The 141722-nt window shown below is 52.6% G+C and overlaps 3 protein-coding genes across 6 annotated transcripts; 2 read left to right on the forward strand and 1 right to left on the reverse strand.

The window, feature by feature from the left end:
- Nucleotides 1-11306: 11306 nt before the first annotated feature.
- On the reverse strand, nucleotides 11307-60128 carry LNX2 (ligand of numb-protein X 2). 2 transcript variants are annotated; one of them, XM_075562795.1, is made up of 10 exons: nucleotides 59911-60128; nucleotides 29145-29630; nucleotides 27965-28191; nucleotides 26620-26819; nucleotides 25323-25688; nucleotides 24488-24628; nucleotides 18514-18691; nucleotides 16569-16800; nucleotides 15098-15256; nucleotides 11307-13608 (listed from the first exon to the last, which is right to left on the reverse strand). In XM_075562795.1, the coding sequence occupies exons 2-10, from the start codon at nucleotides 29546-29548 to the stop codon at nucleotides 13473-13475; spliced, it is 2043 nt and encodes a 680-aa protein (XP_075418910.1). In that variant the 5' UTR covers nucleotides 29549-29630; nucleotides 59911-60128; the 3' UTR covers nucleotides 11307-13472. The 2 variants fall into 2 exon arrangements, with proteins under 2 accessions (XP_075418910.1, XP_075418909.1); XM_075562794.1 differs by having other exon boundaries at nucleotides 26620-26822.
- A 1273-nt stretch (nucleotides 60129-61401) lies between these two features.
- On the forward strand, nucleotides 61402-62942 carry LOC142461152 (DNA-directed RNA polymerases I and III subunit RPAC2). Its single transcript, XM_075562800.1, has 2 exons — nucleotides 61402-61530; nucleotides 62391-62942. The coding sequence occupies exons 1-2, from the start codon at nucleotides 61505-61507 to the stop codon at nucleotides 62764-62766; spliced, it is 402 nt and encodes a 133-aa protein (XP_075418915.1). The 5' UTR covers nucleotides 61402-61504; the 3' UTR covers nucleotides 62767-62942.
- On the forward strand, nucleotides 61407-94455 carry LOC142461151 (protein POLR1D-like). 3 transcript variants are annotated; one of them, XM_075562798.1, is made up of 3 exons: nucleotides 61407-61530; nucleotides 85853-85927; nucleotides 93792-94455. In XM_075562798.1, exons 1-3 carry the CDS (start codon nucleotides 61505-61507, stop codon nucleotides 94060-94062), a joined length of 372 nt encoding a protein of 123 aa, XP_075418913.1. In that variant the 5' UTR covers nucleotides 61407-61504; the 3' UTR covers nucleotides 94063-94455. The 3 variants fall into 3 exon arrangements, with proteins under 3 accessions (XP_075418913.1, XP_075418912.1, XP_075418911.1); XM_075562797.1 differs by lacking the exon at nucleotides 61407-61530 and adding an exon at nucleotides 76905-76925; XM_075562796.1 differs by lacking the exon at nucleotides 61407-61530 and adding an exon at nucleotides 81646-81774.
- Nucleotides 94456-141722: the final 47267 nt, after the last annotated feature.

Below are 141722 nucleotides of genomic sequence, written 5' to 3' on the forward strand. Positions count from 1 at the left end.
AGCTTGTCTGCAGAAGCTCCCCTCGGCCGAGAGGGTCGCTGCGAGTGGAAATCATCTCCGTGGCAGCTTTACCTGTCACTGTGTGTTTGTCTCGGAAGCCCCGATAGACTTCCTAACAGATGGCATCCTCTCCACCACAGCCCGAGCGCTGTGTGCTCCTGCCAACGGAGGATGGGGCTCCAGCTTCTGCACATCACCGACACGCTCCGTCTTAAGATGACATCGCCTGCGTGTCGCAGGATGGGAAGGCATCCTCGGTGGTGCTGCTTGGCTGATGGCTGATGCACGTGCGCCTAACTCAAAGCCGAAGCCCCCCGTGCCCCCTCCTCATGCCAGATGGCCCCCTCAGCAGGGACAGGGCGGGGAGAGAAATGAGGTGTCGTGCCAGCTGAAAGAGGCACGTCCAGCTTGGCCTCGCGTGAAGAACAGCACTTCGGTGGAGGAGGCGGAGGGCGGAGAAGCCAAGAGGTGGGATGAGGAGCTCTGCCGGGGCGGGTGGGTGGGCGGCATCCAGTTGGTTCCAACTCGCCGAGATCTATGGGCGGCAGAGCGAAACCCCTCCTGGCCCCACGCCATCCTCACCATCAAGGCTACGGTGGAGCCTATCGTCGCGGCCACGGAGTCCCTCCATCTCGTCGAGGGCCTGCCTCTTTCTCTGCCCCGCTACTGTGCCCAGCGCGATGTCCTTCTCCGGGGACTGCCTCTCCTGACAACACGTCCAAAGTGCGTGAGGCGAAGTCTCGCCATCCTTGCCTCTAAGGAGCACGCTGGCTGCACCTCTCCCTGTGACAGATCTGCTTGCGCTTGGGGACGTTCATGGCACTTTCAGTATGCCTTGCCAACACCGTAGTTCAAATGCAGCGGTTCTTCTTGGGTCTTCCTTCTTCAACATCCAGCTCTCACAGGCACACGAGGCGACTGGAAGAACCATGGTTGGGGCCCAGCGCACCGCGGTCCTCCAAGTCACACCCCTGCCGTTGCAGACCCTCAGGAGGGCTGGTGCAGCAGGTTTCCCCGATGCAATGCGCCGCCGGGTCTCTTGGCTGCTGCTTCCCGAGCATCCGTTGTGGAGCCTCGCAGGGTGAAGTGTCCGAGGAAGGGAACACTCAGCTAGCTTTGCGGGTAAGCCCCGAGGACTGGTTCAACGGTGGGGGGCTGAACCTGCGTCCCAAAGCCCACAGCTGGGAAGGCCCTGTGGGACACTGCTCTGCATGCGTGGGGGTGGGGCCGTGTCCACTGGCAACAACAGTCCAGGGTACAGGGTGGGAGGGGGGCTGCAGGAGCAAGTGCCGTGGGCGGGGGCTGGCCTGGGAAGAGCAGGGGCGAGTTGAAGGCTGAGCTGGAGGCTGGGAGGAGCCGACAGAGGCAGGCTGGGCCAGGGGTGAGAGGGCATGGAGGTAGGTGAGTGAGGCCCAGGACCAATGAAGGGTTCTGGAATTGCCATTTTCCCCATCATTCTGTCCACACAATTGAACAACTCTCCGTAGCCAATAAGACACAGGTAGATCTTTCTCTGGGAATCGTGGCTTTCTGCCAAGATCCATCTAACATCACCAATAACATCTCAATTTCCACACCCTCTTCTGAATCCAGCTTGAATTTCTGGAAGTTCCCTGCAGATGTACTCTGTAGCTGCTTTTGGATTATCTTCAGCAAAACTGGTGGTGTAGTGGTTAAGCATTGGGCTGCAATCTGAAAGGTCAGCAGTTTGAAACCATCCTCGGGAGAAAGACGGGACTTTTTACTTCTGTAAAGAAGTATAGTCTCAGAAACCCATGGAGTCAGTTCTACCTTGTCCGATAGGTCCACTGTGAGTCGGCATAATTCGATGGTGGTAAATTTGGTTTTGTACAAAACTTTACTTGCATGTGGTATTAGTGGTGTCATTAGACAATTTCCGCGTTCTTCTGGATCATCCTTGTTTGGATGGGCACGGATGTAGTTCTCTTCCTGTCGGCTGGCAAGTAAGGGTCTCCCAAATTTCTTCACATAGATTAGTGAGTGCTCCCCGTGTTGCTTCCATGTGCTGCAGCCTCCCATTTGATGTTCCAGCAACCCCTGCGCCAGTTATCAAAGGACGTCTGAAGTGGTTTCTGCTCATTTTGAGTCATGCCGCATCAGCAGACGAAGGTTCCGGAAGCGTTGCTCCATCCACACTACGAAGGTTTGCTCGGCTTGAGATTGTAGCTCTTCCCCAGTCGTAGTCTGGGTGCTTCTCAAGCCGAGGGGCTCATCCTCTTCCCATCTGACATCAGAGAGGTGGCATTCTGCTGCTACTTGTAAACTTCTGGAAGTGGGTCACCGGGCCCTTCTTCCGAGTCTGTTCTTAGTCTGGAAGCTCTGCTGAAACCTGTCCACCACGGGTGACTCTGCTGGGGCATAACTTCCAGCATCACAGCAACGCACAAGCCACCACAGTAGGACACACAGACAGGCGAATGGTGTGAGGCATGGGTCAGACAAACAGACAAGACTCCTGGCCAGCGCAGTGCTTCTGAGTCCCGGTCACCCTCTGTGTAGTCTTCAGGAGAGCAGCCAGCCTCACCTTTCTTCTTCAGAGCAGCTGATGGGTTTGAACCACCAATCTTGTGATTAGCAGCCTAACCAACAACCTGCCAGGACTCCTTACAGAAATGGACCTTGTCAAAAATGTCAGTGCTTTGAACTCATTGATCCAAGATGTGCAACTGCAAAACCTTTGATTAGTGAGCAAGAACCCACTGTTCAATAGAAGGCAGTGTAGCTGGTGGGCATGAACAACGTGTGTTTAGGACATCGTGCTTGCTCAAGCAGAGGGTCAGCATCAATGAGGAGGAGCCTCCAGGAAACAGGTTGGCATGGTGGCTGCAACAACGGGCTCCCGCATCACCATAGCTGTGAGGATGGAGCAGTGCCTGGCAGTGTGTCCTTGTGCGGTATGTGGGGTCTCCACGAGTCAGAATAGACTTGAAGGCACCACCAGCATCCCCATCCCCATCCCCATCATCCCCACCACCACCTCCACTTAGGCTACATCCGGTTAGTAATGTATTTCTTCCATTCAGGTCAACACATCTGGGGTAGTTACATAATCTGGTGTCAACTTGTGAAGGGGTGGAGTTTGGCCTGTCAATCAGGTTGTAGCTTGATGACCTCATTTGGAGGTGCCACAGAATGAATAGCTCCCTGGAGGCCAGATGCACGCACACACTCTCTCTCTCTCTAGTCTCCCTGTGAGACATTCCTGTTGACAAGCCACGTGGAGGTACGCTGAGAGAGCCAGAGTCCTGGAGCTGAAGGAGCCATGTGCAGACCCATGCCAGCACTGATATGCTTCTATCTACCGCCACTGGATCCACAAGACTTTCCACCCACTGGCCTGAGATCTTCCTGCACTCAGCATCATTGCATGTGTTGCATGAGTCTGAAGCAGAATTTATAGGTTGGTATCGGACATATGGGATAATAGCGGACTTATGGACTTGATCTGGACTGGGCTGGGATGTTTTCTCAATATTCAACTGCTCTTGTCTATAAAGCTCTTTCTTATACACATGAGTCTCCCTAGATTTGTTTCTCTAGTCCATCCAGACTGACACTGGGCTGGGATGTTTTCTTCATGGACAATTATTCTTTATATAGAGCTCTTTCTATACACATGCATGTCCATGAATGTTTCTCTAGTCCACCCGGACTTACACAACATCTTTAAGAAAGGTAGTATGTACTGACTACTGTGAGTTGGGTGATGGTCAGTTTTCCATTCAACGATTCAAACACAGCTTGTTTCCACGTGCCTGCTGCACCCCCTTACCCTACCCCACTTCCTCCCTGGGTTTCCTGGCTCAAGCCTCCTTCTCTCCTAACCCTTCGGAATTATGTCCCTTTGATCTCAAATAGTTGATGATTCTACCACGGGTCCGAGTTCCGTTCCAGACTGGAAGGGTGACTAAGTTCCGTTCCAGACTGGAAAGGGTTCGATAGCAGCTAACACATTGTCATGGCGCTGGCCTTTGTGGGTTCAACTGTCTTCCCGGACCTGTGTGCAGCCAAGAGAAAGCCATTTGTAGACATGGTCTCTGGGAGCTGTCTGGATGTGTGCGTGCAGACCTGGTTGCCTTCCCAGCTCTGTTCAGCTCGAGTGTCTATGCGTGAACCCACTCCTGGGGGATCGCCCCCGCTCTGATGGCCGGATCGCCATCAGACCCCGCTGCTTTGTCGCCAGGCTCCTCCCAGTGTCTTCCTTTGCCTTGAGCGTTCTGTGCCGACTTTCACTTACTCGGCATCGCCCCAGTTAATGCCTCTCCCTTCCTGCCAGGGATTCCCTCCCATTTCCCTCCCATCCTCAGGCACCTTCAAAGAAGGCGTCTTTCTGTGTGTCAACCTTTCCCTGACATTGATGAGCGGTCTCATACGCTTGCTGTTCTGTGATCAACTAAGTTCGCAGCCTGCATAACGCTGTCCAGGTTCAGCGATGTTGCGATGCACATGGACTCTTCGGCACCGTGTGCTGCTCCACCGTGGGCACGCACAGCAGTCTCTCTCCGGTCAGCCACGGACGGGCGCGCAGGGTGCTTCCAGCTCCTTGCTGCTGTGACTCAGGCTGCCACGAACATGGCATGAAGACGAGGCTGTCTGCCTTTGAAAAGACCCTCCGCCTTGGGGACCCACAGGGGCAGCTCCACTATGTCCACAGGGCCACTGTGCGAATGCACTCGATGGCAGGGAGTGATGAATGAGGAGACCAAGTCTCCTTTTCCTTAAACATTCACCAAACATCCAGGGGTGGGAGCTGGTGCTCTCAGGGACTCATCCTCTCCTGGGACCCCCCAGGAGCATGAGGCCAGCCCTGGGACATCAGGAGGGCAGGCCGGGACGAAGCTTCTGATTGTGAAGGAAAGGCAGAGGGGGTGCGGTCTGCTGACCCAGGGCATGGTCCGTGGAATGGCTGTGGGCAGGAGAGGCTCAGAGGCCGGAGGCTATGTCTGAGGCCTCCCAGGATGGACGGTGTTGCTTCGTTCTCAACAGAGGAGGAGGGAAGGCAATCAGTACTGCTGACTAGGACAGGGTCCAACTGCCCATGGGGCTGTGCGTCTTTACGGGAGCAGCCAGCCGCATCTCTCCCAGAGCAACTGCCACCTGCGAACCTCGGCGAGTGGCTGCCCAATGCTTAACCCCAAGAAAGCCCACTGCGCGAGCCGCGAGGGCTCCTTATTCCAGGGCTCGGCCTCGGAGACGGTCAGGGAAGGGGCAGCTGAACTGGGACTTGGGAAGACGTGAGGCAGGGCTCCCCAGAAGTTTGGGACGAGTGCAGCCTGGAAGTGCCATGTGTGACCCGGTGCGGGGCAGGGAGTTGGCGGCACTCAGAGGGAACTCTGGGGGCCTTCGCTAATCCGTGGCTGGGTGAGTGGCCCCCCCACCTCCCAGGAGGAAGTGTGCTCTCTGACCTCAGCAGAGATGCTGCTGGTTCTACACGCAGCCCTTCTGTCCCCGCCTGTGGTGACAGACTTAGCATCTCTCTCCCGGGGTACTTTAGAGCTATTAGGCATTGCCACTCTGAGGACCACGTCAAGCCACGTCTGCAGGGCTCTGGGGTTGCCATAGAAATTAATTGGTCGTGTAGTTAAAGTCGAAGGACTGACACCGTCCAAGAGCTGAGGTCTACCCCCATTCCACGCAGCAGCAGAGAACAGAGGGGCTCAGGGGGTGGGGAACTTCAGTGCACTAGTCCCCAGGCCACAGCCTGGGCAGCAGTTGACAAAGCTGGCGTGTAGAACCTGCGGCCATCAGGTCGATTCCGACTCACAGCCATCCCCTATAGGTTTTCCAAGGCTGGAACCTTCACCGAACACAGCCTCCTCTTTCTCCCAGGGAGTGGCCAGTGGGTCTGAACCGCAGACCAAAGGCCAACAGGGAACCCGCAGTGCCACCAGAGCTCCTTGGTGTCAATGACCCCATAAAGGAAAGAAAAGCAAACAATGGCCAGTGAGTGGACGCAGACTCACAGTGACGCTACAGGCCAAGGCAGAACCGGCCCTGGGGGTTTCTGAGGCTGTAACTCCACGGAAACCCTGTCACTGATAGACTGATAGGGTCTTACCACCAACTGTGGACAAATCGAGGAAAGTCTGCACTGGGAAAGGACAGAGAATTGTGTTGAACAGAGAGCAATCCACGCTGCAGCCAGACGGTCGCTGAAATGTGGAGGCGCAAAAGCCGTGGTCCTGGCGCCTCCGGGGCAGAGGGCTGCGCTGCAGGGTTTCCGAGGCAGCCTTTAAAGAGGCAGACAGCCCCAACCTTCTCGTAACTGATGAGTGGGCTCACTGGAGGCTCCTCTGGCTGAATACCGGGGAAGGAACACGCGTTCCTTGGATATGCAGGGCATTCTCCGGAAATGTAAAGACGGTAGACAAGAATAAGCCAGAAAGCACCGGGACAAAAGCAGACACCTTTATTACACGAAACTGTCCGACTGTGAGGCTGTTGCTTCTCAACCCGTCCTCCCTCCAGGTCTACTCGTTTCCACTGCTCCACCCCCTCCCTGTTCTGTGCTGAACGATGGACTTGCTGTCCTCCCACCGTCCATCAGGTCTGCTGTCAGTAGTGCTCAATGCAGGGAATCTGTCCGTAAGATGGTCTCCAAATTCAGGTGGGACAGACTCGAGGTCACGTTTTGGCTCCTGTGGGCTTGTTTTAATTTGCTTCACCTGTACCAGACTTCTCTGCATTGAGCACGAACGGCTGCAGACCGATGAGCTGTGGGAGGACATCCAAGGGCACCACGCACGGAGGAAGCACAAAGTGCACTGCATAAGGCAGGAAAGAAAGTCAAGTTCACCGTGGATGTCGGAAGAGACTCTGAAACTTGCTCCTAATCGTAGTGTAGCCAAAGCACGTGGAAGAAAGGATCAAGTCAAAGAGCTGAAAAGAGAACGTCAAAGCACAGCTGTAAAAGAAAGACAAAGCCACATAGTGTAACGAAATGTGCAAGGACCTGGAATTGGAAAGCCAGAAGGGAAGAACAGGCTCTGTACGTATGCAACAGAAAGAACTCAAGAAAAAACCCAAGCCCTTGAGGTGCCATCTTGAAAGATTCTGTAGGCAAAGCACCGAGCGATGCAGGAAGCGTCTGAAAAAGATGGACAGAAGACAGAGGCGCGGTGCCAGAAACAACTAGTTGGAATTCCACCATCCGAGGAGGTAGCCTACGAAAACCCATGGTGCCGAAGGAAGAAGTTCAAGTTTCACTGAAAGCATTAGCCAAATACAAGGCTCCAGAAGGGGCAGAATACCCACGGAAATGCCTCAGCAAGCTGAGGAAGCTCTGGAAGTCCTCATTGGTCTAGGCCAGGAAATTTGGAAGACAGCTACTTGGCCAGCTGACTAGAAGAGATTCCATATTTGTGCCCATTCCAAAGAATGGTGACCCAAGAGAAAGCTCCGGCTATAGAACAGGATCACTGATGTCACACACGAGTAAAGTTTTGCTTAAGCTCACTCAGCAATGGTGGCATCAGTACACTGGCAGGGAGCTACTGGAAGGTCCGGCCGGATTCAGACGAGGACGCGCACCAAGGGACATCACTGCTGATGTCAGATGGATCCTGACTCAAAGCAGAGAAAACTAGAGAGATGCCAACTTTGGTTTCCCTGACTTTGCGAAGCATTTGACTGGGTGGACCATAACCAACTGTGGATCACCCAGAGAAGCATGGGGTGCCAGAACGTTTCATCATGCTCAGGAGGAACTTGCACCTGGATCCAGAGGCAGCGGTGCCAACACAACAGGGAGATACTGGATGGCTTAACGTCAGGAAAGGCGTCCGTCAGGGCTGTATCTCGTCACCATACTTGTTCAATCGGTATGCTGAGCAAATCATCAGAGAAGCTGGGCTTATAATGAAGAGTGGGGCATCAGGAGTGGAGGAAGGCTTATTAACGACCTGCGCTGTGCAGATGCCACCTGGCTTGCTGCAAGAGGAGGAAATGAAGCCCTTGCAGATGAAGAGCAAAGGCCTCGCAACTGGACCACGAGGGAACATCATGATCAATGGAGCAAAGGTGGAAATGATCAAGGAGTTTGTCTTGCTTGGATCCATAATCAGTGCTTATGGAAGCAGCAGTCCAGAGATCAAGAGACATATTCCATTGGATAGATCTGCTGCTGCACAAGACCTTGCTGGAGTTTGAAAAGCATGGAAGGATGTTCCCTTGAGGACAACAGTGTGCCTGAGCCCATTCATGGTCCTCTCCCTGCATCAGATCCATGTGAAAGTTGGACAGTGGCTAAGGAAGCCCTCGGAAGAGTTGATGCATTTGGATTGTGGTGCTGGAGGAGAGTATGGCAAGAACCATCGACTGCTAAAGGGACAAACCAATTTGTTGGAGGAAATACGGCCCACGTGCTCCTGAGAGGTAGGGATGGCAAGATTTCGTCTTGCACATCTTGAAGATACTGTCAGGAGACCAGTCCCTGGAGAGAACCATGGTTGGTAGAGTGGAGGGGCGGTGGCAAGGAGGAAGGCGCTCAGTGAGGCGGACTGACACAGCGGCCACATCCAGGGGCTCAGGTGCGGGGCAACGGTGAGGACGCGCAGGCCCAGGCAGGGTTTCGTTGCTGTGCGTGGAGCGCTCTGGGTTGGAGCTGACGTGGTGCCCCCTAACAAAAACAATCCTCTGAAGGATCCCGTGTCCCTCGCTGTCCTGTCATGTGGCAGTTTGGGCGTCCTCAAGGGACTCAAGCCATGGTCTTTGAGTTTGGGAAACAAAAGGAAGGCGGAGGGGGCAAGATCGGGGACAGGTGGGCTCAGGCCAGATTCGCTAATGAATTCCTTGTAGAACTCCCCTGGCTGCCCTGAGGGAGCAGGAACCAGTCATGGTGGGAGAGGATTCCTTGGCAGATTCCCTGGCTTTTCTCACCAATGCAGGTTCCCAGTTTCTGAAAACCACATCTTCTGTGATCCTACCAGATTGCGTCCTTCAAGATGACCCCTTGGGAATCTCCAAAACCAGTTACCTGACCTCCCGCGATTGACCTCTCTGCCTTGAATTGACCGAGCAGATCCCCTCAGAAGCCAGTTTTGATTGGACCCCAGGTTTTGAAGGGACCCGGGATGAAAGGCAAGCATATTCCCTAGAGAACTTGCCGGCAGACACACCGACACACGCTGTGTCACAGACCCGCACGCCCATGCTATTGGATGACGGATCCCTGTATCTACACATCCTTCAGCCCCAGTGGAAAAACCACACTCCAGGCCCTTTGTGGGGAGTTGGCTCCAACTCCCAGTGGCACCATCACAGAGTAGGGCACCCCCTGGGATCATTATGGATGAAAATCACTGGGTCTTTCTCACAAGGGTGGGTGGGTTCCAGCTGAAGTCCTCTTGGCAGGCAGCCCCAGTCGACACGCCAGCCAGGAAGGCAGACAGACAGAGCCCTTGGTGAGTGGGAAGCAATGGCTGGGAAGGCCAGAAATCAAGTGGATGCAAATGGAAAAGGAGCTTCCACGGCACGGCCACCTTTTAGTTCAGAGGGGGGGTGGTGGCGGGGCTGTGAGGGGCGGCTGTGTCGTTGAAGACATTTGTGAGGCATCGAAACTAAGGCGTCAAAGCTTGGAGCGGGGACAAAGGATGCAGATCACTTGTGGCTGCCGTCCTCCTCGAGCCTCAGAAAGAGACTCCATGTCAAGGGAGGGGCCATGCAAGTGAGACTGCTCAGGGCAGGCCGAGCTGGGGCAGGGTGGGCCCGACGTCCCGGACCTGGTCTCCTGGTGAGTGGAGGATGCACTGAAGCTGATGTTGCGAGAAGACTGAGGCACAGACGAGTGCCGCTATGAGACCCCAAGGGTTGTAGGCCGCCATCAGCCTGGATGAATTCTCCGTTCATCTTCCCAAGGAACCGATCTCGTGGACACCTGGATTCCAGACTTCTGGTCCCCAGAACTGTGAAAGAATGCACCCTTATGGTCTTATTCCTCCAGAGACACCCAAACCCACTGCTGTTGGGTCAAGTGCGACCTGGAGACCCCAATAGGGCAGAGAACTACCTCTGTGGATTTCCAAAGCCATCAGTCTTTACAGGAGCTGACTGACTCATCCTCCCAGCGAGTAGGGGCTGGAAGGGCTGACCTTTTGGTTAGCAACTTAGCAGACCCCCCTGCCCTTATACTGCTCCACCAGGGCTCCTTCTGCTGTGACTGGGAGTGTCAGTGTGCGGGTGGGAGCCCCAATCATTAGGGGGCAACACTGGGGGGCAACAGGTCTTCTCACTGGGCCACAAGGATGCTCCCAGGAGGGAGAGCCATGGGCTGGATAAAATCGGAATTCTTTGTAGAGATTGTTGGACAGGTAGCTTTCGCTGTCCCTTACACTTAGAGTGTAAGCCCTGAAACACAAGAGAAATGTAACTGGATCCCATGTCCCATGTGAACCCTTCCTCGAAGCCTCATGTGGTGGTCACACAATTTCATGTCAACTGGATGATTAAGAATAAAGGGGTGGAGTGTAGCCTGCCACTCAGGTCACAGCCTGATTGATCCCTCCTTGTGGGCATGGCCCTCTCATGAGGATTCTGGGAACTTTCTCTTCTTCCCTGGAGGCGGGACACAGCCCTGGAGCCACATGGAGAACCACACCAGCGCCGAGCTGCTTCCACAAGACTTCTCACCCACTGGCCTGTGGCCTCCCTGCTCTGGGCATCACTGCATGTGCTGCGTGAGTCTGTAGGAGAATTTAGGGGCGAGTATCGGACTTATGGGCTAATATCGGACGTTTGGACTTGATCTGGGCTGGCCTGCTTTCTGAATACACAATTACTCTTGGATAGAAAACTCGGACACACAGATGAGCGTCTCTGGATGTGCTTCTCGAGTCTACCCGGATTAACACGCCACCCAACACTGAAAAAGGTGATGGGTGAGAGGAAGGTGAGTCACCGTACTGACCCTCGTGCCTGGCACAGTGGAGGGCCAGGGAAAAGAGGGAGCCCTCCAGGAGATGGAGTGACAGTGACGGCAACAATGGGCTCCAAGGTCACCACACGGTGAAGGTGACGCAGCACTGGGCAGTTTCCTTCTGTTGTGTGCAGGGCCGAACAACAAAGTAGATCTGAAAGGTCATTGCGCTGACCTGCAGTACTGGGCACCCAGGGTGTTGGTAGGTACAGGTGTGGGGAGGGGGCGCTGACGGGCCCCGGGGGTGGGGTCAGGAGGTGGGCAGGTGCCCCAGGGGTCCAGCCTGGAATCTTGCGCAGAGTGGGTGGCAGGAACAAAAGGAAGTCTCTCCAGGGACGAGAGGACTCGGCCACCAACAAAGAGAACCAGGTCGTCTTGGTGGCAGACACTTTTATTCCCGCCCTGAATGATCGTCACGCCATGACTCAAACATGTGTGAAGGATCCTGAAATAATTTAACCGGAAGGCACAGAACAAATCAAAATATGCAGTGGTGGATGCTCCCGACGAGAACGCCCATGTGTTTCCATTGTGGCAATAAATTACGGACATGTTCCCGTCACCCGGCCTCATTCTGACTGAAAGCTACAGAGAACTGCCTTGTTTGGGGGGGGGGGGGGGAGAGGGGGATTGGAGAGAACAAACATAGCTGACACTGATGACCAGGTCTCTGTGATAAAGATCATAGTGAGGCAAACAACACAAACCATTATAACTTCCTTTTAGAAATTCTCAGCAGAACCACGGGGTTGGAGGGAAGCATTTTACAGAAACCAAGGAGCGATGATGGCGTTCGTGGGAGGCTGTACACACCCAAGAAATGACAGTCTTACTAGAGGTTTAAAAAAATAGTGGAGGAGGTTACACAATTCTCTTTGGGGGTGCAAGGGAATAAAAAGCCAAAAACTAACTAACAATTTGTTCCAGGTCAATTAGAACTGCCGGCAGTATCAAAATGCAAACCACTTCCAAAGCCGACCATCATCTGACAGTAATATACTGCAGGGGCCAGCCCACCGGCTCCAGGTTATCTGCTGACCAAATGGGCACTGCCCAGGGCTAGAGCCTGAGTGATGTTCAAACGGGAAGACCTGCCGGGGTCAGCAGTGGCTCGTGACAGATACGACGGGCCCCAGCAGGGAGCTGGGGCTGAGTCTGCAAATACAGTGGCCACGAGTCACAAGATACTGTTGAGCTTGGGGGTCCATTCTCTGATAGGCCGGACACTGATTCCACACTCCGATTTCAAATGAGGTCTCTAAAGGGGATTGCCTTTTCAAGGGGCTGTCCCAGGATCAAGTACCGCTGCTGGTCCCCGGGTCCACGTCTGCTCTCCCAGAGGACAACCAGGCAGAACCACGGACACAGGAAATAGGCTGGTCCTAGTTCTCAATTATCGTTAAAAAACCCACAACTCTCACCTAGTGCCTGAGACGTAGAGCTGATGATAGGATGTGAATACCTACAACCTAGCATTTCAGATAAAAACAAATCAAAACAACCAAAGAACGATGAAAAACAACTTCCTCCGTCTTCCTAATTGAAACCATGAAGTGTGACAGTACAGCAACAACGGGCAAATGGAAGGTTTTCTAAAGGCTCTGAACCCTAGCAATCAGAGGGGCTGCTTTATCCTACTTGGCAGTGAGAGTGGAGTTTGGACTGCTTAGCTGTACAGTTGAACGTTTATCCGCGAGATTATTTCCATAACGCGCACAGAGGGCCCCAGCCCGGATCCCAGAGATGACTCACACACTCTAGAAAGGGAGGGTCCTGGGGGGGGGGGTGCGTTTTTCTTTAAAGCAAAAACTGCTTCAGGAAGATCCTATGCAGTAAAACATTCCTTGGGAACTGAATCTTGAAGGTGCCAGCCTCACTCAAGTCAGGACAGCAGTCACCATCCCCAGCACTGACTTCAATCACCGCCCGCCACTGGCTGACTCTCGGGTGGCACTGCCCTCCCGTCTCGACCAGTCCTGCCCTTGGACCTGACCAGGTCTTGGCCGCGGGCTCCTCCCCTCTGAAAACCGAGACAGTAAAGCTACTGCCAAAGTCAGCCGGAGGAAGCGCGTTACACACAGGACGGGGTCTCTGAAATGTTGGCACCGATGGCTAACAGGACAGGGATCTTGCCCGGATAAAAGGGACCCCTCCCCACCCCCACCCCCTACACACACGTCCATGGTGCTGGTTTGTGGCTGGTGCCGGCTTGGGGCTGCTTGGCTCTCTGTATGACAGAGACCTGTCCCAGGCTGAGCTCGGCGATCCTCTGAATGACGATGGGCAACCTTCTGCCAACCAAGAGCCTGCATCTGCGGAACGTGTGATTTCTCCAGGGCCCGTGGGAGGCTGTGGCCCACCTCAGAGAGGCTTGGCCAGCACGGGGGAGGCTGTTCAAGTCACGGGGGCGCTCGGAGCGGTTTGGGGACCAGTTGTGCCCACAAGTCCCCCACCCGGACACATGCTGGGACCCTGAGGGGGCTCTGGGTCACAACCCTTGAACGGAAGATGTTAGATTGAACACGCAGACACCAGAAGTCTACACGAGGCTCCCGGGCCAGCAGATGACGGTCAGCGTGACCTTGTTTCTCTGCTCCTTCAGCATGGGGACCAGGGCCGAGTGGCTCATGCCCACCGTCGACAGGCCGTTGACGGCCACGATCATGTCTCCGCACCTGGACAAGGACAAGCAGAAACAGAAGCAAAGGTGTCTTTACTGGGGTTGAGGGGGTAAAAGCATCGCCTCCCGTGAGCTGGGTTCAGGAGGACCACCGCCTCTCTTGGCCACGCTCTGCCCATGCGAGGGCCTTCAGAAAGTCTGTGGGCACTGGTCCAGGGAAAGCCCCTGACCCACGGAGTTCAGGGACGATAAGCTCCCCGGGAAAAGAAATGGGAGAGCAACACCAGGAGGGTAGAGGGAAGGTGAGGAGAAGGGGGAGAAGGGAGGAATGGATCGCAATGACTGACGCATCATCCTCCCCACAGAGGGGGATGAACAACAAACTGGGGGGGAAGGGAGACAGCGGTCGGTGTAAGAATGAAAACAATAATCAATTATAATTTATCAAGGGGTCACCAGGGTGGGAAGGGAGGCGGGTGGGGGGAGGGGAAGAGGAGCTGATCCCAAGGGTTCAAATAGAAAGCAAATGTTTAGAAAATAATGGTGACAACAAATGTACAAATATGCTCCATACATTGATGTATGGATTGTTGTAAGAGCTGTAAGTGCCCCCAATAAAATGATCGTTAAAACAAAAGGCAGGGTAAAAAAAAGAAGTTCGTGGAGAAATCCTGCTATCTTTCAACCCTGTTTCCAACCCTTGTTTTGAAGTCTCCTGGTGGGACCTTGGAGACCAGCGCCGTCTGGGTCTGCCTGCCTGTGGCTGTCCCGCTGGGGGCCACTCGCTCACTGCTATGGAGGGGACCCAACTCCTAGCTTCATCCTTCGGCAGAGCGGCTGGTGGCTTCAAACTGCTGACTTTTCCGTCAGCTCAGCTCGAACCCACCACACCACCAAGGCTCCTAGCTGGAAGCTATGCCACCGGTATTTCAAATACCAGCGGGGCTGCCCCTTGTGGGACAGGTTTCTGTGGGGCTTCCAGGACAAGAGAGCCTGGTGATCTCATTCAAAAATCCAGCTAGGGCTTCCCCTCTGCACCACCGCAGAATAGGGGTGGGTCCCCAGAAGGGCGGGCGACTGGAGGCGAGCACTGCGCTGGGTGAAGCGGAGGGTCGGTGGGGACAGCAGGTCCCGGTGCCACAGCCACAGCCTCCTCTGTCGGGCTCACACGGGGCAGGGCAAGCTCATCCTGTCCTCCACGAGGTGCCCACTGGTCGGTGCTGATGGACGGCACCTGTCTGTCAGTCTGTCTTGGAGAAACATCAGGAGCAAATTCCAAAGCTCCACTAACTCTCCCTGGCCCATCCAGGGCTCCCTGTGCCAGGCACGAGCAGTGGATGCCAGTGGATGGCTTCTCATCACCACGTTGAAAGCAAAACGGAAGCAGGAGACAAATGTGCTGTCTCCTTAAACACCCCGGCCACTGCCGGCCAGGGGACCCTACTGGGTCCGTGGGGGCACGTGTGCAGGCAGTGCTGGATTTTCAGCTTCGACAACAGGCTGGCCAGCCGCCCCCCTCTGCCCTGCCCCCCATAAACACTCACTTTAGCCTCCCGTCGTAGTACGCCGGCGTGCCCAGGACGATGGTCTTGATGAAGAAAGGCTGGTTGGTGTGGTTCTCCTCGTAGCCGCCGACGATGCTGAAGCCCCAGCTGCCCAGGTGGCTCCTCCGCAGCACGATGTCGTGGCAGCTGTGGAGAGTGCTGCAGGGGACATGGCGCGTGTGTGAAGGAGACGTCAGGGGGGCTTTCCCAACCCACTCATCTAAGCGGAAGGAGCCCTGGGGGGCGCTGTCGGCTCCTAACCCTCAGCCAGGCTGTTCAAACCCACCAGCCGCTCCTCGGCAGGAAGAGGAGACTGTGTGCTCCCATCAAGAGTGACGTCCTGGGAAACACAAAGGGACAGGTCCACACTGTCCTACTAAAGGGACAGGTCCACACTGTCCTATGGGGTCGCCCGGAGTCAGCATTGACTCACGGCGGTGAGCTTGGTTTTAGCTTTGATCAAGCACACCGAGACACTGCAGTCGAAACGCTACTTACTGTTAGCTGGGAGGCTGTCACGGGCAGACAGACAGACAGGCCGCCCTACTTACCGTTCCATAGATTTATGGATCTGGGGACAAGTGGTGAATGATACTTACAAACACAATTGTACACAAAAGTGGCTAAACAATTAAAAGATGGAAGACCACGACCCAAACCCCGACACTAAACCCACGAGCAAGTCGATTCCAACTCCCGGCAACCGGGCAGGGCAGAGCGGAGCTGCCCGTGGGCCTACAAGGCTGTGACTCTTCATGGGGCAGAGGGGTTCACCGCCCACCCCACAGAAGGGCTGGTGCATTCTTTCCTGGTAGCAGCCAATGCCTCACTCACTTCTACACCAGGGCTCCTTCATCCAAAAAGGGCTTCATTTTAGATACAATCGGATGGGTAAACACCTAATCGAAATAAAGATTTCTTCATAAAACCAACTCCGTAAAGAATCGGACAGTGCGGGAAAATCGCTGACTATGGCTCCAGGTCTCGAGGACCGACTCTTTGGCAGACACAGCTGGGAAGTGACAGGTTCCCTAAGCAGGGGCCTGAGCTGAACGCAAAGAACAACTTTGCTGTCTTAGCAAGTACGTCCTTTCGGTTTCACTCCTCTTACTCGATGTACCTTTAAAAATGGCCATTTGTCTTTTCTAACTTGACTCCGGTCGGTACCACAAACCAAACCAAATCTAACTCACTGCCATCAAGTCGATTGGCTCCTCGTAACCCTGCAGGAGGAGAGAGAGAACTGCCCATAGGGGTTTCCAAAGCTGTCAGTCTTTCACAGGGGCAGGCAGCCTCTGCTTCCTCCTAGGAAGTGGCTGGTGGGTTTGAACTGCTGACTTGCAGACAGCAGCCCGAGGTCAAACTCGCTCCATTACCAGGGCTCCTTCTCATTTTGCTTTTCCATCAGTTAGAGCCCCCTCCCCCAAAGAAGCCCCCGCAGTCTGTGGCAGGCTGCATGGCGGTCTCATACCTGGGGAGCCCGAGCCACATGATCCAGGATGGGGACCACGTGGCATCATACTCGTTCTCACTGAAGCTGCCAGGTGACTCCTCGTCACTCTGGGTGGCATCCTCCTCCACCTGCACCTCCAGGGCTTTGAGGACCACGGCCGGGGACGCGGCGCTGGCTTTCAGCATCGCGACCGCCTCGCTGTGGCTCAGGTTGGTCAGGTCAATGCCGTTGATGGTGAGCAGTACGTCGCCTGTCGGAGGGCAGAGCAGTGAGTAAGCCCGGGGAGGGGGGGTTTCCGGGCACAGCTTGCTGCTGGCAGCCAGCAGCCCCATCCCCAAGGCGAGTGAAGGGGTGTTTCCACTCCTCTGTGTCTGCCCTCCTTCGGAGGTGTGGGCGAACTCATGCAGAACACACCAGCATCAGCGTGGAGATCTAGAACAATCTCCAAGCCCACAGGGCAACAGAGAAATCTAGAGCCAGTGAAGAGACCCAGAAAAATCTCCAAGCCCACAGGACAATGGGGGGGCTGGAGGCTGGCAATAAGGCAGCAGGTCCCAATCACCTGTCCTTGTCTCACTATGAGCAGGCCCAGGGCTCCCTGAGTGCACAGAACAAGGGAACCAATGAGCACTGGACTCAGGCCCCCAACCCCTCCTGTCCCTTTGCATGAGCTTCAGTTGTTCCCAGAGTTCTTTCGGTTTTGAAAAGTATCTGCTCATTGCTCTGAGAAGTCAGCTTTTAATAAATTGCATTTCTTATGTTGACAGGTTTAGACGTAGAAGGGCCAGCAGATTTCACTCAATGTAAACCGATGGAGATCCACCCAGAGTTCATCTCGCAGAGCCCTGGTGCTTGGGGAAATGAAATGTGTAGTCTGAGCCTCTTCGCTCTGCCGGGTCATATAATGAAAAAGGGCAAGAGGATGATGGCAGAGAGGATTTGTTTTGTGGGAAGGATATGCTTTCCGTGGAAGGGGCATGTAGAAACCCGCCTCCCCCACTTGGCCATTTGTCTTTCAGGTCGTTAAAAGCCCACAGCCATCACGTGGCACAAAACGTGGGTACAAGGCGACGGCAACTGGAAGGAATTCAGAATCATTTCCCCAAATCTCACAACTGGGCAAACAGGTCTGTGTACACATAAAATATACCTACACAGACAGCCGCTAAGACTGAGGCTCACGATCTCAGTAAAGCGGTTATAGGGAGACATGCAAATGACAGCTTAACAGGGCACTGGGGCTCCTACCATCCAATTCACAGGTAGGAGGGGCCTGACAAAGTTCATGGGAAAAAAGAATGAGAAGATGTTGGCAGTTTTCCACGGCCCTTTGGAAGCACCTGCCCCCAGAGAGGGCGGGTCTGTGGCATTTCAGCACCATCAGACTTGTACCACCACCACCACCACAATCTGCCCTGGAGCCTTTCCACCCCCACAGTGAGGCCTCTCCAGGCAACCACCTGCTCGCCTTCAGCTGCAGGTTTGCACCCCAGGATGCTTCAGAGAAAGGGTGTCATCTGCTAGGTGCCTCTTTAGCGAGACATTTCGAGCTTCAGCCCCCCCGCCCCCTGGCAGCATGTTCCCCCCGAGGGAAGGACCGTGTTTGCAGATCCGATCATGAGTTCATGGGCACCCGGGTCTTCCCCACTCTCGGCTCAGGAAAACGCTGCCGTGAACACTTGGGGGGTGCATTTTTATGTGAGCATGTGCGTAACGGAGGGGCCGCCATACAGAGTACCTGAAAGGCCACATTGTTTCATGTCCCCCTACCCCCACCCCAAACCCACCAGCAGAGTCCCACAGTGAATCGTTCCACGATCGTCCTACAGGAAGACCTTGTCCTCCAACTGCTGGGGATATGCTAAAGGACCCAACGATGCTGACGCACTCTTCGTTTTTACAATCACGTGGGTCTGGTTCAGGGCAGAGGTGTGTCCAGGACATTGTCCAGAGGCCGGCTTACCTCGCTTGATTCTGCCGTCCCGGGCCAGGCAGCCGTGGGGGGGCACGCTGGTCACAAAGATGGGCAGCTCGCCGCTCTTACTGCCTCGGCCTCCAGCCACCGTCATGCCAAGGGACTCATGCGGCTCCTTCTTGACGGTGACGTGCTTCTCCTGGCAGGTGACACACTGGCTCAGGTCCTAAGACAGGAGGGGGACAATGACTGGACACGATCCACCCAGCTGACGGTGCGGCAGCCCAAACAGTCACGTGTGTTACTGATGAAGCCATCTACTTAACCCTCCTCACACCAGGCGGCACACTGGGCTACATGTTTGGCTGCCAAATGCAAGGTCAGTGGTTCGAAATCACCAGTGGCTCTGCAGGAGAAAGACAAGGCTTTCTCCTTCCATCAAGACGTACAATTTCGGACACCCACTGGGGTACAGTTCTACCCTGTCCTGTAGGGTCGCTGTGAGTCACAGTCGACTCAACAGCATTGAGTGCCATTGAGACCTGTGCAGCTTAAAGGCTGTAAGAGATCCTGGTGGTGCGGTGGGTTAAGCATCAAGCATTTGCCACAAAGCCAGCAGTTTGAATCCATTAGTAGCTCCCAAGGAGAAAGATAAGGCTGCTAGCCTGTCTGCTCCTGTAAAACTTACAGGCTCGGAAACCCATAGGGGCAGTTCCACCCTGTCCAACAGGGTCACTGTGTCTGAACTGACTTGATGGCAGTGGGGTTAAGAGCAGAGGACAAGTGTACAAACGCTGCCCCCAACACTGTGGATCAGTGTCAGAGTTGAGACCAGTCTCTCTCCAGAGCTACTGCCAGGCAGGCACCCCAGTAACACAAACACACTGCCTGTGTTCTCCCTCTGAGCAGCTGGTGGGTTTGAACCTCTGACCTTGGTCGGCAGCCCCACAGGTAACCACTGTGCCACCGGGCTCCTACTGGAGGGAGGGAGAGTTGACAGTCAGAATCCAGCAACAACCCATGTTCCCACAGGCTCGGCTCCTGCAAAGCTGGCCGCCTCCCGACAGTCTTGAAAGTGAGTGCCGGCAGTGGCCATGTCATGGCAGGGTCGCCTGCATACCCCCCACATGGGACAACTGAGACACGCTGCCACAGCCCTCGCCTGACCAGGGGCGGCTCTCTCTGCAGTTCCACTGGGCGCTCCTCTTGTTAAGTGAGGCAAGTTCAATTGCGTGCTGGTTAATCTTTCACGGAAGCAGAGTCTTGCCGTTTTGGCGAGAGAGGAGGGCCGTGCACCCTCCACAGGACATACCGGGGTGGAGGGTGGTGGTGGTGCGTGTGAACCTCACCGCATTTGGACACCTTCCTCTGGTTACTAGGTAAGCATGAAACGTTAAGTTTAAGCATGACAACCGTCTTGGCTTTGTATGCTAGGTGGAGGAAAGAAAACCATTTACTATGCAAGGCAATTTTGTTCATCGTAGCCCTTAACTGGAACTCTAAGAAAGAACACTCCGGTTTTGTGGGTTTTTTTTTTTTTTTTGTCATCTGTGGAATAAAAACTCCTTTTGAAGTTTTGATAACAGTTGATTAAACTAAAACCCTCAGCCACCAAGTTGATTCTGACTCTGTAGGTTTTTGAGGCTGTCCATCTTCATGGGAGCAGAGAGCCTCATTTTCTCCCATAGAGTGGCTCGTGGGTACAAACCGCTCACCTTGTGGTTAGCAGACTGATGAGGAGCCCACTAAAAAGGGGGTGGGCGGGAGTGTGTGCTACTTAGCAGTTCACTGGGGCATTAGGAAGACAGATGACAGAGGCCACGCTGAGAATTCAAAATCGTGGGAGACCACCTTCAGTGAGCCCTGGAAAAGAATGCCCAAATGCTCCCCAGCACTTTGCAACTCAGAGAGCACTGTGTGGACAGAATGAAGAGTGACCAGCCCTGTCGCACAGGAGGGAGACAGAGACCGTATTTATTTATAAACTCACCGCCCTGGAGTCGATGCTGCTTATGGTGACCCCAAAGGAACAAGGTAGAACTAACTGCCTGTGGGTTTTAGAGACTGTAATTTTTTATGGGAGTAAAAGCCTCCTCTTTTTCCTGAGGAGTAGCTGGTGGTTTAGAACTGCTGACCTTGTGGATTGCAGCCCAATGTGTACATAACCACTCCGCCACCAGGGCGCCTGTAGAGGATAAGTGTTTCCTTTCCCGGCATTATTTGAGAGTTGGCCTACACATGACGGCTGAGAGTAGCATTTACAGATCCCTCCATCGGACTCTGGGATCCAGACCCAGCTGCCCTCCTCCTGAGCCCGGAGTCCAGGCACACCCAATTTTTTATCCAGGGAATTATGGGCAGTAACCACCTGGTGTGCCTGGGACCAGCTCCCACCTAGCACAGGTCTTGTCAACATCTCCTGGCGGCCGGCGGGATGAAGGTTTGGAATCTGTGTTGGCGTCGTAAAGGGGGCTCAAGCGACTTTATCATCCCGGTGGCTCAGGTAACTGCCAAGAGTGGGTTCCTTCAGCAGGTTCTGCCTTAGGAATGCCATCAATCAAAGGGAGCTGCCTCCCTCCTCTTCGAGCCGGACACTGACGCAATCAAACCTCAGGAACGAAACCAACCTCTAACGAGCACACCAGCATGATTCAAGGGGCTTCCCCACCGTATCACTCGGGGTCTTGGCCACAGAGGCACACACTACTTTCTGATAGCTGCTACTGCCACGTGGATGGACTGTGTGTGCGTGTGTGTGTAAGAGAGAGAAACAGAGAATGTCCTATGTCCTTGGAGACCTTGACAAACCCTTTGTTTTTCTAGACCAGGAGAGAGAGACAGAGACACAATCAGAGAATGTCCTATGTCCCTGGAGACCTTGACAAACCCTTTGTTTTTTCTAGAGCAGGTTTTGGCTTAACAAGTGTAGAGTGTTAATCCTAACTAGCAATTAACATTTATGAGTTCATTCCATGTGGGTCTAACCAACCAGGTTTTTGGAATACCTAATAAAGGGGGCAGGGGTGTGTGTGAATTCAACTGTGTTATTTAAAACCTGGCACAGAACACTGACAAGAATCATGAGCAGAATTCTGAGACTAAAAAGCAAAACTGATACGTCGTCACACCAGCAGAGTTCCCCGTAAGGAGGCTGGCTGGCTGGTGTGCTTAGGTGCAGGTTAAAAGACACGTTGCGCGGACACCAAGCTGCCGACCAGAGTGGGTGCTAGGGAGTTAAAGACATTTGCACATATAATTTGTAAAGCAGGGGCAGCTAACCAAAACAGCTCCTATTCCAACAGTACCCCTTTCTCACAGTTCTCGTTATGACGGCAAAATTAGTGGTCTCCTTCCTACACGGTACAGTTTCTGTTCAGAAACGCCCACCAGTAGGTGGTTATAATTTCTTTTAAGTCGTTACTAAAGTAAAGATCAGTGACAGGTCTGTAGTTAAGCTCAGAAAACTAGCTAAGTGTGCCTGGCCCCAAACACTGTGACTGCAAGCTATGCTTTCGGGGGGGGGGGGGGAGCGGGGGCGTGGGGAGAAACTCCAAGGTGATTACTCCCTCAGCGTCCCGCACCCGCACCCCAAAGCCCCTGGAGCACGCTGGACCTGTCCTCTTGTGGAAGGCACACTAGCCGGTGGAACCTTCTCCAAGGGTACATGCCATCTAAGCGTTCGCTCCCTAAGCGTGCTGGGCACTGCAGGCGGCGCTGTTCCGAGGCGCAGAGGAGGCAGCACCCCACCAGAGCCTGGAGGCACATCTGTTACCCCTCACGGACCATCGTTCTTTACCCCACGCCCACAGCTGATACCAGAGCCATGGTGGGAAAGGTCGGCAGTTCAAACCCACCAGCCACCCTGCGGGAGAAAGAGGAGGCTGTCTGTCCCCATAAGGAGCCGGACGTGGGATCACTGTGGGTGGGCTTGGGTGTGCAGTGTACACTGGACTCACTCTGTGCAGCAGCCCTGCGGGTTTGGACTGAGCCTTGAGTCGCGCACCCGCCACTGGACCATCGCGCAGGGTGATGCCCGGGCCTCCGCATAGACCACCAACTTCACTTGTTGCTGACCGAGTGACCCTGACGGGCAATGGCGCTGGGAGAAGTCACTGCTGAGTCAGTACCACTACCTGGCCTGTGACTCTGCCTTGTGGCCCAGCCAAGGTCAAATGAAGAAGCCCAGGCAGCACCTCTACCAGGGATGCAGACTCCCAGAACCAAAGAAGGGGGTACGGGGGTCTCAGTCCAGCCTGAGGCAGGGGTGGGCAGGGTGACACCAGGGAAGCTCGGATTCGGAGGGCGTGGCAGCAAGGATTTAAAATGATTTGGGGCCTCCCTATAAGCTGGGGGGCCCTGGTGGGGCAGCGGGCTATGCCGTGGATAGTCAACAGCCAGGTTAGCAGCTCAAAACCACAAGCCGCTCTGCAGGTGAAAGACTAGGCTCTCTCCCGGTAAAGACTGACAGTCTCGGAAACCCACGGGCAGTTCTAGCCTGGCCTGCATACAGGGTCACGGTGAGTCGGCACCGACTTGATGGCAGTGAGTTGTTGTTGCTTCCTCTAAGCTACAACCTATAAGAAAACATGTTACCGCTTACCATATGTACTCATGCAGAAGCAGAGTTTTCTATCACATTTTAAATGGTGTTTTTGGTGGTAAAATTAGGTGCCTCGGCTAATATTCGGGTTGGCTTACTTGAGTATACATATACGGTATGTGCCAACACTTCTTTGTCCCCTGCCAGCTTTACTGAGGTAGAATTAGGGAGCCCTGCTGGTGCTGTGGGCTACGTGTTGGGTTACTAACTGCAAGGTGGGCAATTCAAACCCACCAGCTGCTCCTCGGGAGAAAAGGGGAGGTTGTTTGCTTCTGTAAAGATTCGCCGTCATGGAGATGCTCAGGAGCAGCTCTGCTGTCCTCTCGGCCACCGCGGAGTCGGAATCCATTATGATGGCCGTGGCGGGTTTTGCCTTGTTAAGGACTGTGCAGTTACATCATCTCCTGTCAACTTGTGAAGGGGTGGAGTCTAGCCTGTCAGTCAGTCCACAGCCAATGAGGCCTCTGTGTGGGCATGGCCTTCTCCTGAGGATTCTGGGAACTCCTGTCTTCCTCCCTGGAGACGGGACATACACTCTCTGGTTCACCTTCCTGTTGACAAGCCACATGGAGCCACACTGATGCAACCAGCACCCTGGAGTTGGAGGAGACACGTGGAGGCCCTGCCAGCATGGAGATGCTTCCACTGCCACTGGATCCACAAGACTTCCCACCTACTGGCCTGTGATCTTACTGTATTCTGCATCATTGCATGGCTGCGTTGAGTCCATACGGGGTGATATCGGACATATGGACTTGGTCTGGACTGGGCTGTTTTCTTAATGTACAATTGCTCTCTGATATAAAGTAGTTCTCTCTTGCACACACGAGTGTCTCTAGATTTGTTTCTCTAGTCAACCTGGACTCACACACTTACATAGGACAAAATAGGCACAAGTAAGTGTACAAGTCTGCATTCTCAGTGTTCGCTTAGAGCTGGGTGACCCTCACCACTTCGGGAACCTTATCAATTCAGAAAGTCCCCAGCTCTTCCCCAATCTTCTTTGTCCCAAGCAAGACAGGTGACCTCTGCTTCCCTCTCCCGTCTCCACTGCTGTGGCGGACAGCCTGCCTGGCTGCTAAGTGGGGCTAGCTGGTCACAGCTGGTCATGCTCCTCAAATCCTGCGACCAACTACTCTATGCAGACAAGCTGCGGCAGACAAGGCCCTTTCTAAGGAGGGCCAGTCTCGGGTCCTTCTGTCCCAGAAGGTCATCCATTTCCCATCGGCCACAGAAGCTTCCCCACCAAGAAGCCTCTCCACTGGTGGAGGGGGCCCAGTAGGAGACCTTAAGAACCCCGCTGCTGCTGCTGCCGCCACCAAGATCAGCAGTAGGCTGGCTGAGCACCCCCACGTGCGCCCCCTCCCTAGGGGGGCTGTGGGTGTAGAAATGGAAGAGAAGGCAGGCAGGATGGAGGCTCACCTTGTGGGAGCTGGGCCTGGCGGGATGCAGGTGCTGAGGCAGGTGCTGGCTACTGCTCAGAGTCCCTGCATCTCGGCTTGCATTTGCAGGCTGCGGCTTCCCTGGCCTGGCGATGGTCAAGGTCACCCGCTCTCCGCTGGCCTGGGGATACAGGAGCGCCGGCAGCGGCGTCACTGTGAGGTGTGGCTCAGACGTAATGGACAGTGGCTTTGCACCAACCCCCATGTGGGCAGGGAGTGAGCTGCCCTCCACCCTTCCATACCACCCCCCAAAGAAACACCCCACACGCACTCCTATCAAGTGGAGGCTGACTCAGTGACCCTGTAGGACAGGGCAGAACTGCCCCTGTGGGTTTCTGAGACTGCGGCTCTTCTCCCACGAAGCAGCTGGTGCTTCAAACTGGCGTAAACACCCAAAGAACACAGAGTCTCTGCGTCCACTTGTGACCGCCAACAGAAATGAGCCCAAACACGAAACGCTCAGCCACCCTTGTGCTGCAGTGGGCGACAGACACCTTGGGCTGCTCACCACAAGGTTGGCAGTTTGAAACCACCAGCCGCTCGTGGGAGAAAGAGGTGGCTTTCTACTCCCGTGGAATGCCAGCCTGGGAAACACACACGGGCGGTCCCATCCGGCCCCACAGGGTCCCTGGGAGATGGCAGAAAGTCCGAGGGAGACCATGACCTCCAAGGGTCCTGGCAGCTGCTAAACAGAAGGCTGACAGTTCAACCCCACCCGGGCAGCTCTGCTCCCACCAAGGGGACAGCCCCTGGGGCAACCTTCCCTGTCGTCCCCTGGGGTGGCCGTGGGTGGGACTGGTCACTTGTGTGCTCACCTGGATGATGTGGGCGGCGAGCTCCGGGGTACCATGTTTCAGGTCGCGCCCGTTGACGGCCAGCACCCTGTCGTTGCTGCTGAGACGCCCATCCTGCGCGGCCAGCCCGCCCTCCAACAGGTCCAGGACAAACACGCCCGGCTCGTCCGTCCGCCGCACCAGCTTGATGCCCAGCTGCTCGCTTGAGTCCCGCTTGTGCAGCTCCACCTGCAGCAGCTCCTCCCGGGGGGCTGCGTCGGTCGGGCCGGGGGCCCGGCTGCCGAAGCGCCGCTCCCGCAGCACTGTCAGGTGCAGGGTGCTGCAGGGCTGGGACAGCACCGCCCGGGCGTAGTTATGGGACACGTTGCTGATGTCGTAGCTGTTGACCTGGGGGAGCGGAGGGCATGATGACGGTGAGGCTGAGGTTCACTAAGGCGGCGGCACTACAGCAGGGTGGGACTCCCGATACCCTCACTGCCGTGGAGTCGATTCCCATTCACAGCGGCACTATGGATCAGGGTGGAACAGCCCCTGTGGGTTCCCGAGTCTGGCACTCTGAGGGAGTAGAAAGCCTCATCGTTCTCCCACGGAGCAGCTGGTGGTTTCAAACTGCTGCCCTCCTGGTTAGCAGCCCAGTTCGTAACCGCTGCACCACCAGGGGCCCTGCAGGCTGTGTAAGTCCAAGGAATCAGCCCTATCGCCTGCCGTCCCCTGCACCTCACTAAAGAGAGGCTGCTCCAGCCATCGCGAGAGGGGTGAGTTCACTACGTGCCTGACCGGTGTGGCCCTCGAATGATACCACAAGCATCCGTGTGCCCTCGTTGGAAAAACCTGTTTCCTCTCAAGGCGCCCTGGTGGTGCTGCTGGGTAAGCCTGGATTGCGTACCGCAGGTTGGCAGTTCAAACCCACCGCCAGTCCGTGGGAGATGGATGAGGCGGTCGGCCTCTGCACCCACATGTAGCTCTGCGCTTAATCCGGCAGCCATGAAGGCAAGGTGAGGTGAGGCGAGACCAGTTCGGGCCAGACTTCCATTTGGACAAGCTCTGGGTGGGAGTTTGTGCTGGCCCTATACCTTCTGCAGCTGCTGCATCCTTGCTCAGCAAGGTCTCCTCCCTCTCCTCTACCCACCTCCGACCCAACTTGTTGGTTTGGGCTCAGGTGTTACCCTAAAGGTGGGCGGTCCAACTCAGAAGAAAGGCCGGGCTTCCCTCCTCACGCACACACAGGGCACCATGAAGGCGGGGCGGAGGCTCTGGGCCGGGTTTTCCATGATGAACAAGAACAGAAGACACCACAATGGGGAGGGGAAGTGGGTACCTGAAGGATCTGGTCCCCGGCCAGCAGCCTCCCGTCTCTGGCGATGACCCCGTCCCGGTAGACCTCCTGGATGACCACGTTGATCAGCGGAGTCTCGTTGCCACCCACGACGCTGATGCCGAGCTGGATGTAAGGGTTCGAGCGGTGGATCTCTATCGTCGTGATCTCCCCTTCCGGCAGACCCAGGGGCTGGTGCGCTGCTGCTGAACAGACAACCAGAGAGGGGCAGACGGAAGCAAGATGGGGTTTGTATCAGAGTCCCAGGCAGAGTGAGTGATGTCGACACCCAGATCACCGGTGTGAGGCAGAGCATGAATCACGCCTGCAAGTTACAGCGTGCTGAAAGGCTCCTCCCCCAGGAGGAGGGGTACGTGACCACGGCGAACTCAAAGGGACATGGATCGGTGACCTAAGTGGGGTGGGGATGGCCAGGCCTCAAGGGCGGGGGCAGGGAAACCAAAAGGTTGGCTCAACCATATGCAAATGCCAGTGTCACAGCTGTCCAGGGAGTGTTCCCTTCAAGCTCCCCAGTAAAGGGGGCTATCACTGACCCTCTATGACAGGGCAGAACTGCCCCTGTGGGCTTCTGAGGCTGTTTGTCTTTACATGAGTGAGCAGTCTCATCTTTCTCCCAAGGAGCGGTGACTGGCTTTGAACTGCTGATGTTGCTGTTAGCAACCTAGCGCGCAGCCCTAGATGTCACCAAGGCATCTAAGAGTCTTAGAAGATGAAAATGGGAAGTTTAAATGTAGAGTGGAATTTGGAATGTGTAATACATCTATGTATTTTTCCAAACCTGCAACCACATGCCATATGAGCAGGATTTATGATGGGGGGCCTTCTGTGGATTCAAGAGTGGGTTATTCAGGTAGCGAGCAGTCCTGGTGCTGCAGCGGTTAAAGTGTGAGGCTCCAGACCACAGGGCTGATGCTGTGAGCTCCCTGGCTGCTCTCGGGACCCTTGGGGGACGGTCATCGAGTTGGGACGTGGCTGGAGTGGATGCCGGGTGGCCTGGCCATGCGGTTGGACTCAGACACAGACCCGCTGTGTGAGAGTGCAGCTGTCCCGTGGGGTCAGGTGATTTCTGTAAAGTGCCCGTTACAGGCAGAGAGGACCTGTGACCTGATCCCAGTTGGTTTTGGCATTCTTAGTGCTGTGGACTTCTCGTGCCAAGCAGATGTCTTCAGACACAGACACACCCTCACACATTCTAGGGGGTGGGCTTTCTCTAGAGGAAATTAGCCCCCCGTAAACCTTTGCTCGGTTTCTCTTACACCCGAGGTTGGGGCAGATGATCAACCTGAAAACAGCGCATTCTGCAAACATGCCGGGCGCGTCTACTCACCATCTGGGCCGGCCCCCTCCTCAAAGGCGGGGTTGTCCAGACCGGGCTCCTCGGGCCAGGCAGGGAGCAGGGCGGGGGTCAGGTTCCTCTCAGCTGCCAGTGGCCCTGGCCCCAGACAGTCGGCTTCTGGAGAGCCGGTGCCGGGCGGGTACAGGGGGGCGGGCCCAGTCTCACTCTCGGCCTTCCTCTTCTCCAGGGCGAGTCTCCGGTGGGATGCTCCAGGGCACCTGGGACGGGAACGCAGGAGAGGCTGCGTCAGAGGATGTCAGAGAAGGGAAGCTGAACCAGACAGGAACGGCTGCACAGGGGACAGCACTGCCAGGACGGCTTCAGAGCCACCACAGCAAGGACAGGCGTCGTCTGCGTGTCCACCGAGCACGGCGCAGACAGGCATGGGCCTGGTACGCACTACTGAAAACATCAATCAGAGGTCCTATTCCGGGCTACGAGAGGGGGCGTCAAAAAGGTCTTTGACAAAAAACATCTAAAGATGACTCCGCCCCCCTCCTCAACTTTAGGAGCCCCCTCACATTAAAGATGCTTTCCACTAGTTACCTGCGGCTTTGCAGGTGAGAACCAACTGAAACGACCAGGATAAACACGGAAGAACTGATATGGAGCCTTCGAGACAGAGGGTCGGTCAGGGAGCTCCAAATCCTCAAAACCACACCTACTGCTATCACGTGGGGCAGACTCGGAGCAGCCCTGGAGGACAGGGCAGAAGTGCCCCCGCGGGTCTCTGGGGCCATCGCTCCTCGCGGGGACAGGCAGAGAGCCTCCTCTTTCTCCTGAGAAGCAACGGGTGGTTTCTAAGTGCAGGCCTGCAGACAGCAGCCCACGGTGCCCACGCACCCCAGGGCTCACCTCACCTCACACACCCAGTCAATTGGGAAGCACCCTGCCTTCAGGGGTGTAAGCAGCACAGTGGCTAAGCACCCCTGTCAACAGGGTCCCGCCGACCAGCAAAGCGACTGTCTGCCCTGCCGTCCATCCTCGCTGCAGCTTCGGAGCGAGTCAGCCTGGGAAGCGGGGGCCCATGGAGCTCTTCTGTGCCTGCCTGCCTGCCTTGCCCCCTGGCCTGTCTGCTGACGGGGCATGGAGGCCACTTTTCCTTCTTGCCCCGAGTTGCCCTGAACCACTTGTGGGGGATACCATCCCCCCATTTCCACGCCCAGCTCACCTGTTCTTGAGGTGGGCCTCCAGGTCGCAGCGTGGCATGACATCCTGGCACACGGCCGAGAAGGGACAGCGCACTGGCAGCTTGTCCAGGAGCTTGTGGACCAAGATGCTGGACTTCCTGCACAGTTTGACGTGCAGCCGCTTCCGGTCCAGCGGGCAGAAGTCCTTCTCCTGCAGGAAGCTGTGGAGGCACTTGTGGCAGAAGGTGTGCCCGCAGGGGGTGTCCAGCGGCTGCAGCAGTGGCTGGAGGCAGATGTGGCACACCAGGTCGTCGTCCACCTCGTGCTGGTAGTTGTACAGGTGGTTCTCCCGCGTCCAGTGCTGCTGGCCGCACTCAAAGCACAGGGGGTTCAGGGAGGAGGGGGGCTGCTCCACAGAGAGGGGCTCGTCGCCAGCTGTTCCCATCTTGAGGCAGCAGGGGCCGCGTCTGTGCCCTCATGGGCAGGTGTTCGTCAGCGGGAGCCGGACTAGCCAAGGCCCTGCCCTTCTGGACAGACAGAACACACACACAAGAAACCAATTCATGTTGCAGGATACGCCGAGGGCACCGACGGTGACGAAGTGCCTGAGTCACTTAGCATTGTGTGAACCCGTCACCACACGTGCTCGCACGCATACACGCACACGCACGCACACATACACACACACACACACACACACACACACACACACACACACGTCACCCCCATGCTGCCAGGTTCTCCAGGAAGCCAGGGCTTGGGTCGAGAGCAGAGACTGTCACAGATGACGTGGTGTGACGCAGGGACACCGGGTGTGCTGTGGTGACTGCGTGGTCCCCACGTCATGCTCGTGGTGGCTGTGAAGTCAGAGAGGCTGTGCGGCTGCGTCAGGGAGCACAGGGCGCCTCTCGTCCCAGATGCACTTTGCTCCTGGTTGCCCTCCTGTGCCGGGCATCCCCCAGGACTGGGTCTTTGACCTGTAGCCTGAAGGGCAATCTGGCTGATGAATAAGAAATGTTCTTTGTTTGATACTAGGTTTGGGGAAGGGGGCGCTTCTAAATCGGTCTGTTACAGTTATCCTTTCTTATAAGATACAGACGATCGCTTTGCAAATATACAAAACAGCACGTATAAAATTCTATATACGGTAGTCTTCCATGCCTTCTAAAACAGACAAAAGCTAGAATGTCACTCAACGGCGGAGAGCCCACAACTCCCGATTGTACCTGTACTGTCCACACTTCCATCAGGCTGGCCTCCTGGAAGCAGCAGTTGGTGTACAGTGGGGGGGTCGGGGTCTCCGAGAGGGCGAGGCCTTTGAAATAAGCGAGGGAGCCGTGGATTCACCACATGGCGTGCCGGCCACCGGCTACCCGCCCAGGAGTAAAACAAGGCACTCTCTCATTGAGTGACATCAAAGACACGACTTGGCTTTGCTCTCCAACAGGAACCAACCCCTGCCAGTCAGAGCAGGCGTGGCACCGTGAGTGGGTGGGGCGATGCAGAAAAGGCACCTGTGGCCCACCAGGGAGATCAGGCAACTTGCTAAATGATGCCAATAGGTGCATGGGATGCGTGTGGGGGTGAGCCATGCAAATAAGGCACCTGGATCCCCACCGTGTTGTTAGCCGGCAATCCTAGAGGTTGAAGGAGCACCTGACAACCCAGAAGAGCTGGTTGTGGACTGAGTCCTTTAGGCCCGGGGTCCCTGCAGGCAGAACTTCCTAGACTCAAGAGAGAGAGCGAGGGCACAGGATGGTGAGAGATGGTGGTGGCAGAAAGCCCTGGAGACCGGTGCAGGCCAGCATGGTGGGCTTCCCAGGCCCTGGAGTGAGGGGCATGGCCGAGAAACTGTCCTGATGAATGAACTGTATGTTCAGTCATTCTGATCCCGAATCGCAACCTGGTACTTCACCAAACCCCATCACCGTGATTACCACCTGTGAGTCTGTGTGGCCAATGCCATACCTTACGGAGCCCAGCAGAGCGCAGCGAGGACCCTGGCAGGGACAGCTGGCGTCAGAGCTGGCTAAAGGCTGGAGGGCCTCCCTTCCCCCGTGTGAAGCTGGGCCGTGCAGCAGCCTGGTGCTCCTGACACGCTTGCCCTGTACAATGTGCCCACGTGTCCAGCTGCTAATGCACCAGGGGTTACAGTGTCAGCCCCACAGGCAAGCGGCTCTTCCCGGACCCAGTCCTCTGGAACCACTTAGAGGCAGAGACGTTGGAGAGGGTGGTGGGGAAAACTCACTTCTAACAGTGCGTGTTAGACGGACTACAAAGGAGATAGGCACAGGATGCTGTGTGAACATGTGAGTTAGGAGGAGATGACCAGAACTGGCGGCAACCCCATGCAGCCTGGTGGCCGGAAATATGTTCCCAAGGGAAAACACAGGCGCAGAGGCCTGCAGCAAGCCTGGGCGGAGGCAGAGCGGAGATGGGAGGACCTTCGGGAGCAGCGGAGCCGTCTCAGGCCGGGCATGCCTCGGCACAGCCAGGAAACAGGAAGCGACAAAAATGCAGAGGAAGATGCCGGGGCAGGAAGTGGAAACCTGTGTGTCTCCACCTCAGAGAGCAGGTCACCCGTGCCAGGCCGCCAGCACGGCCAGTCTGGAAACGAGAGCCCTCCCTGAAGGGCCTCCTCTGAGGCGCTGCACAGTTCCTAGAGGGCTGGCATTAGCTAACAGTGGGGTTTTCCCGGGAGCTCTCTGAAGACGCCCTCCCATGTATTTTGCTCTTTTGCTATTGGGGTGCTTATTGGAGGAACAGCACTATTATTCTAGCAGATTTTAGCAATTATGGTGCTACGGGTTGGGTGCTGGGCTGACGACGGCAAGGTTGGTGGTTCAAACCTACCAGCGGTTCTGTGGGAGAAAGAGGCTACCTGCTCCTGTAACATGTACAGTCTCGGAAACTCTACGCAGGGTCACTGTGAGTTGGCATTGGCTCGGTGGCGGTGGGTTTTCGTTTTCTTGTACGCCACGAGCTTTGGAAGACTTGGGCATGCCTGGGCCATCACAATCTCCTGTGGTCCTCCTTGCGTTCCAGCAAGGCTGAGCAATACAGGAGGAAGATCCGTGTGCTTGTACTGCGGGGTTGACGAGGAGGACTGAGAGCACTACAGAATGCCAGGACAAACAGGTCTTTGAAGAAGGATGGCCAGAGCGCTCCTTAGACACAAGGACGGGAGACTCCTGTCCGGAGAGACCAGTCCCTAGGGAAGGACATCGTGGCACAGGAGGTCAGCGAAACAAGAGGAAGGTCCTTGGCAAGATGGACTGACCACAATGGACTCGCACATAAGAATAGTTGGCACGTGACAGGTTCTATTGTACACAGGGTCGCTGTGAGCTGGCATCACCAGGATGGCTCCAAACGCCCACCACCAAGGACCACAAAGGGGTGGGCTAGGAGTCCGTGGGCTGGCTGACTCAGACAAATGATGCATGGGCAAGTTTTCTAATGACGTGGCAGTAATGGCAGCTTCCCAAGGGGTCAGCGTCAGCCACACTAAGAGTGACACCTGTATTGTACAACCCATTACTGTCCCTTAACACCTGTATTGTACAACTCCCCCTTTACTGTCCCTTAACACCTGTATTGTATATTTTCTTTAAGTCCCTTAACACCTGTATTATATAACTCCTTTACTGTCCCTTTAAAAAAATCATTTTATTGGGCTTTCCTGTCCCTTAATGTCTGACATAATTAATGTTTATTGTGCTAACCTGGCCGATAAACACATGAGATTAATTGAAGAGCAGAGGGATAAATGGCTTGGTGAGTCTCGCCTTTTGAGTTCTCGGGTCTCTTGCTTTCTTATGGTCGGACCAGGGTGCAGCTGCCTTAGCCAGTTCCCTGTTTCAGCTGGCAAGGCTCACTTCCTGTGAGACATCCCTGAGAAGCCACATGGACCTAGCCCGATGCAGTCCTGGGTGCTGGCGCAGCCGTGTGGAGACCCCTGCCAGTGCTGAGATGCTTACATGCTCCCTGACTCGGCCTTCCTCCTGCAGTCAGCGTCATTGAGTGTGTTTTGTGAGACTGAGGAGGGCTTTGTAGATTGGTGTCAGACATATGCATGCGTTCATGTTGGACTTATCGGCTTGGGCAGCACTGGGTTGGGATCCTTTCTTAATGTGCACTTACCCTTTATATCAAAGTCTTTCTTATACATATGAGCTTCTGTGGCTTTATTTCCCTAGTTTACCCACACTAACACAATATCCCTTAACACCTGTATTGTATAACTCCTTTTCCCATGTACAAAGGGTTTCCCAGGGATCGTGGGAAAGTTCCGCATCTTTTCCTTCTGAAGGGCCCTCGTCTAACTCTGTAAGCATCAGGGAAAGGCACACGAGGTTGAAGAGACAAATGCGGAGTATCCCTGGGAGGGGCAGAAGGCTCCCAGCAAGGCCTGGCGGCCCAGAGCTTGAGCACCAAACCTGACCCAGTCCCGCAGGCGAGGATGTAACCGGAGCTTGGCTCATCTTGGTGTGTGGCGGCACTTATGCCGACTTTTCTTTCCCCCAAGAACACGCTCTGCGGTTCTCGCCTCCCACGTAATGACTCAGAAGGCGTTTATCCTCCTCAGACGGCTAGAGTTTAGCTATTTTCTGAACCTCAAAAATAACTTCCAGTTCTGACTGTGTTCTCTTTATCACAAGATCCTTTCATGAGGAAAAATAACATGTTACCCTTTGAAGTAACAACAGCACACAGCATGTGTGCACCATACCCCTCGCCCCCTGCCCTCCGTCCCCACCTCTGGTTTCACCCGGAACCGAGCACCAAGTGGGGAGGGGACTGTCCCGGGCAGTCACAGGGGGCCGTCTCACTGCTGAGTGAAAGGGTGAGAGCAAATACCCAGAGCCAAACATGGCAGGCAGGCTGGGCACCCATGGGAGCTACATGATTGCCGGATTCAGATCCGTGCCCTGGCACCACCACCACGGTGGTAGTCTGTGACCTTGGGCTATGGCCTGAGCTGCTTGCTGTAGGCAGCCCACCAGGTTTCTGTGGGAAAAGGGCGCTCCACCCTTGGAAAACTACAGGGGCAGCTCTACCCTGTCCTACAGGGTCTCCCGAAAGTCAGTTTGGATTTCCTTTTACAAGTAAAATAGGAGTTTTAGATGAGTGTAGGGAAATAGATCTATGTGCATATATTTATAGGTTTAGTAGTAAGGTAGCAGATGGACATTGGGCCTCCACTCAAGTACTCCCTCAATGCAAGAACACTTTGTTCTATTAAACTGGCATTCCATGATGATCACCTTCCCGACACAATTGCTGAAGAAAAACGTGTGCATAAGCAAATGTGGTGAAGAAAGCTAATGATGCCCGGCTATCAAAAGATATAGCATCTGGGGTCTTAAAGGCTCGAAGGTAAACAAGTGGCCATCTAGCTCAGAAGCAACAAAGCCCACATGGAAGAAACACACCAGCCTGTGTGACCACAAGCTGTCGAAGGGATCAAGTATCAAGAAACAAAAAATCCTATCATTGAAAATGTGAATGAGTGCTGAGTGGAGACCCAAAGCCCAATGGTAGCCAACCGGACACCCCTTACTAAAGGGTTGTAGGAGGAAATGAACCAGGCAGGGTTCAAGAGCAATGATGAAACATAATTTTCCTCTAGTTCTTAAATGCTTCCTCCCCCCACTATCATGATCCCAATTCTACCTTACAAATCTGGCTAGACCAGAGGATATATATAGGCACATAGCAAATGGCAACACAGGGAATCCAGGACAGATGACTCCTTCAGGACCAGTGGTGAGAGTGGCGATGCCTGGAGGGTGGAGAGAATGTGGGGTAGAAAGGGGGAACTGATTACAAGAATCTACATATAGCCTCCTCCCTGGGGGAGGGACAGCAGAGAAGAAGGCGGGGGGAGATGTCGGACAGTGTAATATATGACAAAATAATAATAATTTATGAATGATGAAGGGTTTGTGAAGTAGGGGGCAGTGGGGAGTGAGGGGGAAAATGAGCAGCAGACATTAAGAGCTCAAGTAGAAGGCATATGTTTTGAGAATAATGATGGCAAAAAATGTATATATGTTCTTGACACAATGGATGGATGTATAGATTGTGATAAGAATTGTACGAGCCCCCAAAAAATGATTTAAAAAAAATAGGAGTGCTGTTCGGGGCACCAAGGTCAAGTGGTCTAACGCTGGCCACAAAGACACAGTCCCACATCCTCCTCTGGGAGTCAGTAGGACCTGGGGTCTCAGCAGCGTGTGAGGGGCCACCACCCCCTCGAAGCAGCCAAGAGTGAAAGATATCTAAGACACATGGGAACAGCTAGTCCTCGGGTTGAAGGGACCTGCAGACCCCAGCCTCCAAGACCCCGAGACCAGAACTAGCTGGGTCCAGTTACCACCAACCAACAGCTCTACAAGGACACACAGACAGTCCTAGACTGGGCGAGATACAGGGAACAAGCTCCCGCCAATCTTAAACAGACCAGTCTGAGAGTCTGATAGGGACTGCTAGAATCCCAAGATGACGGCCCTCGGTTGTCCTTCAAGCCTGGAGTGGAACTCACTCCCGCGGCTCCAGCTGCAGCTGAACAGGAGCTGGAGCCATCGGCCTATCGCGTGACCTGCGGCTCCAGGGCAGTGCGGTGCTCACACCTTAGAGCAATCCACCCCGTGAGATCACAGAGCAGATCTGCCCAGGGATCAAGGTCAGGAGGCAGGAAGAGAGCGGAGGAGGCTGCATATATGAATGAATGATGAGTCATATGAATGCATACATGAATCATAAAGTGGGGCACCTGCCTCAGAGGGGTGATAGCAAGCACGGTTGGGTGTATACAAAGTGCTTAAAGCCAGGCTGGCGTGCAATCGGTACTGTATGATTGTACCGATGGTTACTATTCACGAAAAAGAAGTTGAAATTCAGTTAAGAGTTTGTTTCCGGTGTGCAAAGCCAGGCAGCTTATCACTAGAGGGAGAGTGAACTGGGCTCTCTCGTGCTTCAAGATGAGCCCCCAGTTCACTAAGTGATGGCAGGAGAGATGGAGGGGGTTCACAAGGCTTCAGTATGTGAGACTTGGAAGAAATATAGCCTGAAACTCCCCCCCCCCCACCGCACCCCGTCCTGTCCCATCTCCATTCCAGTCCCTGAGCCAAACCCAAGCCACCACTGTCAAGTCCTTGCCACTCACAGCTGCTATACAGGGCGGAGAACTCCTCCTCAGGGTTTACGAACCTATAAATCTTGACAGAAGCAGACAGCCTCATCTTTCTTCCTGGGAGCGGCTAGTGGGTTTGAACCACCGACCTTGTAGTCAGCAGCACAATGCTTACCCAACAGCACCGCCAGTGCTCCCACACAAAGAGCGTGTTAAAGAGCTGAACTGCTCACTGGGGAGAAGATTAGCACATGCTGCCTGACGACCTGGGTGTGACGTGCAGGGTGCTGGGAAATATACCTGCGCAAGTAGGATGGCATGCTCCAGGTCATATATAATTTTGACTTTCGATGGGGACTGTCAAATGTTCAGGCACTTGTTCAGTTAATAATCATCTTTGACACAGATGACAGTCTTCCACATTTCCTGAACAGGACGATTACATCAGGCATAGTGCGCCCTTGTACACATGCTGTCATCTCTCCCCCCAACACTCGGGAGACAGATGCCATGAAACTGGGTGGGGGGGAGTAGCAGGACGCCTTTCAAACACCTAGAAGTAGCAACGGCAACAGAGAGGGAATTCTGAGACACTGTTTATTATGGCTAAATTCCAGTTAGTGGCTAACACGCTTGCCCCCTCTTGGTTTCCAGAACCAGGGCATCCTGTTATGTTCCGAAGGCTTGCAGAGCGGAGGGGGAGCCTGAGTTCAGCTTTGGGCTGCTAACCTTGAGTTCGAAGGCGCCAGCTGCTCTCCGGGGAGAGGCGAGGCTGTCTGCTCCTGTGAAGCTGGCAGTCTTGGAAACCCTGTGGGCGGTGGGTCCTGCAGGCTGCCGCTGAGTCAGAGTGGGCTGGAGCAGGGGTTCTGCTTTGGGGTTTTCAGCAGGAAGCGACTGTGCACCTTCCACCCAGCCTCTTATTCCAGTGGTTCTTCCAGGATGTTGTTTTTGACTTAAATTGAGGTCTGCTTAGGAAAAACATCCAACTTCAGGGTTGCTCCCCAAATATGGGGAGATACTGAGAGTTCCAAGAACGGGAGAATCATCATTTAAATGTCCGCCTGGCCACTCACTCTGACTCACGCGGTCTCCGCTCCACCGGCTCTCCTCCCAGTCCCACCAGGCTCCTCCTATTCTCGGCGGACTTTCCTTCCACTTGGCCACTCCTGTTTCTCACCTTTCCTCTGCATGCTTACCTGTGGCCTCATCTCTCTGAAGCGAGAGATTGTCCCTGGTTTCCCTGCCACATGTCAGGCTCTCAGGAAGCTCCACGAGCCACACACGCCCTGCGTCCTGACACGTGTGATCTAACTGCAGGACCATGGTGGGGCAAGCCTTGTGCATGTATATGTGGACCATGCAGGACACTGCCACAGGAGACGGGGGTGGCCGTCTGCTCCCGTGAAAAACAGACAGCCTGGGAAACCCACAGGGGCAGTTCTACTCTGTCCTAGAAGGCCTCTGAGTGGGAATCAACTCAATGGCGGTGAGTTTGAGGCGCTGTTGGGTAAGTCTGGGACTGCTAACTGCAAGGTTGGTGGTTCAAACCCACCCCCTGCTCCCTGGGGAGAAGATGAGGCTGTCTGCTCCTGAAAAGATGAACAACCTCGGAAACCCTCGAGAGGGTGGCTGTGAGCCAGAATCGACCGGATGGCAGCAGGTCTGGGGTTTGTTCTTTTGTGGCTGATTAGGGGGAAAAAAGAAAAAGACAACAGGTAAAACATCATTCCCTTTGGCCGATAGCTACTTTGTGTTGAACAGTGGTTGTCCGACTTTCTTGAATGGATTTGTCTACTCCGAGAAACGGTTCAGCGGTTAAACAGGGCAGCACAAAACCAGCATGCCAACACCCTCAGCCCCCTCTGCCTTGTGCATGGGGGGCACTAGCCCCTGGAGCATTCGGTCCAGTGATCACACCGCAACTGCAACTGCGACACAAGGGTCTGCCCCAAATGGAAACAGCTCAGGTGAGGCCTTTATCCTCTGAGGGAAACCATTCCCACACAGGGGAAGGAATCAGGGGCCGGGGCCACACTCTGAGAGCTCCTAGCCCCCCAAATTCAAATACTTCTGAGCTCCGATGGCCAGATTTCCCAGGAAGAAATACCAGTTGATAACCAACAATGTTGCTTTCTTTTTTGGGGGGTGGGGGTAGTAATGGAGGGTTGGGGGGAGGAGGAGTGGGCTTAAGTCAGTGATAAGGCAAAACCCTGAGCTGGACCTAGGATGTGGGAGTCTGTTTTCATGGAGAGAAACGCCTCTTCCTATTGGAGGAAATATAATAAGTATGCCTGGGTGTTCGCCCAGACAGAAATATTTAGAATTCCTCTGGGAGTTTCTCGTCAATTCTTGTCTTAAATCAGCCAGGACTTATCTTCCAAATCACATCACTAAGGAAATTCTTCAAGGGTTTTCAAGAATTGCCCATCTTGAATTCTCCTTTTTCTACACAACACCTGAGTCAGCACATTTGGTTGTTTGTCTCTGGTTTTTTAAAAAATTTCTTTATAAAGCACTGGGCCTTGGGAGTTATCACTTGCAGTTCACTGTAGTCCCATCTAGTAATGGAGAAAATGAGAGCTCGAAGCAGACTCTTCCAGGAGCTATGACACTGAGGCCCGAGCTCCGAGCTAACTGGACAGGGAGGTCAGCACAGACCCGTCTTCTTATTCATCGCCTTCAGCCACACCGGACGGCCAAACTCTATCCGCTCTTCGGCTTGTGCTTGTCCCCAAGCTTGTCTCTAAACTACCAGCCTGGCTTCTATAGGAATCTATCAATCTCTCTCTCTCTAGGAATCTACCAGCCTGGCTTCTATAGGAACCTATCAATCCCTCTCTAGGAATGTATCAATCTCTCTCTCCAGGAATGTATCAATCTCGCCGTTGCTGTCTCACTCACACACACACACACACATCTTGAGATGTAACTGATTCTGTACTTTTCCACATGGCAATAAAATACCAATATTCCCCCCCCCCCCAACCCCACAGCAAAATCACTGCCATTGAGCTCAGGCCGACTTGCAGCACCCCTGTGGGTGTCTGAGACTGCAACTCTTTATGGGAGTTGAAAGCCTGTCCTTCTCCTTTGGAGCGGCTGGTGGTTTTAAACTTTGGACTTGGCAGATCCAGCTTTAACGTGCAACCACGATGCCACATACTAAGTATCTTTGGATCCCAATTTCATTAGCTCAGATCTTCTCATAACGTGAATAAGCTCTTCCATATCCTTAAGAAGAGGTCCAAGTGTGGGTCCTGGAGCTTATCCATTTGCAGTCTGTAATGTCCATCCAGAACAGCACAGAGGAGAACTGTTCCAGGGCCTTTGCTGGCACGGCAGCTTCATATCCCTCCCACTTCCACTGACAGTTACAGGTTTAAAAAGTGATGCGTCACCTGACCACTAAAAACGCCCACTGCTGTCAGGTGGACTCCAGCTCAGAGCACCCCTACAGGTTCGAGGAGAACCGCTCCCCCGGGGCTTCCGAGGCTACTATAGGCGTGGGAGCGCACAGCCTCACTGTTCTTCTCCTCGGGAGTGGTTGGCGGGTTTGAACTGCTGACCTTGGAGTAATTTCAAAACCAGACAATATAAAACTTGACAGGAAAAATGTTTCTATCAGATTTCCCAGATCCCATTATGTCCATAGCAGAAGCTCATAGGAGGAAAAAAACCTCATTCCTCATTCCAGGAAGGGCAGGCAGCTGGTCTCTTTCCCAGGAGCCGGCGCTGACACCTGTCCACAGGCAGCCTGTGCTGACCTAAGACTCAGGGACTGCATTATTCCTGATGGGATTTAGCTGTTGGATGGATGTAATGCTTAAATCTACTTTACATTCAAAGGCAAGGGTTCTGACTACAGTCAAGTGATTTTCTGTTTCTTCAAAAGTATGGAAATCTTTCCAACATGCCCCTGCCCTGGCCAGGGTGATTGACGGCCCTTATCTTTAAGGCCGCTCCTTAAAATGTGTAGGCAGCACTAGGCTGCTAACCACAAGGTCAGTGCTTCAAACCCACCAGCTTCTCTGAGAGAGGTGGTGGGGGAAGGCCTGGGGAGCAGCTCGCCTCTGTCCTGTAAGGTCACGAGGCACCCAAACTGACCTGACCTCTGTGGGTTTCGGTTTGTTTCACTTTTCAATGACTGATTTCTATCGCTCTGGATAGTTTCTTCACTGACTCAAAAGAGCACTGATTGTGGAGTCGAGACTTGTCATGGGACTTCAGCCTGCCTAAACTCAGACTCTGATGTGTAAAGCAGAAACGGCCTCCTGCTTACGACACAGGATGACGGTACCAACGCTGTCAGGGAAAAGCGACTTCCAATTCACGAGCACTCTAACCCTCAGTGGGCACCAGGGTACAGAGAGGTGGAGAGGAGGATGGACTGAGGGGCTGCTGGGTAACTGGTCCCCGGCTCTTGGGGAGACTAGGGGTCAGTCTTCACAGGACATGGTGGCCCTGGGCAACATTGTCCAGATCCCGTCCTCTAACTTTATCCCTTGGCCAATAGGCCGAACTGAATAAACCCAGAGGAGACCCATAGAGAAAAAAATCCTACGCCACCAGAAATGTGCTCTGGTCACGTTCCCTGGATTCCAGCCTGCCCCAGAGCAAACATGCTTCCTGCTGAGTCCCTGCCCTTTGTTCACTGCCCTGTCTCCAGTGTACTCTCTGCTTTTGGCTCTCAAAGAAAAAAGAATCACTTCCACACAAAAGCACGGTGCCCACTCAGCAGCTGGACATCTATATTATGACATTAAAGGTAGGTACACTGGTGGCCCAGTGGACTTCGTGTTGGGCTGCTAACCAACCATAAGGTCTGTGGCTCATACCCACCTTGGGAAAAAGATGAGGCTGTCTGCTCCACCAAAGATTCACAGGCTTGGAAACCCGCAGGGGCCATTCTCCCCTGTGCTAGAGGACTGCTGTGAGTCAGCACCCACTTGGTGGCAGTGAGTTTGATTTGGGGGATATGACATAAAAGAACCCTGGTGGGGTACTGCTTACACCTTGGTCTGCCAATTGCCAAGGTTGGCTGTTCGAAGCCACCAGCTTCCTCTCAGGAGAAAGATGAGGCTTTCTACTCCCATAGAGAGTTACAGTCTCGAAACCCACAGAGGCAGTTTGTTCTACCCTGAGTCAGAACAGATTGAATGGCAGTGAGGCAGTGGTATGGTGGGTTACATGTTGAGCTGTCAGCTGCAAAGCCAACAGTTCAAAGCCACCAGCTGCTCTGAAGAGGAAAAGTGAGGCTTTCTACTTTGTAAATGGTAACTGTCTGGGAAACCCATAAAGTTGCTGTGAGTTGGCATCGACTTGATGGCAGTGAGTTTGGAGAGGGAAAAGGTTCACGCCCACAAGTCTCCCTTCAGGAGAAAAGACTGGGCAATCTGCTCCCATAAAGATCACAGTCCAAGAAACCGCGTGGGTGTTGCAGGTGCACACTACCTACAGTCAGATTCGGGGCCGTGGCACCCAAGCACAACAGCCCCACATTAGGGGACACATGGTGCCACGAAACAGGAACCACCTTGGCTGATGCCCGTGTAAGGCACCACTAGAAGCTGGGCTGTGTCTGCCTGGAGGGGTGAGGTGTTGGGTTTGTTTGGCTGCTTCTTCAAATGCAATGGCATGGGGACTGTGCTTTGCTCATGCATTCTGGGCCTAAACCAGAAAAGGACAAAAACAAAACCCACAGCCTCAACTTTCTTCTGTGGAGCAGCTGGTGGATTTGAACCTCTGACCCTGTGGTTAGCAGTCTAACCACTTCCCGACAGCACCACCAGGATCCCTTTCTCACAGGTAAAGCAGGAACAGGGAGTCTGAAGGCCAAACTCATCTGTGAGTCAGTCCAGTCATGTTCCATAAAAGAGCACTGAAAGCCACTGAACATGAACAAACATTTGTCTTACTTCTGCCATCTGAGGCACAGGTCGGCATTCCTAGGAATTCAGATCCCTAGACTTCATGGCCGTGACTCTGGCAAGGTGCAAGTTTAACTGCCGCAGCTGGCAGGGCTCATCAGGGAAGCCAATCATGAGCACAGCGGATTTTACTGAAGATGCTCAGTTTGCTTCACTTTATAGTTTAACATGCAGTACAGCCCTCCAGGTTATGAATGTCTGACTTACCCCCTTAGGGTTGTGTACATTTGTCCTCACTTGTGGCAGTTACATAGTCTGGTGTCAACTTCAGACTATTAAGAGTGAAAGGGTGGAGTTTGGCCTGTCAATCGGGTTGCAGCTTGATGACCTCATTTGGAGGCACTGTGGAGATAAATAGCTCACTGGACGCCAGACCCACACACACTCTCTGTTTCGTCTTCCTGTTGACAAGACACATGGAGCTATGCTGATGGACCCAGAGCCCTGGAGCTGGAGGAGTCACATGGAGACCCCTGCTGGCGCTGAGATGCTTCCACCGCCACTGGATCCACAAGACCTTCCACCTACTGGCATGTGTCCTTCCTGCATTGGGTGTCATTGCATGTGTTGCTTGAGTATGAATAGGAATTTACAGACTGGTATTGAACATACATGCCTAATCTCGGATTTAGGGACTCGATCTGGACTGTTTTCTCAGTATACAATTGCTCTTTGATATAAAGCTCTTTCTTATATAAAGCCTCTGGATTTGCTTCTCTAGTCTACCTGGATTCTGACTTCTCCTGACCCTCGATGGCAGAGGACAGCTGCTCCTGGAGGTCCCAAGGATGCAGCTCCTCACGAGAGCAGAATGCCTCCCCTCGTTCCCACCCACCTTCCGTCGGCAGCCCAACACTCACCCCAACAGGGCTTCTCCAAAACCAGGCCCCACTCAGTGCCACAGCCCATTCTAAGCACAGTGACCCTGACCAGACGGAGCAGAACTGCCCCCGTGGGTCTGTGAGAATGGACACCTCATCTGTCCCCTCTGAACAGCTAGTGTCTGAACTGCTGACCCTGTGGTTGACAGCTCAGTGAGTAGCCACGAGGCTTCTACTGGCAACCGGCTCTTCATCACCCTCGCCTTTCCTTGCACCATAGCAACCGCCAACGCCTGTTCTGATCCAGCTTCTGATCTGACTTGAAGGCACACTTAGGGATGGGCGTCACTTGCAACGGGGGAATGCATGCCTGTGGAAATGCTTACAGGATGGTGACGTAAAGCCTGGACTCACAGGACCACCACGGAGTGGGCCGGGTATCTGTATCCCACAGGAATGGAAATCTACAATGGCTCCGGAGGAATTGAGTCTGGATACTGTTACTCCAGAATGTGTCCCAGGCCCAGAGGTTACTTAGTGAAGTCAATGGATGGAGTTACAGTTGTGAAAATAAAAGGGGGGGGGGGGACAAGTGTGCCAATGACAAGAAACAAAACCCTCATTAGATTCTAACTTCAGGAGCCCTGGCGGTGAGGTGGGTTTACAAGTTGGGCTGTTAACTGCAAAGTCAGCGGTTCTAATCCACTAGCTGCTCGGTGGGAGAAAGATGAGGCTTTCTGCTCCCGTAAAGAGGTACAGCCTTGGAAACCCATAGGGCAGTTCCGCTCTCCCTGGCAGGGTCTCTGTGTTGGAAATGACTCGGTGGCAGTGAGTATATTGTAATTCATGATGCAGGTTCACATCAGCTACCAGTAAGAAACGTAAATGCCCGATGCCGTGTATAGGAAAGAAATGCGTGTGTCTTGTCAGTACTAGGAAGAAGCGGTACTACATCAAACCCCTAAATGATCAATAGTGGGACCCAAACTGTGTATTTCAAAAGCCGGGTCAAACAAGCCCCTGACTTGGCATGTTGTATTATTGCTCAGTCCACTCGGAGAACGTTCACAAACAAATAGATTCAGATGCAAAGGTGCCATTCTTCAGGCCACCCTTCAAATGTGGCCTGCCATCTATCTGTCTGTCCCTCCCTTGATCTCTCCACCCACGGATGGTCTACGGAGAAGGCACCATGCCTGGGGAGGTACCTGCGGCCCGCAGGCTGGTCAGCAGTGAAAAGGGAGACAAAGCTCCTGGCTACTGTGGGACTTTCATTCTGGCGGGGGCAGGGGTGAGGGCAGGCAAGACCCCCACCCCACCTCACGCAAGAGGCGCAATATTGAAGATGGTGATACATGTCCCAGAGAAAGAGTAAGGTCGGAAGACAAGAGTTGGGGCGGATGAGCTCAACCCTGCCATCGAGCTGTTGGAACTCTTGGCGACTTGACCCAGCCTTCCAGTAATTTCTCAGTATACAATTGCTACCCCAGGGAGAAGTATCATTCAACTCACTGCCAAGTGTGTCCCCAAGACAAAAGCCACCAGCCTGGCCCCCTCTTGGTGCTTACTGGTGGTCCTGGGGTAGGTAGCTCGGGCTCTCCTGGGTCTGGCTTTGCTTAACCCAGACGTCAGCTGGCCAGGAAGAACAGCCGGGAACCATGTACTGAACTGGGTCCCGGGGCTCCACCAGGTCCGACTCGGTGGTGGTGGATTGCGGCAAACCAGAGAGGTGCCCTGACTGCTCAGTGACACGCTTTCCCACAAAGCGGCTTAGATGCACACGCACACCAGCCCCCAAACAGGGACGTAGTTTTCCCCCAAACAGAGCAGAGGGAGGGAGAGGGACACACACGGAGGGAAAGGAAGAAAGAAGACTGAGAAGCAGAAGGAGGCGAGGGACGTGTGGGGGCGGGAGACGGCCCTAGGGCCATCTATGCGAACAGCTCCTGACTGACCGTGAACACAGCTCGGCCTTCGATCCCACTTCCCCTCACAGAGGAAGGAGCCAGGGGGGAAGGCCTGGGGTCTTCTCAGACAACTGACCCTATTTGGACATTGGGATGGCGCCCTCTCGAGTTTCCCAGAATCCACGGTGGTCCTGAGTGCTCTCAGGTCCCTCAGCATGGTCCTCTCCGGCGATTTCCTGAGCTCTTGTTTTGCCTTCGCTCACGGATTAAAGCAAGGAGAGCACTTTTTGAAGGAGGTCAGTCGGTCAGAACGTGCACAGGGCTGTCCTGCTCCATCCTGGACCGGAAATCCAGGCTGTACCAGAGGGGGTGTGACCTGTCCTCTCCGGACGTCATGCTGGCCACAAGCTCTCTCGCCACTTTCTCTCAGGTCGCCTCTCCCTGGGTCCCGTGCTGGGAGCTGCCGTCTTCTGGGGTTCAGGGCAGGTGCTGTCCCTTCTGGGTTTCTCTCTATTTCTGTGCAGGGGTGGGCCTCAGGAGACACCTCCCTCACCATCTCCAATGATGCCCCCTTTTTCTTAAAACACTAACCAGATTTCACCAGTGGCTGTAACGTCCTGGTGAGTAACTGTCTCTAGCAGTTTTTCTGTCTCCATCCTTCATGCCTGTCACCTGTGGCTTCGGCCCTTCCTGTCTGCCGACACACCTGTGGTTTGTTGCTGCTGGTTGGACTCAGGAGCCCTGGTGGCACTCTGGGAGAGGTGCTGGGCCGCTAAGCATCAGGTCGGCTGTTTGGAGGCACGTGGCAAGATGGGGCTGTCTGCTCCCATGGAGACTGGCAGCCTGGGGAGCCGTTCTCTTGTGTTTTAGGGTCCCTGCGAGTCAGAGATGCAGAGACTGATGGTGGTCCTGCCCTACAGAAATGAACTCTGTAGGGAAAGAGAGGCTGCCTTCTCTCCTGTGGGAAGACCTCCCAGAGATGTGCATCTCAGTGGACAGTTACTGGAGACAGGGGTGGGAAGTGTCCGGGGAGTGGCTGAACCCCAGGTCGGTGTCCGTCTGAGTGGGTGGATGGACAGAGAGGCAGCCTGAGGCATGGACTGTGGTGTAGAGAGCATGCTGGACTAGGCACAGGAAGGGACAGCCAGCCAGACCGAGGTGGCCCAGCTGAGTGGCAGGAGCACAGGCGACGTGCCGGGGGTGTGGGGTGGGGTGGGGTGGGGGGTGGGGTGGATGGGAGCCGCATTCTAGCAAGTAGAGACTTCACATTTTAAAGGAGAAGAGAGAGCGGACAGCCGCATCCCACCCAGACAGGCACAGACATGCCAACGGCGAGAGAATGAGAAACACTCCTTTCGCACAGCAGCCCCCCAAACACACCAGGCGCGGGGATCTCCTGCTACCTCCCAGAGGGCTAGCAGTCACTAGCCCCTGCGCTGTACCTGCCCCGAGTCCAGTGGCAGTCTGCTGAGGAACCAAATGTCCTTCCAGAGTGATGGAGAGGGCCCGGGTGGGAAGAGGCTGCAGCCTCAGGTCCTCATTTTCCAGTGAGAAAAAATGGGAGGACTGGCTGGCTGAGACCCTCTATAGCAGCGGTTCTCCACCTGTGGGTCTCGACCTCTTTTGGGGCTGAACGGCCCTTTCACAGGGGTCATCTGATTCATAACAGTAGCAAAATGACAGTGAGGAAGTAGCAAAAAATATATAATGTTATGGTTGGGGGGGGGTCACCACAATGTGTGGAACTATATTAAAGGTTCATGGCATGAGGAAGGTTAAGAACCACTGACCTACAGGGCTTGTTGCTTCCAGCTCCAACCTCCAGCACAATACTGCAACTTAGGGGGTGGCGGGAGGCTGTCTGGGAAACCCACAGGGACGTGCCGTCAGGGGGGTGCACTGAGTTGGAATGGACTCTGGCCCAACAACTTTGATGAAGTCCTTGATCACGACAGGTGGGATGAGAAAGAGGCTGGCCATAGCTACTGACTCCCCCCCCCCCCCACATACACACACACACACCCCTCACCGAGAGAGACAGAGAGAGTGCAGAACCAAGCTGATGTCAGGAAAGTCAATGGTCCACTGGCCCACCTACACCCACCGTTGTCCAGCGGGTTCTGATTCGTGGGGACCCTGGACGGCAGAGGGAAGGGCCCCAGTGGGGTTCTGAGAAGGTAAACCTATACAGGAGCAGCCAGCCTCATCGTTACCTGCTGAGGTGGCTGGTGGATTTAAGCCACAACAGGCCTTATGGTTAGCTGGTAAATGCTTAACTCACTGAACCACCAGGAACCCTTTGCCTAAAATAGGGTTTCCCAAAGTGAGCCACACCACCCCTGGGGGGAGTTGAATGATCTGGGGGGGGGGGGGTGTCTGAAAAAGCAGAGAACTACGTTTTGTCCTGGATGGTGTTAGTTGCCGAAGCAGGGGCTGGGGGCACTGGGGAATATTTCCTTTCTGAAAAGAGGGCAGTAAACAAGTACGTTTGTGAACCTAACACCTAAACGAAGAGATTAGTTCACTGGCAGGCAATACAAGTATCTGAAAGGAATGGTGTTTGCGGAGATAGTAGCGACAGGTCACCTTTGTTAATGCTAACTACATACCACACACAGCAGCACTGCGATGGATAATTGGCATATTGAACCCTCGTAATAGCCAGGTTGGACAGTAATACTATTATCATCCCCGCCCGCCAGCTGAAACCGAGAGTAAGCATCATTAAGTAACTTGCCCAAGGACCGAAATCGAAGAACTCGAGGACTCACAGATTCAAGCCAGGCAGTCAAAATTCCAGGGCTGGGATTATTTTAAGTACCCCAAACACAACTTGCCACCACAGAGTCAATGCTGAGTCCTAGTGACCCGATGGGACAGGGCAGAACCGCCCCTCTGGGTTTGAGACACTCTTCATGGGAGTAGAAAGCCCAGTCTCTCTCCTGAGGAACGGCTGGCGGTTTCGAACTGCTGACCTTGCAGCTGGCAACCCAGGGTGGAACTACTACGCCAGCAGGACTCCTTTACAAATGGTTCGTATAGTATTTAAGTAGGCAGAGTACCTCGGACTAAGGAGCCCTGGGGGCTCTGGGGGAGAAAGGCGTGGTGGTCTCGGAGACCCACGGGGACAGTGCTTTCACCTGGGGCTGTCTGTTGGGGGTGCACTGGGTAGCGGCAAACCACAAGGCCAGCGGTTCAAACCCACCAGCCGCTCCGCAGCAGGAAGATGAGGCTGTCTGTTTTGGTAAGGATTGACAGCCTTGGAAACCTTACATAAGGTTGCTACGGGTGGGAATCGCGCGTGGCCTACTGGATGTCTCGAGGCTACATGCGTCAAAATGTGCACATGTACACATATGTGTACACATATGTGCAAACAAGCATGTGTTTACATAAATACGAGACAGAACCTCCAGGAAGTTATTGATCTTCTGTTGTGAACAACACGCTGCCATCAGATCTGCTCGACTCACAGTGAGTCTACCTACAGGGTTTCTGCTCTGCGGCTGGTGGATTCGAACTGCTGACCCTGTGGTTAGCAGCCCAATCTCTAACCTACTACACACCACCAGGGGACCTCACTGTGATGACATGGAACCTTCAAATTTAAAGTCCCCTTCAATGTTCTCAAAACTCAAAAGACTTCAAAGGTTCTGACTTCAAAGTCAGTGTGAATGAGACAAAATGCAATAGCATCTCCTTGTCTGCGCTGCTCCCTCAGCCTCTCTAAGCGCATCTTGGAAAACATTCCGTTGTTCCTGCCATGGGCCCCAGAAACCCGACGACGCTTCTGAATGGGACACACAGAGACCAGTGCCTTCAAGTTGGTTCCAATCACAGCATCCCTGTGTACACGGTTTTCAAGGCTGTACATCTTTACCAAAGCAACAGCCTCATTCCCCGCCCCCAAGGAGCGGCTAGTGGTTTGAACTGCTGACCCTGTGGTTAGCAGTCAAATGCCTAGCCCTCAGTGCCACCAGGGCTCCCTATGTATACATGCAAAGTTCACGGGAAAATGAAAAATAAATGAAATCCCGCCACAAACTCTTTGAAGCCTTCTCCAAGTATCTAAAATATAGCTATAGATCCAGGAGGTTTACATACACAAAAGAGTTGCAGAAAAGAATGCGCTAAAACCTCTTTAACAGTGGTCAAATGCTCGAGACACGGGGTGGCTGGGACAGAGGTGGGAAAGAGGCGTGGGTTTCATTCAGGATCTCTCTGTGCAGATGGAGCCCTGGTGGTTACCCAGTGGGCTGCTAACCACAAAGTCAGCAGTTTGAAACCACAAGCCACGCCTGGGAGAAAGATGAGGCTTTCTGCTCCTGGAAAGAGTTAGTCTGGGAAACTCAGAGAGGCAGTTCTGTCTGTCCTGTGTGGTCACTGCAACAGTTTTTTTTGTGTGTGTGTGCCAACACGGCACCTGTAAGAAGATATGGGTGGAGTTTAGCCTGTCAATAATGTCGCAGCTTGATGCCCCATTTAGTGATGCCACCGACACAAATGGCTCTCTGGAGGTGGCTCTCATGCCCCTCTCTCTCTGCCTCCACCTTCCTGCATTCTAGTCACTCCGAGAGCTGTCAGAGCCACCACCACTGAATCCACATGACTTCCACGTGATTGCACCCCCTGACCTGTGATCTCCCTGCATTCTGCATCATTGCATGTGGTTTCGTGAGTCTGAAGAGGGACTTACGGGCTGGGCTGGGCTGATTTATTGATGCACAATTACTTCCTGCTGTAAAGCTCTCTCTTACACATGACTGCCACTGGATTTGTTTCCCTCGTCAGCCCGGCTTAGCGCAGTCGCTGCGGGTCAGCAGTGACTCGATGGCAGGGACTGGGTTTCCGAGGCTGTTTTTTGTGCTACAGCTCGTGTAAGGGAGCAAACACAAAAGGAACAAGGAAGAGTGGGCAGGAGAAAGCAACCAAGCGTGATTCTTACAGCGAGGACTAAAGGTGAAAACAAAAACAAAGCCCAGAAACTTCGAGGGTCCAAAGCAAAGCCAGACCTCCTCTAATCGACGGCATCACATCCCCAAACATTAGCCATCCAGCCACCGTGATGGTTACGCCAGCGGGTGCGGCTTTCAAGATGTGCCCGTGCATAGGGTAACACGGGTTATCCCTGCCCTCTCAAAGGCACCAAAATGGACGTGAGCTGACACAACGGTGTAAACTGACGCAAAACTCACGATCTGCCCTGTACACTTCCGTTCTCAGTCGCAGAGAAAAGTTTTGAGAACATCAAGAAAACGCTGTGAGTGGCGTGTGATCTCATAAGTCAACACACTCACGTCCACCCCGCTGGACGGACTGCTACAAATGCAGCGGCAGCCCAGGGCGGAGCCCCTGTGGCACGGTGATTACGTGCTGGGCTGCCAACCACAAGGGCAGCAGTTCGAACCCACCCGGCTGCTGTGGGTCTCCGCTCCTGTGAAGACGGAGGGCCTTGGAGACCCACAGAGGCAGGTCTGCTCTGTCCCACAGGGTCGCTGTGGGTCAAGCGGACTGGATGGCAGTGGGCATGCCCAAGACAGGTATCTGTGTCTCACAGAGAACTGAGCACAACCAGCGCACTCACCTCCAACCCTAACCACACTGTGGCTGCTCCTGCTCCACACAAGAACCTTTGCACACCACCAGGGTGCGGCTGATCCCTGCTCCAGGAAGCCCACTGACCGGCCTGCAGCTGCCAGGCAGGCACGCCCAGGAACGATGGAGGCTGCACCTGTCTGTGATCACATGGGGCAGGCAGGTCATTGCCTTTCCTATGGACACCATCACCGCTGCTTGCAGGAAACCGGCCACTAAGCTCCCTGTTCTAGAAGCGTCCTGCCACGTCAACGACTGAGTGGCAGGCCACGCTCCAGGTTCCCAGGCTCCATGTGCACTGCACACACGCAGACAGTGGGCACCCTCAGTCCCCTGAGGAGGGGGGTGATGTCAGAACAGCAGTGTGGATCCCACAGAAGCAAAGAAACACCCCAAAACTGTATGCCCATCAAGTCAGGTGGAAGGTCCCCTGTGGTTTCCAAGGCTGTGATTGGTCACAGGAATAGAAAGCCGTCTTTCCCCCAAGGAGTGGCTAGTGGTTTTGAACTGCGGACTCTGCGGTGAACAGCCCAACGAATAACCCACGACACCATCAGGGCTTTTAGCAGATCCCACAAGGGCTCGTGAAACCAACAGGGGTGAGGCCGGCGGACAAACTCTACTCTCAGAGGTACGGAAAGTCCAATGACTTGAGAAAGGGGTCCCCTCCAAACCCCTTCCTGCTCCTGCCATTTGACCATTCCCCGGAGCAGGAGCAGACTCCTGGACAGGGTGGGAAAGGCACCCAGTGGCACTCTGTGCTTTTGGCAGGACTGGCTACAGGTGACAGTGGGTTAAGCATTGGGCTGCTAATGTCAAGGTCGGCAGTTTGGAACCACCAGCTGCACTGCGGGAGAAAGACAGGGCATTCTATTCCACGGAAGCATTACAGTGTTGGAAACCTGCAGGGTCGCTTGGCCCTGTCCTACAGGGGCTACTGTGAGTCAGCCCTGACTCCATGACAGTGGGTGCTTCCTTTAGTTTGAGTGACAGGCTCTTTGGAAGGGAACCCACTCGAGCCGGTGGGATGGGCTTTCTGCAAGCACCTGTATGTCCCCCTCGGAGGCTACCCCCTCCTTCACTCCCAGCCGCTCTCGCCTCCATAAACTCCACAGGAGTCTGTCTTGGCCCTCGCTTTATCCTCCAAGTTCACAGCCAACCCCCAAGTGAAAGCCACTGCCATCGGGTCGATTCCAATGCATAGTGACGTCAGAACAGGACCCGGCATACAACAGGCATTCAATGAACAGCCCTGGGGGTGGGGGAACCAGCCACATAATCATGTCTGTACTTAAGCTATTTTAGGAGCTGAACAACCATGAACATGCCCAAGTTTATTTTGCCTGGAGTCTGTTCTTTACAAACGATCGTTTACAGCTACGAACTTTGATCTCGCCTGGTCTCCAGATTCCATGCGGAATTCTTACCATCTAAATATAAGTGCATCAAAATATCACAGGGGCAATGAAACTATACTCGGACTCGGCTCCACGTCAGAGCAGCGCTGCCAAGACTCCATACCGCAAATATCTGCAGAGCAGGTACTTCCCGTTTGCTAAGCACACTTCCTTGGAGACTGACCCACCAGCCGCTCTGCTGGAGAAAGGGGAGGCTGCTCCTGTGACCACTGACCGGCTTGGACACCCACAGGGTTGCTGAGTCCAAACCGGCTGCATGACAGTGAGTTTGTTCTCATAGCAACTGTGTCACGAGTTGGTGCTCTGGTAGTGGTGTGGGTTACTCGCCAGGCTGCTAACCTCACGGTCAGCAGTTTGAAACCACAAGCCACTCCTCAGGAGAAAAGTGAGGCTGTCTGCTTCTCTACAGTCTCAGAAACAACAAGCAGCAGTTCTGCCCTGTCCCACGGAGTCACTGTGAGTCTGAACCTGCCCCGTGGCAGCCTGCTGGGTTCTTACAGCAACCAGGTCAGGGGTCAGCGGTTCCTTCCTATCAACAATTCCTTGCCTATTTTTACTCCAACGGTAGAATACAACATTATAAACTCAAAAACCCAATGTTACATACTTGTGACCTGCTCTGTGGGTATCAATCTATGAAGCATTAACCTGGGATTGCAAGAGATGAGAAACCACTCTGGTTTCCAGCAGCTTTCTCACTGTGTGCTGCCAAAATAAGGACAGCCATCTCTCTCTGCTCACATTTCCTCTGATGCCTGAACGTTTCTCAAGTGACGGCCCCCTCCGGGACATGGACACACACACACACACACACACACACACACACACACACACACACACACACCGATTAAAGACGGCTCTGTTTCACTACCAATGTCACTGAGTCAACGGCTATCCTGTAAGGCAGAAGAGGACTGCCCCAGTCTCAGAAACTGGTCATTTTTACGGGTGCACACAACCTCATCATCCTCCCTTGGGACAGCTGGTGGGTTTGAACCTCCAACCTCTTGGTTAACAGCCTAACACTAAACCGCCATGCTACTGGGACCTCACAGCTCCATTCAAGGTGTGCTTCCCTGAAGTTTCTCCGAACTGAGCGAGGGATCCCTGGGCCCACCTTCACCTCCTGGGGCAGCAGCGACCTGGTCAGGAACAGACCTGTGATCCTGGCTATGCAGAGGAGGCGGCCCCACAAGAATGTGGAGTTGGGGCTCAGGCTTCACTGCATTTCTGACGGCCTCTGCGAGGGGGTGGGGATGTAAAGGTGGCACTGACCTGTTTTCACTGGAGAGTTCTGGGAGCCGGGAGGGCCGGCCTGGGCCGCCCAGAGCAGAGATAGGGATCTGCTGTGGGCCCAGAACAGCAGCTCTGACATCCACTAGAGAGCAAACACCACCCAAACAGACCAGACCAGGCAGAAGAAAGCCTTCGCTGTTGGGTACGATCAATGGGGCTCCTCCTCAGGGGCCTGAGCACCGCGGACCCAGACGGGGCCGGTGGGCGTCACCTCACCACCTGCAGCCGGCACTCGGTCCACCCATCTTACCGGGGGTTTCTTTAGGAGATAAGCTAAATCTGCCGCCATCCAGTCGATTCCGACTCCCGGTAGCCCTAGAAGTCACAGCAGAACTGGCTCCGTGGGTCTCTGAGGCTGCAATCGTTTGCGGGAAATAGAAAGCCTCGTCTTTATCGCCAAGCCCTCGGTGGTTTCGAACTGCCGACCTGCGTCAGCAGCCCAGCCCGTGATCCACCCCACCCCCAGGGTCTGTCCCACACATCCCGATAAATGACGAATAACCCACGAGCATATCCAGCAGCGTGGCAGCGAGGGAGCAGAGCCGCCTCCAGGAATTCGGAGACGGGCGAGGTGGGAACAGCGGCACGCCGTATCCCATGAGCACCCACGAGGCATACCGTTGGGACAGCAGTGCCGGCGGAGCTGACCAAGTTGTCTGCTGTTCTGTCATGTGGAGAAAGGGTCTGTTACTACCCCAGTCAACTCATGTCCACTCACAGTGAGTGACCTAGGAGCGCGGGGCAAGCCGAACCGACCTGGGGGCTGCCGACACCGTAAACCTTCACGGAGCGGAAAGTCCCGTCTTTCCCCCGAGGAGCCGCTGGGGCTTGAAATGCTCGCCTTGCAGGCTGCATTTCTTATAAAGAACAGCTGCTTCACCTTCTTCTCAGACTGACGGTTTCCATAAAACCGGGAGTAGGACACAGCTCACGCTGCTACGAACGCTACAGCCGGCGAAACGGGAGGGCCTCGGCGGCCAAATCATGAAAAGGGACGAAGATTACTCTGAGACCTCTGCGACCATCCTCCTGAGACACCAGAGAGTCTACTCAAAGGGCAAAGAACTGACACACAGCAGCTGTGATGTCCACCGCCGGCTTTCCACTGCCTGGACATTCCCAGGAGTCCTGGTAGCCCAGCGGGCGAGGCGCTATGCCCCTGACCACAAGGCTGGTAATCCTGTGAAGATGCAGCCTCAGGATCCCTAAGGAACGGTCCGACGGTCCTCCAGGGCCACTGAGTCCACAGCAGGGGGCTGGGTTGGGTTTGTGCGCTGCCCAAGTCGCACTTAGCCACTAGGACAAAAGGAAAGCGGGCTGCACCCATCGCGTGCTGCCACGAATATCACTGCCCGGCAGTCACTGGCCCAGCAGCAGAGCGCTTCAACCACTGTGCCACCAGGGATCTGCCGCGCCCGGGAAACGCATGGGCATCTTTCCCCTCGGTCACAGGGTCACCATGGTCGGAAGGGGACTTGGTGGGCAGGAGCAGAGAGCGTTTGGTCAGAGGAGGGCGCTTATGTGTGAGGAGGGACTGGAGAACAAGACCCCCATGAAGAAGGGGCCCCTGCTACCTCGCTGGTTCTGCCTCCACCCCTCTCCATGGAGGCTTCACCCCTTCTTTCCTGATGAGACATCTACTCACGTAGAAGGACCGTCTTTCCTGCCAGCTACTCCCCACCAGACAAGGACAGCGCCCTGAAACACAACAAAACCGCCAGCCGCTCTCGGGGAGAGAGAGGAGGCTTTGGGCTCCCGGAGTAAGAGTTGAGGCTTTGGAAACCTACACCTACCCTGTTCTGTCTGGGAGCTATGCATTCATCTCTGTTGACTCCATGACACTGAGTCTGGCTTGGTTTGGAATGACTAAGGGGGTGAAGGCAGTGGGGGAGAAGGGGATTGAGACTACCACTTGCAGCCCCCCACCCCTCCCCAGTGGTCTCAGAACAGAATGAAGGGGTCATATCCCACAGGGGGTACTGAGGCTGGTAGGACAGCAGCCTCGGGGAGAGCAGCCCCAGAACACACACTTGTGAGAGACCAGCCTTACTGGCCGTACACAGAGACTACAAGGACGCTGAGACCATTGCCCTTGTGTCACCCTCTGGGTGTGCATGGGCTCACCCGGTGGTAAATTCATCAACCACTTCAGATCAAAGGGCAGCACTGATGCCAGGGCAGGGGACGGAAGGCGGATGGAGAGGGGCCACCCCCCCCCCCCCGCCACACACACACACGAGGCGGCTGCTTGATGGACGGTGAGGGCCTGCACGGATGAGAGGATTGATTGAAATAAAACGTGCCGTCATTGTGACATGTAAAACCAATGGCAAACCTCACTTACTAAACAGCTTAAAAATAAAAAGACGCCGTTCGCCCCTGTAGAGAAGTGCAGTCTCAGGAAAAGTTCCACCAGTCACAAAGAGCTTACAAAACAGACGGAAACCCCATCCCTACTCCTAGCGACCCTCTAGGGCAGCGGTTCTCAACCTTCCTAACGCCGCGACCCTTCAAGACAGTTCCTTATGTGCTGGTGAGCCCCCAACCATAACATTATTTTCGTGGCTACTTCCTAACTACTTTGCTAGTTATGAATCGGGCGACCCCTGTGCCAGGGTCGCTCGACCCCTTTGACCCACAGGTTGAGAACCGCTGCTCTAGGGTAAAGGGCGCCCACTGTCTGAATTCACTGTCCTCGAGCCAACCCTACAGGGCAGGGCACAAACCGGGGCTGTAAGTCTTTCCTAGAGCAGACGGCCTGCCTCATCTTTCCAGACAACGAACCATCCCCTCGTCCATGCTTTCCTGGCGCTGTCGGGAAGGCGCGGCACTGCTAACCTCAAGGTCGGCGGTTCAAGGTTCTCTCCTTAGGAGAAGGACAGAGGCTGTCTGCAGCCCACCCCAAAAAGCGGCGGGACAGTCTCAGACGTCCCAGAGAGGGTGGCACAGCCTCGGGTGCGGGGCTTCCGTTTGGGTCTTTGATGCTCAGTCCTGCCACCAATTGTCTTGGCCGCGCCTCCTCTCACTTTCCACCTGCTCAGGAATGTAATCACCACCAGGGGTACAACTAATATTTGCTGAGCGCGTCAGAACCCAGAGGTGGCTGCCAAGGGCATCCGTGCGTCACTCCGCTTGATCCTCCAGCCCTCCCAGCAGGCCTCGGGCTCTCTTTGGGAAAGGCTCGCTGGCTCCAAGAGAGCCCCGCTGGGGCCAACGGTGCAGTCGGAATTCAGACTTGTGTCTGACTCCACAGCCAGTTCAACCGGTCTGCTCCGGTGCCTGACAGCAAGCTGGGGATCACTGTGCTCGCCTGAATCACATCCAGCCCTGCCAGTTACCAGTGCCTGCTGAGTGCAGCTCCTGCCGCCTCCCTCACCGGCTCCCGGTGATGCACACATTTAACCCTGTGTTATCCCCCAAGTCCTATGGGCCGAGGGCAGGAAGGAACAAGGAGCCTGGTCACATCACTGGCAACAGCCCCAGACTTGAATCCAGGCCCCCCTGTGCTGAGAGCCTTCTACATGTGAATGGTAACAGCCTGTGTCCCCAGGCAAGCCCTGGTAGTATAGTGGTTACACGATTGGCTGCTAACACAAGGTCAGCAGTTCAAAACCACCAACTGCTTCTCAGGAAAAATACAGGGCTTTCTATTCCCATAAAGAGCAGCAGTCTCAGAAACCCATTAGAGCACTCTACCCATCCCGTCAAGCGCTGGGCTCTAACTGCAAGGTCAGTGGATGAAACCCACCAGGGACTCCACGAAGAGAAAGATGAGGCTGTGCTCCTATGAAAACTGATAGCCTCAAAAACCGAAAGTAGGGTCACTGTGTGTGTAGGAAGGGCTCCATGGCAGTGGGTGACTTCGTGGCCCGTGTGGACCATGCTGTGGCCACAGGGCAGGGGGCATCGGAGGACGGAGACCGCTTTCTGGGAAAGCCAACGACATAAGGACACTCTCCTGCTTGCTCCGCCGGACCGTGACCTGGATAACGCCCACGTTTCCAAACCTGGCTCACAAAATCCTCCGTGTGCCTGTTTAAACCAGCCCCTGGGGATATCTGGCGTCTCTCTGCCAGCAAGGCCGAATGACACTGGATCCTTTGGCCAGATGGCCATAGGCAGGCGGCCTAAAACAGCACCCCCAAGACAGATGGATTTGCAGGTGGTCTCTGGGTGAGCCCCACCCCTTATCAGAGGCTACTACACCAATTGGCCGATTCCGACTCCACATCGATGGCGAAAAATAAACCAATAAAACGAAAAACTTATTGCCATCCAGTCGACTCCAACCCTGTAGGACAGAGCAGCACCACCCCGTGGGTTTCGGATTTCTGAGACTGTAACTCTCCACGGAAGCAGCGAGCCTGGTCTTTCTCCCAGAGTGGCAGGTCCTGGACCACTGAGCATATGATCAGCAGTCCAACACCTCACCTTTATGTCACCCTAACTCCCCCCAAAGTTCCTGAAGGCGTCCTGGTGGCATAGTGGGCTGATATCTTGGGCTGTTCACAAGGTTAGCACTTCAAACATGCCAGTTGTTCCCTGGGAGCAAGATGAGGCTGCCTGCTCCCATAAGCCTCAGAAATTCTGCGGACAGTTCTACTCGCCTACAGGATCACTGAGTCTGAATAAATTCCATGGCACAAGGTTTGGGGCTTGTTTTGGGTTGTTCCTTGAGAGAAAGGAGAAGCTGTCTGTTCCCACAGTAAAGACCAGGTCTTGGAAATCCACGGGGGCAGTATTACCCTGTCCTACAGGTCACCTTGAGTCAGAATGGACTTGATGACAGGGAGTGTTTTGCAGTTTTTAAGTTCCTAGGAAGACTCAGGTGACACATGGGTCGTATCAGGCTGCTAACCACAAGGGTCAGGGAGTTCAAGTCCACAGGCTAGTCTTCAGGAGAAAGATGAAGTTGTCTGATCCCGTAGAGATTTAGTCTTGGAAACCCAGAGGGGCAGTTCTGCCCTGTCCTATACGTTCCCATAGACCTGAATCAACCATTCTCAATTCCTGCCATCGAGTCGGTGCTGACTCACAGCATCCCCTGTGGGTTTCCAAGGCTGTAACTGTTTATGAGAGTAGAAAGCTCAGTCTTTCTCCTGCTGAGCCAGGGGGTAGTTTTGAACGGCCAGTCATGAAGACTGCAGCAGCCCCATACGTAACCAAGCCCCCAGGACTCCAACTCAACCACAGGAGGGTATTGTCCAAATCCTGGTAGTGCTCGGTTCAAAGCACTTTCTGATAACTAGCGGGCTCGTGGTCTGTATCAAGGAGCCCCAGTGGCTACACATTGGGCTGCTAACTTAAAGGTGAGACGTCCAAAGCCACCAGCTGCTCGGAGGGAACGAGATGGGGCTTCCTATGCCCACAGAGTGACAGTCTCAGAAACCCACAGGGACAGGTCTACCCTGTCCTATAGCAGTGGCATCGACTTGACAGCAGTGAATGAGTGGTCTAGATCACTGGCTTCCAAGCAGGACTCTGACCGTCGCTGCCCTGGGCCATCAACACCTGTCTGCCTTGGAGTTCTGCTTTGCTCTGCTAAGCGGGCAGACGGTGAGAAATCTCGAACTTGTGAAGAAGGGTCAAGAAATGAGATGCCCACGGAGGAAGGTGGGTGCACCGTGGGCTGTCTCAAAAGTACTGTTATGGACTTCAGTTGAGGTCTGGCTTGTATCTTGCTCCTCTGGGACAATTCATACGTTCTAAATGACTCGCACCAACTTAAGAAGGCAAAGCATTTTGCGATTCATGACAGACCCAAACAGATCCCTTCTCCATTCTTGACCTGCCAAAGTACATTTTCCAAAGGAGAGGCGAGGTTGGGGATGGAATCTACCTCCATAAACACCTACCTGCCTCCTGCTCCATCAGCACTGCATCAGGGACCAGGGGAGCCCAAACTGGGTCCAGGGACCAAGGCCAATCCACAAGTAGATGCCATTCTTCCGGCGAGGGCGGGCAGTGCCCATAAGCCCGGGGTTCCCAACGGTTCTCTCCCACAGGCCTGGCCCCGGCTTCCTCTGCCACCTGGGCTACCATCTCATTTCAAAAGCAAGACCTCAGTTCCGCCCCCACGTGCCAGGTGACTTTCCCTCCCGGCGTCTGGGAACCTGGGAAGGCCTGACCTTCCCTACAACCTGAAAGGCCACCAGCAGTCCCACTCACTACACAAGCCCCAAGTCCCTTGGCTTGAAGCGGGATAGGGGGGTGTTATTTCCTGAACGGGGCCCGGTGGGCAACTGTTTCCAAATCAAGTCCCAGGTTGGTGAAATTCCCACTTGGAAGTTGGCAGATGGGCTCGCCCTACAACCCCCAGCGGCTTCAAAATCAAAGGGCAACAGGCTGGGCAAGGGGGCGGGGTTGGGCTCTTCGACCTCCTTCCTTCCAGGGGGCCAAGCTGGGAGAGGCAAGCAGCCGGGGCGCACCCCCACCCCCACCCCAACGGGAAATGCAAAGCGCACCCCCACCGCTCCCCGCCCGGCCAAGCCAGAGACGCACAGAGCAGGCACTGGGCGGTCGGAGTCACCCAGGGGGACAGCGCCTGCCCCCGCGGCCCACGTCCCCTGCGCACCCCGGCCCGAGGCGAAGGAGCCCGAGCCGGCGGAGGACGCGGCCCCGCCAGCGTGCGCGCCCCCCTCCCGCCCGCGCCCAGCACCTGAGAGAGAGAGCGCGAGCGCGGCAGCGGCAGGCAAAGTTACTCACCGGGCGAGCGGCTGCCCGGCGCGCACGGCTCCTGGCGCCCCAGCCCGCGCCGACTCCGGCTCTCTACGGCCCGCGGCGGGAGGAGCGGGAAGCGAGCCCGGCTCCACTTCGCCGGGAAGCGCCACCGTGGCCGCCGCCTCCAGCCGCCACCCACCGCCGCCGCGGATTTCCTGGCAAGAACCAAACTCTGGCTAAGACTTCACTTCTCAACCGCCCCTGCTGCCTTCCCGGGGGCGAGCCGCCCGGCCCGACACGCGCCGGGGCCAATCGGCGGCCGCGCAGGGCGGGGCGGGGCGGCCCGGACAGCGGTTCCGCCTATCCGAGGGCGCCGGGGGCGGGACCGGCCGGGCCGTCACTCACGGGTTAGAGTGAGCCCGGTTGCCGCCGGCCCTCCCCCACCCCGTCTGGGTTGTCCCTGCCGCTCGCCTGATTTCCCTGCAGCAGACACGCTCTAGAAGGGTCTCCGAGAGTGCGGGCGGGGCCGCCGAGCGCCACGAGGGCCACGGAGCGGCTGGGGGCGGGCTGGGGACTTGGGAGGGGTGGACCCCAAGGGGGACGCGGGGAACAGGTGGCACAGGAGCAAAGACAGGCAGGTGTACTGGGAGGGGACAGCTCGGGGTAGGGGCAGAGGGCAGGATTGGGGCGGGAGAATGAGTTCTTGGGCTGAGACGAAAGAAGGAGGAAGGAGGCAGACCGAGATTTGGGTGGTAAAACGACGCCCAGGCGGGGGCGGGGACACCTGGGAACAAAGGTGAAAGGGAGGTTCCGCAGGTGAGGTGCTAGGAGCCCAAGACGCGCAGGGACGCAGTTTAGAAAGATCCTAGAAGAGAAAGGATGGGGAACCCCAGTTTTCTTGAAAACTCTCACCAATCTCCTAGGATTTAAGGGGCAAACGCGTGTCTCAACTGGGGCGCTGCGCAAAACCGCCCGACCCCCGACGAGAAGGTTCTGTCTTAAACCATTGCATTTGGGTGGAAAATTCATCTTCGCACATTACTCCATCTCCCCTTTCTGAAAAAGTGTCTTGCAGACCTAGAAGACCCCAATATCCGCTGAGTGCGGCTACAGTCCCACTGAAAGCCACCTGGGGGTTGAGGTAGCGGAGAGGTACAGTCCAGCAAGGGAAACCACAGTGTCCCCCACCCCCCAAGGCTTTTAGCAGCGAAAAGTAAAGAGGCCTAAAAAGAAAGGCAATCAATCACCTTTCTTAGGGGACGGCAAGTAAGGTCTCGCCCGCTGCGCCCTCACCTGGGAATAGGCGGTGCCTGGGGCGGGGGGACGGACACAGGACAGTCTCTGGGCGCAGGGCAAGGCCATTGCGGGACCCCACCTCTCCCCGCCCCTCCCGTTCTGCGGGCGCGCCAGGTGAGCGGGGCGGGGCTCACGCCACCGCCCCTCGCGCGCCGGGGCGTGGCCAGTGGGCGGGGCGTCCAGGCCCCGCCCAGCGGCCGAGCCCTGCCGCGCCGAAGCGGCTCCTCCCCGCTCCTTCCGCCGGCGCCCTTGCGTCTCTCCTTGCTCCTTCCTGCTGCGCCCGCACGTTCCGCGAGATGCGCGCCGCCGGCACTTTCTGAGGACCCCGGAGCCCACCGCCGCGATGGAGGAGGACCAGGAGCTGGAGAGGTAACGGCCGCACGGGCGGGCGGGGCGGCGGCGGGGTCCGGTGGCCGGCAGGGAGCGCGCGGCCGGCCTGGGCCGAGGCCTCGGCGCCGGGCCTAGAGGGTGGGCCTGGGCTCGAGGGAGGCCGGCCCGGGGGTGGGGGTGGAGGTGGGCGCCTGGCGGATGGGGGTGGGAGAGACAGCGATGGATGGCTTCAGTTGACCCCCTCCGTAGACTCACAGGTAGATCGAAAGAGGGGAGGCCCAGAGCTGCCCACCTGCCCACGAGCAAACGGCACCGGCGGGGACACATCCGCACCCGCCCGCTGACCCCGGAGTGGGTGGCAACCGGTGTTCAGACCGACCCAAGCCCGGGGGTTTAAGAAGGCCGCCCAAAGCGCTGACTTCCGGCTTTCTTCTTCGCTCGCCCTCATACCTTCCAGTCGCCTAGTTTCCGGACCTTTTGCAAATGGAAGCCGCACCTGAGCCCTCGCCTCCGTCCTCTGTAGCCTCAAACCTTGCCGTTTACAGTCCCCACCCCCACCCGCACTTAACCCTTTCAAACTCCTGCTTCATCCTCCAAGCTGAGCCCTCTGCCTTTTCTAATCCTGCCTCTTTCTTGTCTCTCTTAACCCAATCTTGGAGCAAATGTTTACCGCTTTGCAGTAGACTCGCCTCGGGGCGTGTGATGGTCTGTTTGGGAGAAACCGGGCGGGGTACTTAGATAAAGATTAGATGATGGTGGAGGTAGAATAATTGGTTCGATTCAAGAAGAAAAGATTTGAGCAATAATGTGTAGGAATGGGGCTGTCTAGTCCACGAAAGGGGGGGAAGCTAATTATGAAACTTCCACATGATCTCACGTTTATAAAAATGTGTGTGTAGAAAAATGCATGGATTGAAGACCTCCATGGCGGAAGGTGAGCGGAAGACTGCCCTGGAAATGGTCCAGGCAGCGGGATCAGATAGGCATTGTGTGACCTTTGTCTTGCACGAAGAGGACCATACCCTGGGGAACTCTCTGCGGTACATGATCATGAAGAACCCCGAAGTAGACTTTTGTGGCTACACGACGACCCACCCTTCGGAGAGCAAGATTAACCTGCGCATCCAAACTCGAGGGGGTCTTGCAGCTGTGGAGCCCTTCCAGAGAGGCCTCAGCGAGCTCATGAATGTGTGCCAGCATGTGCTGGACAAGTTCGAGGCCAGCATAAAGGACTATAAGGAACAGAGAGCAAGCCAAAGTGAATCGGCATTCTAGTGTCCCACCGCCCTTTTCAGGGTGTGTGGAGGCTATTCTAGAACATTTTCTTCATGAAGTAGGACTGCTGGAGGGGCACGTGCTCTAGCCTTAGAAAGCTGTTGACCCATGGCGGCTGCAGGGTTCCCTGCACACATCTTGTCACATTCTGCCAATAAATGCCCTCCTTTATTGAAGCCGGTTTGAGTGGTTTCTTGTTCTGTACAACCAAAGGCTACCCCAGGATGACTTGGGGATTTTTTTTCCCCTTATAATCGAAGCGGGCTTGAATGTGAGGAAACTGGAAGGACATCAGGCCTTGGACACCAGACCAAGCTCATGGCCATCGAGTGAATTCTGACTCACAGCAACCACACATAGCAGGGTGGAACTTCCCTTTTGGGTTTCTGAAACTTTTGACTTGTACGAGATGAATAGTCTCATATTTCTCCCAAGGAGCAGATGGTGAGCTCCAACCTGTGGATAGTGGCTCAGTGCGTAGCTCACTACACCACCAGGGCTCCTTAAGACCTAGAATGGTGTCTATAAAGGCTTAGACGTCCAAGGCTATGATATTGAGGAGGAAGGCGATCCAATAGAACATAGCCCCAGATCGACATTGATTAGAAATAAAAAATTAAGAGCACAAAAGGGCTCCTTGCCTGATTTATCTTTTAAAAATCTCCATAAGGGATCGATGAGATGGTTGCATCGTTGGCTGCTCTGCACACAGTGGGAGAGCCCTTTGGAAGAATTGTGTGGGTTCCGCTTTCCCAGGAGAGTTTGGGGTGGTGTCAGGCTCCTCTGTGGTGGTATCCATGGTAGGATAGACAGCATTTTGCTGCTTGAATTTCAGCATGCTAATGAAATATTTCGTTCAGAGTGCCCCAGGTATAAGAGTGATTGGGGGGAGGGGTACTTGGAAATGGATTGTGGAGGTGGTCAAACAGCCTGCTTAGCATGCCAAATGTCCCACTGAAGGGCATTAAAATGTCACATGTATATTTACCGCAATTGAAAAATAAGCGATCTAATTAAACCAAAAGATTTGGATTATATGAGGAACAAACTGAGCTGGCCGAATAATTTGGGTACTTGGATCTCCTAGTAGTTCATGTTTACATACCAAAAGTGCCATTCAAGAGAAAGAAAAGGGAAGGAAATTCCTTGTGGGGAGACTTTTTCAGGAAACTTTTAATGGATCTTGCCCCAAATATGCCCTGTCTACCTCTTTGACTTGTCTCATGCCTGTCCCACCAGCCCTGCCCAGCCTGACTTTTCATTCGCCTCAACTGTACCCCAGCCCTGGGTCACATACACTCAGGACTTGGTGCTGTGTTGCCTCTATGTTCATTCTCCCTTCCTGGAACTTTGCTTCCCCTCCATATTCTTAGGTCAAACCTGGTACTATGGACTTCTCTCTCCGCCCCTCCACCCCCCCCCCCCCAATCTTGGGGTACTTTCGTTACCCGTGCTTCCTCTTCTTATCTTCATGCTACTGCTGGGGCTCGGTTCCTCGGTCTTTTCATTCTGCTACCGTGAGATCCCACTGGGCATGATGACCAGAACCCAAAATACCAGACTGACTGCCGTTGAGTTGATGCTGACTCATAGCAAACCAACAGGATGGTGTAAAACTGCCCCTGCGGGCCTCCAAGACTAATTGTAAAGGAGTAGAAAGGTCCATCTTTCTGCCACAGATGGCTGGTGGTTTTGAACAACTGACCTTGTGGTTAACAACCCAAGATATAACCACTATACCGCCAGGCCTCATGAGTGGGCCTTTAATAAGTACTGCATGGATCCACGTAATGAGGGTGGCATGGAGCCTTGCATGCATGCCAGTCAGGCACCTACTAGCCTGCCCTAGGGGCTGCATTTCCCAGAATCCTCATAGGGGTTCAATCACTTTCAGTAAACAGATTTTTAGGACTTACTGGTGGTTACTGGTAAACTGGTATTGCCTGGACCTTGGTGAGGTGAGAGATGAGAAGACGAACACACGTCTTACTCAATGGAGCAAGTGTACAACTAGATTGACTAATTTTTAAGGAAATCAGGCAAACCTTGAGAAAGGAGATCTGCATTGGGTTGGCAACCAGGGAAGCCCTCAGGCGAGGTGACTTTAAAACGTGCTACAGGGAGAAGGGACCAGATGTGCCAGGAGGCGGGGAGGAAAGGTGTCCTGGGTGCGAGGTACTGGGCAGAAAATGGGTGAGCTGGGGAGTGAGGTGTTGGGCGAGCTGGGTGCCTGTGGCACTGTGAGCTAGGTGAAGGGCCTGTGCTGTAGGTTCCATGGGAGGAGGCCTGGCATGGTCAGGAGTTTGGATTTTAAGTTCAGGGAGATCAGTAACTGAGTACATTGGTTGTAGGAATGGATTGTAAAGGTGGCCGGGGGTCGAAGCGAGAGACTCATCAGAACTGGTGAGAGTTCTGATTCCGTGAACAGCAGGCTCGTGAAGGAGAGCAGGGGTGGAAGTGAGGTATCTGACCCAGCCGATTTTGCCGTCCGGCATAGGAGCTGGAAGGTGAGGAAACAGTTCCTGTCTCGTTCTGAGGCCCGGTTTCGGACACAGGGAAACTTCGAGGGAGAAACCCCAGTTGAAGGTGACAACAGTGACAGGAATCCAGAGTTCATTTTGAACATGAACTGTATGTTCTAATTAGAACAGGTATCTAATTAGAAAGTATCATAATTAGGGGTTCCCAAAAGTTCATGGGAAAATTCCACCATTTTTTTGATTCAGTCTTTTCCCAGAACTTTTTTCAAGTCACCACAGCTGTGAGTTCGTGACCATAGAAGAGATCTCGTCTGCAGAGTGTTAACTCCATGTGAACTGGGAGCACAAAGAGAAGTGGGCCCACAGCCACGCCCAGGATACCCTCAGCACTTTGAAGCTTGGGTGGAGTGGAGCAACCAGTGAGGTAGCAGAAAGGTGGGGGGTTGGGGGGTGGCTTTAGTGAGATTGGTCAAGATAGAAAAACGTCAGCCGGCGTGAATGGCTCTTGGGCAACGGGCAGCCATTAGTGCCTAAGAACGAAAAGCCAACATGGACGTTTGTTGAGCCAAAGCATGGTTAAGCTTGGGTTTCCCGTATGACGGACACTGCAGAGGTAAGTTCAGGTGGAACAGAAGTGAGCGAAGAGTGAAGACGGGGATGCGGTTTCTGGCTGAGAGTAGTCTGGGTGGCAGTCACGGATTCTGGAAACGCGACGTCAGCTACAGGGAAATAGCACCCGAAGACCGATGGGTGTTCTAGAGGGGTAAGTGGAAGAGGGTCAGACCTTTGTGTCCTCCCCGCTCTTTTCTATGGGTAGTTCTTGGGGAATGTTCTTAAATCCCTCTGATCAGGTTCTGACTCAACAGAAAGGAGGAGGAGAGTCAACAGGGCTATCTGCATGGAATTTAGGCCTATAAAAAAGCCAGAAACCAAACTCAGTGCCAGGGAGTCGGTGCGGTATCCCAGCGCTCCTATAGGACAGGGCAGAACTGCCCCTAAGTTTCCCAGACTGACTATTGGGGTGGGGCTGCTGGTGGTTTCAAACTCAAAGCCAATGTGTATCCACTATGCCACCAGGACTCCTAACAACCTTATGAGGTGGTAGAATTGCCCCATAGGGTTTCTGAGCTGATAAATCTTCTGCCTCCTATTCTGAGAAACAACCGATGGACTGGAACTGCTGACCTTTGGGTGAGCAGCCTGACGTGTAGCCCCCTGTGTTTCGAGCCTTAGAAGTGTAGTCCTTCATCACAGTGCTCGTGGGAAAGGACTGTCGGGGTATCACGTGACTTCGGTGCTCCTGAGGGACACTGGCAATGTGGAGTGCTCAGGTGGCCTAGGAAAGCAAGTGACCACCTTCCTTAGGCGCCACAACATTCGTGACCAGCACGGTGAGGCAGTCAGGGTAACCAAGGAGCACGATCTAGAAGGAAGAAGGAATATTAACTTCTGAAGGGAGAGAGCTGATTGAGTGTGTGTCGCCACAGAGAGCAAATGTGTTGTCATACGTGTGTGTTCTGTGTGTACGTGTATGTGTATCAGCTCTGTGTGCACACAGTAGAACTCTTACAGAGGGAAGCAGGTCATCCGGTGCCTCTCCAAAAAACCACCAGATTCCGCCATCAAGTGGATGCCTACTCACAGCGACCCTCTAGGACAGGGTAGGACTGCCCTGCAGGTTTCTGAGACTAAGTCCGTGAAGCCACTGGTGGTTTCGAATCACTGACTTGCGGTTAGCAGCCCAGTGTGCAGTCCACTGTGTCACCAGGTGCCTCTGGGTGGATTCAAACAGCCAACCTTCCAGCTAGTAGTTGAGGCAGATGTGCGTCTGTCTGGATGTGTGCACTCATGTATTTGGATAGATAGAAAATAACTTGATGCATTTCCCTGATTTGCTCTCTAATGGCTTCACTGTAAGTGAACTATTATTGACTCAAGATCAAAAATGATCTTTGGCTTTAAAATACCATGCCTGTTAAGAGCCAACTATCAGATATGACGACACCCCAAAGGCTTTTAGTAAATAGAACTTGCCTATCCACTGCCCTTGAGTCCTAGTGACTGTCATCTTCTGCGGCTGGGGGGTTTGAATCACCGGCCTGTTAGCAGCTGAACACTGACCACTGCCGCACCAGGGCTCCGGTCCTCGCCCACCACTTCCACGGTCACAGACTACAAATCCCTTCTTTGTGGGTTGCGAAGAATAGTTGTTCCATCTTGGTGCCCCACAGGTTGGCATCCCACACGGTTTCAGCCAAGTCCACTGGCTGTAGAGAAGAATCCGTCCACGTCAGCAGTTCTCAACCTTCACAGGGGTCGCCCGTGTCATCCCAGGGGCAAAAGTAGCAAAGGAAACATGTTATGGTTGGGGGTCGCCACCACATGAGTTGTATGAAAGGGTCAGCGTGAGGAAGGCTGAGAGCCGCTGCTCTACATAGTCGCTCACTTAGTGACTTTCTGCCTTGAAAGGCATTTCCTATTAAGAACGAGGGAGCTTTTCATTCCCTTTAAAGCATTACTAAAATTATAGAAAGTGTAAGTAAAGGTTGTAAGCCCTGAAGGCGATGGATTGCCACCGTGGCTGCCACCGTGGGTTCAAACAGGCCCGGTGGTGAGGACGGCGCAGGGCCAGGGGGTGGTCCCTCAGTTCTACTCAGGTTGCTGTGAGTCGGACGGAGCCCACTGGACGGCACTGCACAACAAGATTGTACATTACCTTCAGGTCACTAGACAAGTACCATTTTTGGCATGAATAATTTAGACTCGTAGAATTACTTTTTTACTATATATATGAAACCATTCAGTGGTTCAGTTACATCCAGCGGAATTGTACATTTGCTACCACAATCCATTTCCAAACCTTTTCACCACCCCTTCACCCCGCCACCATCACTGTACCTCCCTACACCTAAAACCCTTATTCCGCTTGCCGGCTCTAGGTTCATCAGTCCTGGTTTTCTCGGAGGCTTGTCATTTTCGTGTCCCCCAAACAGAACCACGAAGCTTACCTAAACCCAGTGCCGTTGTCTTCAAACTCAAGCAAACTTGGTTTCCTTTCACTGTCTACTTCAGACTGGAAACCAGCCTGGCACCAGCCCTTTGTGAGAGGGGGCTCTTAAATTCCCTTCTCTGTAATAAAATGAGTCCCAAACCAAGGGAGGAGTGGGTTGGGGTGTGTGTGTGTGTGTGTGTGTGTGTGTGTGTGTGTGTGTGTGTGTGTGTGTGTGTGAGAGAGAGAGAGAGAGACGTGGAAACATTGAATTAGAAGATGAGATTTTCTAGGAACTCTTGGTTGGGTTTGTCTTGTTTATAGCGACTCGGCAACAATGTGTTGAGTAGGAGCACCGTGAGAGTCTGGTGGTGCCATCAGAGAGCCATCTGAAGGGCTCCTCTGCTCGGACTCCCTGGAGGTCACCATGAGTCAGTCACGTGGCGGCACCTGTTCTCTGAGGGCAGGAGGGAGAAGAGACCGGAGAGCAAAGGGCCCAGTGACTGAGTGCCTGAGAGGACCCGGGAAAGGCCGGCAGACACTGCTTGCTTAGCTCGCACCTCTCTGTGCTGGCCTCTGCTCGGGCTCTGGAGACACCCAGCAAGACCCGAAATCCCACTGCCATCAGGTCAGCCCCGACACCTGCTGACCCCTCAGGACTGAACAGACTGCTCCCTTGGGTTTCCAAGACGGTCAGTCTTAATGAGAGCAGACAGCCTCAGCTTTCTCTCAGAGCAAGCTGGTGGATTCGAACCGAAAGCTGCTCAGGTAGCAGCCCAGCACTGCCAGGGCTCCTTGCAGGCAAGACAGGCACGGAGTGTGGAGCGTGGAGCCGGCAGCCGTGTGAAAGCCAGGCCGGGTGTTCTCCCAGTGCGAGAGGGCACCCTCAGGCGCACCTGAGCTAGGGGAGCCTGGGTGGGTGCCTGTGCCCACTAGCATGTAGGTCAGTGGGAGAGAGCAGTGAGTTAGGGGCGTGGCTGGTACTGACGAGGCCAGAGTAGCAGAAATGGAGATGCACCGGTGGGCTTCAAGAGAGTGGAAACATTGAACTAGCGCTCATGGGATGTTTTCTTGAGCTCGACACCCAAGCTTTGCTTGAAAAAGGAAGGAATGGATGGGGGTGGGGGCTAACAGAGAAATCCGTTACATCTGGCCCTGGCCTTTGACCCTGTTGCTTTTCTTACTTCCTCCTCAAACCAGATCCGGGACAGCCTGAGGAGCTGTCTCTTCCCTTGCCCCAGAGTTCTCACTAATAGGGCTCTGCCGGTGCGGCCACCTTTACCTTCTCTCCTCACCATGCCAGAGAGTCGACGTCTTGTAGAAGGATGTGAATCCAGGGCATCAGCTGGCACCCACCCAGCATCGTGCCCTGCACCAGGGGAGTGCTGTATTCACTCCCTGTGTCCTGCCTGCAGACCATGGCCAGGCCTCACCGTAGGTGCTGGCCTGCGGAGTTGACTGTCTAACTTCAGTCAGAGTGCTAGAAGCCAATGTATACGTATGTAGTGTCATTCCACATCAATAGGTGGTGGGGAGAAGGCACTGGGCTGGGTGGGGGGCTTTCTGAGGCTTGGAGATCTGAGCAGAGAGACACCAGGGGTAATGAGAAGAAGTCGAGATAAACCACAATCCAGCCACAGAAAAGCAAAATGAGTCGCCCTTTTAAAGGAGTAAACTCTAGTTCGGCTTTGCGTGTGTATGGCTTTTACTGCTGTCTAAATCATAGTATCTGTTCTTAAGAAGCCACTGGGCTACTAACCCTGAGACCAGCAGTTCAAACCTACCAGCCACTCGTAGAAAGATGAGGCTTTCTGCTCCCATCAGGATGCATCATTTCAGAAACCCGAAGGAGTCAGAATCAGTGTGATGGCAGCAGATCTCAACCCCATAAGTCTGTACAAGTATTTACTTAATAGTTGCAGTTAAGAACGTTGAATCGTGGTGGAGGATTTTGAAGGGGTCCTGGTGGCACAGTTGTTAAGCACCTGATTGCCAACAGAAAGGTCAGCGGTTCGAGCCCACTAGCCTCTCCATAGGATAAAGGTATGGCGGTCTGTTCCCGTAGAGTCACAGCCTTAGAAACCGTTTCTGCACTGCACCATACAGGGTGGCTCTGAGTCAGAATCAACTCCGTGGCAGTGGGTTCGTTTCTGTCGTGTCTGTGGGATGTTGTGGGAGTTCAGTAGGTAAACGGGTGTGTGTTGGAACACTTTTGGAGTCATTGTGTTGTGGAGAATATGCGGGCGGGAACATGTTTCTGTGTGTACAGTCCATTGTGTGGGGTGCGGGGCGACAGCCATTCTCATCCTCCAGCATCTGCCTGTGCTCACTGCCCCCTCAGTGTCCTGGCAGGTGTCTGGAGCTGTTCTTCCCAGTCCTCTGCCTGACACGGCTCTCAGGAGAGCACCGCTCAAGACAGGCCTCCTTCGTGACTTCATCAAACTGGTACTTGGCTTGAAGAGTCAGGGGGTGGTATTTTTGGTTTAAGGTTTAAAGGTCATCTCCAAGCTATCGTTTAGGGAGTTCATCCAGCCTCCACAGCTCCAGAAAGTCAGGCTTCCATGAGAATTTAAAATGCTGTACTGTATTTTCTTCCGGTTGGTCAAGTTTCTTCTGTCAACTCTTTGGTGTCGTGTTCAGTGATGGTAGCCAGACTCCAGCCAGTTCTGGTCTTGTGGCAAGTCAGTTGTTCATGGAGGCAGGCAGTTAGGCACACCCCCTCCGGCTCCTCTTCCTCTGTCGCTCCAGCTGTCATGCCTTTGAGACCCCCGGCCCTGCAGGAAACTAGGAGGTAGAACAGAAGCACTGGCGGTGTCATTAGGCCAATTAGCTGATGCTGCGGGCATCCATGACCCTAACTTCCCAAGCCACAGAGGCACGCCCTCAGCAGCTGCTCTCTACAGTGAACGCCAGCCCTCCAAACTCACAGTGGCTCTCCAGGACACGGCAGAACTGCCCCTGTGGGCATCTGAGGTGGCAGTTGACCTTGTGGTCAGCTGCCCAATGTGTCACCTCTACACCACCAGGCCCCTCTCATGGGGGCGCCCATGGCCCCTTCCTTAGGTAAAGAAGTTGAGGTGCTAGACTCTCTGTCTTCATCCTTGCACTATGCCTTTTAGCTCTGTGACCCCAGACAGACAAGCTGTTTGACCTCTAGGAGCCTTCTGGAGAGGCCAGTGCCATATCTTTCTCTGCCTTGGGTTCCAGCATTAAAAACAATGCCAGGCATATGGTAGGCTGTCATTAATATTTATTCCTCAAATGCATGCATGATTGAGTATCATCAGTGTCTGGAGGTGACTCCCCACACAAGGGACAAAAAGGGCAGAGAAGGACGGGTGGATGACACTTGATCAGTCAGCAACAGACTCAAGAAGAAGACAGGGCCTTCTTGAGTGAGCCAGGCAACATGCCTATCCTGGGGATTCACTGGGAGAGAGACCAGGCTGCCCCCTTCCAGGAGAGTTTCACCGGTTGCTAGGTGCTGTTGAGTGGGTTATAATCTGAACAGCCGGAGGATGCACTGCCCGGCCCTTGGCCATCCTCACAGGTGTTCCTGTGTTGAGCCCATTATTGCAGCCTCTACGTCAGTCCATCGCCTGCAGGGCCTTCCTCTGTTTCGCTGCCCCTCTCCCCAGCAGATGTCCTCCAGGGACTGGGCTCTCCCCACACGTCCTAAGTACATGAGAGGCAGTCTCGCCGTCCTGGCCTCTAAGGAGCACTGGTCGTGCTTCTCCCGAGACTGGTCGGTCGGTTCTTCCGGCAGTCTGGTGCTTCCAGTGCTCTTCACCAGCACCGCCATTCACATGAATGCACGAGTCGTCTTCAATCAGAACCAGAACTCACGACCACTGAGTTGATACAGACTCACCGCAACCCTGCAGGACAGGGTAGAACGGCCCCTGTGAGTTTCCCAGACTGACAGAAAGCCCTGTCTCTCTCCAGTCGCGGCGTTTATCCACGTCGTGTTCCACTGAGGTCTTCCCTGTGCCCCGAGAGCCGTCAGCCTTTCCCCTTTCTCCCAGGCGACAGCTGTCAGCTTTGGTCTAAAATTAAAGGTAGATGATCTCCCACTTGGAGTGGGGCCAAGGCTTTTCTTACAGTGACAATGTGGGAGGATGGTGTGTGTTGTTGCCCTTAAGATCTTGTCCTCTTTAAGGAGGGAAACATTGTAGAGTTGCAGTTTGGGGTCCTGTGAGACCAGTTCACAGCATTTGAATCTAAGGTATGCTAGCTATTTTGAAACACATGTACCTGCACTGGCAGTGCACTGGCAGTGCAGGTACATGTGTTTCCCCGACACATACGCTCAGAAATGTATGCCATTGATTGCAAAGTACCAGGGGTACAAAGCCGCATCGCATTTGGTCCTGCCCTCCTGGAGCTTGCAGTCTAGTGGTACCAGGGACGTAGATAATGTTATGGAAACATGGGATTTCTCCCAACTCTTTCACCTGGTTGTAAATGGTAGCCCCTCACCTGTGATCCTTTTTATTCTGCCCTGTGTTTCTCTCCAGCACTTCCTGCCTTCCAAGGAGCCTGGATGGCATAGTGGCTACTCGTTCTTGGGGTACTAACCGCACAGTCCCCAGATTGAAGCCACCGGCTGTGCCACGGAAGGAAGGCAGGGCTTTCTGCTCCTATAAAGAGTGACAGTCTCAGAAACCCACAGGGACCATTCTGCCCCACCCAGGAGGGTCACGATGAGTTGGCATGAACTTGATGGTGGCCTGAGTTTGCTTTCTTGCCTTCTAGCAAACGGCACCTACTCCCCCCTGGCTAACTGCTGCACTCTCCAACATTTTACCCGTGCAACAGCCGGGGAGGAATTCGTCCTCCGACTGGTCACACGAGGGACGCACACCTGGTCGTAACGAACAGCAGGGTGTGAGGCAAGAGTGACGCTGGCCGTGATGGAAACCGGTTTGCAGTGAAGGGTCACGCATCCAGCCATTGCTCGGCTAAAAATATGTCAGTATGCGCTCTGCTGGCTTACTCCGTTCTTGCCTAAGCGTGGATCCTGGGGTTTCTGATGCCTGCCCGTCTGCACCTGAAGGGTGGATGGTGGGAAATGGAGGCTGTCAGCTGCCAAGTATCACCTTGCTCCCCAAAGAAGAAGAGCAAACAGATTAGTGCCATCCGTCAGGGTCCCCGAGCCTGAGTCATGATCTGCATCCGACCTTGTCATCGAAGCCTGCCGGTCTTTTCTCACTGTCTCAAAGCTGCTGCTCCTGCTGGGGGTGGATCTGTGTCCATGCAGGGATTGCACTTTGTCTTTTACTAAGCGTGGGGAAAACGAGGGATTCTCTGGGCGGATGACTGGAAATTGTCTGGCTCTGGATGTGTCAGCCTGCAGGCCTGTCACTGTCTGCTGCCCGGACTTGTAGCAGGCAGGCAGGCAGGCAGAGTGCTCCCAGCCTGGCGCTCCTCCTAGTAAGCCAGGCCCCCTCAGAGAGCCATGTGCCTGAGAACAAGCTGGGGCACGAGGACGCCAAACAAGACAGCGGAGCCGACAGAGCGGTGACTCCCAAGGATTGAGGCTGAGCCCTCAGCCAAGTGGCCAGCCCAGTCTGCAGTACTTCCTGCAAGGTCTCGGCGGTTTGCCCCTTTGAAGGGAAAGAGGCGGCAACCAGGCCAAGGTCAGACAGCTGGGAGGTGGGTTTGAACCCAGGGCAGCTCAATTGCTGCAACAGTGTTTCGCCTCCGCTGTGTTGCTTCTCAGGCTTCCCATGAAGAGCACAAAGCTGCAGCCAGATCGCTCCCTGTGATCCTGGTGGAGGTGGGGGTGCAGGTGCAGGCTCAGCCTGTCGGGGATGGGTGGCTTTTCGTAAACCCGAACCACGAAGAATTGGTGGCTTAGGGAGTATCCGGTTACAGAAGCAGATAAGGGGACACTGGCTTTTAAAAATAGCATTTCCTTGCACTCAGCTTCACTGGCATTGCCTTCCGTTCTGTCCGAGGTGACGTTTAAGACAGCCTATTGGGCCCAAGTGTCCCTTGGTCTCGCTCCGAAAGTGGACGCATCTTCCCAGGTGGGGTGAGATGGAAGGCACTGAGGATGAAGTCTTGTGACAAGGGGCCAGAAAGCAGGTTGGAAGGCGGAGTCAACCAGGGCCCTTGGTGGGTTAGCTCTCTATAAGTCACTCTCCCTAAGCCTTAGTTGTTATAGGGGAATTCTAGGGGGTCTTCTGCAGCCAATGAGATAGCATACAAGGGGGCTTTAAAAAGTTGATTGAAAACTTCCATTCTAATCTAATTGAATTTTCCATGAACTTCTTAAAGGCCCCATCCCTGTGTTATGCTGTGAATCACTGTGCACAATCCAAGCCCACTCAGTCCCGTCCCTAAACACAGGGACCCTGCAAGGCAGCATAGACCTGCTCTGTGGGGCATCCAGGGCTGTCCATCTCTCCAGAAGCAAATGCCAAATCTCTCCCTCCGAGGGGCTGATGGGTTTGAAATGCATAATACAAATGAACGAAGAAGATACTGTGATTTGAAAGAGAAAAGGGGGGAAAAAACGTAGTATTCTGTCCAGTTCAAATGCGTAGGTGGACCATGTTGTCCTTCCCAAGAAAGGAAACTCCCTTTTGTGGTCACTTGCCTGGCCTTTGGCTTTTACATCTCCTGTTTGGCCCTCCCAGGACCTCTGGGTTCACCATCTATTAGGCAGCGTGGAGCCAGCCTCAGGGAAGGCGGACCACTGTCCTGGAGTACACTGCAGCAGGTGGAGCTGACGCCCATCCCACACCACAGTGTCTGTGTCCCCCAAATCTCCATGCAGAGGCTGTCGCCCCGTGGCTCTCATTGGTGGTTGTGTGTTGACTGATGGAAAGGAAGCCCCCCTGGGGTGTGGCCTGCTTCCCAAGAAATGAAAGGAGAGAAAAGCCAGCAGAAGCAGGTCCGCAGTGCCACCGAGAAAGAGGAGCAGGCCCACAGATGTTGCTGGGAGCAAGGACCTTTCTCTAGAGCAGACAGAGACAGTGCCCTGTGTGAGGCCAGGTTGCTTAGAGAACAAAACCGTGACACCCATGTATGTCTAAGAAAGAACTTTTATTTCAAAAAGTAATCTTATATCTGGAAGGCACCATGGCCCAGTCCAACTTAAGTCCATGGTCCTGAAGCTATTCCAGAGCCCCCGTCAGACTCACAGCGCTGCAGGCCGGCCGTGCAGATGGGGAAGCAGGTTGCAGGGAGGTCACAGTCACGTGGCTCCAAGGTCAGTGGGAGCACGGCAGGGCGCCGACAGCTCCCAGATTGGCTCCCACACTTAACAGCCCACATGGGGTCCCCCTGGAGGCAGACAGAGTCCCAGTGAGGAGGGAAGGGAAGGGCCAGAGAGAGAAGTTCCCAGTGTCTCTCTTATAAAAGGACCCCCTCAAGGCAGCATCATCGGCTGTGACTCCACCCCTGCACTTTCCAACGTGTAGCCTCTTAAACTGTGAGCAGTTCTGCTGGCTACAGCCAGCCATTGGTGGTATGTCTACAATAGCAGCCCTGCCTGACTTGAAAGGAGGTAGGTACTGTGTTGATGGGTTTCACTTGAGGTGACTGAGCAGGCTCATAGATTCCAGTTGCCTGGCTGAATTTCCTATAGAGCAGTGGTTCTCAACCTTCCTCATGCCGAAACCCTTTAATGCAGCTCCTCATGTGGTAGTGACCCCCCAACCATAACATTATTTTCACTGTAATTTTGTTACTGTTATGAATCGTCATGTAAATATCTGATATGCAGGATGTATTTTTGTTACAAATTGAACATCATTAAAGCATAGTGATGAGTCACAAAAATAATGATTATATATTATGAAATATTTATTTCTAATAGCAAATAAATGAAATTTTGTCTTGAAGCATGGTGTAGCCTGGGTAACAGTCTTAATATAACAACAGTAAACTACATTGCTACCTTTTTCGACAGTCTGTGTAAAAAGCCAACGTCAGTGTGAAGGCTGAGATAGCTTCTTTTTCACCAGTGTATCTGCATGTGGGCGGACCCGCCTGGAGACGGATAGGAGCGGTGCACGGTTCGTAAGACCATCGGAAATGTGTGTGTTCTGAGGGTCTTAGGCGAGCCCTGTGAACGGATTGTTCGACCCCAGGTTGAGAAGTGCTGCTGTAGACCATGGCTGGGTGGAGCTTCTCTTGTTTCAGAACCTGCTGGCACAGTCGAGGTAGCCTCGGGCGGATGTTAGTGTTGGCACCTGTTACGTAGTCTTCTGAAGACAACGACCTGCAGTGTTTGTGTTGTAGTCCCTGGCCCCACGTACCACAGGGGGACACCGCCTGGTCCTTGGAGCCCATTGGTGGAGCCACCGTGCCCGTCTGTCACATTGAGAGTTCTTTTTCACTGACCAACTCCTTTGCCACGCAGGATGTCCAGGGACTGGTCCCTCCTGACAGCAGGTCCAAGGAAGGTGAGATGATGTCTCCCCATCCTCCGATCCAAGGCGCAGTCAGGCTGTACTTCTGTCCAGACACGGCACTGTTCTCCTGGCGGCCCGTGGTGCGCTCAGTGTTCTCTGCCAGCACCGTGATGCAGGGGCACCCATGCTTCGGGAGCTTCCTTGTTCAGAGTCCCGCTTCCCAGGCGTGTGGCGCCATGGAGAATTTGATGGCCGGCTGAGGCTCGCCGTGGTCCTCGGAGTGGCGCCTTCAATCACAGCACGTGCTCCTAATTTCTCCTCAAGGTGAAAAAAAATGACATCCTGGGTTCTAAAGCAAAATGAAATACAGATAATTTTGAGCTCTAAAAAAATGTTTTTTTTAATCAGACAACTAGAGTCTGGGCTAAACCATAATTTCCACGCTTCACAAAACAGAGTTAAACTAGATCGCTTCTAACTCCTGGCAGTCTTTGCCCTTACACTTTTCATAATGGTATGAAATGTATATATATAACACATTGGTCCTTGTCATTTGTTTTGGTTTCTCAGCTTGAAAAATGGGTGACCATTAGCCTAGTAAGACTTGGATGTGGGCATTTCTACAAAATCAGAATGCATAGGAATTAATCTAGGACATACAGCAAGTGCTGAGTAAGAAGGTGAATTTAGTTCAGCTTTGATATGAGATTTGAGAGTATGGTGTGAATGTTTGTATTAAAAATGCAGTGACACTGATTGTAAGAGGATTTTCAGGTCTTAAGAACGGGCCAAATTATATTTTCTGGATTATCAACAATGAGCTGTGTCTCAGAATTAACTCTTCCCTGAGTCCTCCCTGCCCCCTCCCAACTAAAGGACTTGAACAGACATTTCACCAAAGGGATTTTCGCATTTGATATGCCAAATCCACATGAAGGAATGCGCAAGTCACTAACGATTACCAAACACAAGACTAAGCAAACCCACCACCCTCAAGTCAATTCGGAGTCCTCGTGACCCTGTCGGAAAGGGATTCATGATGTGATTGAAGGCTGGACCAGCCCTGGGTGACCTCACGTGCGCACACATCTTAGACCCAGAGTATACTCGTGGTGGCCTCGGTCACAGGGAGGCTGGGCAGGAACCACCGTTCGCAAAGCAGTGCAGCTCTGTCTGTGAGATGGGAAACTTGGCACTGACTTGGGGCGATGGTTACACAACACGATTAATGTGATTGATAGGATGACTAATTGTACCGCTGAAAATGTTGAATTGGCAAATGCTGTGCACGCACACACATATCTGTTTACAACAATTAAAAGAAGAATTATCCCTTGCCGTCCCAGGTAGACAAGAGTAAGTGGAAAGCGTTGCTAGTAGGTGCAAGGTTATCTCAGACCGTGTGTTTCATGTGCCTCCATGACGGGGCTGAAGCAAGGCTCTTGTAGCATGCAGAGCAGGTGTGCGGGCCAAGCCAGGGTGAAGTGGGTGTTCTGGGGTGTGGTGTGTTTTTCCAAGGGGATGGCACCAAATGTCTCCCCACAGAAGGGAAAACTGGACAGGCTTTGGCTTGACATCTTGTCTTTGAGGCAATTTATGTGATGTAGTGACTGGCCTCCCCCTCCCTTCCTTTCCTCCTTGCATCCACCTTGACCAGCCGTTAGATGAGAGCTTGAATTTGACTCTTCTACTTTATTTTGCTCCCCCACTGGCAACCCCCCCCCCTTCCACCAGGGCACAGCCATCTGTGCTTCCCATCACTCTGGTGCTGGTTCCTGTCCACATGGGGTTTTTTTAATGGATTTTCGACTCTGTTTATCAGGCCTGTTCTCTTTAAAGAGCTAGCCCAGTGCTTGTCGTCAGTCAGAGCACTCGGCCCTGTGTTGGTTTCCCCAAATGAGGTGGGCATTGCACGTCTTTGTAAACCGTGCAGACCATGCAGGCATGAGCTTACCACGTGCTGCTTTGTGCCCATATGATACCCATGGGTATATTATGTGTGGAAAATGTGCTCATTTCTTTGGCCCCCTGTTTTCTACCTGACTTTATTTCCACCAACTATTTCAGTAGGATGCACACCCAAAAAAAAACCCTGAAACCCCTCACTTCCATCCAGTCAGTACCGACTTATGGAGACATGACAGGACAGACAGGTCGAACTGCTCCTGTGGATTTCTGAGCTGGCATCTTTACGGGAGTTGAAAGCCCTGTCCCTGTGCTTCGCCACTGTGCCACCAGGGCACCTCTAGGATGCACACACCGGAATTGAAAGACCTAAGTGAAACAGCCCAGACAGGCGTGAAACCAGTCAGCTCGCTGGTTAGTGCCTGCTGGGCCGGAGCCTGTGTCCAGCGGGATCCTGACCTCCTGTAGACGTTTTTAATTTTGTTGTGGTGGGACAGTGTGTAGCCAAGTGCTGGCCATGCCGGCTGTGTCTCCACATGCAGTTGGGTGATCAGTCACCTTGACCACACTGTGCACTACTACCACTGCCACTCCACAAGCTCCTCATCACGTGGGCCTCCCCAGGGAGTGGGGGGGCGTCCCGAGGTCAAGATCAAGTTAATCTTGGCCTGTTGCACGTATCTGCATCTACAGCCCTGACCCCTTCATTGTGGGATGACATTTACTGCAAACATGTTGTTTCCCAGTCTTTAGCTGGTTCACATACGCCAACAGCCTAGCTGTTGGTTTTGGCACTGGTAGTGGGCTGGACCGGCCAAATGGAGCCAGCCTGCTTTCTTCCAGGCTTCTAGAAGTCTGGGTTTGTGGCACTAGCTCGTGTCACTAGACGTTCAGAGGCACCTTAAACAATGCATGGCTTTTTCTAAACTTTTCTCTCCCATCTGTCACGTGGCAGCCACTGTGCCCCACATGGTGACCTTGTGAAGGCAGAGAGGGAGGTGCAGATTGGAGCCCTTGAAGCATCCATCCTTGTTGAAGCCCCAGGCTTCCCTTCACCCTCGCTCAGGAAGGTTTCTCTGGACGGCTGTCTGCAGGGCACTGACTCATCTGACCGGGCCCCCGGAGCCACTGTCTGTGGATCTCCTACCTAGAACAGGGTGGGACTATGCAAATGTGAGAAGCTATGGCCCACAAAGGGGATCAGAGCTTGCCGAGAATTCAGATACAGGGCACAGCGTCTGGTGGGGCCATGCAAATGTGTATGCAACCCTCATGTGGGATGGGTCAGTATTACCTTCCCATGAGGTTTAAGATGAGCCATCCCAGGGACTTAAAGAGGGAGCTCACAACCAGCAAGAAGAGCCAGCATGCTCTGCCGCCCATGCACTGCGCCTCCTTGACCCAGGACACAGACGTGGAGCAACAGTAGCAGAGGCCAGAGATGGCAGGCGACAGTGCAGTGGGCTCCCCTGACCTCAGAACCAGAAAGCCGAGTGCCTTGGCTTGATGGCTGTATGTAATGCCTCTGGTGGGTGTTTATTGGCGGAGCTGAAAGAGCTTCGTGGCACTGCTTAAGCAGGTCAGAGGCCAAGGGCCCGTAGCCCAGAGGTCAAGGAACAGACAGAGGTGTGCCTGTGGGCATAGCTGAGTGGAGACGTCCTGATTGAAGAACTGCCCTATTTCTGATCCTGAATTGTAACCAGTTACTTCCCTTAAAAAAAAAGTGTGCGTTCTGTGTGGCCAGTGCAATGAATGAGCAAACCCAGGAGAGAAGCAGGGGGTGCCACTCTGGGAAGGACAGCTGGTGCGACCTGTCGGAGGGTGGAGGCATGCCTGACCTCAGCCTGTGTCATAAGAACCAGCCTCGGGCTGATCCTGCTGACCTGCTGCCCTCTCCCTGGCCTGGCATCCCTCACCTCGGCTGCTTTATCGGAGTGAAAAGGCTCCTAAGCCCAGATCACCCGGAAGCCAATTACTTAACTCTGGATGTTAAGAGCGATGCTTTTGTATCAGGTGTTCGCTCCCACTCGGGCTTCATGTGGATGGCTGGTAGGATCAGCTTACATTCCTTCAGCGTGCACCAGCTGGCTGATGGTGAGCAGGCAGGCCTGCAGAAGCCGAGCTCTGGCTGCACTTTCAGGGAAACACTCCGAAGTTCCAGCCCACACGTTTCAGGTCTTGCACAAACCAAACTCACTGCTGCTGAGTCAATTCTAACTACAGGGTAGAACTGCCCCTCTGGGTTTCCAAGACGAACTCTTTATGGGCCCAAACAGCCTCGTCTTTCTCCTGCAGAATGGCTGATGAATTCGAACTGGTGACCTTGTAGTTAGCCACCCAATGTGTAGCCACCAGGGCTCCTCAAGTCACCTGTACTCCTGTCACTGCACGTAGGTGGATGTGCAAGTGCATCTATCCCCTTCCAGGTCAGAAGGCTAGCAGTGGGCATTCGAGGTGTCAGCCCTCAGAGAAAGCTCCTGCTCTGTGTGGAGGAGGTCTTTGCCCCTGTCAGCTTCTCCGGGTGGCTGGCCATTTCCTTCCCCACCTCTGCCTGAAGACCTCATGCTGATCGTGTGTTTGATCTCTTTGGGATGACTCAGGACACACCCAACACGAATCCTGCCTCATCGACACAAGAAGACAGCCTGTTTCCAAACAGGATCATAGCCACATGCACTCAGTCTCTGCCAGCGAGTGTGCTCCGACTCATAGTTACCCCCGGAGGACAGAGAACTGCCCGGGCGGTTTCCAAGACTAAGTCTGTGGGAGCCGGAGGCCTCATCCTCCTCGTCTAGAAACGCTGGGCGTGTCGAGCTGCAGGCCAGCGTAACCCACTCCAGCACATCTCACTGCTGTGAGTCAGTGACCCTCCACCAAAGCACAGGGTAGAACTCACCCCGGAAGTTTCCAAGACTGTAACTCTTTACGGGAGTAGACAGCCCCATCTCTATCTTGAGAAGTGGCTGGTGGTTTTGAACTGCTGACTTTGCAGTTGGCAGCCCAACAAGTAACCACTACGCCAGCAGAGCTCCTTAACAAGAGACATAGAAGTTAGGATTTCCAACTCATTTTCATGCAGGCACCCATCAGACGGAAACCTCAACGTTTTTCCACTGATGAAGCATGCAGTGGAGGAGTGGCCAAAGCGGGGGAACAGAGAAGACCCAGAACAAGGCGGCCCTTGGAGCCTTGTCCCCCACCCGCCAGGGCCGGTGTCCATGCATTCCACGGTGGTTTATTCCAGAGCAGATGCTGAAAGGTCCCGTAGGTCAGTGGTAAGAGAGCCTCCAAGGTCTTTGAAGGCGCCATGGAGTCACAGTGAGTGGAATCAGGTTGGTGGCAGTGAGCTCGCCTGGGCTTTTGAGGTTCACTCCACCACAGGGGCTCCAAGAGCCGCGTGCACTGGTGAGCCTGTCGTTGCTGTCGGAGCCCTGTGTGTGCTGCTGCACAGCCGGCCTGGGAGGGAGTCCCGCTGCCGCCTCACCCTCCTTGTAAACGTCTGCACGGGCCTGGGTGTGGACGGTGTGAACCCGAGGATCTCCCAACACAGCACCCATCAGTCTCAAGGACAGGGAGAGCTCCAGCAGAGAGTCTCAGACACGAACTCACCCCCGTGGCTCAGCTCTACCCCCACACAGTAGACCAGTCCACCAGAGCGGTAGCACACCTTCGCTCCTCAGCCCTTGGAGACAGGAAGGGCAGTATGGTCCCCAGCATGGGCCGAGCTTAGGCGGTCAGGAAGGAGACAGAAGCGCCAGGAGGAAGTCCAGAGGGTGAGGGGACAGGGTGGGGGTGGTGAACAGGTCCACTGTGTAGACCGTCACCCAGGTCACAGCACCAAGTTTAATAAACGGCGGGGGGAGCAGGGAAGGAGGCAGGCAGAGAAGAGAGTGGGGAGAGCTGCCTGGTTTTCTGAATCCTTGCTCCTTCGTTTCATGGGTGCGTTAACTATCTGCCAGGAGTCCTGTGCTTGGCGGTATGACATTGGGGCAGCAGCTCGAAGCCACCATCAGCTTGAAGCGAGGAGGACAGGGCTTCAGCTTGAGAAACCGCAGGGGTAACTCTACCCTGCCTTAGAGGGTCCTTATACTCAAGGGCACCCTGAGCACCAGCTCAAGGACAATGCGTTTGGGCTTGGGCTGGCTGCTGTGTGCGGGAGAGGTGAGGCAGGCTGCTCCTGTAAAGGTGTGCAGCTTGGAAACCCACAGGGTAGTTCTGCTCTGCCCTAGAGGCTCTCCATGCGATGGGATCAACTCCATGCCAGGGCACTTGGGTTACTGACTGCAGAGTAGAACCCATGACTGGGACATTGTCCTTGCTGCAGAGGGAGAATTCTGGGTAGGAGGCAGCGGATGCCCCACCTTCCTGGGGTGGACGGCACCATGAGCAAGCCTCCTGCATTCCTCGGCCTTTCGGCTCATCCTGCTCGCTGCATGAATGCAGAGACAATAGCAACGGTGCGGGGGGAACCCCCCTCCCCCATCACTTGTTTTCTCTTTAGACCTCTCTGGTGCCCTTGACTGTTACTGAGACAGCAGGCAGCTTTGCTGCAGAGGATTGTGGAGGAGGTACATGATAGACCAGGGTATGCCGAGCCAGGGAAGCATGGGTCCAGCATTGTGGGTTGGGTGTGTGTCCCCTCCTCCTCCCCTTGCCTTGAGCCCTCTCACTCTGGGCTTCACTCTCTTCCACGTGGTAACTGTGTTGTCCTGTTAAGGTAGAAGTGTACTTAACTCTTGTGACCCATGGGCCATAGGGCACCCACTTTTCTTTTCCAGCTCTGGGGCTCTCCAGTCCCACCTTTAGTGCACACTGCCATCTGCCGAGGGTCCGCGTGAATCTGAGCAGACAGGCCTCATGCCACCAGCTCCAGCACAAGACACCCCTGCTCTCCGAATTCTACCTCTCCATGGACTTCTTAAAGCTCCCTTGAATGTGTGCCACACACTGTAGCTGTACTACCGCCCAAAAAGGTCAAAAAAGAAAAAAAACCTGTTTACATCTTTTTCAAAGTGATGAAAACACGTGGCTCTAGCAGACAGTCGGGTTTAGGTCTCAGAGACTCACACAAAGCGGGCCATTCCCCTCGGAACAAAGGCGTGGCAGCCTGCGGCCGTACAGCGCAGCCTTGGAGACCGTGTGGTCAGCTCAGGACAGCAGCACCCACTTCCCTGGAGTGACCCAGGTGTGTCAAAGCCGAGCTCTGCGGCAGAGGGTTTCCATGGCTGGTTTTCGGCAGTGGGTGCCAGACCTTTCTTCTGTGGCACCCCACCCCCAGGTGGACTCAACCCCCAGGTGGACTCAAAATCAGCCAGCTGCTTGCACTCTCTGGGGCTCATTGTCGTGGTCAAACCAAGCAGCAACACCTAACTTGGCCCTTGGGACCCAGTGGCTTAAGCATAGGGCTGTTAACCAGAAGGTCAGTGGCTTGAACCCACCAGCCACTCTGCAGGAGAAAGACAAGGCTGCTGCCTGCCCCTCCGCAAACTGACCGCTTCAGAAACCCCTTGGAGCAGCTCTGCGCCACTCCAACAGTGGGTGTGGTTTGGGCCTTTGAGCTTGGATCCATCTCAACCAAGGAGTGGACGCTGCCCAGCACCGTCTGCACTGGCTTTCCGTTCCCCTCCTTTTCCATGAGAAGGCCTGCCCCCTCCCAGTGGATGCCACCCACCTTAGGCAGCTTCCCTCATCAACTGGAAGGTGCCTGTCATCACCCGGCAGAGATGGGAGGAGGTGGGGTGGCAGGGGGTTGGGCTCCCTACCCTGGGCAGGGCCAGGACTGCGCCTTCAGGCTCACAGAGATGTGGACAGCATGCCAGCTGGTTTTGACCCCGGTAGGCTTTCACAGGCCACTCCCCAAAGCTAGGCAAACATTTTAGCCACGGTTTCTGTTGTTAGTGGGGGAAGGTGTTCCCGTTTATTTATAACCAATAGACTGTTCATAAGTGGGAAACTGCTCTAACAGGTTTTTTCCCTGCTGGGTTTTGTTTTTGTTTTTTTTGGTCAGGAGGAGAAAAGGGACCTGGGTGGATGGAGTGTGATTGACGACCTTCCCTGATTTAGAAAGGGCCCCCACTCATTTGTAGGCTGGGGGAATGTTTGGGCCCTTTGCACCCGTGGGTGGGCTAAAGCCCCGCCTGTGAGACTGGACAAGGATGTCTGTTTGGGGATCCGCACACACTGTGTGTCAGTCTGGCAGGGGTGGGGGGCGGGGTTTAGGGAAGCAGCAGCAGGTGTGGTGTGCAGGTCCCCCCTGGGCATTCATGCTCTCACGCAGCGGGGCTGGGAGCACCAGCCAGCTGACTGCACGATGCCAGCTTCCAGACTTAGCATGGACTCGGAAGAAAGGCCTGGCAACCAGCCAACAGAACCAAGGATCCGCTGTGAAGGCTGCAACAGGGTCCTTTGAGTTTCGATCCTCTTCTCCACGAACGTTTTGAAACCCCTCATGTGGCCTGCGCTGCCTCAGAGTGTGGGGTGATGCAGGGCTGGGCAGTGTTTCAGTCCCTGCACTAGTAAACTTTGAGGGTGGCTGGGAAAGGCCATCCTGCGTGGTGACATAGAGGGGCAGTGAGAAAGAGGAGACCCTTGAGGAGATGGTCCACAGCAGTGGCCTCCACACCGGGCCCAAACAAGGACACTTGTGAGCATGGTGTGGAGCAAGGGGTGTTTCTATTGGACGAGAGCCAGAGCCGATTCGATGAAGCCAACAGCACGCGATCTAACGGACGTCCTGCTGTGCCTGGTTTCACAGGCCTACTTGGGGGGTGAGATGGGGGTTAAGTCTTCTTAGCGCATTGCCAAATCATGTGCCAGAACCATGAAGCGAGTGCCGAGTCCCACCGCCACTCCCACATCCCACCACCGTCGGACAGATGGAGTTCCAGCGGCCATGGCCTCACTCTCATTTGGCCCTGCAGGGCATGGCTAACAACTCATTAATGTCTCAGAATGATAGTGAACTTGGACACTTTTAATATGGATGCAGGAGGGAGGACACACAATTTGTGGGTGCGTCCCGTCGTCCCCACAAACGGTGTGATGTCTCCTGGAACGTTTGGCCACTCCTGCCTGGAGCTAGTTTCCAAATTTGTGAAAAGGAAGCACCGCTCTGTTCGCAGGGGAGTGACTGAGCCTTCCCCCACTGCAGTGGCTTCTCTCGTTTGTCCTGTTCTCTTGAGGATTTCCCATCTTAAACAAAGCTCGGTGTAAGCTCGGTGTGGGAGAAAATAAGGAAGTATGTTGTGGTTGGGGAAAAAATCTTGTTTGTGTTTATAAGCGTGAATGGTATTTCTTTTCAAATGTTTGCTGCTAAAAACCCTGTTCCTTTCCTCCCTCTCCCCCAGGAAGGCCATCGAGGAGCTGCTCAAGGAGGCCAAGCGGGGCAAGACGCGGGCGGAGACCATGGGGCCCATGGGCTGGTAAGTCCTTCCGCACGCTTCCTCAAGGCTGACACAGTAAGGGCATCTGAAGGGACCGGCCGGACGTGCGCCCGCCCCTGGCGCAGGGGACTGCGGCGCGCACGCGGGGAGCAGTGGAGGCACAGGCTGCCACTTAGGTCTGTGTGTGTGCGCCGGTGACTCGGGACAGACAGACAGACGGGCCAGCGGGCTGGGGCCCGTGTCTACTGCCTTCAACGTCCCTCTGGCCACCCAGTGACATGCAGATGCCAGCGAGTTTCAGAGTCGCTGGGAAATGTATATTATCTTTTAATTCCCTTTTCCCCTGGCCTGTTTGAAGTCCTGGTGGTGCTGCTGGGTACGCCTTGGCCTACTCACTGCAAGGTCGCCAGTTCAAATGCACCAGCTGCTCTGTTGGAGAAAGATGAGGCTGTCTGCTCGGAGAGATGTACAGTCTCAGAGACCCTATGAAGGGTTGCTCTGAGTCAGCATGGACGTGATGACCGTGGGTGTTTACGTGTCGTGATGATTACCTTGGACCTGTGTGATCATGTTATGTGAGGGTCTGAATGTCTGTGCTGGTTATGAAGTCGTTTGTTTCCAACTCACACCAAAACTCACTGCCTTCTGCTCAATTCCAACTCACAGAAGCCTTCTAGGTGAGGGCAGAACTGCCTCTGTGGGTTTCGAAGGCTATAGCTCTTTATGGGAGTAGAAAGCCCTGTCTTTCTCCGAGGAGCGGGGTGGTTTCAAACTGCTGACCTTGCAGTCAGTCAGCAGCCCAGCTCATAACCTCTAATCCACCAAAGCTCCTTTCCAACTCGCTACAGGGTCTAAACCTCTGTGGGAGCCGACAGCTTTCTCCCCAGAGCAGCTAGTAGGTTTGAAGCCGCAACCTTGCAGTTAGTGCCTACCTGATTTTGGGAGAAAAGCAAGAAAGAAAACTCACTTCCATTGAGTCCGTATCGACCCTCCTCAAAGTGACCCTTGAGGGCGCAAGGTAGACCTGCCCCTGTGGGTTTCTGACACGGCAACTCTTCACAGGAGCCGAAAGCTTGGCTGCCTCCCAAGGAGCTGCTGCTGGTTTCTAACTGCTGACCTTGAAGCTAGAGTTGAGTATAGTCTTTAGTAAGTTAACGTGGGTTTGTGTTTTATTTTAAAAGCTTAAATCTAAGTATTTTGGACATAGGAAGCCATGGTTGGCACAGTGGGGTCAGCTGCCAAGCTGCTCACTTCCATGTTGACAGTTCAAACCTCCCAGCTGCGCTCAGGAGGAAGTCGAGGCCATGCGCTCTCGTAAAGGAAGTGACGGTCTCGGCACTCTGGGGAACAGTTCTTGCCCTGCCTGTCTCGTCCCCTGTGGGTCGGAATCCCGTCTGCAGCAGTGGGTTTGCTTTGCTTTGGGAACTCCGTAGAAGGGAGGCCAACATGTCCTCACGTGCCAGGCACAGTGTCAGGAGGGACGAGCCCAGCAGGAAGGGCACCTTGCTTGGTAGAGGAAAGGGCCAGGGAAAAGGGCTGGACAGCGGCTCGCTCCAAGCCTTGATGATGGTGCCGGCAGTGTTTCCATCTGTCGTGCACCAGCCCCTTGCACAGCAAGCCTGGCGCTTCATTAAAAAGACGGCCGGCTGTTCGTTAGCAGTTCCTGACAACGGAGGAGCCCGGTGAAGAGGGTTCTGCGTAGGGCTGCTGACCACAAGGTCCGCAGTGCAAACTGCTGGCAGCTCCAAGACTCCAGAAAGAGGTGCCGCCTTGGAAGCCCCCGTGGGCAGTGGTACCCTGTCCTCTGAGGTCATCGTGCGTTGGCAGTAGAATGACAAGGAAGGCGCCCTGCTCCTGCGATGAGCTAAGCAATGGGCTGCTAAGCTCAGGCCTACAATTCAAACTGAAACTGACCGGCCACTCGAGGGAGGAGGAGGAGGCTGTCAGCACCTGGGGAGCCCAGTGGGGCAGGTCTGCTCTGCCCTAGAGGGTCACGGAGTCAGAATGGACGCGCTGGCCCCGGGTTTGGTTTGTTTTTAATGACAGAGTATGTTAGGCTGAGTTTTCTATCGAAACCACACCAGTGACCCTCGTGTATGTAAGAATGAACTTTATATCAAGAAAGAAGTTTCCATCAAGAGAGCTGCCCGGTCCCGTTCAGCGCAAGTCCGCGGGTCTCGTGCTGGCCCGGATCCCCGTCACACTCTCACGGCTGCTGGTGGATGACGCAGGAATTCGAGCTGGGAGAGCACAGGCTGTGGGCTCAGCGTCACGTGGGTCTAAGGTCCATAGGAACGGGGAACGGCCCTGCAGCTCCCAGAGGGGCAGGCCTCTTGGGTCACCAGCCCCAGGCAAGCAGGAAGGAGAGGGGTGAGAGAAGATCTCAGTTTCTCGTAAAAGGACCACATCCTAAAGGGGGCAGCCTCAGACTGGATCTGATTGAGAAGCTGCTCTCTGCCCGCCCCCCTCTGCCCGCCCCCCGCCCCCCCACACAGGTAGCATGGTGCTCACCTGAAACCTAGCCACCGGAGAGTGGATCTGGGCAAAGCTGGTCAATAGCGGCGGCGGAATCTCTCAGGCAAGGAGTTGACGGGAAACTTGCAGAGAGACAGATCAGGCTGCAGTCACTGGTCAGCCCACACCAATGACCGTGACAGGAGGACAAGCAGACCACCATCCCTGTGACGCCCTATGCTTTGGACCTGCCTCTGATCCAGCCCCGAATTTGCAGGAAATAGCGGAGGTGCAAGGGGCAGAAAGACGTGCTGAAGCACAGCAGACAGAAACCCTGTCTGTTTTGCTAGCAGATCCCTCGCAGGGTGTAAGTAATTCTGAGGCCCATCGAGTACAGTGTATTTGGATCCGTACTGAACCCACTGTACCCTAAAAACACATGTGTGGAGCCATGGGGGTTGGCACGTGGACTGGCCGTTGTTCGTCTCGTCAGGTGGGAAGCAGTGTCGCTGCGGGGTCTAGTCGACCCTGTTTTCTTGCAACGACGCAGCTTCCCGCCATCGCTCTCCCAGCCACACGGAGACTGCTCCCATTGGGGAACGGTGCCCCGAGACGTGTATTGTCAGAAGCCGGCATCTTTTAGAGTGCCCTGGGGCCTATTGACAGAAGGAGCGCTGGAACAAACGAGAATCCCCTTCTGAGAGAGGCAGCTGTCGGGCACATGGGTGGCCACCTGAGCCGTGGGACAACAGCGGTGACTCCTGCCTCCCAGAAAAGGGCGTGGAAACATCCAGCGTCGTTCCTGGCCCAGGTGCCGTGAGTCCTGGTATCGTGGAAGGGACTCCTGCCTCATTCCCAGCCCTCTGTGCTCCTGACCGAGGCAGCATGTCTGCACCCGGATCTAGTCGGCACGCACACGGGGGCAGGCTGCCAGGGTGTGGGTGGACTGCAGAGCTGTGGTCAGCTTGACGATGGGCATTAGAAGGACACCTGCACTATGCGACTGGCGGAGAATGTTGAGAGGCATCGTGCGTAGCCAGAGGGACAACCCAGGTCTGTCTTGGAGACAGGCCAGCCAGGAAGCTCTTCAGGAGCAGATTTTGGAAATGGGGTCAGGAAAGACCAGTTCCTAGGGCAGGACATCAGGCTTGGTGACGTAGAACACTCCAAGACTTGCTGCCACCAAGTCTGCTCTGGCTCATTTAGAAAAGCGGAAGGCCCTCCGTGAGGTGGAAGGACACGGTGGTGAGGACAGCACAGAAGCAGGCGGCGTTTCCGTCCCTGTGCCCGGGGTCACTGTGAGTCGGAAGTGGCTGGGCGGTGCCTACTGACTGTGGTGCTCATCGTCGGAAAGATGATGAGCTGACAGTTGACAGGACAAGAAGGGATGGGTTGGAGTTGGCCCACCTGTTTGAAGGGAAGCGTTTCTGTTTGGGTTTGGCATCTTGCTGGTGATAAGGTGCAAAATGGCCTACTTGTGCCTTCCCTCTCTGGGAACCCTGGTGATGTAGCGATTATGCATTGGACTACGAACTGCCACGTCAGCAGTTGAAAGCCACCAAGAAGGCAAGGCTCTCTGCTGCCGTAAAGAACTGCAGGGAAGTTCTACCCTGACCTTGAGGGTCTACTCTGTGGCAGTGACTTTGGGGACTGAGAGAGTGCCTTCGTCTTAGGAATTCGGCTTTGGATTACGGGAGCGTCTGTTAGCCAGTCTCCGCTGTGCTCCTGCTGGCAAGTCCTCCTTTGATTCATTCAGATGATCGCTGAGCGCCACGCCCAGAGCCACTGCCACAGAGTCATTCCCACGTGTGGCACCTCTGAGGGGTCAGAGAAGGGACTGCTCCCCTCGGTTTCCAGGGGCGGGATTTTCCAGGAGACCTCAGACCTGTCTTCCATGCCCCCCAGAATGGGTCTGACAAGGGCACTCACTGTTTGCACCCAGCCCCACTGCCACCGAGCTGATCCCGACTCATTGCAGCCCTGCGTGGGTATCCGAGGCTGTGAATCTTTACGAGAGTGGACAGCCTCACCTTTCTCCTGCGGAGCAGCTGGTGGGCTCGAACCTAAGACCTTTTGCTTCGCTCCGCAAACCCAAATTCATTGCCATCGGGTCACATCTGACTCACAGGGGCCCTGTGGAGCAGGGTAGAGCTGCCCTGGGGGTTTCTAAGACTGGTTCCTTACAAGGGTAGAAGCCTGTCTTTCTCCCTCAGAGTAGTTTGTGGTTTCGAATTGCTGACCTCGCAATTAGCAGCCTGATGTATAACCAACCACTACACCATGAGGGCTCTTTTCTAGAATGGTTCACAGAGGTAAGCTCTTGACTTCGTAATACAAGTTGGTGGCTTCGACACCCCCTGGGTGCCTCAGCAGAAAGGCCTGGCCATCTGCCTCTGTAGGGATCACAGCTCCAAGACCACTCTGCAGAGCAGCTCTGCACACCAGACCACGAAGCAGAGTCCACGCTGCTCTGTGCCTGCCGTGCGCTCAGGGCCTACTTTGCTTTGCTGCCGAGGGTGCAGGGCCAGAGTCCAGGGGCCCCTGTAGGTTCCAGAAGGGAGCTCTTGCTTGGCAGACATGCACTGATGTGCAGTTACCCCCAAAGCCAACTGGACCCACTGCCAGCGGCCCTGCGGACAGAGAACCTCTGAGGTTGTGCATGGGTGCAGGAGCATGGCCTCGGCTTTCTCCCACAGAGTGACCGGTGCTGCCCTGTGGCCAGCAGCCCGGCACTTAGCCACCCGCCACCAGGGCTCCGTGGAGTACATCTCGGTGCTCTGAATGGCCGGAGGTGTGCAGGTCACACAATGCACATTCTCTGAGAGCCCCGCGAAGCCCTGTGGTCAGTTCTGACCCACAGCCACCCACCCGCTAGCACAGAGGAGAGGGGCCAGTCTTTATCAGAGCAGATGGCTTCCTCTTTGTCTCGTGGCACGGCGATCGGGTTTGAACTGCTGACCTTGTGCTTAGCAGTGGAGTGCTTACCCACATGCCGTCAGCTGGGCTCCAGCTGCTCAGTAGCACTTGCTGCTGCTGCTGCTGCTGCCACCGCCACCGTCTCTTCCGGGCCCTGGCAGAGCTGCTTTCTGTTACCACTTTCCTCCTCGCTCCTCACTCCTGGTGGCATCTACTCCAGTGTGGTGGCCGCTTCTGGGTGGCTCCCCAGCATCTGCTGTCCTCCCATTCCCCCACCCCTCTTCCTGGTGCCACCACTAATCAGGCGCAGCACTGTCTGTCAGCGAGGCCTTGGCTGCATCTCTGGGGCTTTCTCTGCCCGAGGAGGCTCAGAGCTGCTGGTTCACGGCAGTGGGGACATTCTTTTCTCCCGGGGGGCACTGACACTCCTGCCCCTTTAAATTCCAGAGTCCCTGTCACCCACCCGCTGTTTGAGGGGTTACCCCCCTCTCCGCACAAGCACTGCTCCACTGTGATGCTTGTATTCCGTCATGAGGAGCCAGGCTCATGAATGCTGTTGGGCAGTCGGAAGCATTGTATGGGAATCTCTTGGCATCAAAATGTGATCTAGAAGGTCACCATCGGAGGGTCCTACATTACATTTCCCCAGGACAAGCACGTCCGAGTCCATGATTTGCAGCATCCAAACCCAGTGGAGTCCATTCCAGCCTACAGTGACCCTACAGCGCAGGGCGGATTCCTGAGCCTCCCATTGTCGTTAAGGGAGCAGGCAGCCTCTTCTTCCGTGGTGCAGCTGGGGCTTCAAACTACAGACCTTGTGATTACTAGCCTCATGTGTCCGGAGACACTGTGCCGCCAGGGCTCCTCTTTGGGGCTCCAGCATCTCCCCAAAGTCGTTCATCACAGCAGACGGCCCACAGCGAAGGGGAGCAAAATAAAAGACTCCACGGGAAAAGTAAAATTGAGACTGGGATATAAGCACACCGAGGCATGGAACGAAGCAGCTAGTTACGGCCTTCCTGCCTTGGTGTCTCACGAAGCCATGGGAATGTATGTAAGAGGCCTCAGAAATCCTGTTGCATTTCATTCCATTTCCAGGCATTTTGTGAAGCCCCCTCGTGCTGCAGAATCCAGCCAGGGGTGCGGGTGGGGGGCTGCAGAGGCACACCCCACAGCTCTGAACTAGGGCTCTGAAAGGAGACTGGCAGACGCTGGCTCCTGTGGACGATCTGATGCAGACCGCCGAGCCCTCTTCCCAGCAGACAAAGGAGCAACCCCACCCAGCCTCCTGTCACCCAGTCAGCTCCCGCTCCTGGCAGCCCTTGCAGGACCGAGTAGACCTGCTCCTTCCAGTTCCCCAGCCGGTTGGTCTTTGGGGTGCCGGGGGCTGCACCCTCCCTCAGAGCAGTTTGTGGGTTCGAAGGGCAGGCCCCGCAGTCAGCAGCCCAGGGCTCCACTCATTCACGCCGACTCACAGAGCAGAGTGGGCCTGTGAGACTGTCATGCTCTGTGGGCCTAGAGAGCCTCCTCTTTTACCCCTGGAGCAGCTGGTGGTTTTCAACTGGTGACCTTGCGGTTGGGCAGGCAGATACTTAACCCACTATGCCACCAGTTAAATGCCGGTGAGCAGGCTGCGATCCAGAGCCACCCTGGTACAATGGGACGGAACACGGCCCAGGCCTGCCCCAGCGTCCCCACTGTTCTGATGTGCGAGCCCATTGCCGCAGCCGCTGCGTCCGTCCGTCCCATGGAAGGTCCTCCTCTTTTTAGCTGCCTCTACTTTACACCACGCACGAGGTCCTGCTCCAGGGCCGGAGATGAAGGCTCCCCATCCTTGCTTGAAGGAGCATTCCGGCCGCACGTCTTCTGAGACGGATGATCTCTCCTTGGCACCACAATTCAATGCAGCGATTCCCTTTCGGTCGTCCTTACTCCATGTCCCGCTCTCATGTGCATGGGCAGTCATTAAAAGAACCATAGCGTTATAACTCGTAGCAACCCCATGTGTGGAAAGTTTCAGAGACGCAGATTTGTCCGGGAGCAGACAGCCTCAGCTTTCTCCCCTAACGGAACAGCAGGTGCGTCCAAACTGCTGACCTTGTGGTTGGCAGCCAGTGTGTAACCCAACAGGCCACCAGGGCCTGACGCGGAGGAGCCTTTCCTTTGGGGTCTTTTATCATGAAGAGCAAGGCACCTGGCATGAATGTGAAACCAATTTTAATCAAAATGGGCATTTGCTAATTAGGAAGAAACTCAGATAGCGCCATTAATTTTCATTGTGACTGTAAATTGTGCTGGAAGAGTCAGCCCCAGCTGGACAGGGTTTCCGGGGGTCCAGGCCCGCTTGGCGTTGGCAGTGCCTTGCCCGTGCCCCCTGTACTCTCCAAGTTTACACTAGGTGGCATGCAAGGAGAGCTGAAAGCAGGCCAGGACAGAGTGCCCTTGGTCCTGGGAGGCCCCTAATTCCATGGGGGGCTGGGGTAGGGGTTCAACTTTGGAGATTTAACTTGGCCCCTGTCTTCTTCTCCCCCAGGATGAAGTGTCCCCTTGCGGGAGCCAACAAAAGATTTCTCCTTAACACCATCAAGAACACGCTGCCCCCGCACAAGGAGCCAGACGAGGAGCCCCAGGAGGGTACTGAGGAGCCTGCAAAAAGCCCTCCGCACAAGGAGGAAAGCCCCAGGAAGCGCCGGCCCCACCCATACAGGCCCAGCTTCCAGCGCAGCCGCGCTGGCCACTCACCGCCCTCCTCTCGGAAGCGGAGCTCACACGGGAAGTCCCACCGACGCTCCAACAGGCGATGAGGCCGGGTCCCCAGCACCAGGGACCAGGGGCGGTGTGGCTTTCTTGAAGCAGAGGAGGTGGCTGAGGACGATGATTCTTGCAGTCAATCCCTTGTTCTTGTTGTTGTTTATAAAGAGGTTGATGGTGACAGAAAGGGAAAGAAAAAAGGCCACAGATCTTGACGGAGCTGAGTGCCGAGGTCCCCCTGGGCAGCCGTCCTGGGAGAGGCACGGGGTCCTCGTTCTCTGGCTGGGAAGTTCGTTTTATAATACGTGAAACCAGGGGTTCACACGTTTGCAGAGATGGTTAGCCCCGAGTTTGATTTTTTTTCTTCCTCTTTCTTTCTCTTTTTTTCTTGTAGCGGTACTACGGTGGTGGTCATTTCTCTAAAAATAAAATCCTTGTCAACTCTCCATGTGTGTGTGTGAAATCACCTGCCGGGGAGCCGGAGCCGTCGTTGGGAAAAGACCCCGGCCCTCAGGACCAGGGAAGACTGGCGGCTGTTGAGCCACTTCCAGTTCTAGCGTGGATTTCTGAGGCTGTAACTGTGCGGGGGTAGGGGGTGGTCTCACTTTTCTCCCAGAGTGGCCTGTGGGCTCCAGCTGCCAGCCTGGCCGGGAGCGGCCCAGTGCTCAGCCCGCTGCGCAGGGTCCTGTAAGATCTGGGGAGTCCCCTTCAGTGGCCCTGCCCTGGCCTTCCCGTCAGTGAACACCGCAGGACATTCTCCAAGTGCTCCATCAGTTCACCTGCAAGGTCGTTCTGAGTCGGAATCGACGCAGCGGTGGTGGGTTTTTTTTTTCCTCGGTCCAGTCGCTGTGAGTTGGGATCAACTTGACAGGACAGTGCATCCCACTGGTGGGAGTGTCCTGAGGAAGGAACCTCTGCCCTGGGGAAGTCGTTCTCTGGGGGACCATTTAGAACAGCCCGGTCTAGCCAATCCTGGTTAAGTGTGGCCCTGGGATCCATCGCGGAGAAAGCCACGTGCGGCCAGCGTTTCAGGAGTCAGACTTCATGTCTTCCATTCATACACACAGAAATGGAAATGAAAAACTTGCTGTGTGTCGGCCTGGCACCACAGCAGGCTCGACTGGACAACACACATAAAGGTCGACGGCAGACCTGGAACTGTTAGGGCTTTTCAGTTTTTACTGTTTTTCTCCTTTTCTTTATTTTTTTGTTTTGTTGTGTTAGTTGTTATTGATTTGTTTTTGTCTTTTTGTTACGCTTTGCTTTGCTTTTATGCGTATTATTGTCTGTGCATGTCTATCTGGACAAGATAGGCAGGATGAACAATCCGGAGGAGAGAACAAGGAGAAAGGAGGGGGTGCCAACAGACCCAGGGACAAGGGAAGACTTCGTGATCTAAAATGGATGGTGAGGGGGGCATAGGATGCATGGAAGTGGGGGGGGTTCAATCAAGGGCTACATAGCCGAGAGGATTTACCAAAACCCAAATGAAGGCCAAACGTGATAGTGAGACAGGAGAAAAGTAGAAGGAAATAGAGGAAAGAACTGGGAGGAAACGGACATTTATAGAGGTCTAAATACAGGTATGTATCTATGTAAATACACTTACATACAATGACAGGAATAGATCTATGTACATATAATTATTTATAAAGTATTAAGGCAGCAGATGGACATTGGGCCTCCACTCAAGTACTCCCTCAACGCAAGAACAATTTGTTCTACTAACACGGCACTCTGTGATGTGTACCTTCCCTGACACGATCACTGAAGACAAAATGGTTACATAAGCAAATGTGGCGAAGAAAGCTAATGGTGCCCAGCTATCAAAAGATATAGCATCTGGGGGTCTTAAAGGCTTGAAGATAACCAACGGCCATCTAGCAGAGAAGCAACAAAGCCCACATGGAAGAAGCACACCAGCCTGTGTGATCATGAGGTGTCGATGGGCTCAGGTATCAGACACTGAAGACCCAGAAAAAACAATCATATCCATGGGAATGACAAGGGAGGGCAGAGTGGAGACCCAAAGCCATCAGTAGTCAATTGGACACCCCCTGTCAGAACAGCCACAAGGAAGAGCAGAGCCAGTCAGGGTGCAGTGTAATAGCACCGATGAAACACACAACCTTCCTCTAGTTCTTTAATGCTTCCTTGCCCTCCCCACCTCCATTCTATTTTACAAATATGGAGTAGACCAGTACATGTACACTGGTACAGCTAAGAGCTCGCAACACAGAGAATCCAGAACATATAAACCGCTCTGGACCAACTAGCGGGAACAGCGATACTAGGAGGGTAAGGGTAACCGATCACAGTCATCGATGTGTGGCCCCCTTCCAGGGGGACAGACAACAGAAAAGTGGGTGAAATGAGACAGTGGTCGGTGTAAGACATACATAATAACATAAATTATCAAGGGGACATGGGGGAGAGAGGGAAAAAATGAGCTGATGCCAGGGGCTCAAGTAGAAAGAAAATGTTTTGAAAAAGATGACAACATATGTACAGATGTGTTGGACACAATGAATGGATGGATGGATTGTGATAAGAGCTGTAAGAGCCCCCAATAAAATAAAATTTTTTAAAGACTTAAAAAAAACCCAAAACAAGGTGCCCTTGGTTTCTTAAAGGACTGTGGACCCTACCATACTCCTAGTGACCCTATTGGACCAGGTAGAACTGCCCCTATGAGTTTCTGAAACACACACACACACGCACAGAGAAGTAAATCAATAAGCTGGCAAAGCAACCCCCTGGGCAGAATTCAGAGGAATGTTTGTTACACTTTTTATTTGAGCAGATGATGGTGTAAATTTCTAGGGGGAGTCCAGGGCACGATTGTGAAAGGACCAATAACAGACATCAGTCATGGTTCACTGCTGTTCAGTGCCATCGAGGCAGTTCCGACTCATAGTGACCCAATGAACCACAGAGCAAAGCAACTGCCCGGGCCTGCACCATCCTAACATTAGGCTGGACGGTGCCTGCTGTTGCAGCCACTGGGCCAACCCATCTGGTCGAAAAACCCAACTAAACCCCCACATCTCACTGCCATCAAGGAGATTCCAACTCACGACCACTCCATGTGTTGTGACCGTCCAATGTCCCTCAGGGCATTTCTCAGGGCTGTACTCTTCCCAGCCGACAGCCTCATCTTCCTTCCCAAGAGCAGCTACTGGATTTGAACTACCAGCGCAGAGGTTCTCAACCTTACTCAGGCTGCGACCCTTTCATACAGTTCCTCATGTGGTGGTGACCCCCAACCATAAAATTATTTTCATTGCTACTTCATGACTGTCATTTTACTATTGTTATTAATCCGGTGAGCCCTGTGAAAAGATCGTTCGACCCCCAAAGGGGCCTTGACCCACAGGTTGAGAACCGCCGCACCAGGGATGGCTTAGCAACCAAGCACTTAACTGCTGCACCACCACAGCATCTCCCCAATTACCTAGCCCTGTAATTTTTCACCTCTTGTTTTAATAATCTATTAAAATATTCCCTATCTGAGGTAAGCAGTTCAAAACCACCACCAGCTCCTCAGGAGAAAGACGAAGCTGTCTACTCCTATAAAGAGGTACAGTCTTGGAAACCCACAGGGACCGGTCTCCCCTGTCCTATAGGCTTGCTCTGAGTCACCATCAACAAGTAGATTTCATCTGCCATTGAGTAGACTCCAACTCAAAGTGTCCTTCTTAGAGTAGAACTGCCCCCCCCACCACCACCACCCAGGGTTTCAAGACTAAAGTTTTCTCCCATGGAGTAGTTGGGTGGGTTTGAACAGCTGACGTTGTGGTTAGCGGCCCAACGTTTACCTGCTGTTTGACCAAACTCAAATGCAGCCCATGTGATAAAACTTCCATGGGCACTATTTTTCCACCAGAAAAATGTACAGCCTGTCCTCATTGGAGGCCCTCTATCATGCCCAAACCTCCCCTCACTGACGCCGCCAGGGTAGGTCTCAAGGATAAGCTACTGCCCCATCCATTGCATACCCCTAGTGACTCCTGATTGCAGACCCATCATCAGTCTGCTGGGTGTTTTTCAAAGCTTAGGGCAAATGGTCCAAGGAAAAGTAGCCAGACTTGTGTTCATCCCAATATCCTGCACGAATGGCTTTTGCAAATAAACCCTTTCTTTACTCATTTGTTCTCAGGAATACCCGGTCCTGTAGATGCCAAGCACCGGACAGGAACCATTTTTCACACCTTTTCTCAAACTAGCCTGGTGTCACAGCCACAGCTTCTGGATGTAAAGGTGTGGGCGTATTTGTGCACCACGATATTTGGTCCCCGAAAAGAAACTTGGCTCTATCTGCATGCACTCTATTTGCCCATATTTAGTAAGCAGGTGGATGGTGTTCATCAGCACATAGATATTGTGTGATCTTTTCATTTTTCTCAGTTAGCTTTTTTGTTTATGAATTCTAAAATTATGCATGTCTTTGATGGATCTTAATCTGGGGTGGGTCCCACAACCATACGTGACAGATAAAGCAGGCAGCTTCCACTGCCTAACAAACTCGTGGGAAACTGCTAGATAAATGTCCAAACCAAAGGAGCTCAGGGTCATCAAGTTGATTCCCACTCCGAGCACCCTGGGGGGCAGGGTGGGTCTCTGAGGCTGTGAACCAGTGCTTCCCAAAGTGGGCAGTACTGCCCCTGGAGGTGGGAGGGGGCAACACTAGGGCCATTTAGGGGCTACAAAGGCAGATGCTTACATCCACTTTAGCCTGTGTGAAGGGATGGAGTAAAAAGAGTTTGGGAGGAACCGAATAGTGTTTTATTCTGTAAAGGAGACAGTGGCCAAGTACGTTTGGGAACCTATGCTGTAAACCTTCACAGGAACAGACGGACTCATCTTTCCTCTCGGATCCTGTCTGCTTTCAAACTGCTGACCTTGCGATTAGCAGCCCAACGTGTCACCGACTACACCACAAAACCAAAGCCAAACTCATGGCCGTCGAGTCAATGTCGACTCAAACAGACCCTGTAGGACAGGGTAGAACTGCCCTGTATGAGTTTCTGGGACTGTAACTGTGGGAATTAAAAAAAAACAAAACTCTCTCTCCCACTGAGCGGCTAATGGTTTTGAACCTCTGATCTTGTGGATCGCAGCCCAACATGCAAACAATACATCACCCAGGACACAATAATTTACTTGACAAAAGTGAAAATGTTTGCAGAGAAGAAAATACAAGCATCCAATAGGCACATAGGGGAAAAATTTTGCTTACTTGTCAGTAAACAAAAACAAAGGCACATTAAAATGATGCTTTTCACCCCTCAAATTAGCAAAGTTTGGGTGTTTGGGCATTTTGGTTTTTGTTTTAATAATTGTGCCGGCATGAATGTGGTGATGCAGACAGTCTGAGAAAAGATGCCCTTCCCAGACTCACTCCAAGCTCACTGCCATCGAATCCATCCTGACTCACAGCGGCCAATTAGGAGCACCGTGAAATGGCCCAACAGTCCCAGGAAACCTTTTCAAAGTTCCCTCTGTTTAAATTTTCTAAATTTATTTATTTTCCCAAGGAACTTGCTTCCATGTCACATACTTATTTATTGTGTGTGTATTTTCACGTGGGGTCGTTGTGTGCATAAATTCTTAAGGTTTTATTGGTATACAGTTCACCTATCACACAGTTCAATCGCTCAACTCTATTAAAAAGAGTTGTATGATGGTCCACACAACCAGTTTTAGAAATTTTCTTCTTTCTTGTACTCTTTGTTATTAGTCCCCCACTTCCCCACAACCTCCCCCAAAAAACTATTGCTCCAGCTTCTGTCTCTATAAATTTACCTTCCTGGATTTCATATATGGAAAAGCATAACGAAAAGATGACAGCAATAACAACGAAAACCTCAACTGAAAGAAAAGCAGAAAATATCAAAAACTGCCACAAATTTAAAATGGGTCAGAAAGGACATCAGATAACTGCACTGGTAACGATGCACTTTCCAGTGCGCCCTGCCTGACAGCAAGGCGATTCCATCCCTGGTCTACGGTCAGAGGAATTCACTGGAGGCTTAATCCACCGAGCCTTTTCCCTATCTGTGCTGCTGTCTATGTTGTTACCTGTTTATCTCTGTCCCTGGCTACGTGTGTTACGATCTATGTGCTCTGCCTATTGCTAATGCGTGTTCTCTCGCTCCCCTGTGACCATCAAAGTCTGCTGCGTTCACTGGGCAGGCCATTTCTCCCTACCAGTGGCCTCAGTGTTTGCCTTTATGGGATTCATTGACTTCACTCAGCATCACATCCTCCAGATCCATCTGTGTCCCGAGGGGTGGGACAGTGTCCCCACTATTTCTTATCAATGTCAGTATTGTGTTGGATCTCGCTCTCATTTCTTAAAACCCCTAAATATGTTCTTTGTAGCCCATCCCATCAAATCAAATTAGTAGCAGTATCCCATTACAACGAACAAACAAGCAAAAACAGTATCCCATTAACACACAGGATGGGGGTCTTGTTTGTGTTCTCTTTCCCCACTCTAGCTCCCTCCATAGTTTCCTGTCCTTCCCCTCCCCACTCCCTCTACCCTTGACTCATGCTCTATAAGGTTTTATCCTTTGGTGTGAAAATTCTTTTTCTTCTTTATTTTCCTTTAGAATAATGGTGTCATAAAATATTTATCTTTGTGAGATTGCTAACCATACATTCTCTAATTTTTTCATGTCTTACAGTGTTTGACAGACCCATTTTTAGGGCTGCATACTATTCCATTCCTCGATAGTCAGGATTTTTTAAGGTTCCCATTATAGAAATTGCTGCAGTAAACATAGGTGTGCATGGGTCTATTTGTGTTTTGTGCTTTATTTCTTTGAGGTATACACCAAGTAGAGAGATTGCAGGATCATAATGTATTTGAATTTGCATTTGTTTAAGCAGACACCACACTGATTTCCATAGTGGTTGTAAATTCTACATGAATGTTGCACTCTCTCCCCATCCTCTCCAGCATTGATAATCTTGTTTCTAGGTGTATTACATAGATTATTTTTCTAATATTAAGCCATGCTTGCAAACCCGGTATGCATCCCACTTGATCATGATGTATGATTATTAGTATTGATACTCTGTTGAATATTGTTGGCTAGAATTTTGTCGACATTCTTGGTGTCTATTCATTAGGGATCTTGATGTATAATTTTCAATTCTGGTGATATCTTTGCCTGGCTGAGGTATTGGGGTCATACTTGCTTCGTTAAGTGAGTTTGGTAGCATATTATCTGTTTCTTTATTTTGAAACAGTTCATGTAAACTTAGTATTAAACTTATTAAACTATTCTCTAAATGCTTGGCAGAATTTCCTGGTAAAGCCATCCTGTCCCAGACTTTTTGATGTTGGGGATTTTTTAATAACCCGATCTGTTTCTTGAGATTCTCTAAATCAGTCTGTGTTAATTTGGATAGGTAATGCACATTTAGATATTTAGCCATTTCATCTAAATTTTCAGATTTGTTAGAATAAGATTTTTCATAATATTGTGTGGGTATTGTTTCATCTCAGCTGGTTCTGTAGGAATGGCCCCTACCTCCTTTCTTATCCATAATATTTGCTTTTTCTCCTTTCCCTTTGTTCCATTTGCCATTGGTTTATTCGCTTTGTTACCCTCTTAAAAGAACCAACTTCTTGTCTTGTTGATTTTCCCGTAGGTTTCTTATTTTCTGACTCATTTACTTCTGCCTAATCTTTTTGGTTCTCTTCGTTCTAATGTGTGAGGGCTTCGGGGCAGGTCCTGTTCCAGTGTTGTAGCTGACGTGTTGAGGTGTTTATTCTTTCTTCCTGTTTGATGTGTGCACCTATTTCTTTCTTCCTTTTTAAAATCATTTTATTGGGGGCTCATACAGCTCTTATCACAATCCATACATCCTTTCATTGTGTCAAGCATATGTGTTCATTTGTTGCCATCATCATTCCCAAAACATTTGCTTTCTACTTGAGCCCTTGGTATCAGTTCCTCATTTGTTCCCCTCCCTCCCCACCCCCTCATGAACCCTTGATAATTTATAAATTATTATTATTTTGTCATGTCTTACACTGTCCAACGTCTCCCTACACCCACTTTTCTGTTGTCCGTCCTCCAGGGAGGGGGTTATATGTAGATCTTTGTAATCGCTTCCCCCTTTCTACCCCTCCTCCTCTCCACCCTCCCGATATCGCTACTCTCATCACTGGTCCTGAGGGGTCATCTGTCCTGGATTCCCTGTGTTTCCAGCTCTTATCTGTACCCATGTACATGCTCTGGTCTAGCCGGATTTGTAAGGTAGAACTGGGATCAGAACTGAGAGTGGAGGAAAGAAGCATTAAAGAACTAGAGGAAAGTTGTATGTTTCATTGTTGCTACCATGCACCCTGGCTGGCTCATCTCCTTCCCCGCTACCCTTCTGTAAGGGGATGTCCAGTTGACTACAGATGGGCTTTGGGTCTCCACTCCACACTCCCCCTCATTCACAATGATATGATTTTTTGTTCTTTGATGCCTGATACCTGATCCCATCAACACCTCGTGATCACACAGACTGGTGTGCTTCTACCTTGTGGGCTTTGTTGCTTCTGAGCTAGATGGCCGCTTGTTTACCTTCAAGCCTTTAAGACCCCAGACGCTGTATCTTTTGATAACCAGACACCATCATCTTTCTTCACCACATTTGCTCATGCACTCATTTGTCTTTAGTGATGTGTGGGGAAGGTGGCATCATGGAATGTGTGCACGTATTTCTATCATCTGCCACCTGAGTACTGCCATTGCTATCCCCAAAGGTTTTGATATGCCATATTTTCAATCTCATTTGTTTCAAGGATTTTTTTCTTGTTTTTTGTATTTCTTCAATTATCAAGTGATTTTTTTCAGTCAGGTGTTGTTCAGTCTCCAGGAGTTCAAGCTGGATGTTAGTTCCCACTCATTCCCTCCGCTTAGAGCCTTCACGCCAACATGCACACCCTGAGGGTAGCCCACCTGGGACTCCAGCGCCTCACGAGTGATGCTTAGGTTACCCTCGGCCCCTCCGGACCAGCTCCAGAAAACGCCATGTCTCCCCAAAGCACCCACGTCTGTTGGCGGAGCCAGGGACCAAAATGGAAGCCCAGCCCTTGGTTCTCCAGTGTGGACTCGGTTGGCACCATTCCTTCCTGAGCTCCCCATCAGTGGGCTCGGGTTCTGCCCACCCCTCCTGGCCCTTCCACTCCGTTCTCTGCCCGGTTCTGCTTTCTTTCAAAGCTGTGGGTTCCTTGGGAACTTCTTGCCCCCTAAACTCGGCCTTACCATCTGACAGGCCGCTCGCTGGGGCAGTTATTTCTGGAAATGGCCTCAGAAAGCAGGGATACAACAAGACTTGGGAACTGGGACACACACACACACAGACACACATACATACACACACACACACACAGACACACATACATACACACACACACAGACACACATACATACACAGACACACATACACACAGACACACACACACACACACACCGGCAATGCTGACCCCATTACTCAGCCACTTTGCAGAATGTGATGTTTCTGTTAACGTCCCCTGGCAGCGCATTGGAGAGTACGCCTCTGAAGGAGCGTGCACGGCAGATTCAAAGTATCAGTCATGGGGATTGGTGGAGAAGACGGACCCAAGACCAGCGAGAGCTGATGGCTCTGGCTCATCACTTAGCGACAGCGTTGTTGTTGTGTGTTGGGGTTGTCGAGCCGGTTCCGACTCACAGCGACCCTCGGCAGAAGGAACAGAATGAAGCCCCGCCGGGTGCTGTGCCGCCCTCCCAGTCATCACACTGTCGGAGCCAGCGGGGCGGTCCATCTCGTCAAAGGTCTTCCTCTCTTTTGCTGCCCCTCTGTTTTACCGAACAGGATGTCCTCTCCAGGGACGGGTCTCTTCTGACAACACGTCCAAGTACCTGAGGCGACGTCTTGCCATTCTCACGCGTCGGGTGCATTCTGGTTGGACTCCTTTCAGATCCGCCTGGGCTAGGGCAGGCCCGTGAGATTACAGCTCTCATCTCATTCCATCGTCCAGCCACATCCAGCAGGGTTGCACAGTGGCAACCACAATCAGCGTCAGACATTGTCTTCCTTCTGGAACTACTGATATCAGCTCCCCTGACCCCCTCCCCCACGGGCCCCCCAGGAACCCTTATTCTCCATCAGTTCATCCATCCTGGATTTCATATACTGAAAAACATATAACCGAAATTCAGGAGGGTGACCCCAGTGACAAAATACATCTGAGATAAACCCCAATATGGAAAAGACACACACACAGGAAATGTTGAAAACCAGATCAGGCCCAAGGTGCATCCAAGGGGGATCCACTGACAAGGTTTTAACCATTCAGGCCAGGCTTATTGTTCTGATCTCCTATGGTCATCTCTCCAACACACTCTGGTAACCGGTTTCTTCGCATCCCTCCATTACGGAGTGAAGAAGATCACTGGGGCTTATTTCCTGTGTAGCTCTCACAAATCATCCACAGCCTTCTGCACACGAGAATCTCTCCATTTAGGCTCTGATACTATTCCCTCCTTCGGCTTCAGATGATACGATTTACAGTCCTTCGGTCACTCGTGTGCTTCTTTTACATGGACTGAGTTGACAACTCACTCAGATGGCTGCTTGTTTGGAGACGCTATTTTATCCGACAGTCGGGCACCACCTAGTTTCTTCACCACAGTTTGCCACAGCGCCCATGTCTTCTGTGTTACCCTCCTAAGGATGCATATCAGGTAGGACCATGATGTAAGAACTAATGGTTCTGAAATTGGAGCTAGGATTTCCTGTGAGCCCAAAACCCATGCCTGGAGCGATGATACTTCCTATCTGCTGTCGGCTCCCTTTAGAGACTCCCTCGCTGCCCAGCACCATCATTCCCGTGCCTCGATTCTTCTCTAGTCCTTCTTATTCAGTGTCCAATGAAGAGACTGAAATACCACGGCTTGGGCCAGGGGCATCTCCGTCCTCGAAGTAGCATCCTTGCTTTTCAGCCCTTTTGAGAGGTCTTGTGCAGCAGATTCACCCTGAAATGCAGTGCTTAATCTCTTGACCGCTACTTCCCTGAGCACCGACTGTGGATCTTAAAAATTTTAAAAAAGCCAAACTCACTGCCACTGAGTCGATGCCGACTCATATCAACCCTCCCTCCCCCCCCCCCCCCGGTGGATTTCTGAGGCTGTAGCTGTCTATGGAAGTAGAAAGTCCAATCTTTCCCTGGCAGAGCTGATGGTGGATTCAAACTGCTGACCATGCGGATCGCAGCCCAATGCACAACCACTATACCACCAGGGCTCTAAGGAAGAAGAAGTTCAGAAGTGGACAAGCTAGTCCTTCTGTGCAGTTGGTTCTCAGTCTGGAAGCTCTGCAGAGCCCGTTCACTCGGAGTGGCCCAGCTGGTGTTTGAAATGCCACGGGCACAGCAGCCAGCAACGCACAAGCCACCGCAGCACGACAAAGGGACAGAGGAGCGGTGGAATGGTCACTCTGTGTCCTGAGGTCAGCTGCCTCACTGACTCAGACCTGGCGGAGTGGACGCACAGTGACAATAACTGATACAAGGGGATATAGAGAATTCAGGAGCAGGGGTGGAGGATGGGGAGGGGAGAGGATTTCAAGACGGGTGGGGGGAGGAAGCACTAGAACAGATTGTGATTGCGTGATTCATCTTAAAGGCCATATCACCATGCGTGGGGGGAATCTCTAAGATGGAAGTGGGGTTGATTGTACAATTCTCCAGGATATGATTGAACTATTCATTGGTATGATATGCAAATTACTTTCCAATAAAACTGTGCGGAGAAAGTGAAAGAACAAAAAATAAAGCTAAAAGAAGAAAAAGAAGCCAGTTCTCGCAGAAGGCGTGACAGTTCTCATATGTGTCTACTAACAACAAAGTGACGTTTCAAACGAGAGAACGGCCAGGGGAAACAGGCAGACCCACTGCTGGGGTTGGAGACCTCTGTTCCCGTCAAGAGTTTCAGTCTCAGAAACCCACAGGGGCAGTTATTCCCTGTCCTGTAGGGTCGCTGGGAGTCAGAATCCACTCAATGGAAGTTGAGTGTGGAGTTTTGGAGTTTTCTTGCAACTGACAAACCAAAGCAGGAAGAAAATAAATAAGGAAGACAGTGTGAGATATGACAAAATAATGACTCATAAATTGTCAAGGGTTCATGAGGGAGGGGGGAGGAGGGAGCGGGTAGGGAGGAGGAAAAATGAGTTGAAGCCAGGGGCTTAGGTGGAGAGTAAATGTTTTGACAATGATGCGGTTAATGAATGTACAAATGTGCATTGTACAATTGATGTACGTATGGATTGTGATAAGAGTTGTATGAGCCCCCAATAAAATGATTCAAATGAAAAAGAAAATCAGTAAGGATATCATTGACCTGAGCAATACTATCAGTCCACTTCATCTAACCAACAGTTACAGCATACTCCATCCCAAACAGGAGAATGCACATTCCCACTCACATGGAACATTCACAAAGGTAAACCACTCTTGGGCCATGAGACCTGCTTTAATAGGTTTAAAAGAATAAAGATCGAGGGTGTACACTGGTACAGATAGGAACTGGCAGCACAGGGAATCCAGGACAGATGAACCCGTCAGGACCAGTGGTGAGAGTGGTGATACCGGGAGGGTGAAGGAAGGGTGGGGTGGAAAGGGGGGACCGATTACATTCGGTTCCAATGCCTGCTTTCGGCATCACATCACCTGCTGTTCTGTGGGCCGGTTGGCTTCTGTGCACCTTTATAAGAACACCTGTGACTACCTTCACAGATGCTGACTGAAAACCTGGACCATCTCTCACTTCCCAAATCCTTACATTCGTCACATGGACAAGGCTCTCTAGCCATGTGAGAGGGCATTCACAGACTCCGGGATTGTTGTTAGAAGCCACATGCCACTCCTGGTTGGTGACCGCGTGTGCAGCAGAGTGAGCCCCGCCCGGTGCATTGTTCCTGTGCCTGCGCCCATGGTTGCGCCCACTGTCTCAACCCATCTTGCTGTGGGCCTTCCTCTTTCCCCGATTCTTCCCTGCACCAAGCATGACGTCCTTCTCCAGAGCCGGTCTCTCCTGACAGCATGTCCAAAGTCTGTGAAATGAAGTCTTGCCATCCTTGCTTCTAAGGAGAATTCCAAAACTTCCTCCAAAACAAGTTTGTATGTCTGTCTGTTTGTTTGTTCTTCTGGCAGTCGGTGGTACTTCCAGTGCTCGTCACCGCCACACTGTGGGGTCTCTGTGTCAGCTTACCAAGCTCTTTTAATTGTTGCAAGACACTCTACTTAGAACCGAGTATTTTGCTTGTTCACTTATCATTGGGGCCCAAGGACTAAGCCCAGCATGGGCTTTCTTGCGCTTACTTACTAACCCTGGTGAAACCTTAGCGCACTTGGACACGACAGTGGTAGGTGAGGGGAAGCATGCCTGTACTTGCCTTGGGGAAACCCATGCAAACTGCTCACTGCAGATTAGTAAACAGGTCTAAATAAGCCTGTTCTGACCTTGCTTGTTGGTTTCTCTGTCCCTGCCAGGGCTGTCAATTTGAAAAGAGGCTTTGATTCTGTAGGAAGGTGCTGTGGGGTTTGGGAGAGAGACAGCTGCCAGCCACACCTAGAAGCAGGATCTTTGACAGGGTGAGAAAATGAGAACAGTCGCTGTAGATCAGAAAGTAAGAACACGTAATCCCCGTGCTTATCTTGTTTGATGGGTTATCTTGATGCGGCTGATCATAGCTCACTTGCAGTGACTTGTCCAGAATGATAGAAATGGTTAACAAAAACAAGACTCAAACTCACTGCCATCGAGTTGATGCCGACACGTAGCAATTCTACAGGACAGGGTAGAAAAACTAGTGGGGTTTTCTGAGCCTGTAACTGCTTAAGGGAGTAGAAAGCCCCGTCCCTCACCCTCAGAGCTGGCTGGTGGTTTTGAACTGATGACCTGGCAGATCTCAGTTCAACATGTAACCACTATACCACCAGGGCTCCTTAGAAATGGTTTAGTCTCTCGGAAAAAGGAGGAACATCCTTCTGAGGCAAGGTACAGGTAGGAATAATGAGCATGGTCAGTGACAGTAGGGATCCTTTGGGAGGAAGCCAGGTGCTCGTGCGGGAGGTAAATCTTACCTGGTTGAGTAGACCAACAAGGGCAAAACTTGAAATATGGTTGAACTAGTCCATGTGCTACGCAAACAAGCATGGCACCTCTGATTCGGGAAGCACCGGAGCAGGTCTAGAGGGAGGAGTGAAGAGGGAGAAGAGACAGAAAAGGGCTCCTTAGGGATTCTGAGACTGAAGATCCTTACAGAAACGGACAACTCCATCCTTCTCCCTCGGAGCTTGCTGCTGATGTTGCAGTTAGCGCCGGATGCTTAGCCCATAGCACCACCAGAGCTCCCCGAAACTTGAAGCCACCCCTCAGAGGGCTAACACAAGGAGACTCTCCTGGGATCTCCTCAGCTGTGCCCATCTGGAAAGGCTCCCGGCAGCCTAACTCTGGGGCAGAAGCAGGAACTTCTCAGGGAAAAGGCAGAAAAAGAAGACCAACTGCGTTAGGCAGGGTTCTCAAGAGAAACAAAACTGGGACACTAACGATTATATACATAAAGGAAAGGTTTATATAGCGAGAAGGAAGACAAGAGCTATTTAGTCCACACAGCAGTACAGAGGGCTCAGTCCAACTCACTTTCGTGTGACCATTAATATACTGAAGGTCCATATGGCTGACCCCACTATGAGACACAACATCCCTCACTGACCCATAGCCCTACTGGGGACAACACTGGAGACACAGTGTGGGAATTGCACCTGGTCTTCCCCCACCACACCGAAGCAAAACACTAAGGGTGTGCAACAGAACAGCAAGGGGAGCAGAGCAACAAAGTCCCCACGGAATACTGAGAATAGACTTTGGGGCCAGGACATGCCACCCCATCAGCCTTGACCAGAAAACACTCCTAAATGTCAACAACTAGACCTTGAACTATTTACAGACTTTCCTCTCTTTTTTGTCATTGGTTTGTTGTTGTTTTGCTTTCTTTTGTTGCTTGGTTTGCTCTGTCTTGTCGTTGTGCATGTTATTATCCCACAGGTCTGTCTAAATAAGATAGGCTGGATGAACCATCTGGAGGACAAAACAATGGGACCGACAGTTCTGGGGACATCGGAGAGGGGGATGTGGGGGAAAGGAAGTGGAGTTAACAAACTCAGGGACAAGAGAACAAGTGTTCCAAAATTGGTGGTGAGGAGGGTGTAGGAAGCCTATTAGCACTTGATCAAGGGCAATGTAACCGAGAGGAATTACTGAAACCCAAATGAAGGCTGAGCATGATAGTGGGACAAGAGGAAAGTAAAATGAATAGAGGAAAGAACTAGAGGCAAAGGGCATTTGCAGAGGTCTAAATACAGGCACGTACCTATGTAAATGTATTTATGTATGAGGATGGGGCAATAGATCTATGTGCATATATTTATAGGTTTAGTAGTAAGGTAGCAGATGGACATTGGGCCTCCAATCAAGTATTCCCTCAATGCAAGAATACTGTGTTCTGTTAAATTGGCCTTCCATGATGCTCACCTTACCAACATGATCACTGAAGACAAAAGAGTGCATAAGCAAATGTGGTGAAGAAAGCTGATGGTGCCCGGCTATCAAAAGATAAAACATCTGGGGTCTTAAAGGCTTGAAGGTAAACAAGTGGCCATCTAGCTCAGAAGCAACAAAGCCCATATGGAAGAAGCACACCAGCCTGTGTGATTACAAGGTGTCGATGGGATCAAGTATCTGGCATCAAAGAACAAAAAATCATATCATTGTGAATGAGGGGGAGTGTGGAGTGGGGACCCAGTTGTTTGTAGGCAACTGGACATCCCTAATGGAAGGGTCTTGGGGAGGACATGAGCCAGTCAGAGTGCAGTATGGCACCAATGAAACATACAATTTCCCTCTAGTTCTTTAATGCTTCCTCCTCCCCCCAACCCCCACCCCCAGCCACTATCATAATCATCCCAATTCTACCTTACAAATCTGGCTAGATCAGAGGATGTACACTGGTAAAGAGAGGAACTGGAAACACAGGGAATCCAGGATAGATGAACCCTTCAGGACCAGTGGTGAGAGTGGCAATACCAGGAGGGTGGAGGGAAGGTGTGGTAGAAAGGGGGAACCGATTACAAGGATCTACATAAAACCTCCTCCCTGGGGGACAGACAACAGAAAAGTCGGTGAAGGGAGACATTATAAGACATGACAAAATAATAATAATTTATAAATTATCAAGGTTTCGTGAGGGAGGTGGGGCAGGGAGGGAGGGGAAAAACGAGAAGCTGATAACAAGGGCTCAAGTAGCAAGTAAATGTTTTGAGAATGATGACGGCAACAAATGAACAAATGTGCTTGACACAATGGATGGTTTATGATAAGAGTTCTATGAGCCCCCAATAAAATGATTTTATATATATATAAAATCTGATGATGCCTCCTTATGGGCATGGCCTTCTTATGAAGATTCTAAGAACTTCCTCTCTCTCTCTCTCTCTCTCTCTCTCTCTCTGCTTCCTGTTGAAAAGTCACACGGAGAGCTGGAGGAGCCACACAGACACCCGCGCCAGCACTGAGATGCTTCCACCACTACTGGATCCACAAGACTTTTCACCCAACGGCCTGTGATCTTCCTGCATTCGGTGTCATTTCATGTGCTGTGTGAGTCTGAAGAGGAATTGATACACTAGTATTGGACATATGAGCTAATGTCAGACTTAGGGACTTGCTCTGGACTGGACTGGGATGTTTTCTCAGTATACGTTGCTCTTTGATATCAAGCTCTCTCTTATGTACATCTGAGTGTCTCTGGATTTGTTTCTCTAGTCAACCTGGCCAAGCACAGGTGCTTTGCAACCCAGGCCTGCCCTTGGACAACGTAGGTCAGGGCCTGCTTTGGACTTCATCACCAGCTCTCACAACTGGGAAAGATCGAATGACTCCATCCTTCAGTCACCCCCTTCGTTAGTCCAGATCACCCTATTGAGCTCAATTACTGACCAAAAGTTTGTTGGTTCAAGTCCCCAGAGGCGCACCACAGAAGAAAGGTCTAGCGAGATATACTTCCCAGAAGAGTAGCCAGTGGAAATCTGAGTGGGATGTGGTTGTGCTCTGGCACGCATGGGGCTCCAAGAGTCCAAGCCGGTTGGATGGTTTGGTCCAACCTCATTGCAAGTGGCTCCACTTCCCTGTGGCCTTCCACCATGTCCCTATCTGATTGGAAGAGGGGGCATGCAACAGACTTTGAAAGTATTTACAGGGTTATCAGCGAAAAAGGGGAGCCCTGCTGGCATAGTGGTTGAGTGCTGAACTGCAATCTGCAAGGTCAGAAGTTCAGAATCACTGTGTTGCTCCTTGGGAGAAAGACAGGACTTTGTACCCCCATAAACAGTTCCAGGCTCTGAAATGGGGGCAGTTCTAACGTGTCCTATTGGGTCACTATGGGTCAGCATAGGCTCGATGGCCTGGAGCTTATCAGCAAATAAATGAACCTTTCTTGCTGCTGGGATGCAGACAAGCGCTGCTTACTTCCTGTTCCAACCAAGGACACACCTCCTGAGAACTTTGAGATATGAGAGAGTGGGGGGCGCGGCTCAGAAAGTTTGTGGGGGGAAATTCCATTATCCTTCCATTCCCTTTTCCCACGAACTTTTGGAAGCTCCTGGTGTAAAAGCCAATGATATCTTTTGAGAAACATGGCTACTGAGATGGGGGGGTTGGGGTTTTTATTCGGTGGTGGTTTTTTGTTTCCACTATTGTGTCCCCAAACTCTAGACTTTTAAGAAAATCAAAGAAGTCAGCCCACCATCCAAATACAACATGGGGTTTCATCTCGAAATATTTTTATTTCGCAAGGTCCCTTTTGTTCCCCCTTCAGAAACGCAGCGCGAGGAATACCGCGGGCCGCAGGATGGCATTACAGTGGGCAAGGCCACACGTTGGGGCAAGACTTGGCCCTCCCCGCTTCTGTAAAGTCAATTTGAGTAATTTACAATGAGCTTAAAAACCATGAACTTTCATGAAAAAGCTTGACAGGTTTGATGTATGATAGACTAAAGTCTCAAAAAAAAAAAAACCCCGCAGGAAAAAGATTTTTTTCTTCTTCTTTTTTCCAATTTGGCCGTGAAATTAAAAAAAAAAAAACAAAACACAGCAAAAACCCAAAACCAAAACGCACAGCCCCTCAGCATAGCTTCTCAGAAAGCCGGCGCAATAGAGTTGCCCGGTGACTATAAAATTTCTACCGAGAAGCCGTTAACAAAAGAGATGTAAATGTTTTTCCATCAATGGAATAATGTGCCCGGAGGTGGTGGCCTTCCACCACCACCCCGGACAAGAAGCAAAATCGTTTGTGTGTGCGAGCATGTGTGTGTGTGTGTGTGTGTGTATGTGCGCGCGCGCGTGCAAGTTTAGCAACTGAGGCCATCAAGGATTTTATTCCAGACCGAGCGGTCCAGGTTCCTCTTGCTCAGCAGCCCGCAGAGAGGAAGATGCCGGAGCGCCCGGCCCAAACTGAGATGTGGTTCCTCCGGCTCCGGGCGCGAGGCTCTTGTCATGCACCCCTCCTTTGCGCGTCCCAGCTCCCCGTTTTGTCCCTGCCTCCGCCCGGGTTGTAAGCAGTTTCCCAAACATAATCCCAGCCGGGTGTTTACTTTGACCGTGGACTCCGTTCAAAGGGACGCCAGCCACTCTTCCTGTGTCCCGAGGCGTTGAGAGCAGGGGCCCCGCGCGGCTCCCTTTGCAATGGATCATAAAATTACTTCCCCCTTTCATTGATTTCCCTCTTAAATCCTGTTTTACAGTAATCATTCAAATGACTCGCGACACGGCCGCCTAAATAATGGCTTTAGGAAGCCGGCGATTTTAAATAGCCGAGAACCAAGCAGCCACTTCGTGGTACAAACCTTTTAAAAGGTATTTGTTTAATGGGAAGAGAAAAGTCTGGGATTCGAATGGAAATGTGTCAGCAACGCGCGGGCTTCTCTCCCACCACCCCCTCCCTCCTCGCCTGCCCCCCCCCCTTTCTTTCTTTCTTTCTTTCTGAATCACTGAGCAGGAAGATGTCAAGTTTTTAGTCCTTGTTTACAACTCCCTTCAAGACGGCATTTGCTACACGAAATGGAGAGAAGGGGATAGGGCCACGGGAAGTTTAGAAAGACAAAGATCTTGGTTGAATTCTGACTCCCATCCTCCCAGGAACATCCTAATCCTTCATAGAGCCGAGATGCTGGGATGAAATATCAGGTGGTGATTTGGTGAGGGTCCCACAGATCCCATGTTTCCAGTGCCATCCCTCTCCGAAATTCCTGGACCCTGGAAAGTTTATTCAGGGTTGCCCGTGAGTTCATGCTCTGGCTCCGCTTAATGTCAACACCACAAGAAGGAGGGGACATGGGTCATTTCACATTAGAAGCCCTTGAAGCATAGTGGTGACCTGAGGGGCTGCTAGCTGCAAGGTCAGCTGTTCGAAACCACTAGCCCCTGCTCCAAGGGAGAAAGAGGAGGCTGTCTACAACAGTAAAGAGTTCGTTTCAGAAAATCACAGGGGCAGTTCCACCCTGACCTGTAGGGTCGCTGTGAGTGGCAGCGAAAGAGCAAGTTTGGTCTGTCTTTAGTTTGGAAGCCCCTCTACTGCCCCTTCCCACCCACCAAACAATAACAACAACATCCCACAGTTACTGGGCGAGAAGATGCTTTCTAGTCTGGTCCGGGAAAAGGGGGTTTCAGGGAATGAGAAAACCATTTGCCATGGATTCAATCCCGACCCCTAGAGACCCTGTCTGTGCCAGAGGAGAACTGAGCTCCAGAGGGTTTGTCAATGTAGATCACCAGGCCTTTCTTCCAAGGAACTTCTGGATGGGTGGGACCCCAAGCTGAGCAAGTTCACCGCCTGTATCCCCCAGGGACTTCTCAGGGAGAGAGTCCAGCCCGCTGGTTCAGTCGCAGGTGCTATGATGCTTGAGAAGCAAGTCTTACTCACTGCCCTCGAGTCAATGCCAACTTACAGCAACCCTGCAGGACAGAGTAGAACTGCCCTGTGAGTTTTGAGAATAACTCAATACTGGAGTAGAAAACCCTATCTTCCTCCCACAGAGCAGTTGGCAGTTTCGAACCACAGACCTTATGATTAGCAGCCCGGTGAGTAACCACTACGCCGCCACGGGGCTCTAGAAGGTAATGTAGTAGAACTGAAGGTGTCTACATATATTCCAGTAGTCTGAAATTATTGACAAACTGTTATCATTGAAAACTTGGGCCTTTAAATGTTATCTTAAAAAAACACACAGCTTGCCGGGGACTTTGAAAATCATCTCTTGGCAGAAATCATTGTTTCCGTTAAGAATCATCAGTGGCATGAAGCAAAGATGAGATGATAAGGGGACAGGGGAAGTAGAACATTGGAAACAGAACAACGAGAATGCGATCCAAGGTGGAAAACCTAAGGAGCATCACGGAGCAATTTGTCCAGAAACTGTCAAACGGTGACCTAATTTGTTGGGTGTCAATTTTCACTGAAAGTCCATGAAACTAGTGTCTATTTTAAAAACGGGAGAGACCCAAGAGATATGCAAGGCAAAATCAAGACATGAAGTCTGCACACCTTAGCGCCATGGACTATTTGAGATCAGAAGGGCAGCGTTTACCCAAGGTCAGAGTTCCGAAGGTCAGGGGAGAAGCGGATAAGCGCCAAGCACATTGCAGGGACCACAGGGAATGAGGTCTTGGGCTTTTAAATGTAGAATTGATGAGCCGCTCTGTGAACCTTCGTCCAGCCGTTCAGAGGGCTCCAGAGGGCATACACAGGGAAGACCCCACATCATCCCACGGTACTCTGCCGCCGCCGGAACACTCAACCAGAATCCAAAGGTTCAAAACTCAAAAAGAATCATCAGTGGGTGCTGAGTGATGTGGGCTACAGATGAGAGTCTATTGGCATGGCTTCAAAATAGTTCCTTACGACTGTGAAGGGAGGAACAGCCAACAAACTAACAAACGCGCAAAGTTAACACGCCCACTTGTCGTGGGCAGGGTTCTCTAGAGAAGCAGAGCCAGTGATGCTTAGACACACACACACACACACACACACGGAGCTCTGTCGCAAGGAAATGGCTCACATAGCTGTAGAGGTGCCACCTTCCAAGTCCATGGGCCACATAGCAGACTAGAGGCTTCTTCTGACTCATATGTACAAATATGCTTGATACAATTGATGTATGGATTGTTACAGGAGCTGTAAAAGCTCCCAATAAAATGATTTTTTAAAAAGAAAAACATGAGGAAAAAATCCGCAAGGTGTTACCTGGCCTCTATTCTTCAAATGTCTCCAGAAAGACAGACCAGCTGGGAATGGTCCCAGGGCTAAGGATACCAAGCTGACATGGCAGATAGACACAACACCTAAGCCGGCGTTGGGTCTGGGACTGAGAGTAAGCTATAAGGCAAGGAAATATACACTCCCACTTTCAGGAGTGATGTTTCGTAATTTACTCTCACATGGCTTAGAAACAAAATGTAAACATACACTCACAACTTATATGAAACACCCACATGAAACCAAGCCAAATTCACTGCATGGAGCCGGTGCTGACTCACAGGGTTGGTCTGATTCTAATGGGACTCGGTGGCGGTGGTGCTTGCTGGGATACATTCACATATAAGCGGCCGTGGTACACAATGGTTAGTGCCACTGGACCAATGGTCTCCTGGGAGCCCCGGTGGCATAATGGTTGCACACTGGACTGCTAACTGCAAGGTCAACAGTTCGAAACCACCAGCCTCTCTGAGGGGGAAAAGGGAGGCTTTCTATTCCCGTAAAGAGTTACACAGTCTCGGAAGCTGCAGGAGGCAGTCCCACCCTGTTCCGTAGGGGCAATATAAGTTGGCGTGGCTCAAACGCAGTGAGTGCAAGGCTCACTGGCAATACAATAGCTTAGCAGTCGGCTGCTATCAGAGAAGTCGGTGGTTGGAACCCACTGCACGGCTCCGGGGAGAACAGACCTGGTGCTTGGCTTCTGTAAAGACGAAACCCACTGCGGTCATGCGGATTCTGGCTCCCGGAGGGGAAGGCTCAGCCAGGCGTTTTTTCACCAAGTCAGTCACCGGTCCCCCCGGGTGGGCTACAGCCAGACGTGCCCTGACTGCGCAGAACCTGCGCTGGGTGGTCAGGAACTTGCTGTAGTCCAACCAGAGGGCCCACTGTATTCAGACTAGAGCCCAGGGCTCCATGCCCTTTCGGCAAAGTCAGTAGTTAGCTACCATTGAGTCTGTGCTGACTCCCAGCAGCCCCCGGGGTGTCTGAGGGCAACTGTGCTCCACAGTTTCAGAGGCTGGGCTTTCAGAACTAGGTCGCCAGGCCTTTCCTCCAAGGATCCTGAGAGGTGAGTTTGAACCCCAAACTTCCAGGTAGCAGCCAAGTGCACTCACTTTTGTACCTCTCGGGCCACCAGGCACCATCCAGTTGGTCCTGGCCCATAGCGACCCTACACGGGGCCGTGCAAATCACTGCCTGAACCAGCACCATCCTCATGATCGTTCTTAGGTGTGAGCCATTGTTGCAGCCTCTGTGTCCATCCACCTTGTCCAGGGCCTTCCTCTTTCTCGCTGCCCCTCTACTTTACCAAGCATGGCGTCCTTTTCTGTGGACTGGTCTCTCCTGACAGTCTGTCCAGGGTACGTGAGACAAAGCCTCGCCATCTTCGCCCCGAAGGAGCTCGTTTGCTTGCTCTGGCGGGCATCGGTACTTCCACTACTGCTTGTCAGCACTCTGGTTCCTCCCTCTCGCCGTTTTCCTGATGGAGACGAGAGAGACGGTTCATTCTTCGGCTGTTCCGTCCATTCAGCGAGCACACCTCCTTCTTCTTCCACCAGCTCCAGAGGCCAGGGGACAAAATTAGGAGCAACCATCTTCCACGGCTCCAGAACGGGAATGTTGGAACCAGAAGGCATGCTTTCCGGTTGCCCTCATTGGAGCCCTGGTGGAGTAACGGTTGCACCCTGCGCTGCGAGGCCTAAGGTAGGAACCCGCCAGCAGCCCACACCCCCATAAACAGTGACCGTCTGGGAAGCTCCACCCTGTCCTCGAGGATTGCCAGGAGTCAGCACTGGCACAATGGCAGTGAGTTTGGCTTGGTTGTTCTCATCAGCCTCATGTTGACTTACTCTGAGTTTAGGAACCCTCCCAGGACAGTGGGTTATGAGTTGGGCTGCTAACGGCAAGGTCAGCAGTTCAAACACACCAACCGCTCTGAGGGAGCAAGATGAGGCTGTCTGCTTCCATAAAGACTGACAGTCTCGGAAACCCATGAGGGGCAGTTCTAGGGACCTCTGTCTGGATTGACTTGATGGCAGTGAGCTTAACTCTGGGTGCATTGTGATTTTTATGCAGTTTTCAATATGTTCTACATCCCATTGTTCAATAACTCGGGGTCCAGACCAGGCACATATCTGTCCAGCATAGATTTTTTGATTTTTAAAAATAATTTTATTGGGGGCTCATACAACTGTCATCACAATCCACCCATTCATCCATTGTGGGAAGCATGTTTGTACATGTGTTGCCATCATCATTCTCAAAACATTTTGTTTCTACTTGAGCCCTTGCTATCAGCTCCTCATTCTTCTCCCTTCCTCCCCATCCTCCATCACTCACAAACCCTTATCATTTATCAATTATTATTGTTTCATGTCTCACACTGACCGATGTCTCCCTTCACCCACTTTTCTATTGTCCATCCCCTAGGGAGGGGGTTAGATGTAGATCATTGTGATCGGTCCTCCTTTCTCCCCCACCTTCCCCTTCCCTTCCTGGTATCTCTACTCTCTTTATTGGTCCTGAGGGGCTTATCTGTCCTGGATTCCCTGTGTTTCCAGTTCTTATCTGTAACAGTGTACATCTTCTGGTCTAACTGGATTTGTAAGGTAGAGTTGCGATCATGACAGTGGGGGTGGCGGGTGGGGAAGAAGCATTAAAGAATTAGAGGAAAGTAGTATGTTTCATCGGTGCTACACCACACCCTGACTGGCTCATCTCCGCCCAGACCTCTATACATGTGGGTGTCCTGAGACCAGACCTTTGCCAAAGTCACCACCTAGACCTGGGGGAGCCAGACATGGATGGGAAACGAGGCCTGGGTCCCACGTTCCTGGTCGGGTGTGCTATGCTAAAGCTGAACACTGTGTGTGACAACGTTAAACGTCGAGTGTTAAGCACACACAGCCCTGAGTGTAACAAGCTGGAGAAGGGTGATTTGTGATTTCCGTCCCAGCTAAGCCAGCAAACACACCAGAACAGCCCTAGCCCCGTGCCGCTGCGACGATGATACACTAGCCATTTTCTTCATGGGCGCTGCATAAACACAAGCATCTCCCTGTCGCCCAAGGTTCCTGGGGGCTTATCATGCTGTGGGGTGGGGTCTGCGGGCCGAGGCTCACGGCCTGGGGAGCAGGGGGTGGTTTGAAGCCTGTCTCTCTCTGTTCAGCCCACGTCAAACACATTGTCCAGGCAGGTGCTTGGGATTCAGGCTCTTCTTTAGAGCAAACTTTGCAGCCCCAGGGAGATACTGGCTAAAGAAGAAGAAAGGGGGGAGTGTTGGGGGGCTGGGGGGAGGAAGAAACACACAGCATCAGCTGCTGGGAGGGGAAAGGCTAATGGCTGAGACCCCGCTGCTGTGGCCGCCTGGCCGGGAGGCGTGCAGCTGACAGAGCGGTAGGTGAACGTGTCTCCGTCTGAAACGGATTTTGCAGCAGAGCCTGGGCTCTCTGATAAATAGAGCCGTTTGAACTCCGGCACCGGCCCACCAATGCCCCCATTTGGGCGCCGGCTGGGTGGTCTTAAGCCCACTGCCACCCTGACTACCCCGGGCCACACCAATCAAGGGCCTGCAGCTGAGACCTTGGGTGACCTGCCTCAGGAGCCTTTGACAAACTTCGATTCTCTGGTTTCTGTGTGGGGATGTTATTATTTTTTTTTGGTGGCTACTTTATTTATGGGATTACATAAACGAGCCATTAAAAATGTAAATCTTCAGGACAGTGGGATCACGCAGATGTAAACAAGCGCAGGGGCATCCCACGGTGGCCATGGCAACAGGGGAGCGGTGAGGGTGCGCAGAGGGGTGAGAAAGAAAGCACCCCGCATGGGCGCTGGAGCCCTGTCGGCCTGGAGAAAGGTCTGGGTGCTTTGAGGGAGCATGAGAAGAAGGAAGATGTGTCACTGTCATCCACGAAGGAGGTTCTGTCCCTCACCAGGCACAACAGTCAGGTGCACCCGGGACAGGACGTCCACCTCTTGGCAAAGCACTGAACACTTTGGTGGCTTTTGCAGATGCAATAGAAGAGGAGGAGGAAGAGGAGGGGGAGGAGGAGGAGGGGGAGGAGTACACAGCAGAAGAGAAACAGAAGCCGTTTCCACTTCTTTATTTGGTCACATCAGTTTTGCAGTGCAGCCCCTCCTCCCCCCACCAACACTTCCTATTCCCCATGAACTTGGCAGAGATACGAAGGGGCTTCCCCAAAAAGTCATGGGACAATATCATTCTCTTTCAACGTCACTTCCCCACGAATGTTTCAAAGCCCCGGTGTGCAACCGGAATTCTCTTTAGAGGCCGGGATGGCTAGGCCCCTATGACGGTCATCAGGAAAGCCCTGGGCCCGGGCTCTGAAGCCACTCCTTCTCAGACCGCCAGCACTCTCTCAGTGTTGTCATTTGGCAGTGGACTCCTCTCTGACTCAGGGACTGCACGCACAGCACAGTGAATCAATCGCCCGGCACACTGCTCCGAACGGCCAGGCCCACTCTGATGGCCTGTTTGCGCTGCCGGGATGATACAGGACCCAGTGACTTTGCATTGTGTTTGCTCGGGGTCACCATGACCTGGAGTAATCTCAATGGATCCACATCTCTCTCATCTGATCTCACCTCACCTTGTCCCACCTCACCTCACTTCACCCTGTGTGCCTGTCTATCTCTATCTATCTATCTATCTATCTATCTATCTATCTATCTATCTATCTATCTATCTATCTAGCTATCTTTATTTATCATCTACCTACCTACTTTATCTGTCTACCTATCTACCTACCTACTTCATCTACCTACCTACCTATCACCCTTCCATCCATCTACCTGCCTTCCTATCTACCTAAGCTACCAATCTGCCGACCTGTTATTGATTGATCTCACCATTTAAAGGAGGCTTTGAACTGAGAGATGCGCTGTGTGTGCTGAGCTGGAAACCAGACACGTCCGGGGTGAAGACAGACAGAGGGGGGCAGCTGGGTCAGGGCTGCGCATCTCCGCTCACATGGCGGTTGACATTGGCACTGCTTGGTCTCCCTGGGGTCCTTGTGTTCTATTTTCTTCGTGAACAACGACACACAGACCTGACAATTTCTACATGTACAGCTCACCGACAGTCGTTACATACTTCACATGATGTCACCACGGTCCCCATCGCTGCCCCTTAGTGTTCTCATTCATGTTTTAAAGGAGCTCTGGTGTTACTGTGGGTTAGGCGGTAGGTTGCTAACTTCAAGGTCCGTGGTTCAAAACCACCAGGAGAAAGAGGAGGCCGTCTGCTCCAGCAACGATCTCACATTTTCATAGAGGGCGAAAGAGAAAATGGGCCCACCGTTCATTATCATTCATCTAAGTGAATTCAAGAAAGACAAAAAACATTTCTATTTCCTTTTTAAATGTAACGTTTTTTCCTTATTAGACCTATAGGGGTAGACCGGGAGTTTTTTCTGGATGTTTTTCACTTTAATCCTTCATAACAATGAACAAAGCAGCTTGCTTATTGTATAAATGTTTTCAACTTTAAAAACACTGCCATCGAGTCAATCCCAATTCATACAAACCCCATAGAGGGCTTCTGAGACTGTGAAGCTTTCCAGGAATTGACAGCCTCATCTGTCTCCTGCAGGGTGGCTGATGGGTTTGAACCACCGACTTTGAGATTAGCAGTCTAGCTGCCACCCTTGTGGTTCATTAACCCACAGTGCCACCAGGACGCCTTTTGCTTATAATAGGAATGCATTAGATACATGTTCCATAAACAAAATAAAGATAGTTTGCCTACTCAGATAATTGGGAGTAGAACTAGGAAACACCAACTATCCTGAATTGTATTTTTTCCAACAAAGCGTCACATTTCCCCCCAGAGCTCTTGGCTTGCCTAATTCAGCTCCACCTGCCTACAGTGCTTTACTCTTTCTAGTCCGCCTCCTTCCCAATGGGCCCAATGCCATCCCCCGTTACACCAGAGTGCGGACCACTCAGGGATGCTCTCCCTGCCCCTGCCGTCAGGCATCCCCTCTTCACCCGAACACACCGCCATCCACGCAGGGATCAGGCCTTTCGGTTTATCCGTCTCCTCCTTGTAGTTGATGTTCTATGAAGCCCCAGCGCTGTTTTAATGGATCCCTTGACTTCGGTAATTAGTGCTGTTTTGAAATAAATGTGCGAGTGAGCGAAGAAGTAACGAATCCCTTGCGGTTAGGTGCCGCGGGGCTGGTTCTGACTGAGGGCAACCCTGTGTGCAATAGAGCCCTGCCCAATGTGGTTCACGCTCCTCTCCGTGGTGGTGACCCCGAAGCCATGCTCGCAGCCACCGGGTCAAGCCATCTCATTGAGCGGCTTCCACTCTTTCCAAGGACCTTCTAGTTTGCCAAGCACGACGTCCTTTCTCGGGACTGGTTTCTCCTCGAAACACGTCCAAATCATATGCGGCCAGGTCTTCACTTCTAGGGAGCACCCTTCTGGCCGACCTCTCAGGACAGATCTGCTTGTCCTTCTGGCAGTCCATGGTCTTTCAAGATGCTTTGCCAACATCATGGCCCAATCACATTCACTCTACTGTGGTCCTTTGTATACATCGTCCCACCTTCACATGCATATGAGGTGACGGACAATACCATGATTTTAGCCAGGCACACCTTAGTCCCCATCTTTGCTCTTCACCACTTAAAAAAATCATTTTATTGGGGGCTCCTACAACTCTTATCATGATCCACCCATCCATCTGTTGTGTCAAGCACATTTGTACATTTGTTGCCATCATCATTTTCAAAACATTTGCTTTCTACTGGAGCCCTTGGTATCAGCTCCTCATTTCCCCCCCTCCCTCCCTCATGAACCCTTGATAATTTATAAATTATTATTATTATTTTGTCATGTCTTACACTGACCGATGTCTCCCTTTTTTCTGTCCCCTAGGGAGAGGATTACATGTAGATAATTGTGATCGGTTTCCCTTTCCTGCCCCCACCTTCACCTTACCCTCCTGTTATGGCTACTCTCAATATTGGTCCTGAGGGGTTTCTCTGTCCTGGATTCCCTGTGTTTCCAGATCTTATCTGCACCCATGTACATGCTCTGGTCTAGCCAGATTTGTAAGGTAGAATTTGGGTCATGATAGTGGCGGGGAGGAAGCATTTAGGAACTAGAGGAAAGTTGTATGGTTCATCGGAGCTACACTGCACCCTGACTGGCTCATCTCCTCCCCATGACCCCTCAATACTTTAGGAGGTCTTCTGAAGCAGAGTTGTCCAATGCAATCTGTCATTTGATTGATTTTAGAGCCAAGTAAAATGAGATCCTTGACGACATCTCTCTTTCCTCCACGTATCATCTGAGACTGTCTGTTGGTCAGTTGGGAGGCGTTTTCTTTCCCTTGTATGGCATTGCAGCCCCCACTGAAGGTGGTGGTCTTTGATTTCCACCAGGAAGTGGTTCAAGCCCTCCTCTCTTTCAGCGAGCAAGCTTGGGCTATCTGCTTAACAGAAGTTATTTGTAAGTGGTTGTTGCTTATTAACACCTATTTATTAACTTGTATACAAAAACACTAGAAAATCCATTGGCATCAAGTTGATGCCACCCTACAGTAGAACTGCCCTGCCGGGTTTCTAAGGTGCCCTCTGATGACCACAGACTGGTCCATCTTCCTTCAGTGGGACTGAACCACTAGCCTTCTGGTTAGCAGTCAGGGCCTTCACCACCGCACGGCCATTGCTCACCAGTGCCGTACAGCTCATTTAAAAGTCAGGGTGCCATCCGTTTCTAAGTCAAGAAGATGCTGGCACGTTGGCCCCATGCTGCTCTTCCTGGACTTTGAACAAATGAGTGGATAAATTGACTAGGGTGGCAAACTCTGCCTTTTCATTGAGCTGTATAGGCAACACACACACACACACACACGCACACACACCCCTCTTAGGAGTAGGATCTCGATTTCTTTTCATTGTTGCTTCAACATACGAATGAGGAGCCCTGGAGGCATAGAGGTCACTCGCTGCACTGTGACCATCAAGGCCAGCAGTTTGAAACCACCAGCTGCTTCTCGGGAGCAGGATGATGCTTTCTGGTCGCTTAACGAGAGTCTGAAGCCCCAGGGGCAGTTCTACCCTGCCCTGGAGGGTCCACTGTCCGGTGGCAGTGAGTTTGTTTGCTCTTAATAAGCCAATCTCCCTCATGGTTGCCTTACAAGAATGAACATCTACATGTGAGCTTGAGGACAGAAGTTTTGCTGCCTAATCGGGGAAGCTTGTGTTCATATCAAGTGGTTCATGCCGAATGATTTGGAAAATCTTTGGCTCCCAAGGCTTGCAGAGAAAGATGGGTCGAAGACGGCTGCTTCTCTGTTCTAACGTCTTAAAATCGTGAATGATATGGAATCTTCTGGTCTGGGGGCAATGTTTCCCCTCCCCCGGGCACTGGTTACATTCTGACTAGAAGCGCGGATGTCCGGGTGCCTTGAATGGAAATTCTCGTCAGGAAAAGCGAATGCACAAACGGAGCGTCTGAGGCTCGGTGAGCTAGCTTCTTTCACTCCCCTAACTCCGAGGTTGGCATGGAGGGGGTTGGGGCCGTGATGTGGAATGTGCCACCTCTGGTGAGAGCTTAGTGGATCTGAAGGTGGTGCCGGCGCTCACGGAAGATAGGGAGGATGCATGAAGAAGAGGGATGGGTGGAGGAGAAAGAGGGGGAGGTAGGGAAAGCAGAGGAAGGCCCACCACGGGATGGATGGACACTGGCTGCCACGACAGGACCAAACATAAGACCAACGGTGAGGACGGCGCAGGACCGGGCAGTGTTTCCTTCTGTTGGGCCATAGGGCTGCTATGGGTCGGAACCAGCCCAATGGCACCTAAGCACCGCCATCGGCAAGGCAGACTCTTTTCCTTCCCATTTGCCATATTCTGAGAGTTGTTTGAAAGGGCCACCATGTAGTCTGCGGGGGCCCATTCAGCCAGGTGTTCACCTGGGCAGTGCCTGCCAGTTGGCCCATTTCCCTGGGCGCTGAGCCTTTGGCAGGCAAAGGAGACTGAGGGGGCCCTGCAGGGGGTGGGGGAAGGGGTAGACTGTCATTGTTAAGGCCTTCAGCGAGGTGCTTCCCATGCTGCCCAGGGCCCAGGGATCTGCTCCTCTCCCATTGGTCAACTTGGAATTGGGGTGTGTCAATGCTTCCTTTCCTCCCCCCACCAAAGGGAAAAGCACAAGGTACTCACACCTGGTGGTGCAATTGCTCCCCCTGTCTTAGCTCTCACAAGGCCCGACCATTGGAGCGTCTGAAGTCACCCCTCCGTTGGTTCCGCCGCCTGGTGCACAAAGAGCCCCAAACCAAACCCAGGAAAGCTTACTAACTGGTTTAAAGGCGATGCCACAGACAAAGCAGGCTGGTCCCCTTCCTAGTGAACTGTGTCTGCAATTGCTTGGATCATGTTGAATTTCACCCCTATGCCGGAGAGAGGGGGTGGCAGGGGCCGGGGGTGGGAGGGGGAGGGAGGAACTGGCAAAAATAAACACTGTGAATTCAAACTGCAGATGAATGGAGGCAGCCTCATTCATAAATGTCATCTGAAGCCGTGGTGACAAAGACGAGTCCGTCATTCTGGGGACAGCAGCTGTTGTTACGCGGAACCGAATGGATACAAAATGGGCATTCTTTTAAAGCGAAATGTTTCATTTCGTGCCGACCCAGCCCACGATCCTCGGAGTCACCCCGTGTCATCGGAGCCATGAGCCGCCGAAGAGGGCCCGGTCACACAGGAAATCCCGCCAGCCGACCTCAGGCAGCGCCGACCAGCAACCGAGAAGGGCAGTGTTCGAGTTACTATGGCAATCGCCAAATAGCAGGCCTTTTCTTTTTCCCGGTCTCTGCGTGTAGCCGCAGCCTGCTCCTGAATAGGCCACATCTGCAAAAAGTCTTACCACGGTACTCAGATAAAGAAAGGAACTCCCCCAAATGGGCACTGACCCGTCTCAAAAAATGTTGCAAATTTCACATACAAGAATTGGGGAGCCAGGCCACTTTACACAGGTTATGTCAGGGTGCCAGCACAAAGGATGAAAGCTCGTGACGGCTGGGCTGTCAGGTCCCGAGAGGAGGGCATCGCGGAGTAAGTGACAGCTCACATGCAGATAGAAGGGGAGAAGTCAGAGATGGGTGACAGACTTACCGGTCGATGAATGAGGCAGAAATTTCCAGTGCGGGGGCACACACACACAACCAAAACCAGACAAAAGGGTAAAATACAATAAAATCTATCTATAGAGATTTACTGAGAAAACGTCCCAAAGCATCGCGAGCCCAGCTCCCCACTGTAGAACCCTGTGAAATCAGCACATGGCTTTCCCCACAGGGCCTCCCCAGGCCTTTCCTTGCCTCCCCGCAGCTCAGGCCCCAGCCAAGGGCCAGTCTGAACAATGGGGACCGCGGCTGGGACACAGCTTGGGGAAATGAATGTTTGCAGAGAAAAATCCGAGAGACCAGGGGGATTCCGCAAGTCCGTGGGAGACTCCCACTCTTGATTATTGTTATTCCCTTTCTGACACACTTTGCGTAGCATTCCCACATAGGTGGAGATCTGGGGCATCGTGGTTTCAGTTAGCAGTTGGAAACCACCAGCCAAGAGAAAGATGAAGCTTTCTACTCCGGAGGAGGTTGACACACAGCTTCGGAAACCCACAAGGGCAGTTCTACTTTGTCCCAAAGGACTGCTATCCATCACAATCAATTCTATCAATAGCTATGACTTTAGATAGGTGGATGAAAGATGGACGGATGGATGGATAGTTGATTCCAACTCATAGCTACCCTAGATGTGGTATCTGAGGCTATACATCTTTACAGGAACAGACAGCCTCATCTTTCTCCCAAGAAGTAACTATTGGGTTTGAACTGCCAACATTATGGTTAGCATACTAATGCCTAACCCACAGTGTACCCGAGTTCTCTCTCTCTCTCTCTCTCTCTCTCTCTCTCTCTCTCTCTCTCTCTCATGTATGTACCCCAAAGAAAAGAGACTCCCCCAAACCAACTCAAACTTACTGCCTTTGAGTCGATTCCAACTCAGAGTTAACCCTTCAGGACCCTTTGAGTTTCCTAGACTTTAAATCTTTCTGGGAACAGACAACCTCACTATCTTCCCATGAAGCAACTGGTGGATTTGAACTGCTGACCTTGTGGTTAGCAGCTTGATGCATAATCCACAAGAGCTCCTACATGCATGCATATGCACATCTATGCAGTGTTTATTTATATGTACATGTGTACCAAAGACCAAAAGGAAACCCTCTGCCATCCAGTTGATTTCAACTCAGAGTGACCCTATCTTGCGTTTGTGAAACTGGTGATCTTTATAGGGGAGACAGCCTCGTTTTTCAGAGAATGGCTGGTGCATTTGAACCTCCAATGCCTAGCCCATGGTGCCACCAGGACTCCCTATGCATGTTTATACAAGAGGATACTTAAAAAACAAACAAACAGAAAAAAGCTCCACTCGGTGGAGCTTCATAGCACGCCGTCTGCCCACAAGGCGAGCCACTCACTCTGAGTGCACCCAGTGACATCACCTGGGAAGGTGCCCTCTAGTCACAGTGTATTTCTTTGTAAAAGCAGTTTCATTCAAACCTCATCTTTTGTGATGCCGATTTAAGAGAACAGCGTGCGGCTGTGATATTTTGCTTCCTGCTCGCAGAAAATGCCGCAGAAACTGTTGTGATGTTGAACACATCTTACGAGGACGGCACCACGGGAAAAACTCAAGTGTAGGAGTGATTTTCTCATTTCAAACAAGGTGAAATATGGATTGATGACAAACTTTGTTCTGGATGTCTGTCAACTTCCCAAATAGACAAATATGTCGACAACATTCATGTACTTGTGATCAAAGACCATCAATGGACCACTGAAGAGATGCATAAGTTCTGTGGACTACCTTGGAGCTCAGTTCAGTGAATTTTAATGGAAGGTTTGGGTTCTGACTGACCAAGGCACAAAGCGTCTAGTGGAGACATGCGATGCTTTGAATGAACAGCTCCCAAACTACCCAGACTTCTTTCCCGAGGTCGTTATTGGTGATGAGACATGGTGCTATTCCTATGGTCCCCAAAATCAAACATAAATCAAGCCAGCGGGAGACACCATCATCACCTCGCCGTCCACCCCCAAGCTCATCAAGTCAAAGATGATGCTCATCTTTGCTTTCTATAGGAGAGGGACAGTGCATTTGTAGTTCATTCCACCAGGTCAGACTGTTAATCCAGCTTTCTATTTCAAGGTTCTGAAAAGATGTTATAACCGTGTGGGACAAAAAGACCAAAAAAAAAAAGCCTGGTTTGTGGCAGATGGGGGACTGGTTTTGCCGCCACCACAATGCACCTGCTCACACAGCCATCTCAGTGCACCAGTTTTGGGCAAAAAACAGCACGCTTCTCTTGCCCTAGGCCCTTACTCACCTGACCTTGCTCTGCTCTGTGCGACTTCTTTTTGTTTCTGTGAATGAAGAGTGAGACGGAAGGACAGTGATTTGATGATGCAGAAGAGGTGAAGGAAAAAAAAGAGGGAGGTGCTGTCAGCCATCCAGACAGATGAGTTTGAAAACATGTTTCCAAGAATGGAATCAGAGATTCAACAAATGTCTTTAGTGCAATGGAGAGTACTTTGAAGATGATACGGTTGTTTTGTTTTTTTAATTAAACACAAAGCATATGTATACAGATATAGAGAAACATGTAAAGGATCTTCACAGACAAGCCTTCCTTGGGGTGGGGCTGCTGGACCCACAGTGGTTCCTAAGAAGTTGTTTTGAGTTGAAAGAGGTTGCTCCCTCTTTCTCACATACTTCTTGAAAACACTGAGCCCTGGTTTCCTTTGCACCCCTCACCTCTGCCAAAGGAGCTCTAGTGGTGCAATGATGAAGCGCTCAGCCCTCACCCAGAGGCCAGCAGTTCAAACCCACAAGCCTGTCCCAGGGAGAACGATAAAGCAGTCAGCCCCCTAGGGAACCGATGGGGTGGTCTACCCCACCCTCGGGGTCGCTGTGAGTCCTAATGGACTCCTCCACAAAGGGTTTGCCTCTGATACCTCCCCGAGTTCTAAAACGGAGCGGCAGAACCTTCTAGAATGACCTGCGTCTCTGTGCCTGAAGAGTGAAGTGAGCCAGTCAAGTTGCTAAAGGACATCACTCACCCCCCACACCCCTCCTCTACCCACCAGCTGCCCCTCCCCCGAGCTCACCCACTGGAGACAGCCAGCCGCAGCCGCAGAAATAATGGAGAGTGATCCTCACGCCTTGCAACTCAAAGAGCCATGCACGGAGGGAAGGCCATGGGGAAAGGCCTGGGCTGGGGAGGACGTAGAAAGTTGCCATTTGCAAGCGTCCAGCCTCCTGGGGCAGAATACTTTTAAAGATCCTGAATTGCACACCACGTCTGTGGTGCTGAAAGACATCGCAGCTCAGCAAAACTGACCCGACATTGCGGGTTCGTTGACTCCTGTTCTTCTGGGGGGGCGTTCCCCTAGGAAGAGAGAGAGAGACAATGGCCCACAGTGGTGTCACCTTATCAAAGTTCATTCATGCAGTAATTTCGAAGACTTTCAACTGCGTGTCAATGGCTCTTGCCGTCTCTTGAGGTTCTAAAGGCTCTGTCACATTTGTGTACTAACCACTTAAAGTCCTGCTAAAGCTCTGTGACCTGAGCTGCCTCCCCTTCACGGGGTCAAAATGCAAGGCAGCGCCATTGTGCTCCAAGGTCTTCATTAAATTCATTGATTTGACCTGTATTTTAAAGACCAAAAGTCAGATGGAAAGGGAAGTTTAAAGTTCCCATACCCACTGGTCTTCCCTTGGGCTCTCTGGTGTGTAGGCTCTTTCATTCCTTTTGAAGTCTGGTGGACAAGCATCTTAATTGGTTGGTTTTTTTTTTTTGGTGGGGGACTTTCATATCCTTGATTTATTTAAGAGCAAAGTTTGGGGCTTGCTTTTCATTTTAGGCCAGGATGAAGTGAACACTCAGCCTGGAGGCAGGCTATTGTGTTGAACTTGATTTTCTGCCCAAAGATACAGTTCTGTTCACCTTGCATGGCCGTTTCCCTGGGAGGGATGCCAGCTCTGGCTCTGGGCCACCCTCCACACCCCCACCCCCCGCCTGTCCCCTTGCAGAAAAAGGAGCCAGGAATGGTGGCATCCCTCTGCACACACAAAAAGGAACTCAAACTGAACCAAAGGCCCAAATGAGAAACCCACAACTAAAAAGACGGGCAAATGTCAGGGCCCGTATGTAACGTGAACACACTAGCCGGAAAGGCACACACAGAAGAGGGTGAAGGAGCCGGCTGGGACCTGCTCGAAATGCAGCCTTTGATGTTCTCGTTGTTGTTGGGTGCTGTGGCATCAGTTCCCGCTCACAGCAAGTCTTTGTGGGACAGATGGAAACACTGCCCGGGCCTGCAATGAGCCCGCTTCACAAGTGTCTGTCATGTGGGACCCATTAGTACAGCCACGGGGTCAATCCGTCTCCGCGAGGGTTTCCCTCTTTCTGCTGCCCTGCTACTCTTCCAAGTGTGAGGGCCTTTTCCCGGGACTGGTCTCTCCCGACAACACGTCCAAAGTCTGTGAGATAAAGTCTGGCCAGCCTCACTTCGGAGGAGCTTGCTGACGGTCTCTCTTCGGACCATTGGTCTGTTCATTGGGTAGACCCTGCCGCTCCCCACGCTCTTCAGCAGCGCCATCATCCAGCGGCACCCACTCCTCTCCGGCCTTCCTGAGGTCGTGTCTGTCTGTCTCGGAAAACATCACCGTGGTGACTGAAAGCATCATGGCTGGGGGCCAGGGCACCTTCGTCTTCAAAGTGACATCCTTGCCCCTCGATGCTTTACAGAAAAATGAAGCAGGGTTGTTGGTTTGGCTGGTTTCTTTGCTCCCTGCTTGTGTTTTGCAGGATTGTCTGTATACGAAATTCAGGCTAGGTAAATCTATAGAGACAGTAACTGGATTAATAATACCTTGGGGCATGGCAGGGGAGGACAGGGAGAGACGGGGGCTGGGGAGGGGTGTTAACTATACGAAGTACGAGAAGAAAACACTGAAATTGTGGTGATGATTACACAACTCTTCTTAATATGACTTAACGATTAAACTGTATGGCATGTGAAGTATAAGCCAATACAATTATTTTTTAAAGCAAAATTTAAAATACATGTGCATCAAAAGATTTCACCAATGAGAACCTTCATAATAGGGGCGGGCGGTGGGGGAGGGGGCCAACAATTACATCACCCGAAGAACTAACCTCTAAAATGTATAGCAGACATCAACGCGTCGCCAAAAGCAACAACAAAAATCCAATTAAGAATGGGGCAGAGGACATCAATAGGCACTTCACCAGAGACATTCAGGCAGCCACCAAGCCCGCCGAGCAATGCTCGGGAGCAACAGTCACCGGAGAGCGGCCAACCACCACAACGAGCTGGCCTTGCGGTGCTGTGCTTGTGTTAGGTGCCATCCAGCCGACGCTGGCTCATGGCGACCCCATGCACAGCAGAGTGAAACGCTGTCCGGTCCTGCGCCCTCCTCGCAATCGTTCCTGTACCGGAGCCCTTTGTCGCAACCGCGGTGTCCTTCCGTCTGTCCGTCCGTCTCACTGAGGGCCTGGAGTGACTGGTGGAGTCACACTACTGACCTTTCCGCCAGCAGCCCAGTGACTATCCCACTAGGCCAGCAGGGCTGGAATGGAAACGAGTGACTAGCTTAAAACTAGACCTCCAGGTGTGACCTCACCTGGGGTTCCAGAGAAAGTTTGCTTCCTCCTGGAGAAGAGATGGTCACCTTTTGTTCACCCAGGACTTGGACTTGACAGTGTGGTGAGAAGGTGAGGTACGTCTTGTCTTCAGACAGAAGCTACGCAGCGCAGAGCAGAGAGGAAGGCAGTGGCCGGAGAAGGGTGGAGAAGGCCAGCCGGAGCCTTGAAGGACCACACGGGGTGCCCCAGCTCTGGTCTCCGCGCGAAATAGGCACACGCTCCTTAAGGTCCAGCCTGCTGGGACCAGGCTTCCTGTTACTTGCAGCTGAAAGCTCCTTTCTCCCCCAGAGATAACCGTTTAGGCGAAAGGCTACGGAGCAGTTCTGCTCTGTTACAGGAGGTTGCTACGAGAGAGAATTGACTCTCCAGCATCCAACAGCAAGAAGCAGAAGTCGACTAGTCCCAGGGAAGTACAAAGAATTCACATACTCAGCAGCTATCCAACAGCTTGAAGGTTCGAGTCCCCCAGGAGCACTTTGGAAGAGAAAGGTAGCAATCTGCTTTTGAAAACCCTGGGAAGCCCAGCCCTGTTCCGACGGACACACATGGGGCCATCACAAGTCTGAGTCTCTGTGAAAGAGACGGGGCAGAAAGAAGGAGGGAAAGCAGGAGGCATCCAGGAAAGAGAAAGAGAGAAAGAAGGAAGGGAGGAGGGGAGAGAGAGAAGCCGGGAGGAGGCACTGACCTGCCCCAGCACTTTCTTCCGCAGCTTCCTGAGGCTTCCGCAGTCCTGGGCTCTGGCCCTTCTTCCATCTTCAAAGCCAGCACCCTCCACCCTTCAGGCCTTCTCCGACCTCCGCAGCGCCCTCTGATCCCAGCTGGGAAAGTGTCTCACTGGACTAGATGGAGCCTACCTGGGTCATCCAGAGTGGTGGCTCATGTTTGGGGCTGCTAACGAGAAGGGTAGCAGTTCGAACCCACCAGCCACTCCTCAGGAGAGAGATGAGGCTTTTCGCTCCCATAAAGATTTACACCCTCAGAGAGCAAAGAGGTGGTTCTACCCTGTCTTGTAGGGTGATTATGCGTCCATGCTGACTTGATGGCCTTAAGTTTGAGTTTGAGGCTCTACAGACTAATGGATGAGTTCTCTTTTTTTCTTTTTATTCTTAAAAATCATTTTACTGGAGCTCGTACAACTCTGATCACAATCCATCCATTGTGTGTCAAGCACACTTGTACATTTGTTGCCCTCATCATTCTCAAAACCTTTTCTTTCTACTTGAACCCTTAGTATCAGCTCCTCATTTTTTCCCTCTCCCCACTGCTCCCTCCCTCATGAATCCTTGATAATTTATAAATTATTATTATTTTGTCATATGTTACACTGTCTGATGTCTCACTTCACCCACCTTTCTGCTGTCCATCCCCCAGGGAGGAGGTTATATGTAGATCCTTGTAGTCGGTTCCCCCTTTCCAGCCCACCCTCCCTGTATCGGCACTCACACCCCTGGTCCTGAAGGGATCATCTGCCCTGGATTCCCTGTGTTTCCAGTTCCTATCTGTAACAGTGTACATCGTCAGATCTAGCCAGATTTGTAAGGTATCATGATAGTGGGGGTGGGAGGGAGGGAGGAAGCATTTAGGAACTAGAGGAAAATTATATGTTTCATCATTGCTACACTGCACCCTGAGACCCTTTTGTAAGTGGGTCCCCACTCTGCACTCCCCTTCATTCACAATGATAAGAATTTTTTTGTTCTTTGATGCCTGATACCTGATCCCTTTGGCACCTCGTGATCACACAGGCTGATGTGCTTCTTCCATGTGGGTTTTGCTGCTTCTCAGCTACATGGCTGCTTGTTTACCTTCAAGCCTTTAAGACCCCAGATGCTATATCTTTTGATAGCCAGGCACCATCATTTTTCTTCACCACATTTGCTTATGCACCCATTTGTCTTCAGCGATTGTGTTGGGAAGGTGCGCATCATGGAATGCCAATTTAATAGAAAAAGTGTTCTTGCATGGCGGGAGTACTTGAGTGGAGGCCAAATGTCCATCTACTACCTTAATACTAAACTTATAAATATATGCACATAGACCTATTTCCCCATCATCATAAATAAACATCTTTACATATGTACATGCCTGTATTTAGGCCTCTATAAATGCCCTTTGCCCCCTAGTTCTTTTCTCTATTTCCATTTACTTTCCTCTTGTCCCACTATCATGTTCAGCCTTCATTTGGGTTTCAGTAATTCCTCTTGGTTACATTGCCCTTGATCAATCCCTACCAGGCCTCTTACACTCTCCTTGCCACTGATTTTGGATCACTTGTTGTTCCCTTGTCCCTGGATTGGTTAACACCACTTCCTTTCCGCCACCTCCTCCTCTCCCATGTCTCCCCAGAAACATCTGTCCCTGTTGTTTTCTCCTCCAGATTGTTTATACAGCTTATCTTATCTACATAGACCTGCAGAGATAATAATATGCACACAAAAAACAAGACAAAGCAAAGCAAAGCGACAAAAGAAAACAAACAACAACAAAAACCAATGACAAAAAAAGGAAAAGCCTGTAAATAGTTTGAGGTCTGTTTTTTGACCTTTAGGAGTGTTTTCTGGTTGAGTCTGATGGGGTGCCACGCCCTGGCCCCAAAGTCTGTTTTCGGTACTCTCTCAGGACTTCCTTGCTCTGTTTCCTTGCTGTTCTGTTGCCCACCCTTAATGTTTTGCCTCAGTGGTGGGGTCAGATTGGGTGATGGATGGGTTCTTTAACCTCGACTACCTTGCAAAGACCCCTGTGTTCTGTCACAGGCTCCAGAGATTAACTCGGGGACAGGAAGAGGAAGGAGAGAAGGAGAAAAGGAAGGAAGGAAGAAAAGATACATATAAGTCAGGAAATAAATGAAGAAGAATTACATCTATTGACTGATTCTGCAAGCAACCTTTTTTTGGACCACCATTCTACAATTAAAATTCCGGCCCCCCCCCTTTTGTATAAAATTATAAAATGATATACCTGTGAGGTTAGGGTTACCCAGGAGAAAGCCAAAGTGAAGTGACCCATCCGGGCCACGTGCTGGTGGGCCCTGTAGCATCCGCTGGACAGCACAATGCCTCCAGCACTTCAGAAGAAGTTGGGAGGAACCCGGGACCCTGTGGGGACTCCAAGAGAGGCCATACCTGAGCCAGCTGGTTTCCATTTTCAAATCCCGGTGTGTGTTGGGTGCTGCTGAGTCGGTGCAGACTCACCGGGACCATATGTGCAGCAGAACAAAACACCGCCCTGCCCGTCACAATCCTCATAATCATTCCCGTGTTTGAGTCCACTGTTGGAGCCACCGTGTCGACCCATCGCATGGAGGGTCTTCCTCTTCTTCCCTGACCGTCTGTTTTACCAAGTACGATGCCCTTCTCCAGGAAAGAGGCCCCCCTGACAACATGTCAAAGGACACGAAAGAAGGTCCCACCACCCTGGCTCTACTCCCTCCAAGACATTCTGGCTCTACTCCCTCCAAGACAGGTTTGTTTGTTCTTCTGGGAGTCCCTGGTCGAGTTAGTATTCTTTGCAGAGTTTTCAATAACATAGAGGAAAGTCAAAATGATGGTTAAGAGGGAAAAGGATTTTGCTTTCAGTAGAATCATGTATCTAACACAAAGCAGAGGGCTAAAGAAAATGTGAGAGGGGCTGGGGTGGGGGTGGTTAAAGTATCTTTTTTTAAGCTGTCTGATTATTCTCTCTTGAAATGCTCAAGACTTACCTTCTCTGTGGATGGGAGCCCATGAGCATCCTCAGGTGTCGTGGGTACTGACACCATCTTCCTCCAGGTTTAGACACCAGCCGTATCTGTCATTCTCACCTCGTGGCAAAGATCCCCAGGAATCTCTCGTGCTTTCCAGACTGTCTCTAAGCACTGTCTCCATTGCACTTTGACATGCATCAGTCCCTCGGGGTGATTGGGCATCCATTGGTTAGGGACTGAATTGTGTCTCCCCCAAACAGGAGTTGGAATCCTAACCCTATATATGTGGTTGTGCTCCTGTGTGGAAGTATGATTTATTAATTATGTTAATTAGATCCCTACAGTGGTAGGGTGGGTCCTAAATTGAATCACTTCTGAATGATAAAAGGAGCAAAATGGACACACACACGCACACACACGGCAGATGACAAGGGATTTATAACCTGGGAACTCTGAGGATAGCTGGCAGTGCCGAGAACAGTGAGCTAGGGAAGGGCCTCCTGGGATTCAGACTTCTCGCCTCCTGAACTGTGAGAAAATCCATTCTGTTCTTCAAAGCCACCCATCTGGAGTATGTGAGTGGCCAAAACACTGGGGAACTAAGACACTTTCTCAGTTGATTAAAACCGGCAGACAAAAGTTGAGTTTTAAAATATGCATTCCTATTAAAATGTAGTATCTGCTACCATTCAGTGGATTTCAATGGACACACTACTTTTTTTTAAAAGTTTTTATTGTGACTTTGGGGAAGTTTACATCGCAGATCATAGTTTTACATTCCACCATTCCCACACATTCAGATTCAACTCCGCCATTGCCACTACTCATCGCTGATCCCACGTCCTCCCTGCATCTCTGTGTCCATGCCTCCTCTTTCCTAACTCTCTGGACTTGGTCCTTGGGTCAGTGCTGCCCCTCTCATGGTTGGTGATTCTTCCGCAAAGAGGAGGTCAGTCCACACCTGAAGGGTTAGGGCCATCATCTTAAGGGCCCCCACCAGGTTCTCTCTGACAAGGAAGCCTGGTCTCTTTCAGTGATTTTGAGCTCTGTCCCACATTTTCCTCCCACCCTATCCAGGACCTTCTTAAGCAATCCATTTCAGCGCAGCTGTTCGTGGTAGCCGGGCACCATCTAGTACTGGTCCATTCTTCCACTAGATGAATTGTTTCCGTGGGTCTTCCGGTTCTCATCTCTCATCTTCCCTCTGGATGAGAAGGGGTCAAGAGTTACACCTCCAGTGCCAACTCATGAGCTTTTCCAACTCATCAAGTTCAGGTGCAGAACGTTGTGCTATGTTACGCCAATTGACCTTGGGAAACAAAACTCTCCTAAGTACATGTTCCAGGGCTGATGGTCCTTGTGGCACTGTGACTTGCACACCTTAATCCAGCTACTAATGCGGAAATCCACATTCACTTGGATCTTCGCCCTTGGGTGGCATAAATGGTTCATAGACTCAAGTGAAAGGTTGGAAGTTCAAGGCCACCTAGAAGCACCACAGAAGAAAGGCTTATCAATCTACTATTGAAAACTCAGCTGAAGGAGGGCAAGTCTTCTCTGACTCTGACACACAAGGGTTGGGGTGGACGCTATGGCAACAGGTTAGCTGGTCCTCATACTTGAACAAATATAAGGACAAAGAAACTCTGTGATGAGGCCAATATCCAATGCCAATTCCACTAGTGTAAATGCAACACGGGCAACTTAGCCATTGCCTTTTCCCTGAGCTTCTTCCCTTTCCCTATTACTAACAGCTGTCAGATTTCAGGCTGTGGAATTCTCTAGAATAAAGTGCCCAAAAGAGAAGTAGACAAGATTGGTTTGTTTTCTGCTCTTCAAAGCCAGATGACTTAAATATGAAACCTTACTTCCAACCTGCCTGGTACAGTTATCGAAAGACAGAATTTAGTAAAGGCTTGGGTGAGTCCTCATGACTACCTACCACTTCCATCGATCAGACATGCCTCCCCAGCTGTGTCCACCTCCACGTCACTTGTAGGGTCTTGCCCAGGAATTCTATTAGCAGCATCTTATCTACCTTGGATACTAATGAGTAACACGGAGCCCTCAGGTTCCAGGGGAATCACCGTTCCGGGTCTTGAGCTTAGAGGTAGAACAAGTCATGATCATAGAAAAATTTGCCTCCGTTATATTGGCTCGAGTCTCACCATTTGTGACCATGAAGCTTATTTGTCTCCTATTGACCTGTCCATTTATCTATCACCCTTACTGCTCGTGGAGAAGACAAGTCAGCCTGCAATGAAAGGAGAGCTGCTCTTGCAAAGGCACGACGGCTTGTACCAAAGTGCTAGCCTCATTTGCCACCTCTCCCAGGGTGGCTTTGTCAGGGCTAGACTTGCTTCCCTAGACACCTGGCTTCTCCAGTCCCGGAAGATGAGCAGCTATGACCTCAGGGTGGGTGGCATGCATCTCCAAAACCAGAGCCCAGTATCTGCCGCTAATGCAGAGGGTCTCCTGTATTTTAAAGCAAGTGACACCCCTGTTACACGTGTCCTGCCAATTTTGCCATCCACCCCTGCACTACTCTCTCATTTCCTTTTCTTTTTAAAATTGTGATTCGGGTGTAAGTTGGCAGAGCAGGTAGGTTTTCCATTCAGCATTCACACACACACACACACACACACACACACACACACACACTTTGATTTGTGACAGGGATTGCAGGCCCCAGAATGCAACAGTGCTCTTCCCCCTCCCTCCCCGTGTTTACCATTGCCCTGCCCCTTGTTTGTCTCCTCAGTGTTATCCCTGGGCAAATGCTGCTCATTGTCATCCGTGTGGTTGATGATCCTTAAGTAGGGACACATGCCTGGTGTTACTGTTCACCTTCCAGGCCCAGCTTTGGGCTCAACATTGAGACCTGGGCATGGGCTCAGTCCCAGGCTTGAAGGGGCGGTGTCAGGAGAGCTAGCTCCTCACCAATCATCATGGGTCCGGTGGGCGCAATTGTACAGTGATAGTAAGTAAAAATTATAGTAAAGTCATAGAGAATAAGGGGAGATAGAAGAGATAGTGAAATAAAAGAGTCAGACACATTTCATGGTAGCATGCTCACCTCAGCCCCACTTGGTGGTTCACATGGATGTGGAAGGTGGGAATTACAGGAGAAACAGAACAATTTATTGCTAACCAAGGCTTATATATCTTTGGGGGTGTACAAGCCCCCTAATCACATGTAAGGACATACGTCACAGGAAGGAGTTGTGCAATAGACAATGAGCAGTAGGAGGGGGATATACAATGGGCATAAGCGTAACAGGAAGGGGATGAGCTAGGGGTGTACACATGATAGGAAGGGGAGGGACTAGGGGTATATATGTGACAAGAGGGCGGGACCCTAGATTCATGATGGCGGCCTAACCTTGGTCACTCTTGAATGGGCTTGACCTCCCTGGACTCTCCTTCAGGGAAACAATCTACTACTATCCTTATCAGAAGGGTGTGGGCCCTACTTGTGGGAGAAACAGTGGTGTCTGCTTGCTCTGGATGGCTGGTAACCCTTAGGGAGAATAACCCCTGACCTACTTCTGTTGACCTCCAGTGTATCATCATTTGCCATGTGTAGCAAGCAGCTAAGTTTGGCATATATTTGGAGGAGATCACGTGGGAGAAACCTTTCCGTATCCCACAGGGCTCCAGGGTCATATTTCAAAGGCCCCAGCAGCTTCTTTCAGCGACTGGGTCTTTTTTTTATTTTTTAATGACTTTGACTTTCGTCCTCCATTGTTCTCCCACTCTTTTAGGGCCTCCACTTTCGATCCCATTGGAAGCAGCAGTCCACAGCGGGAGCCAGGGACCCAGAAGCCTTTCGACCTCGGGGTCATGGAGGCTGGGATTCACGTGGCCTTTAGTCCTTTGGGAAAGTCATTCCCTAGGATCTTTGTTTCTCTTCACTCTTCTTTCTTCCGGACGGGAAGACCAAGAACTGCACCTCAAACGGCCAGGAACACACTCAGGACCCCCATCGATACTCACCAAAGTCGGATGTAGAACATTGCCTCGGTGCACTGTGTCATGCTCTTGACCTTGGGGGTCCCCTAGGCTGTAGTAAATGGTCTGACTCTGCCTTAAAAATTAGAGATAGAATAAACATCTGATCCAGAGCATCCCAGAGAAATGAGAGCCATCACACGAACACCATGGTCATCGCAGCGTGATGCGCAGCAGAGAAAGATGGAAGCCACCTCACTGCCCATCCACGGATACAGGGGCAAGCAGACGGCGGTACATACACACAAGGGGACACGACACGGTGTGAAAGGAAAACAGCGACTGGGCAAAGCGCCTCACAGCACAGGTGAACCTGGACGACATTGTGCTGAGAGAAATGAGTCAATCACAAAAAAGACGACCACTGTATGAGACCACTAGTGTAAAAAAAAAAATCAAGGAAACAGTCCCACACGGAAATAATTCGTCTTTAAAGGTTATCGGGGTGGGGCAGCCAGGGAGGGTAAATTGCTAACTAGAGCACAGACACTCACGTGGGAGAAGGGAAAGGCAATAGAGTGCAATAAGGGGCCATCGAGGCACAGCAAGGCACTGGAAGAAACATCAATGCTGCCTCACACCTTCCCTTTGAAAATAGACATTCACCAAACAGCGGTGGGAAGGGAGGGGTCCATTCCTGCATCTGACACTCACCAGCATTTGGTTTTGGGTTTATTTTAGCTGCGAGTGTTGGGGTGAGGTGACATCTCGCTGTTGTTTTGCTTCGCACCTCCAATACCTACAGATGATGAGTGTTTCTTTATGAGTTTTGTTGGCCACTTGAATATCTTGTTGGGTGAGGTTGTCTAGGAACATCCTTGGCCCATCTGTAAATTGGATTGTCCGACTTTCTGAGTGGAACTATCTCCTTACTGAAGGCAACAGCGCTCACATACAGGACCTGAGCATTGCATCTCCCAGGGGTTCTCAGCCCAGTTCCCACAGGCCTCCACGTTGAGCAGGAGAGTGGCGGCCTGGCGAGGAAGTACTCTGTGGGTCCCATCGCGGTAGCTCTCTGTGAGAGAGGCCCATCGAGGGGAACCGCCAGGAGGCAGAAAGCGGAAACTCAAGTCTCCCTGGGGGAAGAAAGCCTCTGAGGGGACAGTAGCGTGCTGTCTATGGTCCCATCTTACTCCAGGACTGACGCCTGGGTGAGCCCCTAACCCACCAGGAGAGACCCTTTGGTTTCCAGCCTTGATGACCCAACATAACTGTAACCTTTTGGTCTGGGGCCGTCTCTGTCTACACAGAGGGGAAGAGAAGTCACATCCTCAGCGGCCCAAGGCCGGCTGCTTCAAGACAGAGGTCGCCCGTGCCTCCTGCCATCTTTCTTTACCTGATGCTGACCCCAACCGTTCCTCCCACAGCACTCGATTTCTCCACTGCAAAGGCCACCCAGAACTCACAGGCGACACACAATCACGGGGCTGCATTGGGGAAGCTAACAGGTTCCCACAAGCCGGGATCCGAAACCATCTTTTGTCCACAGCAGCGCCTCCTCTTGGCCAGTAGGCAAGTCTCTCTCTAGTCGTCAACCTCAGCCACATCGTCCCTTGGCCTCTGCTCTGTGGGCTGAGGACTCACAGTATTGCAATCCCTGGTCTCCGTGCTGCTGTTTCTCTGCTCTGGTGCCCCTGGTCTCCGTGTAGCATGACCTTGGCTGCTTCCCCACTTCAGGCCCGGGTCTCGGACAGGCCTCACTGGTAGCTCTTCTTCCTTGATGGTTCGGGAATCCCATCTCTTCCTGAGATCGCCTCTGGAGGCCCCTTTCCTTGAGGCCCTCTTATACGCAGAAGACTGGCAAAAGCTCACCAGTCCTCCACACTTTATTTGCTTAGTGGGAATTAGAGGCAAATGGATAGAAGAGCCTTAAGTAATTCATTTCACCCCACCACATCTGGACACCACTTTTTAAAAAATCATTTTATTAGGGGCTCTTACAACTCTTATCACAATCCATCCATCCATCCATTGTGTTATAGCACATCTGTACATATGATGCTATCATCATTTCCAAAACATTTTCTTTCTACTTGAGCCCTTGATATCAGCTCCTCATTTCCCCCTCCCTCGTGAACTCTTGATAATTTATAATTTTTTTCATGTCTTACACCGATCGCTGTCTCCCTTCACCCACTTTTCTGTTGTTCGTCCCCTTAGGAAGGGCTTATATGTAGATCATTGTGATCAGTTCCTCCTTTCTCCCCCACACCTTCCCTTGACCCTCTTGGTATCCCTACTAGGGGTTTATCTGTCCTGAATTCCCTGTGTTTCCAGCTTTTATCTGTACCTATGTACATGCTCTGGTCTAGCTGGATGTGTAAGGTAGAACTGGGGTCATGATAGTGGGGGGGAGCATTAAAGAACTACAACAGCAGGTCTGAACCTGTGGGTCACAACCCCTTTGAAGGTCAAATGACCCTTTCACAGAGGTCACCCAATTCATAACAATGGCAAAATTACAGTTGTGAAGTAGCAATGAAATTGTTTTATGGTTAAGGGTCACCACAACGTGCGGAACTGTATTAAAGGGTCACTGCGTTAGGAAGGTTGAGAACCACTGAACTAGAGGAAAGTTGTATGTTTCGTTGGTGCTACACTGCACCCTGGCTGGCTTGTCTCTTCCTGGTGACCCTTCTGTAAGGGGATGTTCAATTGTCTACAGATGGGTTTTGGGTCTCCACTCCATACTCCCCCTCATTCACATTGACATGATTTTTTTGTTCTGGGTTTTTGATGCCTGATACCTGATCCCATTGACACCTCATGATCCCATGGGCTGGTGTGCTTCTTCCATGTGGGCTTTGTTGCTTCTGAGCTACATGGCTGCTTGTTTAGCTTCAAGCCAGATACTGTATCTTTTGATAGCTGGGCACCATCAGTTTT

This window comes from Tenrec ecaudatus, chromosome 11, assembly GCF_050624435.1.
Source record: "Tenrec ecaudatus isolate mTenEca1 chromosome 11, mTenEca1.hap1, whole genome shotgun sequence".
NCBI classification, from domain to species: Eukaryota; Metazoa; Chordata; class Mammalia; order Afrosoricida; family Tenrecidae; genus Tenrec; species Tenrec ecaudatus.

Bases quoted from the DNA above. Each gene is read 5' to 3' on its own strand.
- LNX2 (XM_075562794.1), bottom strand. From the start codon at position 29,548: ATGGGAACAGCTGGCGACGAGCCCCTCTCTGTGGAGCAGCCCCCCTCC. The intron at 25,689-26,619 runs GTACCCACTTCC...CCGCTCCCCCAG, and splicing joins CCGGGGACCAGATCCTTCAG to GTCAACAGCTACGACATCAG. The intron at 16,801-18,513 runs GTAAGCCGGCCT...GCCCTCCGACAG, and splicing joins GGACGGCAGAATCAAGCGAG to GCGACGTACTGCTCACCATC.
- LOC142461152 (XM_075562800.1), top strand. From the start codon at position 61,505: ATGGAGGAGGACCAGGAGCTGGAGAG. The intron at 61,531-62,390 runs GTAACGGCCGCA...ATGTGTGTGTAG, and splicing joins GAGGACCAGGAGCTGGAGAG to AAAAATGCATGGATTGAAGA.
- LOC142461151 (XM_075562796.1), top strand. From the start codon at position 81,725: ATGCATTCCACGGTGGTTTATTCCAGAGCAGATGCTGAAAGGTCCCGT. The intron at 81,775-85,852 runs GTCAGTGGTAAG...CCTCTCCCCCAG, and splicing joins GATGCTGAAAGGTCCCGTAG to GAAGGCCATCGAGGAGCTGC. The intron at 85,928-93,791 runs GTAAGTCCTTCC...CTTCTCCCCCAG, and splicing joins ACCATGGGGCCCATGGGCTG to GATGAAGTGTCCCCTTGCGG.